The sequence below is a fragment of the Podarcis muralis genome, chromosome 7, assembly GCF_964188315.1.
Source record: "Podarcis muralis chromosome 7, rPodMur119.hap1.1, whole genome shotgun sequence".
In the NCBI taxonomy this organism is placed as follows: domain Eukaryota; kingdom Metazoa; phylum Chordata; class Lepidosauria; order Squamata; family Lacertidae; genus Podarcis; species Podarcis muralis.
The window spans coordinates 88,264,209-88,404,688 of NC_135661.1; the positions used below are offsets into that span (position 1 = coordinate 88,264,209).

The 140,480-nt window shown below is 49.7% G+C and overlaps 4 protein-coding genes and 1 long non-coding RNA gene across 13 annotated transcripts in view; 2 read left to right on the forward strand and 3 right to left on the reverse strand.

Moving 5' to 3' along the window:
• The first annotated feature begins 7,352 nt into the window (after positions 1–7,352).
• On the forward strand, positions 7,353–37,802 carry KLC3 (kinesin light chain 3). 2 transcript variants are annotated; one of them, XM_028741925.2, is made up of 13 exons: positions 7,353–7,556; positions 13,396–13,776; positions 16,539–16,766; positions 19,622–19,700; positions 22,087–22,309; positions 23,452–23,539; positions 26,341–26,442; positions 28,524–28,697; positions 31,736–31,835; positions 32,837–32,880; positions 33,865–33,998; positions 35,296–35,362; positions 37,161–37,802. In XM_028741925.2, the coding sequence occupies exons 2-13, from the start codon at positions 13,477–13,479 to the stop codon at positions 37,239–37,241; spliced, it is 1,620 nt and encodes a 539-aa protein (XP_028597758.2). In that variant the 5' UTR covers positions 7,353–7,556; positions 13,396–13,476; the 3' UTR covers positions 37,242–37,802. The 2 variants fall into 2 exon arrangements, with proteins under 2 accessions (XP_028597758.2, XP_028597757.2); XM_028741924.2 differs by lacking the exon at positions 7,353–7,556 and adding an exon at positions 7,569–8,012.
• Positions 37,803–38,623: 821 nt separating this feature from the next.
• On the reverse strand, positions 38,624–67,345 carry ERCC2 (ERCC excision repair 2, TFIIH core complex helicase subunit). Its single transcript, XM_028741922.2, has 23 exons — positions 67,229–67,345; positions 65,123–65,222; positions 64,182–64,259; positions 63,074–63,136; positions 62,214–62,327; positions 61,836–61,952; positions 60,937–61,053; positions 58,331–58,454; positions 57,797–57,893; positions 55,371–55,504; positions 54,376–54,544; positions 53,589–53,707; positions 50,222–50,291; positions 47,885–47,954; positions 47,638–47,739; positions 46,780–46,843; positions 45,476–45,597; positions 44,518–44,610; positions 43,428–43,500; positions 42,154–42,224; positions 39,521–39,664; positions 39,242–39,385; positions 38,624–38,917 (listed from the first exon to the last, which is right to left on the reverse strand). The coding sequence occupies exons 1-23, from the start codon at positions 67,231–67,233 to the stop codon at positions 38,825–38,827; spliced, it is 2,283 nt and encodes a 760-aa protein (XP_028597755.2). The 5' UTR covers positions 67,234–67,345; the 3' UTR covers positions 38,624–38,824.
• A 9,198-nt stretch (positions 67,346–76,543) lies between these two features.
• PPP1R13L (protein phosphatase 1 regulatory subunit 13 like) lies at positions 76,544–128,275 on the reverse strand. Of its 6 annotated transcripts, XM_028741917.2 has the most exons (14): positions 128,047–128,108; positions 109,651–109,727; positions 103,582–103,700; positions 97,442–97,572; positions 96,250–96,820; positions 94,889–94,987; positions 93,215–93,312; positions 90,978–91,374; positions 88,882–89,432; positions 86,077–86,214; positions 83,259–83,392; positions 80,853–81,019; positions 78,379–78,578; positions 76,557–77,277 (listed from the first exon to the last, which is right to left on the reverse strand). In XM_028741917.2, the coding sequence occupies exons 3-14, from the start codon at positions 103,634–103,636 to the stop codon at positions 77,239–77,241; spliced, it is 2,580 nt and encodes an 859-aa protein (XP_028597750.2). In that variant the 5' UTR covers positions 103,637–103,700; positions 109,651–109,727; positions 128,047–128,108; the 3' UTR covers positions 76,557–77,238. The 6 variants fall into 6 exon arrangements, with proteins under 6 accessions (XP_028597749.2, XP_028597748.2, XP_077788519.1 ...); XM_077932393.1 differs by lacking the exon at positions 103,582–103,700 and having other exon boundaries at positions 76,551–77,277; positions 128,047–128,074; XM_028741919.2 differs by lacking the exon at positions 109,651–109,727 and having other exon boundaries at positions 128,047–128,225.
• LOC144328526 (uncharacterized) overlaps positions 127,451–140,480 on the forward strand; it is a 19,216-nt gene continuing 6,186 nt past the window's right edge. The window contains exon 1 of the long non-coding RNA XR_013393790.1: positions 127,451–127,742. This is a non-coding gene — a long non-coding RNA (uncharacterized LOC144328526). The remainder of the gene's footprint in view (positions 127,743–140,480) is intronic.
• Positions 130,592–140,480, reverse strand: part of LOC114603133 (snake venom vascular endothelial growth factor toxin HF-like) — a 15,428-nt gene continuing 5,539 nt past the window's right edge. Inside the window, exons 4-7 of one of the 3 annotated variants that reach the window (XM_028741912.2) lie at positions 138,558–138,637; positions 136,668–136,697; positions 135,055–135,117; positions 130,592–133,762 (exon numbers count right to left, since the gene is read on the reverse strand). In XM_028741912.2, the coding sequence (XP_028597745.2) occupies positions 133,666–133,762; positions 135,055–135,117; positions 136,668–136,697; positions 138,558–138,637 (270 nt within the window). In that variant the 3' untranslated portion in view covers positions 130,592–133,665. Of the gene's footprint in view, positions 133,766–135,054; positions 135,118–136,667; positions 136,698–138,557; positions 138,638–140,480 lie in introns of all 3 variants that reach the window. The other 2 variants (XM_028741911.2, XM_028741914.2) reach the window with 2 other exon arrangements.

A 140,480-nucleotide genomic window follows, 5' to 3' on the forward strand; every position in this document is an offset into this window, starting at 1 on the left:
CTGCAAAGCTTCGCGCTCAGGCTCTGTTAGAGAGTATAAGCGACTCACCGGCAGGGGCGCTCCGGGCTGGAGGTCTATGCCGCAGTCAAAAGACCGATGCGGCGGCAGCTGGTCTGCCCCCCGTTCCTCGAACACGTCTTGGTAGTCCCGGTACACGGCTGGGAGCGTGGGTACTGCCTCCTCAGTGGGTGCAGCCGCTAGCATCTCGGACAGAGCATGGGGACATGGGTCTGGGAAGTGCACAGTCCGATTAACCCAGTCAATCTGAACATTGTGAGCCTCCAACCAGTCCATTCCAAGCACCAGGGGGAACCGGGGCATGGAGGCAATGTCCAAAGTTCGCACCTCCCGGTGCTGCTGGAGACACAGGACCAAGGGCTGGGTCTCCCGAGTGACGGCACCTGAACGCAGGAGCCGTCCGTCAATTGCCTCCACCTGTACCAGTTCTGGCTTGTTCTGAAGTGGCACCTGATGATGAGCGGCAAAGGCAGCGTCCATATAGGAGCGGGTTGCCCCCGAATCTACCAGAGCGTGGGTAAGAATCCAGGGCCCACCTGGAGGTTAGAGACGCACTGGAACCATGAGATGTCGCAATTCCACTGGTGAGGGCCCCTCTTGCATGGATTGGGACCCCGTGTTGCTAGGGCCTTCGGCTACCGAGGTTGGCGGTTTCCCTGCGACTGGCATCTTCTTGGGACAGGAACGGGCGTAATGTCCACTCCTACCGCAGTAAAGACACAGGTTTCCCTCCCGACGCCGCGTCTTCTCCGAGGGGGAGAGGCGAGGTCGCGCAGCCCCGAGCTGCGTTGGCTCGACTGGCAACTCGGCTGTGGGCGTGGACCTGCTGGGAAGGACTGGCGCCAGGAGCCGGGAGTGCTGGTGGTCCCGGGCCTGGCGACGGTCCTCCAACCGATCGTCTATCTGCAGGCTCCGCTGAATGAGGGCGTCCAGCGTGGTGGGACGATCCATCATGGCCAACTGGTCCAGTATCTCGTCCGACAGTCCCTCAAGATACTGGTCCCGTAGTGCAGAGTCATTCCAAGACAAGTCTTGTGCCAACAGCCGAAATTCTGTGGTGTAGGCGGCGGCTGTGGACTTGTCCTGTCTCAACTGACGAATCGCCCGATTGGCTTGGCTCTCCTTCAGAGGGTTGCCAAACACAGTCTCTAAGTGGTTACAAAATCCCACATAGTCCGTTAGCAAAGGAGAGTCTTGCCGGAGCAGTGGCAAAGCCTACTTGGCCGCCTGGTCCTTTAACAAACTGATCAGAAAGTGCACCTTGGTGCGGTCGTCAGGGAAGTTCCGGGCTCGCCCCTGAATATACAACTTGGCCTGGGCGAAGAACATGGGAAAACTGGCCAGGGTCCCATCAAATTTCTCTGGCAAGGCCACTGGGTACTTGCCTGGAGCTGGGGCATCAGCCCCAGGATCTGGAAAGGCATCCAACCGCTGCTGAAGCGCCGCAACCACATCGTTTAGCTGCTGAACGGTGTGGGTCAAGGCCTGGTTCTCCTGGGCCAATGCCACCAGCGCCGCTGCCTGGTCAGCCATGGCCTCTTCCCGAACGCACCCCAACGAAGGGGGAGTGCGGGTGTGGCGGGAGCAAACTGTGCTGGTCCCAGGGGGGATAAGGTACTATTACCGTAGCCCAAGATCAGTCCAGAGTCTCTAGCAGGGTAGACGATCACTAGATGAGACGCGAGGTCCGAGACAGGGAGCCGGGCGGGGTAACAGGAACGATGGTAGGGCAGAAGCAGGAGTCCAGGCGAGGAACAGGAACACTGGTAGGGCAGAAGCAGGAGTCCAGGCGAGGAACAGGAACACCGGAGAGTCAGAAACAGGAAGCCGGGCGAGGTACAGGCACACTGGGAGTGCAGATCAAGGACTGGGTAAAGCAGGTACTCCACAACGACGTTGCTCCCGCAACCTGGGACCGGGCTGCCTGACCTTTATCTTCTTCTAAGGCCGGGGGCGGTCCCGGCCCCCAGAAGCCCCGCCTCTCTTGGCCTTAAGGCGAGCACTCCTCCTGGGAGACACCAGTTCCCTTCGCCTCTCTGCCCTAAGCCTCTGCAGTTCAGGAGAGGCCGAAGGGTTACTGGGCCCCGGGGAATGCTCACCTGTAGCCACTGAGTCTTCCAGCACCTCTGGGGCCAGAATGGTTTCACCTGGTGCCTGCTCTTGAGTTTCCTCAGCATCTAGGCCTTGCCCCAGTTCAGCCGGCCCTGGAGGCGGGGACTCCTGTGCCGGCTGGGATTCCTCCAGATCGCTCTCAGACTCGGAATCCCAGGCCATCACAGGAGGCTTTTCCATTTTCCTTTCACCTTGTAGAGCAAACATTTAGTAAGTTTGGGAGTCACAATGGTTCCAGGGCTGTTTTCCTGTGCTGCTTCAGACATGTGGTTTATACTGTATATTTATGTATGTGTTTGCTTGGTACATTTATGAACATTTATTATATATATAAGACCTTAATTTTTTTATTTCATGGCCATCACTGCCTCCTGCAGGAGGGAGTTCCACAGTTTAATTCTGTTCTGAGTGAAAACTAGCGCTAATATGCCCAGGAACCTCACCAAAATGCTGGAGAGGGTGCACCTCCACAGGCACATACCTCCACATGTGGTGGGAGTGCCCCCAAAATCCAACTATTCTGGACAGCAGCCATACAAGAAATATGTAAATCAACTAAGCAAGTATTAAAACCACCCCAGAATTGGCCCTACTAAACATCTTCCAAGACAACAATGCCCATTTACAACACAAAGAACTGATAACCCACCTACTTTCAGCAGCCAGAAACACCATAACCAGACATTGGAGAGAACTGTCAGGAGTAAGCATGGACCAATGGTGCCAAATAGTATGGGAAACAGCCCTACTAGAAAAATTAACCAATGAACTGAAACTGACATGGGGAGAAATAGAAGAAGACGCCTTCACCCCGGTATGGCTCCCCTTTATCACACACACAGCCCAACAAGACAACGACAAAAATCCACCAACGGCATACAAATCAGTGTGGCTAACCTGATCCAAAACACCCACCCACCCCACTCACACACGAAAACAAAGATCACCACAGCCAACCACAAATGAACAGCCACACCCTAGGCCAACCCCAACCTCTCTCACCACCAAAGGAACACAAGCGAACAGCAGAGAACCTGCATAAGCAACGCTGACACCAAACCCCACATATAGTAAGTAAAATAGAAACATCACCACCCGACCCCACCCATCTCACCCCCTTTCCCCTTCTTCTTCCAAATGTCTCAAGAAATGAAACTGATCTGTAAAAAATGTTACTTGGAGAGAAAAAGAGAGAGAGAGACATTGCACATACATTTGTAAACTAAGAAAATCTTTAATAAAAGTACATTTTAAAATAATAAAATTCTGCTCTGGGTGAAGGAGATGCATCTGAAAGTCCAGACTGCAAAGCAGAAGGGAGAGAGGCAGTCCCTGAAGGGCCCCCAGGCCCCTCGCCAGCTGCACCTTCTGCCAGGGACTCCACCCTGCGGAGCTTCTTCAGATCTCCCGCTGAGTCTGCCCCTCTCTTGCCCTGCCAGCGCTGTGATGTCAGCCGCCCGCCTTCGCTTCTGGCCTCCGGGGGCAGGGAGTGGCTCCCCAGCCTGGCACCGGGGGCAGCCTTTCTTCCTCCCCAGTGACGTCTGCGGTGCCAACAGGGACTGCAGTTGTGGAGAGATTGAGCAGAAGGGGCCCGGAAGGCAGAGGGTGGCGGCACGTGGTGGGGCAAACTCAACACCAGTCACAGAAATGGGCGTTGATTCTTCTTCTCCCCCCACAGGGATTCCCACAATGCCTTGCTCAGTCAGTAGGGCAGAAGGGGGGGAGCAGTGCCGGATTTATGTATACAGTGGACGCTCAGGTTGCGAACATGATCCATGTGGGAGGCACGTTCACAATCTGCAGCATTTGCAACCCGTGTCTGCAGATGCGCGGGTTGCAATTCAGCGCTTCTGCGCATGTGCAAAGTGTGATTTTGTGTTTTTACGCATGCACGAGCGCCGAAACCCGGAAGTAACCTGTTCCGGTAGTTCCGGGTTTGGCGCGGTGCGCAACCCGAAAACGTGCAACCTGAAGCGTCTGTAACCCAAGGTATGACTGTATAGGCTAAGTAGGCAGGATTCCAGAGCCTCTAAATCTGGGGGGGCAGCCCCCCCACCCCAGTGGGGAGTCCCCTTTCCCAAAATTGCAAACCCAAGACTTCATGCGAGGGAAGGGCAACTCGGGCCCAGCAACTATGAGACTCAGGGGCCCAATTTGAAACTCTGGGGCCCAATTATTATTATTATTTTTTTTTTTTTGTGGGGTCTCAGTTCACAGCCAAAACCTGCAGAATCTTAGAGATATAAATAAAATCCATCTGGATTGCCCCTTTAGGAGCAGCCTGCAGGGTCCAATTTGGCCCGGTTGTTCCAATTGGCTTAAGGCCAGCCCTGATGAGACTGCGCAGGGGTTGGACTGACAAACCCTGCCCCATCAAGGTCCCTTGTGCCACTACAGTGGTACCTTGGGTTAAGAACATAATTCGTTCTGGAGGTCTGTTCTTAACCTGAACCTGTTCTTAACCTGAAGCACCACTTTAGCTAATGGGGCCTCCCGCTGCTGCCGAGCCACTGGAGCACGATTTCTGTACTCATCCTGAAGCAAGTTCTTAATATTTCTGGGTTAGCGGAGTCTGTAACCTGAAGCGTCTGTAACCTGAAGCGTCTGCAACCTGAAGCGTATGTAACCCGAGGTACCACTGTACTAAGCACCATGCAGAAATGGCAGGCCTGTTCTCTGATGCTAGCTGCATAGTATGTTGTTGTTTAGTCATGTCCGACTCTTTGTGACCCTCCTGGACCAGAGCACTCCTGTCTTCCACTGCCTCCCGCAGTTTGGTCAAACTCATGCTGGTAGCTTCGAGAACACTGTCCCACCATCTCGTCCTCTGTCGTCCCCTTCTCCTTGTGCCCTCCATCTTTCCCAACATCAGGGTCTTCTCCAGGGAGTCTTCTCTTCTCCTGAGGTGGCCAAAGTCTTGGAGCCTCAGCTTCACGATCTGTCCTTCCAGTGAGCACTCAGGGCTGATTTCCTTCAGAATGGATTGGTTTGATCTTCTTGCAGTCCATGGGACTCTCAAGGGTCTCCTCCAGCACCAGATTCAAAAGCATCCATTCTTTGGCGATCAGCCTTCTTTATGGTCCAGCTCTCACTTCCATATATCACTACTGGGAAAACCATGGCTTTAACTATACGGACCTTTGTTGGCAAGGTGATGTCTCTACTTTTTAAGATGCTGTCTAGGTTTGTCATTGCTTTTCTCCCAAGAAGCTGCATAGTATATCTGTGTGCTTATTTATTTATGCCTCGGCTCAGAAAGGATATTGCAGAGTTAAAAATGTTCCAAAAAGGGCAGCTAAAACGATCCAGGGAATGGAGCCATTCCCCTAGGAGGCAAGCTTATGGTGTTTGGTCCTTTTTAGTTTAGAGGAAATCTGAGAGGTGACACGACAGAAGTTTATAAAATGATGCCGGACATGGAGAAAGTGGAAAGAGTCCCCGCCCCCCTCTCTTAATACTAGAACTGTTGGGCAGACAGATTCAGGAATCATAGCATTATAGGATTTGTAGAGTCAGAAGGGACCCCTAGAGTCATCTAGACCAACCCCCTGCAATGCAGGAATCTCAGCTAAAGCATCCGTGATGGAAGGCCGATAAAAGAAAGGACTTCTTCACATAGTAAGACTATGGAACTCTCTGCCACCAGAGGCAATGACGGCCACCAACTTGGCTTCCAAAGAGAGTCATCATCATCATTTTTAATTTGTATACTGTCTTTCTATCTTATAATACTCCAGGCGGTTTACAAGCTGGAGAAACAAGAAATGTACATCTTACAACCATCTAATGCAATACAAAAATGTGATAATAAAACATAAATTGAAGCAACCAACATTGAAAGAAAGAAACATCCAACAATCATTAGAACAGCATAGAATAATAATATCAGCATATAAAAGTTAAACAGAGATTCACTCTTTACAATAAATAATTTCTAAACTGCAATAAACAACACAACGACAAGCCACAGTACATCAAATAGCAAAATACAAATCGAGAAGCAGAGACTAGAGGGGGGAGCAAGGCAGGTGGAAGGAGGCCTTGCCTGACGAAGTCTCTCCCCTCAGGCAAATTCATGGAGGAGAGGCCTGCATTGCAGGGGGTTGGAATAGATGACCTCTGGGAGACCCTTCCAACACAGAAATTAAATAATTCTGTGATGGCTACTGGCTACGACGGCTCTGCTCTGCCTCCGCAACTGGAGGCAGCAATGCTTCTGAACAGCAGTTACTGGAAGCCACAGGATGGGAGAGTGCTCCCGTGTTCGAATCCTGACCTCTAAAGCCCTAAACAGCCTCGGTCCAGTATACCTGAAGGAGTGTCTCCACCCCCATCATTCTGCCTGGACACTGAGGTCCAGCTCCGAGGGCCTTCTGGCAGTTCCCTCGCTGCGAGAAGCTAACTTACAGGGAACCAGGCAGAGAGGGGCTTTCCTGGTAGTGGCTCCCGCCCTGTGGAACGCCCTCCCATCAGATGTCAAAGAGATAAACAACTACCAGACTTTTAGAAGACATCTGAAGGCAGCCCTGTTTAGGGACATTTTTAATGTTTATTAGGTTATTGTATTTTAACATTCTGTTGGGAGCTGCCCAGTGTGGCTGGAGAAACTCAGCCAGATGGGCGGGGTATAAATAACAAATTATCATTAATAATAATAATAATAATAATAATAATAATAATAATAATAAAGTAGAATATACAGGCAATAAATAAATAACAAACCAAGACCCTGGAAATCTGATTGCCACCCCAGCATAGTGAATGCAGCCCCAGGAAAGAAGCCTCCTCAAGTCAAGGCTGGGAAGATATTTTTCCTTAATTATTGCCCTGGGAGCCCATTGCCCTGGTTTGATGAGCAATGGGAAGATGCGCATGTATTTCGTGTATTTTGGGTCTTTGTTGGAAGCCGCCCAGAGTGGCTGGGGGCTGGGGAAACCCAGCCAGATGGGCGGGGTACAAATAATAATTGTTTATTATTATTATTATTATTATTATTATTATTATTATTATTATTATTACAAAGGGAGTCGTTTGCACGGGCTTAGTTCTGCCTGCACCTCATCTTGCCCTCTGCTCCTTCCTCGGACACCTGCTCCGCATGCAGAACGCCCCTGGGCTCGCTCCTCCCGGGACCCGCTGCCGCCGGTGGCGCATCTCACTACCACTCCCAGCGGCCCGCCAGATGTGCTGCACTACAACTCCCATCGGCCCCAGGACCTCGCCATCTCCGAGCCACCCACCCACCGCGAGCTGGGCTCCAGCTGCTGCCCAGGACCGGCTGGCCCCGTCCGCTTTCTGCGCAGCCCAGCGATGCCCTGCCTGCCTGCCGCGCCCTGGGCGCGCAAAAGAAGGAGAAGCAGCAGAGGCGCGCCGGGGCCGGATGGGGGAGCCCCGGGGGCCGGCGCTGCGCGAGGCGGAGCAGGCAGGTGAGCCGGCCCAGCGGGGCGGGGAGGAGCCGCCGGGGAGGCCGGGAGGGGCGAGGCCGAAGCTGCTCCGGCGGGCAGGTGCGCGGATCGGGGCGCGCAGCTGGCGACGCGCCTCCCTCGCCATCCTCGGCTCTTCTTGCAAGCGGCGCCTCGCCATCCTGCAACTCGCCTTCCTCGCAGTCTCCGGCTCGGACGCCCACCCCCTCCCCACCAGAGCATGACCCGGGGGGCTCTTTTCTCCAGTGGGGCGCAGATCTAAGCTCCCCCCCCCCAAAAAAAAACCCAGCTTGCATTGGAGGCAGATCCAGGGATCTTGCAGCGTCGCTTTCCAGCTGCCCCACCCGCCTTGCGCGCCAGCTGCGGGCGCTTTTCTTCCAGGAGGGACAGAATAAAAGGGGGCTGGATTCTACCCCCCCCCCCTCCCAAAGCGCGTCCTTCTCCCTCCTTCTGAGCCAGGTAAGGAGAAAATAAAAGACCCTCTTTCTCCCCGCCGGACTTTTGTTCTGAAGCTTGGTGCTCCTCCCACTGTTGACGGTTTGTGGGTTTAAGAAAAAATTAATCTTTTTTTCTTGTTTACGACGAAGTACTCGAAGCGCTGCAAGGCGACTTCATGAATAAAAGGAGGAAAGTAGGCTGGGAAGCGCCTCCTGATCTGGCAAGACTTGAGCGCCTCTCGTCAGAAGTCAGCGCCCTTTCGTTCCTGGGAGCTAATTCCCAGGGAATTAGTTCCTCGCAGCTAATTCCCACCTTTAGTTCTGCCATTTTAGCTTGTTTCAAACTGTTTTGTTTTTTTTATTTATGTTAGGGCTGTGGTTGCTGTAACCCAGCCCAGGGACCTTGTTGTAAAGGGTGGGTGGGTGTGTAAATAAATTGGAATCAATAATCAAAATAAAATGTTGTTTTTGAAAGTGTGCCGAGGTGGGTCTCGAACCTCTGGCTGAGAGTCAGCAACTTCCAGGAGGCCCTCGGATGTTTCGGACTACAGTTCCCGTCAGGTGCTGGCTGGAGCTGGTGGGAGTTGTAGTCTGAAATGTCAGAGTGGGGGGGTGCCAGGTCGGGGGAGGCTGTTGTAAGGCTTGAGGTCATCATCCCTGCATTTCCATGCAAGCACCACTCCCTGGCCGGGGCAGACATATTGCTTGCAAACTGAGCCCATCCCATTGCACAAGCAATCCAGGAGGATGCTGGGTGTGTGTGTGTGTGATATTTCAAAGCGAGTTGACAAAAGCAGGTAGGAGTGGCTCCCCCAGAGTCTTGGACCATGCACAGGCGAGGCTGCGCTGCACACAATCCATGCGCCAGATCCCGGCCTTCTCTTTGCGCATTGCAAGCCAGCCTGCATTCATTCTTCTCAGGACTTGGAGCTGAGGGACCTCTGGCTCCCTGGGTGCAATGTGTGTAAAGGTAAAGGGACCCCTGACCATTAGAGGTCCAGTCGTGGCCGACTCTGGGGTTGCGGCGCTCATCTCGCTTTATTGGCCGAGGGAGCCAGCGTACAGCTTCCGGGTCATGTGGCCAGCAGGACTAAGCCGCTTCTGGCGAACCAGAGCAGCGCATAGAAACGCCATTTACCTTCCCGCCGGAGTGGTACCTATTTATCTACAGTGGTACCTCGGGTTACTTATAATTCAGGTTACAGACTCCACTAACCCAGAAATATTACCTCAGGTTAAGAACTTTGCTTCAGGATGAGGACAGAAATCGCGTGGCGGCGGCACGGCAGCAGCGGGAGGCCCCATTAGCTAAAGTGGTGCTTCAGGTTAAGAACAGTTTCAGGTTAAGAACGGACCTCTGGAACGAATTAAGTACTTAACCCGAGGTACCACTGTACTGTTGAAAATGATATGTTAAAAACTAATAAAATTATATATATATTATATAAAAAGAAACCCTGACCTTTAGGTCCAGTTGTGGCCGCCTCTGGTGTTGCGGCGCTCATCTCGCTTTACTGGCCGAGGGAGCCGGCGTACAGCTTCCAGGTCATGTGGCCAGCATGACTAAGCCGCTTCTGGAGAACCAGAGCAGCGCACGGAAACGCCGTTTACCTTCCCGCTTATCTACTTGCACTTCGATGTGCTTTTGAACTGCTAGCTTGGCAGGAGCTGGGACCGAGCAACGGGAGCTCACCCCGTCGCGGGGATTCAAACCACCGACCTTCTGATCGGCAAGCCCTAGGCTCAGTGGTTTAACCCACAGCGCCACCCGCTCTGCAAAACTTCGTGAAACTGATGGACCCAGATGGGCTGGCATTCATCGTTTGTCTTATTCAGGATGGAGGGATAGGAGAGTCACTTTTTGTCCTGCCTCAAGAAAGGTTCCCAGTTGGGTTGCCTAGAAAAGCTTCCGAGTCGCCCTAGGCGAGTGTGCGTTCTAAACCGGAGAGGGCCTGGCTGCTTTTGGGCTTCCCAGGAAGGTGGGGTTGGTTGCTCTCCAGAAACAGGATGCCACCCTGAAGAGGCCTTTAAAAGGTAAAGGTACCCCTGCCCATACGGGCCAGTCTTGACAGACTCTGGGGTTGTGCGCCCATCTCACTCAAGAGGCCGGGGGCCAGCGCTGTCCGGAGACACTTCCGGGTCACGTGGCCAGCGTGACAAGCTGCATCTGGCGAGCCAGCGCAGCACACAGAAACACCATTTACCTTCCCGCCAGTAAGCGGTCCCTATTTATCTACTTGCACCCGGGGGTGCTTTCGAACTGCTAGGTTGGCAGGCGCTGGGACCGAGCAACGGGAGCGCACCCTGCCGCGGGGATTTGAACCGCTGACCCTGCGATCGGCAAGTCCTAGACACTGAGGTTTTACCCACAGCACCACCTGCGTCCGAAGAGGCCTTTAGTCCTACCCAATAGGCCTCTGCTTCTCCTTTCCAGGTAGAACAACACCTAGAAAATTGTTGGGCTTGAATCGACGTCCCCCAGGGGCTGTTGGACTACAACTCCCATCATCCCTGACGATTGCCATGCTGGATGGGAATGATGGGAGTTGTAGTCTAGCAACCTCTAAGGACCCAAGGATGGGAAAAGCTAGTGTAGCAGTTGGGGCAGAGTCTTGGAGCCTAGATCTGATGGAAGGGAGAGGTGTGTCTGCAGACTGGAGCTCTCCCAAGCCTTCCAGTTAGTGTCCAGGCCCAATTTAAAGTGCTGGTGTTGACCTATGAAGCCTTACACAGCGCTCAGGACCTCAATACCTTAAGGACCGCCTCTCCTCATACAAATTGACCAGGGCCTTTCAGTCATCATCTGAGGTCCTTCATGAGAGGTTCGGAGGGCGCCAACACAAAAGCGGGGCCTTATTAGTGGTGGCTCCCTGTCTGTGGAAGGCTCTCCCCAGAGAGGCTTGCCTGGAGCCTTCATTCCGTGTCTTCAGGCGCCAGGCGAAAGCAGTCCTCTTTACCCAGGGGTCTTGAGATGTTAAATAATCTATGGCCTGTTAAAACTGGGGTGGGGGACTATTATGACGATTATTTTGTTACTGGGCTGCGTAAATTACGGTATGTTCTTAATGTTGTACACATTAAGTCAGCTTATAAGATAAGGCATGGCATAGAGAAATTGCCTAGAGAAAAGTTATCCTCCTCCCTCACGACTCGTGGGCAGCCAGGGAAGCTGACTGAAGATTCAGTTGGGGAAAAGAAAGTCCTTCTTCCTGCACTGCCTAGTTAGCCTATGGAACTCCCTCCCACTGGAGGCATGGATGGCCACCAACTTGCAAGGCTTTAAAAAAGGATTTGACAATTAATAGAGGAGGAGAGGGCTGCTATCGATGGCTATTAGCTCCACTCTCTACAGTTGGAGGCAGCAAAACCTCTGAAAACCAGAAGGAGAGGGCTCTGTGTTCGAATCCTGCTTGCAGGTTTCCCATAATGGGCATCTAGTCGGCTCCTTTGAGAAGAGGATGCTGCACCAGATGGTTCCCTCTTTGGCCTGATCCAGCAATCTCCTCATATGTTCTGTTGTAGTCCAAAACATCTGGAATATCTCTAGCTGGGAAAAGCTGCCCTGGGTCGATGATCCGGCGTGTTTTCTCGCCTTCTTAAGCACTCGCTTCGTGTTTTTTGCACGGAGGCAGAGAACTCTCTGCCAGCAAACGCGCCCCGGCTTGTTCTGGCGGGCGCGTCCGCTGGCGGGACCTGTTCTGGCGAGAGCCGAGGTGACGAAGGGAAGCTGCCAGGGCGAAACCTTCCCAAGGGGTGAGAAGGGAGCCGGGCAAACCATCTCCCGTGAGGGTCCGCCAAACCTTGGACTAAGTTCAGCTTGGCTGCTACAGTTTATCTCTGTCTGGCTGGTGAGATCACCAACCTTTTTTCGGGTGGGGTTTTTACTTTGTATTGCTAAATCCCAAACTTAGAGCAAACTTGCATCCAGTGCCAGAAAATATTGCAGGTGTTAATTTTCCTCCCCTCCACATTTCTGAATTTGGGTTCTTTTAATAAAAAGCATGGCAAAAATCTGGTCCCCGCTCCCGGTTTTTCCTTTAGAGTTTTAGAGTTTTAATTGGTAGCGTATATTTTTTAACCGAAATCATATATTGATCATTTTTAGCTTAATTTGCTTTTTAGCATTAAATCTTATAATAACGATGAACATTTTATATTCCAACGTGCGAACTGTTTAAGGGATGATTTATGCAATATATAAATCCTGTTGAATAAAAATGAAATAAGCGATGGATTCTGCCTTAGTGGATCCAGAGAAAATAGAGAGCTGGGCTTGGAATGATAATTTTATTACTGGCCTTTGGCTTGGAATCAACTTGATCCCCTTCCCCTCTTTCCTCTTTCCTCCTGTGATGGAACTCCTATTTGGGGACTTCCCTGGCTTTTTTCTGGCCCACGTAGGACCAGTCTGGATAGTGGGCCTTGGTGAAGACTTGATGTTTTCATCCCCAAAAAGTTTTTGATTTGAGTTTCTACTGAAATGAGGCTGCGTTTTAATGTTGTATTTTAATCTTGTTTTTAAGTTGTATTTTAATCAATTGTTTTTATACCTGGTGTTAGCCGCCCTGAGCCCGGTCTCGGCTGGGGAGCGCGGGGTATAAATAAAATTTGTTATGATTACAGTGGTACCTTGGGTTAAGTACTTACGGTAATTCGTTCCAGAGGTCCGTTCTTAACCTGAAACTGTTCTTAACCTGAAGCATCACTTTAGCTAATGGGGCCTCCTGCTGCTGCCATGCCACCACCACTCAATTTCTGTTCTCGTCCTGAAGCAAAGTTCTTAATCTGAGGTACTATTTGTACAGTAATCCATCAAACATTAAAAGCTTCCCTGAATAGGGCTGCCTTCAGATGTCTTCTGAATGTCTGGTAGTTGTTTGTCTCTTTGACATCTGGTGGGAGGGCGTTCCACAGGGCGGGTGCCACCACTGAGAAGGCCCTCTGCCTGGTTCCCTGTAACTTGGCTTCTCGCAGTGAGGGAACCACCAGAAGGCCCTCGGCGCTGGACGGAGATGCTCCTTCAGATCTACAGTGGTACCTCGGGTTAAGAACTTAATCCGTTCCAGAGGTCCGTTCTTAACCTGAAACTGTTCTTAACCTGAAGCACCACTTTAGCTTATGGGGCCTCCTGCTGCCACCGCGCCGCCGAAGCACGATTTCTTTTCTCATCCTGCAGCAAAGTTCTTAACCCGAGGTAATATTTCTGGGTTAGCGAAGTCTGTAACCTGAAGCGCATGTAACCCAAGGTACCACTGTATTATGACTTATACCCTGCCCACTTGGCTGGGTTTCTGAGTCTGTGCAGAGTGCTGAGCAGCCCTCACTGCTGGGATCGGAGGAGAAGCTACGTTCTCGAAAGCCGCAAGTCGGGCCTTGACCCCAGCACCTATTTTTTCTTTTTCCAGAAGCTGAGCATCGCCCAAAGCGCAGAGACACCACCTCTGGGCTCCTCTTCCCCTCTCCTTCCCGGCTGACTTGACCCCGCCATGTCGGTCCTGGTGGAGATTGGCGACAACCAATCGGAGAGGATGACGGCCGACGACATCATTGTCCACACGCGGCAGGTGATGAAAGGGCTGGAGGCTCTGCGCAGCGAGAACAAGAGCATCCATCACCGGCTGCAAGAGGCTTTGCTGAGGGACAGGCAGCTCCTGGACGAGAGAGAGGAGGCCGTGGAGGCGGATGCGGAGGCCGTGGACATGCAGGCGCTGGAGTTGCTGGAGGAAAAGCACGACCTCGTCTATAAAAGTCTGGAAGGGATTGAGCTGGGCATTGCGGAGGCCCAGGTACGCTGCAGCGAAGCCATTGGCTGGGCTGCTGTGATGTCACAGAATGTCCACCAGAGTTCCAGCTTCCGAGGGTGGCGGATGTTCACCATTTCTGGGAAGGAACCGAAATTTGGGTGCAGTTGGGAGTTGTGGGGAGAACCTGACACAAGAAGGGTTTTGTGTTTTGGGAATCTGTGGGGGCAAGGCCCTCCCCCCCAAAAAAAAAATGGGGAAAGAGGTGCCCAAGAGGCTACTGGGGTGGTGATGCTGGGGATCGTGGCCACCTCACCTGCAAAATGATATGGTAGGGTTGGGAAAGCTTCGGGAAAGGGCGCCCAAAATGATCGAGGGGATGGAGCCATTGCAAAAGCTGCAGGGTTTGAGGGTTTTTAGTCTGGAGAAAAAGCGAGGAAGGGGCCGCAGGATAGTCGATTGTAAAATTACCGTATTTTTCGCTCTATAGGATGCACCGGACCATAGGAGGGGGAGAACAGAGGGGAAAAATTCTCCCCCTCTCTGCTCAGCGCCCCTTCAGCGAAGCGGCAGGAGAAACGGAGCCCCTTCCATTTCTCCTCCCGCTTCGCTGAAGGGGCACTGCGCAGCTCTCCCTCTCTGCTGAAGCCAGGAGAGTCTTGCTCTCCCGGCTTCAGCAAAAGGAACCTGAAGCCTTCGGAGCACAGTGCGAGTTCCCGCTGCACTCCGAAGCCTTCAGGCGGCTATCCCTGAAGCCTGGAGAGTGAAAAGCAAAGCGAAGCCTCCGGAGCACGGAGGGAGCGCTCCCTCTGCGCTTTGGAGGCTTCATGCGGCTATCGCTGAAGCCAAGGAGCCTGCATTTGCTCCATAGGACACACACACATTCCCCCTTAATTTTTGGAGGGGGAAAAGTGCGTCCTATAGAGCGAAATAGGGACGTGGGTGGCACTGTGGGTAAAACCTCAGCGCCTAGGACTTGCCAATCGTATGGTCGGCGGTTCGAATCCCCGCGGCGGGGTGAGCTCCCGTTGTTCGGTCCCTGCTCCTGCCCACCTAGCAGTTCGAAAGCACGTCAAAGTGCAAGTAGATAAATAGGGACCGCTTTATAGCGGGAAGGTAAATGGCGTTCCGTGTGCGGCTCTGGCTCGCCAGATGCAGCTTGTCACGCTGGCCACGTGACCCGGAAGTGTCTGCGGACAGCGCTGGCTCCCGGCCTCTAGAGTGAGATGAGCGCACAACCCTAGAGTCTGTCAAGACTGGCCCGTACGGGCAGGGGTACCTTTACCTTTACCTATAGAGCGAAATATACGGTATGTGTGGCATGAGGAACGTGGCTAGAGAAAAGTTTTTCTCTGTGTTGTAATGCAAGAGCTCGTGAACATCGGATGAAGTTGAGGTTCAGGGCTGATAAAAGCAAGGACTTCTTTTTTTTTTACACATTTTGCTTTATTTAAGCCCACCTTCCCATCAAACTCAAGATGGTGGTACACCTGTTGTTCCGCTTCTGAAACTTAATGGACTATAATTCATTGAATTCCAACACTTAAGTTTATTTGGTATATACTAAATTCAACTTTTGTACATAGTTTTGAATGACGGTGGTTCGGTTTTCTGGAGCCTTTCCCCTTTGGCCCAGGGGTTATGGAGATGTTGCCCATGGGCAGAGATTTTCCTGCAGAAGCCTTCACTGGTACCCATGGCATCCACTACCCTGCCTTTCCCCGCTGCTGAAATTAGGCTCGAAAAGAGCATTAGGTAGCAAATAGAAAAGGTTGCCGTAATTAGTGTGTGCCACTCTTTTGGCAACTCCTGGTGCATTGTATAACAAACAACTTATGCTTTTGATAAAAGCAAGGACTTCTTCATGCAGCTCGTAGTTAACCTACAGAACTCCCTCCCACTCATAGCTGTCAAGTGTCCCTTATTTGGAGGGACAGTGCCTTATCCCAGCACCATGTCCCGCTGCTGTCCCTTATTGATGGATGTCCCTTAAGTTTCCTGGGTTTCAAAGGAAGCAGCTCCTCCCCCTCCCTCCCTGCCGGTCAGGGAGGAGGGAGGCTCCAACTGTTGCTTGGCTGCCCGCCCCGCCCCCCTCTCACCAGCCTCGGCCCCCAGGAGCCGCTCCCCGCCAGGGCTGGTGGGAGCCTCGGGCCCTTCCGCCACCATCCTCCTCGCAGCCGCCAAACTGAGTGTCTCTGCCTGGGGCCTCCCCTCTGCCCATCGCCGCCGCCGCTCTCGTTAGTACTGCGGCTATGCCACCAAAGGACCCGGATGAGATGGGCAGCCTGGCATGGCCTATGAATTGCTGAGGTGCCTTGAGAGAAGAGTGAGGGCAACCATAGAGAAAGCAGTTCAGAGAGAGGATGAAGAGGAGGAGGTGGAGGCGCAGGCAGGTGTTCCAAGGGCTACAAGGGAAGGACCGCAAGCGCTTCTCCCATAGATTTGTAGTGGTAGACTAGCATAGATGGTCTGATCTGCGGGTTTACTTCGGGCACGATTTCCTCCCCCCTTCCTCCCGCCCCACCTGATGGAACTGAGAGCTGCAAATGGAGCACGAGAGACTCTCCTGGCTCTCCTGATATTTTTATGGAACCTCCAGGTTCAGAGGCAGTCTATCTGGGTTCTATGGAGCATTTGGCCACTGTGAGAAAAGGATAGTGGGCTATTTGGCTTGATCCAGCCACCAGTCTCTTAAACCAGGCAGGGGGACTTGTTGTCGTGGGGGCTCCAGAAGTTTAGAGTTTGCAAAGAGTCCACCTACAAACCCAGTTTCCTTTTCTCTAACCCCATCTCGCTCTGCCCCACAGATGATGGTAGCTCTGTCCTCTCACATCGGGTCGCTGGAGGCGGAGAAACAGAAGCTGCGAGCTCAGGTCAAGCGTCTCTGCCAGGAGAACCTCTGGCTGCGGGACGAGTTGGCGCTCACCCAACTGCGCCTTCAGCACAGCGAGGAATCAGTGGCGCAGTTGGAGGAGGAAAAGAAACACCTCGAATTCCTGAACCAGCTCAGGCAATATGACCCGAGGGATGACCAGGTATGGACAGGGGGATGTGGCAGCTGTTCGGTCCCCAAAATGAGAGATGCGGGGACACCCGAAGCTGCCTTCTACTGAATTTGCAATGCTGGACAGAGCTCTCTAAGCATGCACAAAGTGCCTTGTCCTTACTCCCAGCAAATCCGAAACCTACCCAGGGTTAGAGGGCGAGCCACGGAGGCAAGCAGCCTCTCTGCAGCCGTAAGCCCCAGTTCCTTTGAAAACTAACCAGATCCCCTCGCTTATTCATTCCACCAGGCCTTGTTGAACAGGGAACCAAGCAGAGGGCCTTCTCGGTGGTGGCGCCCGCCCTGTGAAACACCCTCCCTCAGATGTCAAAGAGGTAAGCAACTACCAGACTTTTAGAAGACATCCGAAGGCAGCCCTGTTTAGGGAAGCTTTTAATGTTTAATAGGTTATTGTATTTTATTATTCTGTTGGAAGCCGCCCAGAGTGGCTGGGGAAACCCGGCCAGATGGGCAGGGTATAAATAAAGTATTATTATTATTATTATTATTATTATTATTATTATTATTATTATTTTATTATTTATACCCTGCCCATCTGGCTGGGTTTCCCCAGCCACACTGAGCAGCTCCCAACAGAATTAATGGATAATAATAGTTTAAAAAGGTAAAACATCAGACATTAAAAAACTTCCCTGAACAGGGCTGCCTTCAGGTGTCTTCTAAAAGTTTGGTAGTTATTTTTCTCTTTGACATCTGGTGGGTGGGCGTTCCACAGGGAGGGCGCCACCACCAAGAAGGCCCTTTGCTTGGCTCCCTGTAACCTCACTTCTCACAGGGAGGGAACTGCCAGAAGGCCCTCGGAGCTAGATGATGGGGGTGGAAACGCTCCTTCAGGTATACTGGGCCTTTGAGGCAATTTAGGGCTTTCAAGGTCAGCACCAACACTTTTAATTGTGCTCGGAAACGTACTGGGAGCCAGTGTAGGTCTTTCAGGACCGGTGTTATGTGGTCTCGGCGGCCGCTCCCAGTCCCTAGTCTAGCTGCTACACTCTGGATTAGCTGTAGTTTCTGGGTCACCTTCAAAGGTAGCCCCATGTAGAGTGCATTGCAGTAGTCCAAGCAGGAGATAACCAGAGCATGCACCACTCTGGAGAGACAGTCTGCAGGCAGGGAGGGTCTTATCCTGCGTACCAGATGGAGCTGGCAGACAGCTGTCCTGGACACAGAATGGACCTGCGCCTCCATGGACAGCTGTGAGTCCAAAATGACTCCCAGGCTGCGCACCTGGTCCTTCAGGGGCACAGTTGCCCCATTCAGGACCAGGGAGTCCTCCACACTCGCCCACCTCTGTCGCTCAACGTTGCCCACACTGATGGCTCTGCAGAACTTCAGGAAGGAGTCTTTCCCTGCCCTTCCTTCAGGGACTGAACCCGGGACCTTCTCCATGCGAGGCACTGAGCTTTGCCCCTTCCCCAAAGCTTCCTTTGGTACCCTCTCTCTATAGCCCAAGTGGTTCATTTATGAGGAAAGGGCTGTCTGGGGTTTCTCTCCCCAGAAAATCCTGTGTGCTCATGCTGCAACTTTGCAGCACAGGTGCATTTTTGCAAAGTCAGAAACATTCCGCCCGTGTGAGTCAAAGCCTTGCTCCATAAGGCCTAGAAACATGATTCTTTTGAATGCAACGTGAGCTTGGAACTTAGCGCTAATGGGAAAATCTCATGTGATGGATTTGTGCAGCCAGTGGTCATTGTCATCTGGATACTTTCATAGCTCTCGTTTCATTTCTTAATAACCGCCCCCCCCCCAACAGAACGGTGCTTTGCATGACATGAATGATTCTGCACAATCTGTCCGTCTAGTAAAATGCCATTATGCTACCCGGTGCTATAAATCTTCCCTGCATTTCTTGGTGAACACAGCAAAAACTCCCACCTGCTTTGACTTTGCAATTTGTGCTTTCTGGAGGATGGATGGCAGCTAATGGATTGAGGTTGAATCCTGACAAGACAGAATTACTGTTTTTGGGGGACAGGAGGCGGGCACGTGTGGAGGACTCCCTGGTCCTGAATGGTGTAACTGTGCCCCCGAAGGACCAGGTGTGCAGCCTGGGAGTCATTCTGGACTCACAGCTGTCCATGGAGGTGCAGGTCAATTCTGTGTCCAGGACAGCTGTCTGCCAGCTCCATCTGGTACGCAGGATGAGACCCTCCCTGCCCGCAGACTGTCTCTCCAGAGTGGTGCATGCTCTAGTTATCTCCCGCTTGGACTACTGCAATGTGTTCTACGTGGGGCTACCTTTGAAGGTGACCCGGAAACTACAACTAATCCAGAATGCGGCAGCTAGACTGGGGACTGGGAGCGGCCACCGAGACCACATAACACCGGTCCTGGGAGATCTGCATTGGCTCCCAGTACGTTTCCGAGCACAATTCAAAGTGTTGGTGTTGACCTTTAAAGCCCTAAACAGCCTCAAAGGCCCAGTAGACCTGAAGGAGCATCTCCACCCCCATCATTCTGCCCGGACACTGAGGTCCAGCGCCGAGGGCCTTCTGGAGGTTCCCTCACTGTGAGAAGCAAAGCTACAGGGAACCAGGCAGAGGGCCTTCTCGGTGGTGGCGCCTGCCCTGTAGATGGCCCTCCCATCAGATGTCAAAGTGATAAACAGCTACCTGACATTTAGAAGACATCTGAAGGCAGCCCTGTTCAGGGAAGTTTTTAATGTGTGACATTTTAGTGTATTTTTGGTCTCTGTGGAAGCCGCCCAGAGTGGCTGGGGAAACCCAGCCAGATGGGCGGGGTACAAATAAATTATTATTATTATTATTATTATTATTATTATTATTATTAAGCCAGGAGATGCGGGACTTGTGTTTACTCTCTTTGCAGGCGGAGAAGGACGACTCGGAGCAGAGGAAGGACAGCCTGTCTTCGCTCTTCCCCAACGATGACGATGAGCAGAGGCAGGGTGCGTACATGGGCCGATGATGCGCGTTAACCTGCGCATGTCTTTTGAGGCTTAACCCCAACTTGTGATGAAATCAAGGCCCGTCCAGAGGTTCAGTGGGAGCTCATTTCTGGCTTCAAGTCAACTTTCTGTTTCCAGTTGGACAAAAGCAGCACCTCAGGCTGGCATTACCCAACTGGGTGCCCTCCATTTGGGGTGGGGGGCAGGACTACAGTGGTCCCTTGGTTCTCAAACGCTTTGGTGCTCAAACAACTTGGAACCCAAACACTGCAAACCAGGAAGTAGGTGTTCTGGTTTGCAAACTTTTTTCAGAAGCCGAAAATTCTCCAATTTGAGTGTTACGCTTCCGATTTGAGTGTTACGCTGAGGTCTGCCTGTTTTTGCTATTTATTTTGCGTTTTTGCGGCTCTTTTTGTTTTGTTTTTGCGACGGTGAGGAACCCAGTTCAGCTACCGATTGATTGATTGTGCGATTGCAGTACATTGTTTATTGCTTTCATTTTATGGATCAATGGTCTTGTTAGATCAGGCTTCCTCAACCTCGGCCCTCCAGATGTTTTGGGACTACAACTCCCATCATCCCTGACCACTGGTCCTGTTAGCTAGGGATCATGGGAGTTGTAGGCCAAAAACATCGGGGGGGGGGGGAGTTTGAGGAAGCCTGTGTTAGATAGCAAGGTAAAGGTAAAGGTACCCCTGCCCGTACAGGCCAGTCTTGACAGACTCTGGGGTTGTGCACCCATCTCACTTAAGAGGCCGGGGGCCAGCGCTGTCCGGAGACACTTCCGGGTCACGTGGCCAGCGTGACAAAGCTGCATCTGGCGAGCCAGCGCAGCACACGGAAACGCCGTTTACCTTCCCGCTAGAAAGCGGTCCCTATTTATCTACTTGCACCCGGGGGTGCTTTCGAACTGCTAGGTTGGCAGGCGCTGGGACCGAGCGACAGGAGTGCACCCCGCCGCGGGGATTCAAACCGCCGACCTTTCGATCGGCAAGCCCTAGGCGCTGAGGCTTTTACCCACAGCGCCACCCGCGTTGCTGTTTTAGGGGTTGGTTGCAGCAATGATTCTGAATCCTAGTCAATGGAAACAGCAGGAAGGGAGAGTTCCTCTTGTGCTTGAATTCTGCTTTGCTGGTTTCGCACAGGCAGCTGGTTGGCCACTGTGAAGGCAGGATGCTGGACTAGACGGGCCCTTGGCCTGATCCAGCACCCCCTTCTTGGGTTCATTCTTATTTGCCTTCCCTGGTGTGGTGACCCCGCGGTCAGAGATAGAATGTCTTGGGAAAGTGGAATTAAGAGATTGGTTAGTAACCTAAAACTCCTACTGGTCTTCTTCTTGGCAGCTAGACAGGAGGGCCAGTTTTCGGCTGGGTTACATGGGGTTGTGTTTAACCTTCACCCCACCCCAGTGAAGGTCACATTCTAACCCAGTGGGTGGTTTCTCCCGCTTGTGGGGGGCAGTGGGGTGACTTGGGGGCAGCACTAATAGGCAAAGGGAGGGCGCTTGGAGGTGCGAACAAGTATCCGGACTTTGAAAACCTGGCATCACAGGATCAAATCAATCAGTTTTGTTCAGCTAATTAAACTCAATAGTTTTAATTGGGTTTTGATCAAACGTGCAATTAATTATTCCCGATTATAATTTTATTGGGATGCGGGTGGCGCTGTGGGTTAAACCACAGAGCCTAGGACTTGCTGATCAGAAGGTTGGCGGTTCGAATCCCCACGGCGGGGTGAGCTCCCGTTGCTTGGTCCCTGCTCCTGCCCACCTAGCAGTTCAAAAGCACACCAGTGCAAGTAGATAAATAGGTACCACTCCAGCAGGAAGGTAAACGGCGTTTCCATGCGCTGCTCTGGTTCGCCAGAAGCGGCTTAGTCCTGCTGGCCACATGACCTGGAAGCTGTACGCCGGCTCCCTCGGCCAATAAAGCGAGATGAGCGCCGCAACCCCAGAGTCGGCCACGACTGGACCTAATAGTCAGGGGTCCCTTTACCTTTACCATATAATTTTATTGTGTCATTATCTTCCTTAGCGGGTTGTGCAAACTGCTATTCTTAATAATGCTGAGTTTCTGGAAGTGAGGGGACAGTGGCTCTCAAAAGTTTGGGAAGCACTGGTTTTTGCGGTTTTTTGTTAAATCATTTTTATTAATTTTTCCAATAAAAAACATCCAATTAACATATCAAATCACAATCCAATAATTTTTCGGGCTTCCCATAACCTTGAAGCATAACTCCAAATCTCAATCCTGGCTTTCGTCGTCGTTTCCATATTTCCACATTAGAAGCAGTGTTCTAACCCCCCCGACATTTTTGGATGGGTTCTGGGTTCAAGAATCTCCTCCCGCAATGGGCCCGACTTACCTGTCTCTCTCGTCTGCGGCAGGAGGGAACCCGAGCGCAGCCGCTTCAGCCGCTCAGCAAGGGGGCTACGAGATCCCGGCTCGGCTGCGGACCCTCCACAACCTGGTGATCCAGTACGCCTCCCAGGGGCGCTACGAAGTGGCCGTCCCCCTCTGCAAACAGGCGCTGGAAGACCTAGAGAAGAGCTCTGGACACAGCCACCCAGATGTGGCCACCATGCTGAACATCTTAGCCTTGGTTTATAGGTAAGGGGGGTGGCAGGGGGGGTGTTGTGTGGGAAAGGGTCCGGGGCTGCTGAGAAGAGCCTTGGAAAGAGAAGACTTAGAGCTTTGATTCCTGCATTGCAGGGGGTTGGGCTAGATGGCCTTTGGGTGCCCCTGCCAACTCCCCAATTCTATAAGCATCCTCTGCAGGAACCTGAGGTTGCACATTTTAGAGATTTCCTGCATTCAGAGGCCATGTTTGGCAGAGTCCTGCTAGCTGGCTCCTTCTCAGGACTTCTGCAGGTGTGGCTGAGGCACCGATGCTTTTCGCATGGCATCTATAGAAGAATAATAATATTTTTTTATTTAAGCCCCACCCTTCCTGGTTTAAAAACCGGGCTCGGTGCGGCTAACAGCAAATATAAAACATTGGTTAAAATGCGACTTAAAAGCAGCATAAAACACAACATAAAATGCAGCATCAAAATCAATAAAATTCAAAAATTCAGGGATCATATTTTTGGGGGGGGGACGGGACCCCAGTCAGTACACATCAAATGATCACCAGGGCTAACTGGCCAAGTTGGTCCCTACTAGGGGCGGCACGGAGACCAGGGAAGAATTTAAATGTGGGGTCCCAGAAAGGGTTTCTTCGTAGAAGAGGAAAGGGAAAATGGGAATAGAGGATCAGGCTAATTCAAACTGAAGGCCGTATCTATCTATCTATCTATCTATCTATCTATCTATCTATCTATCTATCATCTATCTATCTATCTATCTATCTATCTATCTATCTATCTATCATCTATCTATCTATCTATCTATCTATCTATCTATCATCTATCTATCTATCTATCTATCTATCATCTATCTATCTATTTATCTATCTATAATTAAATTTTCTATTTTACAATTTAAAGTCCTCATTTATACATCCTTAAGTTATCAGCGACTTCCCTTCTTCTCCTTCCATGGTTCACGTTACGTATAATAAATCCCTGCATAGTTTACAAAAACTATACCGTTCAGTACTCCATTACTGCATCCATCAAAACTTATTTACACTGTTGAATCTATCTCAATGCTGCCAGCCTTTTCAGCTGTAAGCTGTTATTTCTCATAAATTCAATAAACATTTTCCAATCTCCTGTTTCTTTCCATGCTGCCGACTTCTTCCGCCGCAGGGACCAGAACAAGTACAAGGAGGCCACAGAGCTGCTGAACGATGCCCTCGATATCCGGGAGCAGACTCTGGGTGTGGAGCACCCTGCCGTGAGTGTCCATCTGGGGCTCAGTGGAGGGTGATGATACTTGGGTCCTGTTAAGGCTTCTCTTCCTTGTGTCTTCTCCTCTGGGAGTATTTGGATGGGTGGGGGGCAGAGATCATCTGTGCTGGTCCCGTGGGTTAATCGAGAGGCGAGGTCCAAGTCCAGTCCGAGGTCAAAGGTGCAATATGGAGGCAGTCGGTAAAAGCTGGAGCTGGGTGCAGGGCAGGGAGTCAGGTGAGGTCAGGAACGCAGGACGGGGTTGAGGCAGGAACTGGTGACCAACAATGTTGCTCCCGCAAACTGGGACTGGGCTGGCCGGCTTTTATCTGCCCCGAGGCATAGGGCGGCCCCGATCCTCAGGTGACTCACCTCTCCTGGCCTGGAGGCAAGCACTCCTCCTGCGGGAACTTAGTTCCCTCCGCCTCTCTGCCCTGAGCCTCTGCAGCTCAGGAGAGGCTGGAGGGTTACCAGACCCAGAGGCAACCTCAGCTTCTCCTGACAGGGCTGAGAGTGGAGCACCTGCAGACAATGGGTCCTCCATCACCTCAGGAGCCAGAGCAGACTCAGCTGGTGCCTGCACTTGAGGATCCGGCACAGGTGAGGACCCTTCAGGCTCAAGCCGCAGCCCCGGCTCAGCTGGTTCTGGAGGTGGGTAATCCTGTGCAGGCTGGGATCCCTCAGGTTCAGCATCCGAGTCCGAATCCCAGGCCATCACACCATTTTTCTTGGGAGGGGCAGGTCACTCTCTTAGTAAAAATACAGCTCTTCTGGACGCCCTTGGAAGTTTTGAAGAGTCTCTTGTGCTCCCAAAGATTTGTTGTTGTTTTTAGTCGTTTAGTCGTGTCCGACTCTATGTGACCCCCTGGACCAGAGCACGCCAGGCACTCCTGTCTTCCACTGCCTCCCGCAGTTTGGTCAAACTCATGTTTGTAGCTTCGAGAACACTGTCCAACCATCTCGTCCTCTGTCGTCCCCTTCTCCTTGTGCCCTCCATCTTTCCCAACATCAGGGTCTTTTCCAGGGAGTCTTCTCTTCTCATGAGGTGGCCAAAGTCTTGGAGCCTCAGCTTCAGGATCTGTCCTTCCAGTGAGCACCCAGGGCTGATTTCCTTCAGAATGGAGAGGTTGGATCTTCTTGCAGTCCATGGGACTCTCAAGAGTCTCCTCCAGCACCAGAATTCAAAAGCATCCATTCTTCGGCGATCAGCCTTCTTTATGGTCCAGCTCTCGCTTCCATACATCATTACTGGGAAAACCATAGCTTTAACTATACGGACCTTTGTTGGCAAGGTGATGTCTCTGCTTTTTAGGATGCTGGGATTTCCAGGGAGTCTTCTCCTGAGGTGGCCAAAGTCTTGGAACCTCAGCTTCAGGATCTGTCCTTCCAGTGAGCACTCAGGGCTGATTTCCTTCAGAATGGAGAGGTTTGATCTTCTTGCAGTCCATGGGACTCTCCAGAGTTGGCAACATTGACCCAGAAGCTGTACGTCGGCTCCCTCAGCCAATAAAGCGAGATGAGCGCCGCAACCCCAGAGTCGGCTGTGACTGGACCTAATGGTCAGGGGTCCCTTTACCTTTAGTTCAGGTTTCAGACACTTCAGGTTACAGACGCTTCAGGTTACAGACTCCACTAACCCAGAAATAGTACCTCGGGTTAAGAACTTTGCTTCAGGATGAGAACAGAAATTGTGCTCTGGCGGTCCAGCAGCAGTGGGAGGCCCCATTAGCTAAAGTGGTGCTTCAGGTTAAGAACAGTTTCAGGTTAAGAATGGACCTCTGGAACGAATTAAGTTCTTAACCCGAGGTACCCCTGTACTGTTATTTTTATTTTTATTCTGCATTTTGTGGTTTTATATTTTGATTTTATTCTGTGAACCACCCTGATACCCCCTGTATATACAGTGGTACCAGAAAAACAAATAATAACAATAAGATACTGTGCATAAAATAACAAAATGAGATACAGTACAATGAGAATAATCGGAAGTTTATTTTATTTTATTTAATCCATCCTTTATCTTTTATTTTCTTCTTTTCTCTATTTTTTTCTTTTCTTCTTTTTCTACGTAAAGCGTGTGCATGTAGCTTGTAGAAAATGTAACATGGTGTATCATAGAATCATAGAGTTGGAATAGACCACAAGGGCCATCGAGTCCAACCCCCTGCCAAGCAGGAAACACCATCAGAGCACTCCTGACATATGGTTGTCAAGCCTCTGCTTAAAGACCTCCAAAGAAGGAGACTCCACCACACTCCTTGGCAGCAAATTCCACTGTCGAACAGCTCTTACTGTCAGGAAGTTCTTCCTAATGTTTAGGTGGAATCTTCTTTCTTGTAGTTTGGATCCATTGCTCCGTGTCCGCTTCTCTGGAGCAGCAGAAAACAACCTTTCTCCCTCCTCTATGTGACATCCTTTTATATATTTGAACATGGCTATCATATCACCCCTTAACCTCCTCTTCTCCAGCCTAAACATGCCCAGCTCCCTTAGCCGTTCCTCATAAGGCATCGTTTCCAGGCCTTTGACCATTTTGGTTGCCCTCCTCTGGACACGTTCCAGTTTGTCAGTGTCCTTCTTGAACTGTGGTGCCCAGAACTGGACACAGTACTCCAGGTGAGGTCTGAGCAGAGCAGAATACAGTGGCACTATTACTTCCCTTGATCTAGATGCTAGACTCCTCTTGATGCAGCCCAGAATTGATATTGTTGTGTATTGTTGTGTAAATTTGTGTTGAATGCTTAATAAAGGTTTTTTTTAAAAAAATTAAAAAAGAAATAAACAGACCTTTCCTCCTGTTTCTGACAGGTGGCTGCGACTCTTAATAACCTGGCCGTGCTCTACGGCAAGAGGGGAAAATACACAGAAGCCGAGCCGCTCTGCAAGAGAGCCTTAGAGATCCGAGAGAAGGTACAGGCTTTACCAGAGAACCCAAGAAAAACCGTATTCAACCCGTCTTAAGGACTAGAAACTTAACTTTGCTTAGAAAAAGAAACCATACAGACAGACAAGGTTCCGATTATGCAGATCTCAGCACTGAGCGCCAGACTCCGACCAGAATCGTGGAATACACAAAGCCGTCTTTCAAATTCACATTTTAGCAGTAGGATGGTCTGACAATATGGCTGGCTAAATTATCCTCTTTCTGGTCTCTGCAATTAAAAGGGGGAAATTGCACTGCATCAATCTGCATTTTTTGAAAGAAAAGTACACAAACTCGCATTTCTTTTCTCCCAAAACTTGCTTTTTTAAAAGAAAAAAAGCTGAGAATGAATGCATTTATATCTCACCCCCCCCCAAGAGCTCTAGATGGTATATGCCTGGTCCCCCCCCCCTTCATTTAATCCCCACCGCAACTGCCCTGAAAGGTAGGCCAGTAGAAAAAAGACAAAAAAGACAAACGAGAAATTACACAAAACAAATGAAAACCTGTGAAAATCCCTGAAACAAGAAGTAATTGACTAGAATTATTATCTGATAGAAATAAACTAAATAGCAAAAATCAAAAAGTTTAAGGAAAAAAATAGAATTGAACAAAGCCTTAACGGGATGCCGGCTACAAACCTCGTTTCACAGAACTATTCAGTTTCCTCAGAAGGAAATAGAGAAATCATTAACCTTAAATGATTTTAAACAAACTCAAGAACAGGGATGAAACATCTCCCCTGAGTTTACAAAAATGGTTTGAAAACGTAAAAACAAGTATCCGGACTTTGTAAAGCTGGCATCACAGGATCAAATCAATCTGTTCTGTTGAACTAATTAAACTCAATAGTTTTCATTGGGTTTGGAACAAACGTGCAAATCATTATTCCCGGTTATAATTTTATTGTGTCAGTATCTTCCTTAGCGGGTTGTGCAGACTGCTGTTCTGAATATTGTGGAGTTTCTGGAACTGAGGAGACAGTGGCTCTCAAAAGCCTGGGAAGCACTGTTTTGTTTTTAAATCATTTGTATTAATTTTCCAATAAAAAAGATCCAATTAACATATCAAATCACAATCCAATAAAAAACTAAAATAAAAAAAGGTTGAATTATCTTCCCAATTGCAATTATTACGGTAATTTTTCGGGCTTCCCATGGTCTGGACCTTGAAGCATAACTCCAAATCTCAATCCTGGCTTTCATCGTTGTTTCCATATTTCCAAATTAGAAGCACTGTTCTAATCCCCTGATGTTTTCGGATGGGTTCGGGGTTCAGCCCTGCGAGGTAGTGTAGCCTTCTTAGACTTTACCGACTGGTGGGCTCTGCGTTGCTCCCGGGAGGGAGAAAGGAAGTCAAATGACACTGAGGTTGATTCAGAGAAAGAGTTTATTCTGCTCTCGGATAGCAGAAGGCACTTGCGTGGTCAGTCCACAGCAAGTCCAAAGAAATGAGAAATTTCATGCAGTATATATATCCTCCAGGCACCCTCTCCCCCTTCCCCAGGAATCCAGCCACGTCAGCTCATACACGCAGGATGACATCACGGATGTTCCTGCTCCGGTACTTTTAACCATAAAAGGGTTACCTCTTCCTTTACTATTTGACTATAAAAGGTTGTTCCTGTTCCTATACTCTTATCTTGGGGCAGGAGGTCACCAACTCCTGGCGCCGTTCCCAGGTCTCTTGTCAGACTTGACAAGGTCTGTGCGTCTTTGTCGTCAGGATGTAAGACCCAGACACGGCATCCCTGCTCTACTGGAACTGGCAAGGCCATTCATTGCTGTCACGGACTGATAAGGGAGAGAGCTTTGAGCACTTGTTTATACAGCTGGTTTTTTGGCTCAAGAGCTCAAGTTAGAGCATTTTAGAAATGCTCCCTTGGAGGAGGAAAAATGGGGATTTGGGGTCAGTTTCAAACTGACCGCACAGAAACCCATTCCTTCAGTAGGCCAGGCTGAGAGAGGCAGTGACTGTCCCCCGAGGTCACACCCAGTGGGAGGATTTGAACCCTGGTCTCTCCCAGGTCCTAATGCTAGAATCTCTTACCCACTCTTGTTTTTTTTAGGTGTTGGGCACCGATCACCCAGACGTGGCCAAGCAGCTGAACAACCTGGCGCTCCTGTGCCAGAACCAAGGGAAGTTTGAGGAGGTGGAGCAGTACTACCAGAGGGCTCTCTGCATCTACCAGACCCGGCTGGGGCCCGATGACCCAAACGTGGCCAAGACTAAGAACAACCTGGTAAACGATGGGGAGACGTTGTGTGTGTGTGTGTGTGTGTGTGTCGGCCAGAGGACGTTTACTTTTCAGGACATTTCAGAAGAGCCTGGCCACTAGAGGTCCATCTAGTCCAGTATCCTCACAGTGGCCAAATAACCCTAGGGACCTAGGAAACAAGGTAGACTGCCTCTGGAGCTGGAGGCTCCACAAGAACCTAAGAACTGGCAATAATAATAATAATAATAATAATAATAATAATAATAATAATAAAAATATTTTTTTATTTATACCCCACCCATCTGGCTGGGCTTCCCCAGCCACTCTGGGCGGCTTCCAACAGAACATTAAAATACAATAACCTATTAAACATTAAAAGCTTCCCTAAACAGGGCTGCCCTCAGATGTCTTCTAAAAGTCTGATAGTTGTTCTTCTCTATGACATCTGGTGGGAGGGCGCTCCACAGGGCGGGTGCCACCACTGAGAAGGCCCTCTGCCTGGTTCCCTGTAACTTGGCTTCTCACAGTGAGGGAATCACCAGAAGGTCCTCGGAGCTGGACCTCAGTGTCCAGGCTGGACGATGAGGGTGGAGACGCTCCTTCAGGTATAATGGGCCTTTGAGGCCGTTTAGGGCTTTAAAGGTCAGCACCAACACTTTGAATTGTGCTAGGAAACGTACTGGGACCCAATGTAGGTCTTTCAAGACCAGTGTTGTGTGGTCTCGGCGGCCGCTCCCAGTCACCAGTCTAGTTGCCGCATTCTGGATTAGTTGTAGTTTCCGGGTCACCTTCAAAGGTAGCCCCACGCAGAGCGCATTGCAGTAGTCCAAGCATTCCGAAGCATCGCTGTCTCCAACTACCAGAGGCAGAACATGGTCATTGTGGCTAGTAGCCATCAATAGACCTCTCCTCTGTGAGTTTATTATTGACTTTCTTAATAATCAAAAGGTCCCAAAATGATTTACAAGAATAAAATACAGTAGAAAAAAAATACACAGAAGTCAAGAGTAAAAGCCTCCCATGATTGGTGCAGCCCAAACGATGACAAGGTTGTTGCTGGGCAGGCTTCCCAGATGGGTGGACTTTTCACAGACAGGATCTACTATAGAAGATGACTTTGGAACTATTCAGCAACACGACCGCCCTGGTCATGGCAGGACTGTTAGACTTTCGGGCTCCTTTTGACTCTCTCGGTGCTGGTGTTTCATTTAGAAATGGTTCATAATGATTCAGTATGTGGGCTGTTTTTAATGTAGTGTAACAACGGGACGCGGGTGGTGCTGTGGGTAAAACCTCAGCGCCTAGGACTTGCCGATCGCATGGTCGGTGGTTCGAATCCCCGCGGCGGGGTGCGCTCCCGTCATTCGGTCCCAGCGCCTGCCAACCTAGCAGTTCGAAAGCACCCCCGGGTGCAAGCAGATAAATAGGGACCGCTTACCAGTGGGAAGGTAAACGGCGTTCCGTGTGCTGCGCTGGCTCGCCAGATGCAGCTTGTCACACTGGCCACGTGACCCGGAAGTGTCTCGGACAGCGCTGGCTCCCGGCCTATAGAGTGAGATGAGCGCACAACCCTAGAGTCTGGCAAGACTGGCCCGTACGGGCAGGGGGACCTTTACCTTTTACCTTAACAACAGCGATGAGGTGTTCTTGTGCACAAACAACACGCATTTCAATATTTGCAGCATTGGCACAACAGCTACTTTAGAGCTTTATCTTTTATTTATTTTTGCAATGGCTTTGCTCCCTTGGCGCAGCTCCGGAACAAGCCATCGATTGCAAAGATCAGCCATAATATATATATGCATGCAATATGACTGCGGAAGAATAGAAAAAATAAGGAACCGGATTCCTCCGTGGGAAACCCGCAAGCAGGATTTCCCAGGTTATAAAGGTTAGGCTGCTCTTGGAGATGAAAAAATGTTCAGCCGGAGGTTCCAGCTGTCAGTGCAAATTAAAACCAGCTAAAATTCAGCCTAGGTTATCAAAGTGCAAAGTTCAACTTAGACCTACAGGGGAATAGGTCCTGTAGAAAGGGTTTCATTGCCAGTACATAAAATTAGAATGATATAAAAGCTAGATAATTGGTTTTTTTTTTGTTTTTTCTTTTTCTATTTTTTTTCTTTTTGCATTTTTCAGGTTTATACATTTCACTGATTTTACAATCATTTTGACATTTCAAAACTCGACTTCCTTCCCCCTCTTTCTGCGGTTCCTTAAATTTATTTTTAATATCTTCTGCGTATCCAAATTAACTTAATTAACTCATTTATTCATCTTCTTTAAGTATAAACTCTTATGAAACGGCAGGTTATTACAATAATCCTGCCAATTTTTCTTATCTGTTTACAGTTTATCTGTAAACATTCAATAAACCATTTCCGTTCTTTTATAAAAAGTTTGTTATCTTGATTTCTTATTCTACCGGTGAGTCCCGCCATTTCTGCATATTCCATAAGTTTTTGTATCCGTTCTTCCTTTCCTGGAACTTCAACTTCTTTCCATTTTGGGACAAGTAACATTCTTTCCACAGTAGTCGCATACATGAATAAATCGCTGTAGTTTGGGTAGTTCTGTTCCTATACAGTGGTACCTCGGGTTACATACGCTTCAGGTTACATATGCTTCAGGTTACAGACTCCGCTAGCCCAGAAATAGTGCTTCAGGTTAAGAACTTTGCTTCAGGTTGAGAACAGAAATCGTGCTCTGGCGGCGTGGCAGCAGCAGGAGGCCCCATTAGCTAAAGTGGTTCTTCAGGTTAAGAACAGTTTCAGGTTAAGAATGGACCTCCAGAACGAATTAAGTACTTAACCCGAGGTACCCGAGGTACCACTGTAATGCGCAAAAGGAAAGCTTCTGAGTTTTTTTTTTACAAACCTTATTTTAAACATCCTTTTCATTTCATTATATATCATTTCCCAATAAGCCTTAACCTTACTAGAAGACCACCACATAGGATAAAAAGAACCTTCTTTCTAGTTAATTGTTTTTTCAGTAGGGAAACAGGTGACGTCATCGGGTACGGTGCCACCCAGCTAAAACCACCATCCTCTTTTCTCGCCCAGGCATCGTCTTACCTGAAGCAGGGCAAGTACCAACAGGCTGAAGAGCTCTACAAGGAAATTCTGTCCACACACGACCAGGATTTGGGCGTCAGCAGAGGCGGTGAGCAGTCGGCTTGCAGTTGCGTTTCTCTGCAGCAGAGTCTGGAGAGGGAAGTTTGGGGAAGGGCAATGTAGCGGCAAACCGTGCATAATAATAATAATAATAATAATAATAATAATAATAATAATTTATTTATATCCCGCCCTCCCCAGCCGAAGCCGGGCTCAGAGCGGCTAACAACAATAAAAGTAACACAGCATTCTAAAACCAATTCATTCTAAAACTAATTCAGAATCAGGTTAATGGCAACCATTGGGCTAGAGTTCTATGAGGATTATGAAAGGAGGGGGTCAGACTGAGTCCAAACCAAAGGCCAGGCGGAACAGCTCCGTCTTACAGGCACTGTGGAAAGATGTCAAGTCCCGCAGGGCCCTGGTCTCTTTTGACAGAGCGTTCCACCAAGTCGGGGCCACAGCTGAAAAGTCCCTGGCCCTAGTTGAGACCAATCTAACCACCTTGCGACCTGGGACCTCCAAAATGTTGTATTCTGTGGACCTTAAGGTCCTCTGTGGGACATACCAGGAGAGGCGGTCCCGGAGGTACGAGGGTCCTAGGCCGTATAGGGCTTTAAAGGTTAAAACCAGCAGCTTAAACCTGATCCTGTACTCCATCGGGAGCCAGTGCAGCTGGTATAGCACCGGGTGAATGTGATCTCGCAGCAAATACCCCGTAAGGAGTCTCGCTGCAGCATTCTGCACCCGCTGGAGTTTCTGGGTCAGTCTCAAGGGCAGCCCCACGTAGAGGGAGTTACAATAATCAAGTCTGGAGGTGACCGTCGCATGGATCACAGTGTCTAGGTCAGGGTGAGAAAAGTAAGGATCATCTTCTTCTAAGGTTACCAGATTTTTTTCAATGAATCTGGGGACACTTTTCAACTTTTCCTGCTAAATAGATGGATTTTGTCAGGGGGCTAATTTGTAAATCCGGGTACTGTCCCCGGGAAACAGGGATGTCTGGCAACCTTATCTTATTCTCTCCATCCTTTCCCCTGCATCTTTCAGATGAGAGCAGAACGGGACCCGGAAGAGGCGCCCTGTATAGCCAGGTTTGTGTTGGGGCTGCTTTGGGGGGCTTCCCCACCTCTTCTCTGTTTTTAGGTCTTGACCCCACCTCCCCACCCTAGTCTGCAGAAAGATTGTGTTACCCTTTGCACCCGCAGCAGAATTTAACTGTGGCTCCTGCATTTCAGAGGGACGCGGGTGGCGCTGTGGGTTAAACCACAGAGCCTAGGACTTGCCGATCAGAAGGTCGGTGGTTCGAATCCCCATGACGGGGTGAGCTCCCGTTGCTCGGTCCCTGCTCCTGCCAACCTAGCAGTTCGAAAGCACACCAGTGCAAGTAGATAAATAGGTACTGCTCTGGCGGGAAGGTAAACAGCGTTTTCGTGCGCTGCTCTGGTTCGCCAGAAGCGGCTTAGTCCTGCTGGCCACATGACCCGGAAGCTGTACGCTGGCTCCCTTGGCCAGTAAAGCGAGATGAGCACTGCAACCCCAGAGTCGGCCACGACTGGACCTAATGGTCAGGGGTCCCTTTACCTTTACCTTTTTACCTGCATTTCAGGGGATTGGACTAGACAATCCTTTGGGTCCCTTCCAACTCTACAATTCTGTAGAGGGACACAGGTGGTGCTGTGGTCTAAACCACTGAGCCTCTTGGTCTTGCCAATCAGAAGGTCGGCGGTTCGAATCCCCACCACGGAGTGAGCTCCCGTTGCTCTGTCCCAGCTCCTGCCAACCTAGCAGTTCGAAAGCACACCAGTGCAAGTAGATAAATAGGTATCACTCCGGTGGGAAAGTAAACAGAGTTTCCGTGCGCTCCGGTTTCTGTCGCACTGTACCGTTGTGCCAGAAGTGGTTTAGTCCCGCTGGCCACATGACCTGGAAAGCTGTCTGCGGACAAACGCCGGGTCCCTCAGCCTGAAAGCAAGATCAGTGCCACAACCCCATCGTGGCCTTTGACTGGACTTAACCGCCCAGGGGTCCTTTACCTTTACCTTTACACAAGTCTGTGATCCCTCCCTTTTTGCCAGGACTCCCTTGGGAACCTGAGGCGCAGCAGTTCCTTTTCCCGCTTCCGCGAGTCCCTCAAGCGAGGCAGCGAGAAACTCGTCTCCAAACTCAAAGGGGAAGGCGGACGGCGCCCCATTGCAGCCTCGGCCCCAGGGTGAGTCTGGGTCTCCCTGGAACCTGGAGGCAGGAACATTTGCCTCCAAGCAAGCAATTCGCACACAAACACCGTTCTCGCGGGGAACGATTGAGGGAGTTGGGGGTGTTTTAGACGGAGAGGGTGAGATGACAGCCATCTTCAAATATATGAAGGGCTGACGGAGCAAGCTTGTTTTCTCCTGCCCTGGAGGGCAGGAACCGATACAATGGCTTCAAGTTACAAGGAAGGATATTCTGACTAAATATTAGGAAGAACTTTCTGAGGGGAAGAACTCTTGACAGTAGAAGAGGCTCCCTGGGAAGGTGCTCCCCTCTTCCCGACTTTGGAGGTTTTTAAGCAGAGGCTGGGTGGCTACCTGTCTTGGATGCTTTAGCTGAGATTCCTGCATTGTTGCAGAGGGCTGGAATAGATGACCTTTGGGGGTCCCTTCCAACTTCACGATTCGCTGGCGGTTGGACAGCCATCAGTCAGGGATTCTTGAGCTGCGATTCCTGCCTTTCAGGAGGTTGCGCTAGATTACCAGGGGGAGGGGAGCGCTGCTTCCAACTTTCCAATTCCATGATTCGTTAAAAAGTCAGTAATAATAATAATAATAATAATAATAATAATAATAATAATAATAATTTATTTATACCCCGCCCATCTGGCTGGGTTTCCCCAGCCACACTGGGCAGCTCCCAACAGAATACAGTCATACCTCAGGTTACAGATGCTTCAGGTTGCGTTTTTTCGGGTTACGGACCCGCCAAAACCTGGAAGTACCGGAACAGGTTACTTCTGGGTTTTGGTGGTCGTGCATGCGCAGAAGTGCTAAATCGTGCTTTGCGCATGTGCAGAAGCACCGGATTGCAACCCGCGTGTGCGCAGATGCATCGCTGCGGGTTGTGAACATGTATCCTGCACAGATCACGTTCGCAACCCGAGCGTCCACTGTACTAAAAACGCGATAAAACATCAAACATTGAAAACTTCCCTAAACAGGGCTGCCTTGAGAAGTCTTCTAAAAGTCAGAGAGTTGTTTATTTCCTTGACATCTGGTGGGAGGGCGTTCCACAGGGCAGGCGCCACCACCGAGAAGGCCCACTTCTCGCAGGGAGCGAGGGAACCGCCAGAAGGCCCTTGGCGCTGGACCTCAGTGTCCGGGCTGATGGGGCTGGAGACGCTCCTTCAGGTATCCTGGGCCTTTGAGGCCGTTTAAGGCTTTAAAGGTCAGCACCAACCCTTAGAATTGTGCTCGGAAACCAGGCATGCACAGGTGCATCAGAACTTGACAGGCGTTTGTCTTTTTGGACAGGATGAAAAGGGCCACTTCCCTGAACGTCTTGCACGTGGGCGAGAGAGCGGCTGCTGCGTCCCCGACGGTGAGTCTGTGGCAGGGGAGAGGAGGGGCAAGGTGCCAGGGCTGCGTGGCAAGGCTGCGGGGACAGAGCCCTGCCTCACATGCAGGACATCCTGGGGGGTCAGTTTCCTTTGTGGCTGGGGGCCCTGGCAGCCCAGCCAGCAAAGGTTTTGCATTGCCACTCCCTGCCCTGGCCTGTGCCTTCCTGGCGCTGCTGGCCTGCCAGTCAGTTTGGAAGATGCTGGCGTACAGCCCCTTAGAAGTGCATCTGTGTAACTCGCTGCCACAGGAAAACCAAATTGGGTGGCTTTAAATGAGGATGAGATAGCGGGCTTTAAGATGGCTGCCGAATGCTTGAATCAGGGTTTTGAGCTCTAAGGCAAATTTCTGCTCTATAAACAACCCTCGGCATTTGTTTTTATCTTCTCTTCCATTTTATTTCTTAACTCCTTTTAGTGCTTCGTTTTGATGTTTTAATTTATCGTTTCATCTCATGGTTTTATTGTTCTGCCTCCCCTAAACTGTGAGGCCACGTGAAGCTGGGCTGCGCTGAGCACTTTGCTAGGCAGTGCCAAACATAAAGTTGAGCCAAAGTTTACAAGATACTAGTTATAAATTAAGGAAGAGAAACACCTTGATTATCCGAACTGTTGACGAGCGAGCCCAGGGGGCAGCTTCAGAGTCTCCCAAACGCTCCCTTCTGCTGGACGGCACTGACTCCCGACTCGTAAATTCAAGGCCGCCACATTTGGAGATAATTGATTTCTGCAAACTGCCGACAAATAATCATGATCATTATGGTACTTACTAGAAAGAACTGCAAAGATAAATTCATGGCTACTAGCCACGGTGGCTGGGCTCTGCGGTCAAAGGCCTTCTGAATGCCAGTGGCTGGATACCACAGCAGGCAAGAGTTGCTCTCGCACTTGGGTCCTGCTCGTGGGTTTTCCGTGATGGGCACCTGGTTGGCCGCAGTGAGAACAGGAATCTGGGCTCTTATGTTTATGCTCTTTTAGGCAGAGCCTCAAAGGAAGGGGTTGCAGCCGAAGCAGTGTGGTGTAGTGGTTAAGAGCGGTGGACTCGTAATCTGGGTAACCGGGTTCGCGTCTCCGCTCCTCCACATGCAGCTGCTGGGTGACCTTGGGCCAGTCACACTTCTCTGAAGTCTCTCAGCCCCACTCACCTCACAGAGTGTTTGTTTTTGGGGAGGAAGAGAAAGGAGAATGTTAGCCGCTTTGAGACTCCTTAGGGTAGTGATAAAGCGGGATATCTGGCGGAGATGACCGGCAGAATCCGAGACCAGGGAGAAGAGTTGGTGGAAGAAGATTGGAAGAAATTTAAAGACTATCTACAGAAATATTGCAAAATTAATGAATGTTAGAATGATGTTGGAATGAAGTTAAGTGGTCTTAGCAGCAATGTTATTAAGGTTTAGGTAAAAATGGATTGTTAATAGATGGGAACTTGAAGTAATAATATATTAAGATCAAGGATTAAGATAAGAACAAAAAGGGAAAGGATTTGCTGAATTAAATAACTGATTTGGGATGCAAAAAAGGGAGGTGTGAGGAGGTCCGGGAAATAAGTGAATGAAAGACAAGATATGGAAATACTGATTTGCTTTTAATTGTTATTCTATTTTTTCTGTTTTTTGTATTTTCTCTTTTTCTCTTTTTTCTTTTTTGTATTACTGTAATTTTGTTTGAAACTTTAATAAATATTATTAAAAAAAAAAAAAAGATAAAGTGGGATATCAAATCCAAACTCTTCTAGAACTGGCTTTTCCTGCAGTGCTGTAGCCTTGTCTGTTTGTTTTGCAGCAACCCAGCAGCAGAACCCTGACCGGCGCCCGGACGCTGAGCTCCAGCTCCCAGGACCTCATGCAAAGCAGCTCCACTTAGGCCTGGTTGGCCCCTCTTCCCACTGCGCTTCCCTCGCTGCTGCCTTTAGGCTGGGCCGAAGCTTGAGCCTCTCTCTCCTCCCCTCGGCCAGCCTTCAGCTGAGCTTGTGGGGCTGCCGGAACCAGGGCAGGGGGTCCTGCACCAGGTGGAGACCCCCCCACCATCCCACAGCTGGAAAGCCCCTGTTCCCTGGGGCCTCTGGGGCTGCATGAGGGGTCTTCCCTGCAAGAGGTGGGCCGGGATGGAGATCAGGTCTGGCCCCCCTGCAATCAGGACAAACAGGCTGTTAATTCTCAGGACCTTTGGGGGGGGCAGTGGGTGGCCCTTCCCAAAGCAGCTGGACAGGAGGGTCTCTGCCCCCCACTCCGCTGCTGCCTTAACTCTTTGCGTACGACCAGGTAAAGCTGCACTCCTCTCCCCCCCCCCCCGCCCAGTGGAAAAAATCGCTGCTATTTCCCTCCAGCCAAAGTCACAATATTTATTGTATTTATGCAACAGGAAGCATATCTCTCTGCCCCAAATAAATGGTTGTAAATGGATACTGGACCAGTGACTGCTGAATGTTGTCTGCTTCATTAATTTAGTGGATGGGGAGAAGGGGAAGAGTCCTGTGTGAGTGCCTGGAGGCGGTTGGAGGATGGATGGCGGCTAACGGATAGAGGTTGAATCCTGACAAGACAGAAGGAATGTTTTTGGGGGGACGAGGCTGGCGGGTATGGAGGACTCCCTGGTCCTGAATGGGGCAACTGTGGCCCTGAAGGACCAGGTGCGCAGCCTGGGAGTCATTTTGGACTCACGGCTGTCCATGGAGGCGCGGGACAATTCTGTGTCCAGGGCAGCTCCATCTGCTACGCAGGATGAGACCCTCCCTGCCCACAGACTGTCTCGCCAGAGAGGTGCATGCCCTGGTTATCTCCCGCTTGGACTACTGCAATGCGCTCTATGTGGGGCTACCTTTGAAGGTGACCCGGAAACTACAACTAATCCAGAATGCGGCAGCTAGACTGGTGACTGGGAGCGGCCGCCGAGACCACATAACACCGGTCCTGAAAGACCTACACTGGCTCCCAATACATTTCCGAGCACAATTCAAAGTGTTGGTGCTGACCTTTAAAGCCCTAAATGGCCTTGGTCCAGTATACCTGAAGGAGCGTCTCCACCCCCATCGTTCTACCCGGACGCTGAGGTCCAGTTTCAAAGGCCTTCTGGCTGTTCTCTCCCTGCGAGAAGCCAAGTTGCAGGGAACCAGGCAGAGGGCCTTCTCGGTGGTGGCACCCGCCCTGTGGAACGCCCTCCCACCAGATATCAAAGAGAAGAACAACTACCAGACTTTTAGAAGACATCTGAAGGCAGCCCTGTTCAGAATGAATAACACTCAGCACTTAAGAAAAACCAAAAAAACTATTTTATTGCAACCTGAGTCCAAAATCTGGAACTGGCAAGCAGAGTCTTTTTGGGTGTGTGGGGTATAAAATCCGTGACAGTTTGGCCCCTCTGATTTCATCTCCGCCGGTGGGCCAGGCCGAGGCAGGAGCTGCGGGGAGACCCCCATTTGTGCTTTCTGCTTCCTCTTCCTGCTCGCCTCACACCTGGTGGGCAATTTCCTGCACCTTGCGTAGCGTCTCCTCCGACTGCAGCTGCTCAAAGGTGAGGAGAGACAGACCCAGTTGGTCCTCCTGGCGAAAGAGAGGACGGGATCTGGGGTCAGGAGTAGGAAGGGCTCGTCCTCATACCCGCCACCCCCTCCAGTCCAAAGGTAAAGGGACCCCTGACCATTAGGTCCAGTCGTGGCCGACTCTGGGGTTGCGGCGCTCATCTCGCCTTATTGGCCGAGGGAAACAGAAACGCCATTTATCCCAGTGACATAGCGTGGGTTGCCTGTACCCGGGGCAAGGCAAGTATTGCTCCCCCTAACCTGTGGAGCGTTGGCACTCCCCGAGTTCCTTCCTCCAGCCCAGTTAAAAGTCAGCCAACCCGGACCCTCCTCTCCCGCCACTCACCTTGCGGAACGGCTGGGCCATTTGGCGCAAGAAGAACTTTGACACCTGCACGGCCTCATCCACCGTCAAGTTGAGGTTGGCGTCCGTGATGTGCTCCTGGATCCAGCGCGGGAGCTTGCCCCGTTTGTCCGCCCGCGCGAAGCGCTGCCGAGAGTCGTGGGGCATGTTACCTGGGGAGAATGGGTGCCCGCCACTGCCCACCCACCCACCCACCTCCCCCTCCGAGTCTGCGGAACAATGTGCCGCTGCTCAGGATTTCTGCCCCGCCACCCGGCAAACCTTGTCAGCGAACACCATCAGGCCGTAGTCGGTCTTGCCGCGAATGGCTCTCCCCACGCACTGGGCTGCGTGGCGCATGGCGTCGAAGGTCAGGAAGTCGTTTTCGCGGATCTGGAACTGGTCCCGCAGGTAGTCTAGACGGGCCTGGGGGAAGGGGGCTGCCATGGAGGTCTCTGTGTGTGTTTGTGTGTCCTTTTTCGGATCTCCTCCCCGCTCCCAGTGAGAAAACACACACACACACACACACACACACACAGATACAAATGCAGTTCCCTGCATGCCAAAATCCGCTGATCTGAATGTGAAAATTAGCAGCAAAGAACGCTAATGCAAATAAATAAAGATAGATAGATAGATAGATAGATAGATAGATAGATAGATAGATAGATGATAGATAGATAATAAATTTTATTTATACCCCACCCTCCCCAGCCAAGACAGGGCTCAGGGCGGCTAACAACCGATAAAAAAAACCAAATTGATTGAAATACAACTTAAAAACGAGATTAAAGTACAACATTAAAACATTAAAATGCAGCCTCGTTTCAATGGAAACTCAAATCAAAAACTTTTTTGGGGATGAAAACATCAGGTCTTCACCAAGGCTAACTGTCCAGCTATTCTCAGCCGCATCCGTGTCCAGATCAAGGAAAGCAATAGGCTCTATTCCGCCTTGGTCAGACTCACACCCGGAATACTGTGTCCAATTCTTGGTGCCACAATTTAAGAAGGATTTTGATAAGACACAGGGGGAGGCCCCGGAACTGCAAATGACTTTCAGACTTTGAAAAGTTGGCATTGTGGCATGTGTTGTTGAACAGATTCCGCCATACCGTAGACCCTCGGGTTAGGTTACTCTCGAGTAACAGAAACTTCGGGTTGCGAAAGCGGCAAACCCAGAAGTATTTTTCCAGGTTTTGCCGCTTGCGCATGCGCAGAAACAGCGCCTCTGGGTATGGATTTTTCAGGGTGCGCACGAACCCCCGGAACGAATTCGTATCCAGAGGACCCACTGTATGGTGTTCATTGACGTCAGAATAGAAGCGCAGCTCATTGCAACGGTTTTGAATTTTGCTGTGCTGTTGTCTTCCTTGGTAGGTCATGCAGACCCAAAGCTGTAAGATGCTGGATCAAGCCAATGACCCATCTAGTTATAATGACCTACGGGACTGCCTCTCCTGGTATGCCCCACGGAGGACCTTAAGGTCCATAAATAGCAACACCCTAGTGATCCTGGGCCCTAAGGAAGTCAGATTAGCCTCAACCAGAGCCAGGGCCTTTTCAACACTGGCCCCGGCCTGGTGGAACGCTCTGTCTCATGAGACCAGGGCCCTGCGGGATCTGATTTCTTTCCGCAGGGGCTGTAAGACAGAGTTGTTCCGCCTGCCTTTTGGCCTGGAATTAACTTGATCCCCTCCCCCTCTTTCCTTTTTCCTTTCTCCTGTTGTGATGGAACTCCTATTTGGGGACTTCCCTGGCTTTTTTCTGGCCCACGTAGGACCAGTCTGGATAGTTGGCCTTAGGGAAGATTTGACGTTTTCATCCCCAAAAAGTTTTTGATTTGAGTTTCTACTGAAATGAGGCTGTATTTTAATGTTGTATTTTAATCTTGTTTTTAAGTTGTATTTTAATCAATTGTTTTTCTACCTGGTGTTAGCTGCCCTGAGCCCGGTTTTGGCTGGGGAGGGCGGGGTATGTATGTATGTATGTATGTATGTATGTATGTATGTATGTATAAATAGATAGATAGATAGATGATAGATAGATAGATGATAGATAGATAGATAGTTCAGCATCCTGTGCTCACAGGGGGGCCGACCAGAAGGTGCCCAACATGGAAAACCAGTGAGCAGGATCCGGGCCCAAGAGCTACTCTCCCCACCTGCATTTCCTGGTATCCCCAGTGCATTTTACAGCGTTGGGGGCACAGGGGTGAGTGTGTGGAACCAAGGGGGCAGTGTCCCCCCCAAAAAATGTTTGTGAACCAGTGGCTTAACCCTTTTCCAAGAAGCCGTTTAAATACAACGAAGGAAAATCCAGCAGAACCCTGGGCCGGGATTTTGACAGCGCTAGGTCTCTCCTGAAAGCTTATTTCTTTCCTGGAAGCAGGCTGGCGGCTCCTTAATCTGACTTAATTGGGATCAAGTCAGCCAATTCAGATCCCAGACTCTCTGCCAGGGGTTGTAGCACGGGGCTGGCAATATCCCAACATGTACACAGCCTTGCCAACCAGGCACCCTCTGGCTCTGTCGGACTACAACTCCCACCAGCCCCTTCCTGGTGAAGGCTGCCTTCAAAGCTCTTCTTTAAGCAGTGCACAGTTCATCTTCTTGAGACATCACCTTGCCAACAAAGGTCCGTAAAACGTGCGTCACAACAGCTTCCCCTCCTTGCTTGCTGTACAGAAATTCCCACCTCCAGCTCGGCAGAAGAGGAGCTGGGAACAGGCATCCTCTTCGCCCTCCCTGTATCCAGGAGACGCCAAGGTTTGTTTTGCGCCGGTGGAGCCCCAGGAGAGTCGCGCAGCCTCGAGGAGGCGGCTCCTGGGAATCACCTGCTCCGGAGCCAAGACGGAGGAAGGAGGCAGGGAGCCCAGCTTGAATGCGCAGGCAGAGAGGAGACGCCGGACTCACCTTCAGGATTCGGCTCTGGGTGTAGACGTAGGGAACGCCAAACATGATCACTGCTCTCCCGTAGTGGTGGACTGCGGAGAAGGACACAAATCTAAACCAGGTTGAAGGACACTGAGCAGAAATGGCAGCAAAGGGAATGACATGCAGTGGCTGAGATTCCGGGGGGGGGGGGGGGTTGGACTAGATGGGCTCTGGGGGTCCCTTCCAACGCTACAATGCTATGATTCCATTGTCTCTTGGAGGTTTTACAGCAGGGAGGTAGACGGCCACCTGCCAGGGATCCTTTAGCTGCGATTATTGCGTCATTGCATGGGGTTGGGCTAGATGACCCCTTAGGGTCTCTTAAAAGGTAAAGGGACCCCTGACCATTAGGTCCAGTGATGGCCGACTCTGGGGTTGCAGCGCTCATCTCGCTTTATTGGCTGAGGAAGCAGGCGTACAGCTTCCGGGTCATGTGGCCAGCATGACAAAGCCGCTTCTGGCGAACCAGAGCAGCGCACGGAAACGCCGTTTACCTTCCCGCCGGAGTGGTACCTATTTATCTACTTGCACTTTGACATGCTTTCGAACTGCTAGGTTGGCAGGAGCAGGGACTGAGCAACGGGAACTCACCCCATTGCGGGGATTCGAACCACCGACCTTCTGACCGGCAAGTCCTAGGCTCTGTGGTTCAACCCACAGTGCCACCCGCGTCCTTTACAACTATACAATTCTATGATTCCAACAAGATCCCTGCTGGATGAGGCCCCTGGCCTATCTGGTCCAGCATCCTTGAGGGTGTGAAGGCAGCAAGCATCTTCGGTTGTTGGGCCCCAGTAACCACACTCACAGTGGCATCTTGTCTCCCTGAACCTAATATCTGCTGTGCTCCCCTGTGTGTGTGTGATCTTCTAAGTCAGGGGTCAGCAAACGTTTTCAGCAGGGGGCCGGTGCACTGTCCCTCAGACCTTGTGGGGGGCCGGACTATATTTTGAAGGGGGGGGGGGGGGGAATGAACGAATTCCTATGCCCCACAAAGAACCCAGAGATGTGTTTTAAATAAAAGGGCACATTCTACTCATGTAAAAACACGCTGATTCCCGGACAGTCCGCGGGCCGGATTTAGAAGGCGATTGGACCGGATCTGGCCCCTGGGCCTTAGTTTGCCTATCCATGTTCTAAGTTTCTAGTCCACATGCTTAAATCTTTTCCTTTTTTACTCTCTGGCAGAGAAAGAGACAGAGATGAGAGGAATTGCATGAGAAAAATAGAAGAGGGCAGGTAGAGGTACTCACCAAAGTCGATCCCTTCAGACACCTTCCCCCTGGCCACAGACAGCAAAATGGCTCCCCGTCCGTTTTCGCAGGCCTGGCACGGAAGAGACAAGACACAACATTGCAAGATCCGGCCAGTTCCTCCACACGGCGGCCATCACTCGAGGGGCGAATAATTTTGCCCTGACTTTTCCCCCTGGATTGATGTCCGCATTCTGCATATCTGGGTAGGCTTGCCAGAATGAACACAGTGTTTATAGCAGGCACCGAAAACAGTTCAGTGAAGGTGCCAGCCTGCCCCACCTGAATCTTCTTGCCCAGACTTTCCCTTAACCGTAAGATTGGATTTTGTCAATCCCCATTTTTATACGATTTTATACTACTGTTTTACTGGTTATATATTTTTGTTTTGAGGATATTGTTTAACTAGGTAGGACAGATATGCCATACCAAACTCTGCTCCCAAAGTTTCACTCATTAGAGTATTAATGTAAATTGCTAAACACACCCTGGTCAGGAACAGTATTTCAGGATTCAGATTTAACTTCTTTAAAGCACAATAAATTTAACTCTCATTTCTTCCCTTACGGCGGTCGTTGTTTTCTATAAGCTACAATCAAAACAGATGACTCTTATCATCCATTACACCTGCATTTCCATTCTTCTTAATTCACTTAATCCTCAATGAATCCTATTTTAACTACAGTTACAGATGGGTAGCCGTGTTGGTCTGCCATAGTCAAAACAAAAAAAATTCCTTCCAGTAGCACCTTAAAGACCAACTAAGTTAGTTCTTGGTATGAGCTTTCGTGTGCATGCACGTGTGTATCTGAAGAAGTGTGCATGCACACGAAAGCTCATACCAAGAACTAACTTAGTTGGTCCTATTTTAACGGTACTGTTAACTGTTCTAATGTTTTTACACCGCTCAGAGGTTTCTTCAAAAATAAAGTAAGTTTTCAAACATTTGAAATAAATAAACTAGGCTGGTAAAAGGAACAGGGGGGATTTCATTCAGTAATGGTGAGTACTTCGAGGTCACTGCTTATTAGCCCTGCCCCACTGTTCACCAGGGGAACTGCCTGCCACTGCGTCCCGGCTGGCGGCTCACCTCCTGGTACTTCTCGAGGGCCATGCTCGTCTCTGCTCCGTCCTGCGTCTCGATGAAGATGAGTTTGTTGCGCTGGATGTTTTCTAGGATTCCCTGCAGTGGCCGGAGAGAAAAACGGGGGGGGGGGGGGCGTGAAATTCAAGAAGTCACAAGTCTTCTTGACGCAGCAGGTGGTTAGACTGTGGAACTCCCTCCCACAAGAAGCCGTAACGGCCCTAGAGACGGCTCGAAGAGAGGATTCGGTCAGAGGCCATCCTTGTGGCAGGGAGTTCCACAGTTTAACTTGGCACTGCGTGAAGAAGTTCCTTCCTTTTTTCTGCCCCAAATTTTCCAATTCTCAGCTTCGTTGAATGTCTAGTGTTGTTATGAGAGAGAGGGGGGGGGAAACCTTTCCTCATCATTTTATAAGCTTCTGTCAAGTCACTTTTACTTGCCTTTTCTCTAAATTAAAAAGTCTACAACACTGCATTCTTTCTTCATAGTGGTGTCTTTCCAACCCTGTGACCATTTTGGCTGCCCTTTTCTGGACCTTTCCACACTTCAGGGGCAATTTTCAGCCGGGCAAAAACTCTCAAGTAAGGCAAGAAGCAGAGCTGATGAGGGCTGTGGCCAGCGGAGAGCCCAAGGGCCACATACAAAGGTCTTGAGGGCCATATCTAGCTCCTAAATCTTTCTTGGACCTTTCCACACTTCAGGGGCAATTTTCAGCCGGGCAAAAACTCTCAAGGAAGGCAAGAAGCAGAGCTGATGAGGGCTGTGGCCAGTGGAGAGCCCAAGGGCCACATACAAAGGTCTCGAGGGCCATATCTAGTTCCCAAGGCCAAGCCTGAAAGCGTTCCCAATTGCCCCAGCTTAAGAAACCCACCACCCTCTAAAGGTCACTCTCAGGAGCCTCCCGGCCGGCAGCGAAAACCCGAACCCGATCCCCAAACATGCATGCGCGCAAACTCGCACATACCTGCTCATACCACGAGGCCACAATGTTCTCCATGTACTGGTAGCTGGTGAAAAAGGCCACGATGCCGTCCGGGACGATGGCTGACATCTCCAGCAGCAGATTCCCGTAGTTGCGGATTACAGCTGCGAGAAAATCAAGGATTGTTTTGGGGAGAGAGCCACAGGGAAGCCTTCCCTCCATCAACCCCTGCCGCAAAGGAAAGGAGGGCAGAGGAGACCCATGACCCAACCACGTTCTTACTCCTGGCCACTGCCCAAGCCAGGCATTTAAAGCCCTTTAAACAGCCACAGCTTTCCCCTAAAGAATCCTGGGAGTTGTAGCTTGCAAAAGGCGCTGAGATTTGTTAGGAGACCCTCTGGGAACTACAATTCCCAAAGCTCCCTGTGACTAATAGGGATGGATTGTTAAAACCACCCTGGGAATGGTAGCTCTGCGAGGGGAGCCTTAGAACTCACAGCGCCCTGTTGTTTAGTCATGTCCGCCTCTTCGTGACCCCCTGGACCAGAGCACGCCAGGCACTCCTGTCTTCCACTGCCTCCCGCAGTTTGGTCAAACTCATGCTGGTAGCTTCGAGAACACTGTCCCACCATCTCGTCCTCTGTCGTCCCCTTCTCCTTGTGCCCTCCATCTTTCCCAACATCAGGGTCTTTTCCAGGGAGTCTTCTCTTCTCATGAGGTGGCCAAAGTCTTGGAGCCTCAGCTTCAGGATCTATCCTTCCAGCGAGCACTCAGGGCTGATTTCCTTCAGAATGGAGAGGTTTGATCTTCTTGCAGTCCATGGGACGCGCAAGAGTCTTCTCCAGCACCAGAATTCAGAAGCATCCATTCTTCGGCGATCAGCCTTCTTAATGGTCCAGCTCTCACTTCCATACATCACTACTGGGAAAACCATAGCTTTAACTATACGGACCTTTGTTGGCAAGGTGATGTCTCTGCTTTTTAGGATGCTGTCTAGGTTTGTCATCACTTTTCTCCCAAGAAGCAGGCGTCTTTTAATTTTGTGGCTGCTGTCACCATCTGCAGTGATCATGGAGCCCAAGAAAGTAAAATCTCTCACTGCCTCCATTTCTTTCCCTTCTATTTGCCAGGAGGTGATGGGACCAGTGGCCATGATCTTAGTTCTTTTGGTGTTGAGCTTCAGCGCCCTTAACAAACTACAACTCCCAGAATGCTTTGGGGTGGCGGAGGAGAACCACGGCTGTTTGAAGCCCTTTAAAATTGCTTGGTGCGAATATGCAATTTTAGGCAAGAAGGGGTGGGGTGCAAAGTCCACGCAAGGCAAATATTCTGCTCCCCCTCCTTACCAATGTCTTCGCGCGTCTCGAACTTGGAGCTGATGGTCACCTGGTCATTCCCTCTCCCCACAATCTGAAACAGGAAAGGGGATTTGGAGAAACTGCCCGTTTTTTGGGGTGGGGGCAAGGAAATGGGGAAAGTTGGGTGGCTGATTAATCGAACACCCCTCTTTTTACAGAAGGGAACCTCAAAAAAAATCCTTTGGGGGTGGAACGCCCGACGAAAAGGCATTTATATTATTGCCTTTGTACCCTGCTTTTTAAGGGACGCGGGTGGCGCTGTGGGTTAAATCACAGAGCCTAGGACTTGCCGATCAGAAGGTTGGCGGTTTAAATCCCCGCAATGACGGGGTGAGCTCCCGTTGCTCGGTCCCTGCTCCTGCCAACCTAGCAGTTTGAAAGCACATCAAAGTGCAAGTAGATAAATAGGTACCACTCCAGCGGGAAGGTAAACGGCGTTTCTGTGTGCTGCTCTGGTTCGCCAGAAGCGGCTTAGTCATGCTGGCCACACGACCCGGAAGCTGTACGCCGGCTCCCTCGGCCAATAAAGCGAGATGAGCGCCGCAACCCCAGAGTCGGCCACAACTGGACCTAATGGACAGGGGTCCCTTTACCTTTTACCCTGCTTTTTCCTCCAGGGATCTCAAAGGGGACATATGGGGCTCTCCCCCTCTCTTCACAACAACAACAACCCTGCAAGGTTGGGCCGAGAGGCAGCGACCGGCCCTGAAGGCTTGGAGGTTGGGAGGGGGCGCGTCCGACATTTGCCACCCTTAAAAAAAGCAGCCAGCCTCCTGACCCTTTGCTCCAGGGCCCTGGCACTGTGGGGAGAGCCCTCTGCCAACCGCCCCGTCTCCTCACACTCACCATTGGGCAAAGGCAGGTCCTGGCGAGGGTCATGGTGAACGTTGCCATGGTGACGGGCCTGAAGTCCAGGATTTTGGGGTAGATGTCCAGCGGCGAAAGGGTCTGCGCCCGAATGAGGAGGAAATTGGGGTGGAAAATGTGGCCACAAATCACAGTTTTCTTTCACGAAAAACACACACAAACTCACACCGGTTTGGGCCTGCAGGAAGAGGACCCTCATGGACCCTGGTAAAAAGGCCACACTTACTCCTGAGGTGATAATGACCGACTGGAACCTCTCAAAGACCGGCTTGATAGCGATGGAGGCGTCCATGCAGCTGGGGAGAATCACAGAATTGTTGGACGGGACACCCAAGGGACATCTAGTCCACCCCCTCGCAACACACCCAGGCTCCCCGCCCCCCCCCAAAAAAACACAACATTTTGCAAACATAGCTCTGGCCTCGAAAGGATGCTACGATTTCCACTCGACTACGGCCTTCCTGGTGCCGTCCGGATGTTATCGAACTATAACTCCCGTCAGCCCCAGCGTCGCACGGGGAGTTCTGGTTCAGAACATCTCGGGAAGGTGCAGGATTGGGGAAGATTCCACGAGAAACTGAGACAGGGAAACGGGGTGGATTCTGCACACACACCCCACACAGAAAAAGGAAAATAATATTGGTAAAGGTAAAGGTACCCCTGCCCGTAGGGGCCAGTCTTGACAGACTCTAGGGTTGTGCGCCCATCTCACTCAAGAGGCCGGGGGCCAGCGCTGTCCGGAGACACTTCCGGGTCACGTGGCCAGCGTGACAAAGCTGCATCTGGCGAGCCAGAGCCGCACACGGAAACGCCGTTTACCTTCCCGCTAGTAAGCGGTCCCTATTTATCTACTTGCACCCGGGGGTGCTTTCGAACTGCTAGGTTGGCAGGCGCTGGGACCGAGCAACGGGAGCGCACCCCGCCGCGGGGATTCGAACCGCCGACCTTTCGATCGGCAAGCCCTAGGCGCTGAGGCTTTTACCCACAGCGCCACCCGCGTCCCTATAATATTGGTAGGTGCCCACAAAAGCCATTGTCTATCTCAGCCTTTTCTCAAGTCTGTGTCCCTGGATTTTGTGGAGCTACAACTCCTGTCATTCCTAGCCAGTGGTCAGGGATTATGGGAGTTGTAGTTCAAAAACATCTGAGGACCCAAAGTTGAGAAATGATGGTCTCACTAATGCCTCTGGCAAGCTGGTCATTGTAACAATAATAATAATAAATTTTATTTATATCCTGCCCTCCCCGGCCAGAGCTGGGCTCAGGGTGGCTAACACCAGTAAAATTACAATAAAAACATAATAGGGGGGGAAACCAATTTAAAATACAGGTTAAAATGCAATTTAAAATGCGGCCTCATTTTAAAAGTCAAAACCATAAAGGGAGGGAAACATAAGGGTCAATCAATCAATAGGCTTTATTTGCGTAGCCGACAGGCCATAGCATCAAAGAACAAACACTGACAAAAATACATTACAAATTACAAATATAGATACCATAAAGTCTTATGACCTATTAAAACCCTAGGTAAAAACTGGATTATCATTCATCAATGACCCTCTGTCCCCTGGGCGGTGGCCTTTTCTCTGGTAGATTGTTCCAGGTCGATTAAGTAAATAGACCAGCCAAATTGCAAGATTATAAATATAAATATAACCTCGGAGGGATGGTCAGGACAGGGAGAAAGATAATAATAACCAGATGCAGATAAATTAATAATCTCAATACTTAAAACTTGGCAGAGGTAATAAAATAATAATAGTAAAACATAATGATAATAATAATAAGATCCTAGGCGAGGAATCCGGGTGACGACAAACAGAAGGGTCAGACTGAGTCCAAACCAAAGGCCAGGCGGAACAGCTCCGTCTTGCAGGCCCTGCGGAAAGATGTCAAGTCCCGCAGGGCCCTGGTCTCTTGGGACAGAGCGTTCCACCAAGTCGGGGCCAGTGCTGAAAAGGCCCTGGCCCTAGTTGAGACCAATCTAACCACCTTGCGACTTGGGACCTCCAAAATGTTGTCATTTGTGGACCTTAAGGTCCTCCACGGGGAATACCAGGAGCAACTGTCTAACGATTGGTGTTCAATTCTTTCCTCTACCCTCCTCATCCCTTTCCCTTGTGTCGTGTGTGTGTGTGTTTTAGATTGTAAGACTGCCCCTTTGGCTTATGAGCTGGCTTCAGAGACTCTAAACATTCAGAAGGCTGGTGTGAATTTTAATCTGTTCTTAGCCTATTGTTATTTTAACTTTGGGAAAGTCTTAATGATTGTCATTGGTTTTTCTCCATGGTCATTTTACCGTCTTGCCTTTAAAAACTGCTTTGAGGTGTTTTTTTAAAGAAATATTCAAGCAGCGTACAAATTTTATGAAATAAATAAATGAAATAGATCTGACCTACCAGCTGACAGGCGGTTGGCTCCTGGGGTTACCTGTCGCCCGTCAAGACTGACCACTGCCCCTCCTCCAGCTGTGCATCTTTTTAGAGAAGAAAGGGACCCAAGGATCCCCCCCAAAAAAATTGGGTGCCCTCTAGATTTCCCAGGGTGCCCCCATGGCGCTCACCTGAAGTGCAGGATGGGATTGGTGATCGTGGGAGTTCGGTCATCAAACGGTTCGATGATTATAGTAAAACCTGCAGTAGGATAATTAAACAAAGACGTTTGGGTATCTGGCACAAGCACACACACACACACACACACACACACACACACACAAACACACCATCAACAAAAAATTACCGTATTTTTTGCTCTATAATACTCACTTTTTCCCTCCTAAAAAGTAAGGGGAAATGTGTGTGCGTCTTATGGAGCGAATGCAGGCTGCGCAGCTATCCCAGAAGCCAGAACAGCAAGAGGGATTGCTGCTTTCGCTGCACAGCGATCCCTCTTGCTGTTCTGGCTTCTGGGATTCAGAATATTTTTTTTCTTATTTTCCTCCTCCAAAAACTAGGTGCGTCTTATGGTCTGGTGCATCTTATAGGGCAAAAAATACGGGTATGGACAAAATCAGGCTGCTGATCTCCCTAAGGGTGTTCCAGAGAGAGCTCAGCTTTCCTTTGAATAAAGGAGGGATGCAAGCTTCTAGCCCTCCTTACGGGGTCCTTGCCACGGGATCACATTCATCCAGTGCTTTACCAACTGCACTGGCTCCCGGTGGAGTACAGGGTCAGGTTTAAGGTGCTGGTTTTGACCTTTAAAGCCCTTCATGGCCTAGGACCCTCGTACCTATGGGACCGCCTCTTCTGGTATGCCCCGCGGAGGCCCTTAAGGTCCACAAATGACAACATTTTGGAGGTCCCAGGTCGCAAGGTGGTTAGATTGGTCTCAACTAGGGCCAGAGCCTTTTCAGTACTGGCCCCGACTTGGTGAAACGCTCTGTTACAAGAGACCAGGGCCCTGCGGGACTTGACATCTTTCCGCAGGGCCTGCAAGACAGAGCTGTTCCGCCTGGCCTTTGGTTTGGACTCAGTCTGACCCTTCTGTTTCCCTCCCCTTATGGTCTTGATTTATTGGCTACTTTTAAAATGAGGCTGCATTTTAAATTGCATTTTAACCTGTACTTTAAATTGGTACACAAATCGGCCGTGGCCTGTCCCTCTATTATGGTTTTTACTGTGATTTTATTGGTGTAAGCAGCCCCGAACCCGGCTCTGGGAGGGCAGGGTATAAATAAAATAATAATTATTATTTTTACTATTACTATTATTATTACCGGGGGGGGGGGGAGTTTGAGAGACAGGCAGTACTTTGCTAACATATTTCAAGCTTCTGGGCTTGAAATTTCAAGTGTTCATTTTACCTACTTTAAATGAACTGTTGTTTTATCTCCCATGTTCGTACAAACTGTATGTTACTCAGTTTTTTGTTTTAAGCTTTTCACTGCAGAAGAAGCAGCTTGAAAATCTAACCCAGGGGTGGATAAACACTCCAGGGTTAACTGCGATTCCTGGGGTTGGGCTGGATGACCCTTGGGGTCCCTTCCAGATCTATGATTAGGTTTATGCAGAAAGCGTTGCAGGCTGGAATATTTATTGCCCTGGGCCTGCAAGCCGTTCGAGGCCCAAGCTTCTAGGACACCAGAAACCTTTCCTTCTGAGAGCCGAGGAGGAAGAATTAAGCTTCTTAAAGGCGGCTGGACTGACTCATCCTTGGGGCTAAGCACTTAAGAGACTTAGGAGGTATTTATATGCCGTGGCAACGTCAGACAAACACACGGAGCCCGTCCCCTTCTCCTCTCGGCTTGAGGAGATGGTGCAGCAGTCCTCAGCGCATGAGAGCGCCATCGTGCTTGGCTCCAGCGCACCTCCAGGCTGTGGAACAGAGGAGAGCCCCCTGGTGGCTTCAAGGCCTGGACACAGCAATTCAGGCACTGGTGACTTGAAGACTGGATGAGTGCAATGCGCTCTCTGTGGGGCTTCCCTCGCCCTTGAATCCCAAAGCTGTGGCTGGTGCAGAACATATTTGTTTAGACAAGCCTGTCCAAATGTTTAGAAAGTCGATGGAAGTTTTAATATTAGTCTTGTTGCAGGAATTTATGTCTAGGTTGGGGGGGGGGTTGCCCCTCCAGCAGATACCATGCACATGCAGCCCACTACCAAAACCAGCACAATCGCTTTTGTGACTTCTGTGATTTGTCCCCACAAAACACTTCATCACAGTTTCTTCCTATCTATTCAAAGGGCCTTTGCTGCATGATACCAAATGTAAGAATTCACTGATAATAAAAATAAATAATAATAATAATTTATTATTTATACCCTGCCCATCTGGCCGGGCCTCCCCAGCCACTCTGGGCGGACTCCAAAAGAATATTAAAATACTATAATACATCAAACATTAAAAGCTTCCCGAAACAGGGCTGCCTTCAGATGTCTTCTAAAAGTTTGGTAGTAGTTGTTCTCTTTGACATCTGGTGGGAGGGTGTTCCACAGGGAAGGCGCCACTACCGAGAAGGCCCTCTGCCTGGTTCCCTGTAACTTGGCTTCTCGCAGTGAGGGAACCGCCAGGAGGCCCTCGGTGCTGGACCTCAGTGTCCGGGTAGAACGATGGGGGTGGATACGCTCCTTCAGATATACTGGACCAAGGCCGTTTAGGGCTTTAAAGGTCAGCACCAACACTTTGAATTGTGCTCAGAAACGTACTGATAAATGTATCTCTGTACTGGCTCACTGGCAAAACTTCAGAAATTCATATAGACATGTGAGCTCAGCTACTCAGCCGCCCCTCTGCCTGAGTGATAATCCCTGGCATCCTGATACCTGAGTGCCAGACAGGTAGCCATTCCAGAAAGAACAAACCCAGATGAAGACAAAAGGGTGTGATGAACTTAGCTGGGAAACAGGGAAATGTAAATATCTCTTTTGTTCCACTTGATGGGTGTTTGGTGGAGGGCAAGGGGAACCATGGGGCAGGGTCCAGGATGCTCAGATTACTGCCACCAGACCTCCCCTTTCATGATGTAACCATGATGTAGTTTGGGGGGGGTGTAACATGGGGATTAGCAGCTAATAAAAGTTTGGGGGCTCTTTTGTTCGGGGTTTCCATCTTGTTCCACCTTGTGGCAGTCCTGTCGCGACAGTCTTCAATAAAGACCAAGCCTGTTTTGCTCTGGTATTCCTGGCTGGTGTCCTTGTTTTTTGTCCAAGGGAGCCCTCAGATTTCTCTGTTAACAGTCTACAGGCCACGGCTGATTTGTGTACCAATTTGGCAGACATGCACCAAACCCGGAAGTGACCCAAAAAGTCACAAAAGGGGGCTTACACAGGCCCCACTGACGTCCGCAAGGGTCTGGAACATAAGCCTTGCACAAATCAGTTGTTACCTCTGCTGCTATTTGAACTTTTCAGACACAGCCACTGCCAGAGAGCTAAAAGTTTTGTTTTTTAAAGGCGCAAACTACCCTATCAGATGCAGAAAGTCTCCCTTACCTTTGGAGTAAGTGCTGACCAGCGTGGCGAAATTGGAAATCAGTGTGATGGGGGAGAAATCGGAGATGTCGGCGATTTCCAGTGTTCGAAGAAGGGACCGGAGGCGCTCTGCACAGAATCTGCAAAAGGAAGAAGAAGAAGAAGAAGAGTTTGGATTTGATATCCCGCCTTTCACTCCCCTTCAGGAGTCTCAAAGCGGCTAACATTCTCCTTTCCCTTCCTCCCCCACAACAAACACTCTGTGAGGTGAGTGGGGCTGAGAGACTTCAAAGAAGTGTGACTGGCCCAAGGTCACCCAGCAGCTGCATGTGGAGGAGCGGAGACGCGAACCCGGTTCCCCAGATTATGAGACTACCGCTCTTAACCACTACACCACACTGGCTCTCCAGTGGAAACCCCGAGTTTGCAGGAAGGCAGGTGTTGCCTTCGGGGGAGAAGGTTTGTGTGAAGGAACAGTGATGGGGAATCAGCCTTCTTTATGGTCCAGCTCTCACTTCCATACATCACTACTGGGAAAACCATAACTTTAACTATACCTATACGGACCTTTGTCAGCAAAGTGGCTTACAACAATAAATAGTAGCACAGCAAAACTTCACCGTTGAAACGTAAATCGTATCAAAGAATTAACAAACCGTCAGTAAAACGAGTGGAAACAGAACCTGAAGACATCGCCGTCTCTGCCCTGGAGTCGAACGCCACTCACAGGTTGGGGTGCAAGCAAGGGTACGAGGGGTGGGGTTGGCTTTTGGGGGTGGGAGATTCTCCCTCCTGACCCCCCACTCACCGAAGGGGCTTGCGCTCAATGCAGACCTTCTCGAAGATGTCCTTCAGGAAAGACGGGGGGCTTTCCTGGACCACGTGATGCACCCGCAAGCGGGACTTCAAGTACTCCAGGAAGCGTTTCAGGAAGCCCACAAAGTGCTCCGCGGTCCGGATGTTGCCCGGGACGGCCTCTGCCAAGAGGGGATAGAAAGGCAGGTCAGAACTTTGCCGCTATCCTTGTGGGGCAGCCCAGTCCAGCAGGCAGGAGGCCCCAGGGCAGCCAGAACAAATCACTCCCCACCCTCTTCAAGAATGGGAAATGGGTCAATGCTGGATCAAACCAAGGGTACACCTCGCCTGGAGTAGGTAAAGATAAAGGAACCCCTGATCATTAGGTCCAGTCGTGGCTGACTCTGGGGTTGCGGCGCTCATCCCGCTTTACTGGCCGAGGGAGCCGGCGTTCAGCTTCCGGGTCATGTGGCCAGCAGGACTAAGCCACTTCTGGCGAAACCAGAGCAGCACACGGAAACGCCGTTTACTTTCCCGCCAGAGTGGTACATATTTATCTACTTGCACTTTGACGTGCTTTCAAACTGCTAGGTTGGCAGGAACATTAGGAAGAACTTCCTGACAGTAAGAGCTGTTCGACAGTGGAATTTGCTGCCAAGGAGTGTGGTGGAGTCTCCTTCTTTGGAGGTCTTTAAGCAGAGGCTTGACAACCATATGTCAGGAGTGCTCTGATGGTGTTTCCTGCTTGGCAGGGGGTTGGACTCGATGGCCCTTGTGGTTTATTCCAATTCTATGATTCTATGATTCTAGGAGCAGGGACCGAGCAACGGGAGCTCACCCCGTCGTGCGGATTCGAACCGCCGACCTTCTGATCGGCAAGTCCTAGGCTCTGTGGTTTAACCCACAGCGCCACCCGCGCCCCAACACACCTTGCCTGGAGTCTTGTCTTAAATGGGGGACAACCACCACAGGCTCCCCACCTCCCGCTGCAGAAAGAGGCACAAGCACCTTGGAGGACCTCGTCGGGCAGCACCGGGTTGGCCAAATAGACGTCCGTTTCGCGGGCGACGTTCGCCTCCCGCAGACCTTCCACCAGGCGCCGGTATTCCTCCTTCAGCTTCTGAGCATCCGTCTCCTTGATCCTTGAGGAAACAGGGAAAAGGGGGTTGTATACATGAAGGAGCGCCTCCACCCCCATCGTTCAGCCCGGACGCTGAGGTCCAGCGCGAGGGCCTTCTGGCGGTTCCCTCCCTGCGAGAAGTGAGGTTACCGGGAACCAGGCAGAGGGCCTTCTCAGTGATGGCACCTGCCCTGTAGAATGCTCTCCCTTCAGATGTGAAGGAAATAGTAGCTATCTTATCTTTAAAAGACACCTGAAGGCAGCCCTATTTAGGGAATTTTTAAATATTTAATGCTGTATTGTTTTTAACACTCGACTGGGAGCTGCCCAGAGTGGCTGGGGAAACTCAGCCAGATGGGCGGGGTATAAATATTATTATTATTATTATTATTATTATTATTATTATTATTATTATTATTACTATTACTATTATTATTACTATTATTATTATTTTCATCCTAGGAGGGCGCAGGGGACCTGCAGGCTGTGGCCCGCAAACAAATGGGGAAGCACTGTAGCTCAGCAACCCCTCCGTGTACGGAACGCCTCTGACCCCCACGGAGCGTACAGAGTGGATCCCAGTGGCAGCCTGACTGAGTAGGAAACATCTTCCCATGTTCCTAATTCAGCTCCCTGAGTATTTCAGCTATCAGTATAGACAAGGACCAAGTTTCTACCTATTCAAAACATACAAGCCAAGTTTCTAGCTCTCATGGAGGCCAGGGTGGTTGGAAAAGGTCTCCCCCTGCCCCCAAGGAGGGTCTCCAGGGCTTTACAGTGGCTCCTTGCCGCACCCGCTTCATGATCCAACAAGCTGTGATTCCTGAGTTGCAGGGGGTTGGGCTAGATGACCCTTAGGGTCCCCTTCCAACTCTACAATTCTGTAACTGGAACTATGCATGTGGGACGTCCCATAGAATCAGGGGGTGATCTTAGTGCAGGATTTCGACATCGTGCTCATGGGCATTTGCTGAGTCAAGGCTGCCGGGTGGGAAAATAAGAGGGTCTTATCTTAATTTATCATAATAATAATAATAATAATAATAATAATAATAATAATAATAATAGAAGGGACGCGGGTGGCGCTGTGGGTAAAAGCCTCAGCACCTAGGGCTTGCCGATCGAAAGGTCGGCGGTTCGAATCCCCGCGGCGGGGTGCGCTCCCGTTGCTCGGTCCCAGCGCCTGCCAACCTAGCAGTTCGAAAGCACCTCCGGGTGCAAGTAGATAAATAGGGACCGCTTACTAGCGGGAAGGTAAACGGCGTTTCCGTGTGCGGCTCTGGCTCGCCAGAGCAGCGATGTCACGCTGGCCACGTGACCCGGAAGTGTCTCCGGACAGCGCTGGCCCCCGGCCTCTTGAGTGAGATGGGCGCACAACCCTAGAGTCTGTCAAGACTGGCCCGTACGGGCAGGGGTACCTTTACCTTTACCTTTAATAATAATAAATTTTTATTTATACCCTGCCCTTCCCCGTTCAGAAAACCGGGCTCAGGGCAGCTAACAACAAATTTAAAACACTTAATTGATGCAACAAAAGCAGTATAAAATACAGTATAAAACGTGAATAACAATAAATTCAGAATTCAAAAATCAATTTACAAGGGAAAGCCATCCAAGAAACATTAGATGATCCCCAGGGCTAGCTGGCTAAATTAGTCCTATTTGGGCCAGCGAGGAGACCAGGGGAGAATTAGCTGTGGGATCCCAGAGCAGGTAATCATCATAAAAAGGGGAGGGGGAGGGAAGGAAGGGGAATAAAAGATCAAGCTAAGTTCAAGTTGAAAGCCAGGTGGAATAGCTCTGTCTTACAGGCCCGGCAGAAGGAAGTTAAATCCTGCAGGGCCCTGGTCTCATGGGACAGAGCATTCCACCAGGTCGGAGCCATCACTGAAAAGGCCCTGGCCCTGGTGGAGGATAGTCTGGCTTCCTTAGGGCCCGGGACCTCTAAACTATGGTTATTCATGGACCCTAAGGTCCTCTGCCGGGCATACCAGGAGAGGCGGTCCGGTAAATACAAGGGCCCTAAGCCACAAAGGGTTTTAAAGGTGAAAACCAGCACCTTAAACCTGATACTCCACCGGGAGCCAGATAAATTCAACAGTGTAAATAAGTTTTGATGGAAGTAATAACAAAATACTGAATGGTTTAGTTTATATACAACTTGCAGGGACTTATGCTATGCAAAATGAACCATGGAAAGAGAAGAAAAGGGAAGCCACTGGTATTTTAAGGTTGTCTAAATGAATATTCAAAATTGTAAAACAGAAAATTTAATTAAAAAATTGTGAGGAAATAAGAGGGTCTCCTCACTTACTTCTGGATGCTGGCTTGGAGCGTGGCCACGTTCCCCTGGCACCGGTCCAGCATCTTCCGTGTGATGTTGACACCCATGGAATCGATGCAGACGTTGTCTGTGGGAGAAGAAAGAGGCCGGCCGGCCGGTCGATGTGACCTTCCAGGCAGGTGGAGACTGACCGGCAGTTTTCCGGCACGGAAATTGAGCCACCGCGCTTGTCAGGATGGGGCAGCGAGACCTCCTTTTGTGAGAGAATCTTCTTCCCGCAACACCTCCTCAAATTTTAACGCACCCTGCGCTGATAACCATCGCGACACCATGTAGCGGTGAGTTCCGCAGGCTCTGCGTGTGCTACATGAACCACCACCCTCACCCTATCGGCTCAGGAAACGCCCTGCTACGCTTGGCCCTAAAGGGACAGTCGCATTATCCCCCCACATTGCAGAGGGTTGGACTAGATGGCACTTGGGGTCCCCGCCCAAGTCTACAATTCTATGATTCTAGGTACGTGCTTGCAGATGTCAAAGACAGGCAAGAGGTGATCTTGCATACCGATATTGTGAGCCTCGTCGAAGACGACGACAGATTTCTTGGCCAGTTCTTTAGACACCAGGTCAGCGATCTTGGGGTCCAGGAGATAGTGGTAGCTGTACACCACGATGTTGGCGTGAAGGATCTGGTCCAGCATGGAGAGAAAAGAGCAGAACAAAGACACGCGTGGCATGAAAATCTATACTGCAATCTATATTTCACCAAGTTATCACATCCGGAGAACTCTAGTTTTCCTTTTTAAATAAAATAAAATAAAATTATTCATTTGATTTTTTAACTTAAAGTTTCACAGAGATACAGTCATACCTCGGGTTACAGACACTTCAGGTTGCATTTTTTTGGGTTACTAGTTACTTCCGGGTTTCGGCGGTCGCACATGCGCAGATGTGCTAAATCGCACTTTGCGCATGTGCAGTAGCGCTGAATCACAACCCGTGCGTGCGCAGACATGTAGACGCGGGTTGCGAACGCTGCGGGTTGCGAACGTGCATCCCGCACGGATCATGTTCGCAACCCGAGCGCCCACTGTATATCAAACATAAATCATAAAAACCAGATCCCAAGGAATCTCCTGGACTTCCATCCTCCCCTTTGTAGGTCCTCCACCCCCATCGTTCTGCCTGGACACTGAGGTCCAGCGCAAAGGGCCTTCTGGCGGTTCCCTCACTGCAAGGAGCAAAGCTACAGGGAACCAGGCAGAGGGCCTTCTCGGTGGTGGCACCTGCCCTGTGGAACTCCCTCCCACCAGATGTCAAAGAGAACAACAACTACCAGACTTTTAGAAGACATCTGAAGGCAGCCCTGTTTAGGGAAGCTATGAATGTTTGATGCATTACTGTATTTTGATATTTTGTTGGATGCCGCCCAGAGTGGCTGGGGAAGCCCAGCCAGATGGGTGGGGTATAAATAAATTATTATTATTATTATTATTATTATTATTATTATTATTATTATTAATCAGTTCCTACCGCATCTTTTATGATAATCCAAACCCTTTACTTCTTCCATTATGTCCAGAATCAATCTTAAACTACAAGTGATATTCCAACCCTACTAACGATTTTAACTGTTTACAGTGGTCTTTAAGATAAGTTATAAATTAGATGATGGAATTTTCGGAGCTAACCGACCTGACCGGAAGAGTCCACGACCAGAAGGAGGAGGAGTATCAAGAGGAATGGAAGAAATTTAAAGAATATTTAGTTAAATATGTTAAGATAATTTAAATAGAATTACTTGCGAGTACCAAACTGGCCTAGGATTTAAATACGTGATGTTGTAGAATACTATGGATAAAAGTCAAAATGAAAAGAAAGAAAGAAAGAAAGAAAGAAAGAAAGAAAGAAAGAAAGATGTCAATAGGACTATGTAAATTTTATGTGGAATTAGTTTTCGATAACTGCTACAATGATTTATATGGAAACTCAACCAGGGAGATTTGAGGAAGTCACTTAACAATGCTAACAAAAGTGGATTTTCCACAGTTAGGATATATGTTTGTTTGCTTGCTTGCTTGCTTGTATTTTGATGTTTTGATGTTTTCTTTTTATGTTTGTTGATATGTCTGTTTTAAACTTGGAAAACTAATAAAAAAAATTGGGGGGGGGGGGGACAAACACAACCTTATTTTGCACATTTATTCTAATTTAGTGAGTAATGGGTGGTGAGAAGGCACTGAAGTCCCCACCCCCAATTATTGGAAATTTAAGCAGAAAATGCCAGCTGCAGAGGGGGAAAAGCAAACAGGACTCATCTCCATCACCTCTGCCACCTTTGGTTCTCCCTCTCTTTTCATAGCAGGCATTCCATCAGGCTACCAGCTTCCCTCCCAGCTGGTCATGAGAAGAACCGTAATGTTCAAGAACAGAGGCCAGAGCTTTCCCCCTTCCTCTTCCCTCCCCATCCCTTTTTCCTTGCATGCCGTGTCCTTTCCATTCTAAGCCCGAGAGCAGCAATCTCTAGCTGCCGATATTGTGCTTCTGAGCGGCTTTTCGACTAAAGAGCCCAGCAATATGCTTCAAACAAAATTATTTGCATTCATTAGCTTGTACTCAGCTCTCTGGCCTCAGATATTCCAGCAGGCCTTGCACTCTTTGAGCTATGAGGTCAGGAACTTGGCACCTTTAAAGAGGAGGTTCTTAAGAAGCTGAGTAGTATTTTTGATCTGTCTTAGTATTATTAGGGAAGTTTGTTCCCTAATAATGCTGTATTGTTTTTAACACTCGATTGTGAGCCAACCAGAGTGGCTGGGGAAACTCAGCCAGATGGGCGGGGTATAAATAATAAATTATTATTACTATTACTATTATTATTAACTTTTGTGTGTTTTAAAGAAGGGCTGCAAATATTTCTTGATTTTACTGTTTTATCTTTTGTAAACTGCTTAAGTTTGTGTTTTGTTTTGTTTTTCAAATCAAGCGGTGTATAAATTTTATTGTATTTTATGCCATGGCCATTTGGGCTGTTCCCCCCCCCCTCCAGAAATTTATGATGCCAGTCACATGGAGGCAGAGCCCTTTCCCAACAGGAAGGGCACCCAAACAAAATATACCTGGTTACCTATTACGCACACAAAAAAGACAGCTAGGTGATCACAGTCACATTACCGAGTATCGTGCAAGGAAGTAGGGGCACCATCCTTTCTGGCGACCGAAGGCCTTCAAGTCGTCGAGATTGTACACGCCGTATGGGAGAGGCACCTGCCGCCCGTGGGCATCAAATTCCTGCCAAAGAAGGGGAAAGCAAATGGCGAGCTGCAGTTTGAATCAGAGAGTTGGAAGGGAGCCTCGAGGGCCAGCTATTCTTTTTGGCACCTGCTAAAAACAGCATCTTAGACAGCATCTTAAAAAGCAGAGACATCACCTTGCCAAGAAAGGTCCGTACAGTTAAAGCCATGGTTTTCCCAGTAGTGATGTATGGAAGTGAGAGCTGGACCATCAAGAAGGCTGATCGCCGAAGAATGGATGCTTTTGAATTCTGGTGCTGGAGGAGACTCTTGAGAGTCCCATGGACTGCAAGAAGATCAAACCTCTCCATTCTGAAGGAAATCAGCCCTGAGTGCTCACTGGAAGGACAGATCCTGAAGCTGAGACTCCAAGACTTTGGCCACCTCATGAGAAGAGAAGACTCCCTGGAAAAGACCCTGATGTTGGGAAAGATGGAGGGCACAAGGAGAAGGGGACGACAGAGGACGAGATGGTTGAACAGTGTTCTTGAAGCTACCAGCATGAGTCTGACCAAACTGCGGGAGGCAGTGGAAGACAGGAGGGCCTGGCGTGCTCTGGTCCAGGGGGTCACAAAGAGGCGGACACGACTAAATCATTAAACAACAAAAATCAGGCATCCCCAACCTTTGGCCCTCCAGATGTTTTGGACTACAATTCCCATCATCCCTGACGACTGGTCCTGTTAGCTAGGGATCATGGGAGTTGTAGGCCAAAACATCTGGAGGGCCACAGGTTGGGGATGCCTACTGTAAATGAAACAGCGGTTATTATCGCGATACCTCAAAGAAGCGGCAAGAGGGGACGCTGCTGTCCTGCTCCTGCTGAGCCCGGACATAGGAAGCAGTCAGGCTGAAGCATTTCCCGTCCACCTCCTTCCCGAAGCGAAAGGCGCTCACCTGCAGGGCGGAATAACGATTATTAGAACTGCAGAGCGGGCAGAGACCCCCCCAGGGTGATGGACTACAGCTCCCATCAGCTGCAGCACCCACAGCTGGTGCCAGGTTGGGGGTAAGCTGGAATAAGGGGCCCCCACAGCAAGTGGGTGAGCACAGAGGGGCTGACCCCAAGGTGTCTGAACGCCCTGAAAGGGAGCGACGTGGGCGACTCCCAAGTAAGCCCACTGGGCAGAACGACGCTGATCAAAAAAACCGGCAAACCTCCGGGTGGATGCAGAGGTTCTTCCTGGAACTGAGCGCCAAGCCCAGGAAGGGCAGTTTCTCTCCTGTCTGCTTCTCGTGGAAATCCAGGAGTTTGCGCAGTTCCTCAATGACCTGGGGGGAAGCACAGCAGTCGCACCAAAGACTCCTTGGTCCTCTCTCTCTCTCTCTCTCTCTGCGAGCCACGGAGGATGGAGGCAAGTCGAGGGGTCAGGGACAGAGTCGCAGGCTGGACTCCAGCTCCCATCATTCTCCAACTTCTCACTCTCAACACTCCTCAGAACTAACCACACCACACTAACACTCTCCAACACACACCAGTGTTATAGGTAAAGGGGGCCCTGACCATCAGGTCCAGTCGTGGCCGACTCTGGGGTTGCGGCGCTCATCTCGCTTTACTGGCCGAGGGAGCCGGCATACAGCTTCCGGGTCATGTGGCCAGCAGGACTAAGCTGCTTCTGGCAAACCAGAGCAGCGCACGGAAACGCCGTTTACCTTCCCGCCAGAGCGGTACCTATTTATCTACTTGCACTGGTGTGCTTTTGAACTGCTAGGTTGGCAGGAGCAGGGACTGAGCAATGGGAGCTCACCCCGTCGCGGGGATTTGAACCGCCAACCTTCTGATCAGCAAGCCCTAGGCTCTGTGGTTTAACCCACAGCGCCACCCACGTCCCTATCAGTGTTATAGGTCATGCCTATATAAGGAACTCAGCCAATCACTTAGTTGTTGCTGGGTCTCTTTATTTCTGGGAAGATTCCTTTCATGTTCTGCACTCCCACACTGTGGAGATTCTAATTGCAAACTTGCTAAGCTGCCTGCAAATCATGGATTCCAACAAACCCAACCATGTCCCAGTTACCTTTTCAATCTCTGGCACCGTTCGGGAGCAGTAAATGAGCTTGGTCACTTCCAGGGGATGAGCCTGCGGAGGGAGAGGGAAAATGGGTTTACTTAGAAAGTGCTTTTTGGCTGGGTGGGTGTGGGAAGGAACATCGCCAAAAGAGGTGCCCCATTGGCAGGAGGGGATGCAGAAGAGTGGCCAGTCACACGGGGAGGTCCAGAAAGAAATGTATTTTATCTTTTTTTTAAAAAAATCATTTTTATTGATTTTCCAATAAAAACAGCCAATCAACATATCCGCATCATAATTCAATTAAAAACAATAAACTAAAATCTGTCTTCCGCTGCCTCACGCAGTTTGGTCAAACTCATGCTGGTCACTTCAAGAACACTGTCCCACCATCTCGTCCTCTGTCGTCCCCTTCTCCTTGTGCCCTCCATCTTTCCCAACATCAGGTCTTTTCTAGGGAGTCTTCTCTTCTCATGAGGTGGCCAAAGTCTTGGAGCCTCAGCTTCAGGATCTGTCCTTCCAGTGAGCACTCAGGGCTGATTTCCTTCAGAATGGAGAGGTTTGATCTTCTTGCAGTCCGTGGGACTCTCAAGAGTCTCCTCCAGCACCAGAATTCAAAAACTCTTGAGGTAGGCTAGACCAAACTGCGGGAGGCAGTGGAAGACAGGAGTCCATGGGGTCATGAAGAGTCGGACACGACTAAACGACTAAACAACAACAAGACTGAGATGCAGTGATCAACCTAAGCAAGCTTCATAGCCAAGTGGGGATTCAAACCCTGGTCTTTCCCAGGTCCTAGTCCAACACTCTAACCCCTGGCTCTCTTATTGATGTTTCTGCAGGCAAAGTACTAATAATGGAAGACTGCAGAACTGGTGCCCTCCTCCCCAATGTTGCTGGACTCCCATCAGCCCAAATGGCCAATGGTTGGGGTGATCAAGGGAACTGTAGTCCAGCGGGAATAATACTTCATCTTCATGTAGCCCCTTGGGGTGTTCAAAGTGTTTCACATTCTCCCGGCGATCATTACACCAAGCCTGCAAGGTAGGCCAGGTGTCGTTATCTGCATGAGGGGCTGCCAGGCCGCCTTTACAGAAGCCGAGGCAAGGCGACTCACCCGCTGGTAGGCCACAATCAGAGACAGGAGGGAGATTGTCTTCCCGGTGCCCGATGGCATTTCCAGAACGCCATGACCCTAGCGGAGAAACAGAGAGAGCCGGTATGAATTAGCGGCGATACTGCAATGCTGCTTACGTCAAATCTCAAAGTGGAAAAAGTATGCATTCACACAATTTAAAACAGGCTGTTCTCCATTCCATCGTTGTGATGCTGGCGATGTAAAAGCTTTGCTATCAAGTCTAGACTCTAGACCAGGAGTCAGCAAACTTTTTCAGCAGGGGGCCGGTCCACTGTCCCTCAGACCTTGTGGGGGGCCGGACTATATTTGGGGGCGGGGAGAATTAATTCCTATGCCCCGCAAATAACCCAGAGATGTGTTTTAAAATAAAAGGACACATTCTACTCATGTAAAAACACGCTGATTCCTGGACCGTCCGTGGGCCAGATTTAGAAGGTGATTGGGCCGGATCCAGCCCCCGGGCCGTAGTTTGCCTACCCATGCTCTAGATATCTGTTGATGAAACCTAGAACAGCATCAAACTACCATATTTTTCGCTCTATAAGACGCACCAGACCACAAGATGCACCTAGTTTTTGGAGGAGGAAAACAAGAAAAAAAATATTCTGAATCTCAGAAGCCAGAACAGCAAGAGGGATCACTGCGCAGTGAAAGCAGTGATCCCTCTTGCTGTTCTGGCTTCTGGGATAGCTGCGCAGCCTGCATTCGCTCCATAAGACGCACACACATTTCCCCTTACTTTTTAGGAGGGGAAAAGTGAGTCTTATAGAGCAAAAAATACGGTATTTTTTGCTGGTGCATCACATTATTCCACCTCACCTCTTGAAACAAGAAAGTGATTCGCACTGAGGTCAAGCGCAGCAACACCCTCCTCCTCCTCCTAAACCGGCACCCCAAACAAACCCAGCCTCTGGTCAAACCTTGGCATCCAATGTCCTCTTCAGCTCCAGCATGTAAGAATACTGCTCCGGGTAGATGTAATCATAGGGGAAATAAACAAGCAGTCCATCTATGTTCAGCCTGAAGGAAGGGAAAGCGAGAGAGGCATCAGAGAAATGTCCTGGGGAAAGAATTGCCCATAAGGAGGTGCTTGACTCAAAGCCAAGCTCCTAGTCCTTAGGTTTTGAACTGCCGGTCATTTGTAGGCAGCACTGAGGGGACCATAGGAATTCTAAGGCCTTATATATGGCCTTATATATATAAGATAAATGTACATAAATGCACAAGGCAAGCACATACATAAGTATATATACCACGTGTCTGAAATAGTACAGGAGAACAATCCTGAAGCCATTTTGACTCTCCCAAATTGACCTCAAATATTTCTCTGCAAGGAGGAAGGAAATGGGAAAAGCTTTCCAGTTGTCTTTGGGCTGTAGGGGCTTACACCTCCCTGTAAATACAGTCTGGCAATTATCTGTTAAGCTGATCACACTATCAATATGCGTAAGAGATTTAGGAACTAAGTATTTACCCAGAAAAGGCAATCAGATAAGGCAGGGGTCAGCCCATGACCAGCCCACGAGCCACCCCTGAATTGAGCTGCCCACTCGCACACTGAGCTAAAGCACAGGGACTCGCTTCCACGGCGCATGCACAGACGCCAAAAATCACATGCACAGACGCCAAAAATTGTGGGCATGTGCGCTCATGATCCGGCCCACGGAGGGATCTCTGCGGGACCAATCTGGCCCGGGCAAGATAAACCTTGCTGACTCTAAGATAAGGCATTATCAGGTATCCTGGCAGACAGGAGAGAAGCAACACACTCAAATTTCTGCTGGGGACCACCTCTTTCTGTGATGCATGTATGATGTTTTGGGGGGTGGTCTTGAGCTACAGGTGGGCAGTTTCAAAAGTCTACATAAGATCTTGCACACCGATGTTCTGGGTTCCTCTTCTCCTTCCCTGCGTGTGGTGAGTGAGGACCCTGTTGCAACAGTTTAATAAAGATCAGGCTTACTAGCACTTTGCTTCTCAATATTCTCTGGTTGGCCTCTTGTTATTTTCTCCTACCAATAGAGAACCTACTTAAGGTCTCTATACGGGCTCTTAGATACCCCATACAGGGGTGCCCAAACTTTTTTCAAAGGGGGCCAGATTTGATGAAGTGAACATACATGAGGCCCGACCAATTCAATTTTTAGAATTGAAGTTGTTCAACTTTTTTTTTTTTACGATTTTACCCCAAAGGTGCTGAGCTTTTTTTAGGATTGAAGTTGCTACAGACCAGCTCCTATCTAATCACATGTTTCTCCAGAGAGTCATGAGGACTGGAATCTTAGCTCATTTTAAGGGAATCTTAGCTTGTTTTAAGGGAAAAACAGGCAGGGGAAAACAGGCAGCCCTGTTTAGGGAATCTTTTAATGTTTAATAGGTTATTGTATTTTAGTGTTTTGTTGGAAGCCACCCAGAGTGGCTGGGGAAACCCAGCCAGATGGGCGGGGTATAAATAATAAATAATAATAATTATTGTTATTAATGGGCCACAGCTCAGGGGGGCAGCACCCGCTTCGCATGCAGGCGGTTCAGTCCCCGCAGGCAGCATCTCCAGGTGGGGCTGGGACTGCCCCCTGGCTGAAACCCTCGAGATCCACTGCTGCCAGTCAGTGTTGGGAATATTGAGGTAGATGGACCTGGTGGTCTGACTTGGCGGCTTTCCTAGAATCCTGAGCAGAGTTATGGGATTAATGCATGGGAAAGGGGGGCTGCATGCAAAGATATGGGGGTGCACGTTTCTCTGGCTGGTGGAAAAGGCTTGCTTTTGCACCCCCCAAAAATATTGCACCCACAGAGAGTGTGGAATTGGTCATGTCAATGACCACAGCAAATGCCCCCCCTTTAACCCAAGCAATGATTTCCAAACGCCTCCAGGTATTTGCTCCCCTCCGCCCACTCAACGCCCCCCCCCCACAATAGCCCCTCTTCTTAATAACGCCCACTTAGTCTATATCTCTCCCCAATAACACTCCCCCTCCCTGTTGCCCTAGTGGTATTTCCCAGGTCTCCCCCCCCCCCCGACTCACTTCATGGTCTCACCCAGCCTCCAATCCCATTGGCCGCCGCAGCTTTTCACGTCGGTCCACTCTAGGTAAGCTTTTTCTTCTTCCGCGCATGCCTTCGCCGCTGCGCTCTATTGGTCAGAAGGACTCGTCGGGTTGCGCTTCTGGTTGGCTACGATGAATAAAGCTCCGCCCCATATTTAAGCGAGCACTTACTCCCCCTACCCCAAAGGGAGTTCGGCTGCACTGTGAAAAGGCATCGTAAGCCGCTCGAGAGCTAATCGTACGCAGCTGTTGAAGGCTGAAGTAGTCGAGCGCAGAAATAGGGATGGCCTTGGATGGAGGGATGCTAAAAACCATGAATAATAAAGCTTGCTTGCTTGCTTATTGGATGGATGGATGGATGGATGGATGGATGGATGGATGGATGGATGGATGGATGGATGGATGGATGGATGGATGGATTGCATTTATAGTGTCCCACCTTTCCTGTGTGATAGGAATTTTGAGGTCTTAGATATATGGTAATGTTCATAACTACATGTACATAGATCAGCACAGGAAGACCGACCTGGAACCATTTTGATTCCTAAACTGAGCAAATGTTTTCTCTGCAAGGTCAAAGTGGGAAACCTCCCCATTCTCTCTTTCCTCACAAATCCTGTCTTAAGGGCACATTTAAGATATGAATAGGGTGTGAGCCTGTGACCTGGCCCAGGAACTAAGTATTTATCACTACAAAAGACTGAACAAAAAAAATTCCTTCCAGTAGCAAGGAATTTTTTTTTCCAGTAGCAAAGTTTTTTTGTTTGTTTGTTTGTTTTTTTGTTTTGACTATGGCAGACCAACACGGCTACCTATCTGTAACTACAAAAGACTGGCCACGCTCCGCAGGCAATCCAATCAAGTAAACTGCCAGACAGGAGATAAACAAGGAGATATTCAAATTTCTGTTTTAGACCGCCTTTTCTGTGATGTAGGTATGATGTATCTGAGGGGTGGTCTTAGGTTACATCCCTTCTGTGATGTATGTATGATGTTTCTGGGGGTGGTCTTGATCTACAGGGTGGCAATTTCAAAAGTCTTTATAAGGCCTTGTGCGCCATTGTTCTGGGTTCCTCCTCCTTTCCTGCGTGTGAGGGGAGCACCCTGTTGCAACAGATCAATAAAGATCAGGCTTACGAGCTGCTTTGCTTCTCAATATTCTCAATATTCGCCTTTACCAAAGGTGTCCTGGGCTTTGAAGACACTCGAACTCAGGACGCAAGGGAGAAACGTGCTAAGAGGAAGGCACGCTTGGCAAATCTACACCGTGATCAACTCCCGCCCAGAAACCAATGTCCCCACTGTGGGAGGACGTGTGGATCCAGAATTGGGCTCTTCAGTCACTTATGGACTCATTGTTAAAACCGTGTTTATGGAAGACAATTTTACTTCGCTACGAGGGATCGTCAGAGAAGAATGGGCTCTTGGATACCCCATAAGAGAAAAGGAGCAGTTTTTTCTTTTATCCCTGCGTTGCACCCTGCCCAGCCTGAAGCCTAACCTACAGGGCTGTTGTGCGAGGATAAAATAGGGAGGAAGAGAACCTTGCAGGTGTTGTAAACAAAAAATGCCCTTTTCCCTTATGGGGCATCCAAGAGCCCATATAGAGTCCTTAAGTGGGTTCCCTATCGGTAGGAGAAAATAACAGAGGCCAACCAGAGTATGTTGAGTAGCAAAGCAGCTCATAAGCCTGATCTTTATTAAACTGTTGCAACAGGGTGTTCACTCACCACATGCAGGAGGGAGGAGGAACACTGAACAGTGGTGTGCAAGCTCTTAAATAGACTCTTAAAGTCTTTAAAATAGACATTGAGCCTGTGGCTCAAGGCCAAACCCCAATACATTGTTAGGGAAAAATCTAGGTGCGAGGCTGCTCAGTCCCCCAGCTGGTCGGGCAGAGCCCGCGGGTCCCTGCGGAATAAAGGAAGGAGTCCAGCCAACCGGAGCAAATAGCTGTAGACCAAAGTTTATTTCGCAATAGGTTCAAAGAGCAAATTTGAACCCCGAGGACAGGGTGACAAAACTTTTAAAACTTTCCCACCATATCCCAGAATACAGTTCATATAGCATCATTGCTACATCACTGACATGTCACAAAAGGGGAGGGGTTAACCTTGGCAAACATGCCCAGACAAGTCCTTGGTACAAGATTAGCATAAGCAGGCATGGCAGGGCAAGACTCAGGTATAAGATTAGCATAGACAAATATGTCTTAAGTACCCACCACCCAAAAGTACAATAGAACTTCCTTTGCATGTCTGGAGCCTGAGGCGAGTCCTTTGGCTAACAATTGTCCCAGCAATTGTCACTTCTGGGAACTTCCTGGAGTCCCTTTTCAAGGGGAAAATAGCTTTGGAATGGAGGAAACTGGGAAAGGAGATGATTTTATATTATTTTTAAAGCTGAGCTGTCAAGTTGAAAGGATACATTCAGGTATAATATTTGTAATATTTAACTTTAAAGATGTGCCCCCCCCCCGTAATTTCCGTAACACATCATACATACATCACAGAAGGGGCGGTCTACAACAGAAATACATCACAGGGGTGGTCTACTGCAGAAATCTTGTCTGCCAGGATACCTGATAATGGTCAATGACTGCTTTTACCTGGGCATCCTGGCCATTCTTTTGTGATGGTAAATACAGTGGTACCTCGAGTTACAAATGCTTCGGGTTACAAAGACTTCAGGTTACAAACTCGACCTCCGTAACGAATTAGGTTTGTAACCCGAGGTACCACTGTACTCAGTTCCTGAATCCAGGTCACAGGCTCACCCTATTCATACACAGATACGCCCTTAAGACAGGATTTGTGAGCAAAGAGACAACGGGGAGGCTTTCCCATTTCCTTCCTCCTTGCAGAGAAATATTTGAGATCAATTTGGGAGAGTCAAAATGGCTTCACGGTTGTTCTATACTATTTCAGACACGTGGTTTATATACTTATGTACCTGCTTGCCTTGTACATTTATGAACATTTAATTTATATATTTGAGACCTTAAATTCTTATAACATGGGTATTAAGTTGTGGGTGAACATATCAGACGACACAGCGATTCTTCAAACAGCTCTTCTTTATTCAGAGGCCAGAACAGAACTGAACTGAAGGGCTCAGTCATCCTGCTTATATAGAGCTCCAGTACCCCGTTACTGTAACAACTTTCTAAAACTACTTAAGAGCCTCGGACATCAGAACACCAGATTGATGGACTAAGTAATGGACAGAAAGGACTGATATGACCCGAAACCAGGAAGAAGGGACGTTGGATAAAAATTAGAAATACGAAGGGAACTTTTTTATGTTAACTTTGGAATTAATGCAATATTATTGAAATTTGAGGGATTTTGCCGGAAAGGAACCAAATTGGCTTTAGTAGAAATGCTTTTTAAGGAAAAATGCATGGATGTGTTTTGTTTTTGAAATTTTAAGATTTTTAACATAAGATAAGGTTAAATGGAGTAAGGTAAAGTGAATAAAAGACTATATTAAAAGAGGGAAAGGTTATATTGATTAATGGAAAAGATAGTGTCATGATTAACTATTTAAATTAAAATTGAGAAATTTGGGAAGAATTTGCTGAAATAACGAATTAAACAAGAATAAAAAAGGGGAGGTGTGAGGAGGTTCAAGAATTAAGCAAATGAAAAATTGTAATTGGAGATTTGTATTTTTTCTTTTTCTTTTAATTTTAATTTTTTATTTTTTGGGCTAGGGTTGGGGATTCTTTATGTATTGATGAAACTTTGAATAAATATTATTTTTTTAAAAAATAAAACTATCCAGTCACTGAATGCCACTTTCGATCCTTCATTTGCATAACTATCTACAGTATCCCCCTGCTGGCCCAGGGTGAGAACTTCAGTACATAACAATGGGGAATGGCAATAAGGCCCCAAAGTAGGGCCTGAGCACAGCAAGAGTGGGGTATAAATAAATATACAATAATAAATATGGATCTGGGGGTGAACAGGTCCCCCACCATATCCCCAGTCCCCCTCCCCCAGGCCTCCACACCTTTAATTTCTACAGACCCATTTGTGGATGTGGTACTTTGCGAAATTGCAAAGAACCGGTTTGGCAAACCTGTAGCCCGTGGGGTCTTGCAAGCTCAAACTAGACCCAGGGAACCAAAGAAGGAAAGGCTTGGGAAGGGAGGGATAAAGGATAAAAAGGTTTCCCAACCATAGACTCTTGGAATGAGCACCTCCAGCGGCAACAGCCCTTTGCAATCCTCAGCAGGGCTGTGGGTTTCTGGTCTGGCCCCAGTGACGCACGCCTTAGTCATCCCAATTGGACTACTGCAATGTGCTGTGCTTGGGGCTATCCTTTGAAAAGCACGCAGGAATCTCAACTGGCCCAAACAACTGCAGACACATTGCTGGTTATCGGGAGCATAGGGAGAGACCGGAATAGTTAAATGGTTCAATTAAGTTGTCTTGAAGAGAAGCTGCTAAGTGGAAAGAAAACGAGGCCATATTTGACGGGTTTGAAAAGGAGTGAGCAAGCAGTGTTTCAGGAGACGGAAAGGATATAAGAAAAAAACTGCTCTTTTTCCCTTATGGGGTCCTCTTTTTAGGTTCTCTATCGGTAGGAGAAAATAACAGAGGCCACCCAGAGAATATTGAGAAGCAAGGCAGTTAGTAAGCCTGATATTTATTAACTGTTGCAACAGGGTGCTCCCCTCACACGCAGGAAAGGAGGAGGACCCAGAACAAAGGTGTGTCTGCCCTTATATAGACATTTTAAATTGCCTGCCCTGGAGTCCAAGACACCCCCCCCCCCGAAACATCATACCTACATCACAGAAGGGGTGTATTCCAAGACCACCCCCCAGATACATCGTACCTACATCACAGAAAAGGTGGTCTACAACAGAAATCTGAGTGCGTTGTGTATCTCCTGTCTGGCAAGTTACCTGATTGCATTATCTGGGTTTTGGCCACTCTTTTGTTGTTATAACTACTTAATTCCTGAATCTAGGTCACAGGCTCACAACCTGTTCATATCTTGTATCTGAAGCAGTGTGCATGCACACGAAAGCTCATACCAATAACAAACTTAGTTGGTCTCTAAGGTGCTACTGGAAGGAATTTTTTTATTTTATATCATCAATGTGCCCTTAAGACAGGATTTGTGAGGACAGGATTCATGAGGAAAGAGACCATGGGGAGGTTTCCCACTTTGACCTCGCAGAGAAATATTTGAGGTCAATTTGTTCAGGACCTTTTCTGTGGGGTTTCAGACATGCGGTTTATATATACAGTTATGAACATTTAAATTTTTTATATATGACCTTCAAATTCTTATAACAGAAATCATGCTGTACTGTATTTCAAGGCGAATTGCAGGTCAAGCACTTGTTCATAGCTGATGATGTAAATTAGGGTAGGAACAAGGGGAACTAACTGTGCATGTTTCTGTCTAACCTGAATCTGTTAAAGGCAGCTTCCGCTACGGCCAAAAGAGAACAGTGAATTAGCTGGGGTGCATAGCTGTCAAGCGTCCCTTATTTGGCGGGACAGTCCCTTATCCCAGCGCTGTGTCCCGCTGCTGTCCCTTATTGATGATGTCCCTTAAATTTCCCGGGTTTCAAAGGAAGCAGCTCCTCTCCCTCCCTCCTTGCCGGCCAGGGAGGAGGGAGGCTCCAACTGTGTTGCTTGGCTGCGTTGCTCACCCAATAAGGAGTCTAAGAACGACTGGGGGGTGGCGCTTGCATGCCTTGTGCCGATCAAATCTGCCGCATTGCCTGAGGACTCGCCTTTGCTCAGCGCTTCCCAGCCGAGAGGTGACGGTGGTTTTCCTTGCTGCATCCCCTTTGCCGGGTTGCTGCACTGTGGGAACCACCGCTTGAGGCTTCGTTTGGCTGCTGGTTGACTAAAATCCCTTATTTTGGCTGCTGATCCCTTATTTTCGAGGCTGCTGTAAGTTGACAGCTTTGTTGGGGTGTGCACACGAAATCCACCCTCCTCCCTACCCCAATACCTCCATAGTTCAGCAGAGGCACTTGACCAATAAATAGAAGCAACGCATCGATGATCCAGTTAGTCCACATTTATTATTATTTTTTAAAACATACTTTTTAGATCTAAGCAATTACAAATACATCATCAACAGAAAAGTAATTTCCCTCGCCATAGAGCGTGGCTCCAGTTTTATGCCTAATACAATATCCATTACATGCTACAGGTGCAAAAACAGGAAGCGAGTGTCATTCCAGAGGGTCCCTGTGCATTTCTGGAGGGCAGAATTGATGCTCGGTTTATTGTACATAGTGAATAACCACGTTGCATTAAAAGGAGTGCCTTTTCCCCGTTTGAGGTTCTCATAGCAAAGTGGTAATACTTGTTCATAAGTACAGTGGTACCTCGCAAGACGAATGCCTCGCAAGATGGAAAACTCGCTAGACGAAAGGGTTTTTTGTTTTTTGAGCTGCTTCGCAAGACGATTTTCCCTATGGGCTTGCTTCGCAAGATGGAAACGTCTTGCAAGTTTGTTTCCTTTTTCTTAAAACCGTTAATACAGTTGCGACTTGACTTCGAGGAGCAACTCATAGCATGCGGTGTGGTAGCCTTTTTTGAGGTTTTTGAAGACTTTGGTGATTTTTGAAGCTTTTCCAAAACTTTTCCGACACCGTGCTTCGCAAGACGAAAAAAAACGCAAGACGACAAAACTCGTGGAACGAATTAATTTCGTCTTGCAAGGCACCACTGTATTAAGTTCCAAATTTATGTGATCCAGTTCCTAGATAAGAGAGTTTAGTATCTGGGATTTTTCCAATGATTCCAATTCTGCCTTTTCCCCCAAGGCAGCTTACAGTAAACTCTTTTCCTTTGTGTGCATATCTGTTTTGTTTCAAGCTCTCCGTGATAGTATTCCTTGTAGTAATTTGAGTGTTAATGTTACTTTTCTCCTTTTTAACACCACATTTTTTACTAATACAGTTTCCACGGACAAAAGCTTCAAACGTGTCTCAGATTATTGCTAGGGTTTGCCCTCCCATTTAATGAAAAAGGTATGGGCTCGCCTTGAGGAGTTTTTCCTTTGTGTTTCTCTTTCTTTCTGTTACCCAATTTCCCGTGGGTCATGTTGGAAAAGTGTCTTGACAGGGGCAAGATCAGAGAGCCCCATCAGACCCATCTCCAAGAGAAGCCCATCCCTCAGAAATATTTAATTGTCTGGCCTTGCATGACTTTTATTTCTAGCAGACGTGCGTGGAGAACCCCTGAGATCAGGCTTAGCCATTCTCCAAGAATTGAAAGAATATATTCACAAAATATTAAACGGAGGCATCCTGAAAGAAGGATTACGAGGAGTCTGTGTTGGAGCAGTCCAATTTTTAACAGTTAGCTCTATGTTTTTCCAGCCAGTGTTCTTGATAGAAGCACAAACCCCAAATTCTCCCCCTGCAATCCTTCCTGCAAATAGAGGAATCTTTTTGCAGCAGTTGCATTGAGGAGCCTGTGTCTGGGCTGGGGGTGCAACCTTCCAAGGCTATAATATTCAGGGATACAGAACACTGGTTAACCCACCACCACCAAGTACCCCATCCTTTTCATTCGCTTTAAAATGCCACCCCTGGCTGCGGTTTGAGCGATTTGCTCGGCTAGAGGTGGAGGGGCTTGTCTCTCTTATGGCGGCTGACCGGCCTTAGCGGAATAAGTAAAGGTAAAGGGACCCCTGACCATTAGGTCCAGTCGTTGCTGACTCTGGGGTTGCGGCGCTCATCTCGCTTTACTGGCCGAGGGAGCCGGCGTACAGCTTCCGGGTCATGTGGCCAGCAGGACTAAGCCGCTTCTGGCAAACCAGAGCAGCGCACGGAAACACCGTTTACCTTCCCACTGGAGCTGTATCTATTTATCTACTTGCACTTTGATGTGCTTTTGAACTGCTAGGTTGGCAGGAGCAGGGACCGAGCAACGGAAGCTCACACCGTCGCGGGGATTTGAACCGCCAACCTTCCGATCGGCAAGCCCAAGGCTCAGTGGTTTAGACCACAGCACCACCTGCGTCCCTCCTTAGCAGAATAACAGCCCACAAAATAAGATAGGGAGGACGTGGGGCACCTTGCCCAAGGAGGGTGAGTGTCAGGTGTGATGGGAAGGCTTTAGGAGTGGGGAAAGGCAGAGCAAAACAGAGCTTCTGCAATTGAGCCAGGGTTTCCTCTGCAGTCTGAAGGGAGGCAGTCCAGCTCTGGAGCAGAGACCATGCTTGACATGAATTAAGTCTTGGGTTCAAACCGGGGCCTTTCCAGCTAGGAAGATCAGGGAGCTAGCAGCAGGGAAGGCGTCTCTCTGCCAGAGAGCCAGCTGCAGTCAGTGCGGGCCACATTGGGCAAGGCAAAATCATCAAGGCACAAGCTCCCTTATGGCTCCCATTTGTGCAAAAGTCAAAAGAGCAGAAAAGAGGCAGGAAGCAGTGGATTTTGCCCAGGCCACGGTCCCGTCCTGCGGAGCCCTCCTCCTGGGCAGAGAGGGAGCTCTCCTCAAGGAAACCCGTTGAAACTGCGAATCCCGGGGAAGCGAGGTCATCTCTCACATCTCCAGTTTCGACGCTGGGGCAGGGAGCTGGAGATTCGTGGAGGGAGAACCGCAGCTGAGCAGCGATCGCAGAAATGAGAGGGGGAAGCAGTTGTCGTTGCTCAAGTTCTCACGCTGAGGCCCAAAGGAAGCCGGTGGCGACGTGGCCGGAGCTGGGAGCGGAGAGGTCAGCTGGTGGTGGACGTGTCCAGAGAGGCAAGGAAGCCAGGGGGATGGAGAGCGGGTCCAGCACCTCTGAATGTGCTCAGGGTAGGAGCTGGGAGGGAGGAGGGGGCAATCTCTTTGAGAGGCAAGGCTGGAGGGGTGGATTTATGGGAAGGATCCCACCAGAGGTGCGCTACGTACCCCTGGAGCAAATCAATTAGTCACCCCAGCATCTGAATTTTCGTTTGGATGAAAGGGGCAAAAACCTTCCGGCCGCTGAAGCCAGAATCCCAAGTGGTAGGGGCTTTCCTTCCTTGGAGATTGGGATTCCCATCCGCCAGGGATTCCTCAGCTGAGGGGGTTGAGCTAGATGCCTCTCAGGGACTCCCTTAAAGGGAAAGGGAAAGGTACCCCTGACCGTTAGGTCCAGTTGCGGACGACTCTGGGGTTGCGGTGCTCATCTCGCTTTACTGGCCGAGGGAGCTTCCGGGTCATGTGGCCAGCATGACTAAGCCACTTCTGGCGAACCAGAGCAGCGCATGGAAACGCCGTTTACCTTCCTGCCGGAGCGGTACCTATTTATCTACTTGCACTTTGACGTGCTTTCGAACTGCTAGGTTGGCAGGAGCAGGGACTGAGCAATGGGAGCTCACCCCGTCGCGGGGATTCAAACCGCCAACCTTCTGATCGGCAAGTCCTAGGCTCTGTGGTTTAACCCACAGCGCCACCCGCGTCCCAGGGACTCTCTTACAACACTACAATTCTATGCAAAACAAAAAAATAAAAATACCATAGCTGTCAACTTTCAGATTTGAAAATAAGGGATCAGCAGCCTCACCTGTCCCGGGGACAGTCTACGGGATATCTAACAATCCGGCATAGCAGCAGGAAGCAGCGGGAAACGGCGCTGGGATAAGGGAATTCTCCGCAAAAAAAGGGAAGGTTGACAGCTATGAAATACTATCACCCTTCCTAGCGTCATGGCAAGTCCTTAACGGAAGCAGGAGGAGAGGAAGGCAGATAGTAAAAAACAAACTAACAGGTCAGACCCTCTCCTTTTAGGCATGCTTTTCCAGACACAGACACACACACACACACAGCGAGAGAGCCAAGGATTCGCCCATCTTCTCATGTCTCTCGCTTCCCTCCACCATTATAGCGCGTCTGAAGATGCCAGACAGCCGCCCTCCTGAGGCAGGTGAGGCGATTCATCCGCACTGCGAAGCTGTTCTTTGGGATCCTGTCCAGGCACATTCCTCAGGTTCCTCCTGGGATGGCAGCGACGGGGTTCCTCCCTCCGAAACGTCACGCCTTCCTCTGCTGCGGCCTCACCCTGGGGAAGAGCTGCGGAGGAGAGAAGCACAGGTGGGTTGCGTGTTTTGGAACGGAGCAAGCCCAGCAAGGCAGAGGAACCAGCACGCCAGGCTGGATCCTGGTGGCCGCAGGAAGCTCATCGCTGGTGAACAACGTAAGCAGAGGCTCATCCAGGTGCTTTTACACAGCAGCTAGACTGGGGACTGGGAGCAGCCTCCGAGACCACATAACACCGGTCCTGAGAGATCTGCATTGGCTCCCAGTACGTTTCCAAGCACAATTCAAAGTGTTGGTGCTGAACTTTCAAGCCCTAAATGGCCTCAAAGGCCCAGGATACCTGAAGGAGCGTCTCCACCCCCATCGTTCTGCCCGGACACTGAGGTCCAGCTCAGAGGGCCTTCTAGCGGTTCCCTCACTGCGAGAAGCCAAGTTACAGGGAACCAGGCAGAGGGCCTTCTCAGTGGTGGCTCCCGCCCTGTGGAACGCCCTCCCACCAGATGTCAAGGAAATAAACAACTATCTGACGTTTAGAAGACATCTGAAGGCAGCCCTGCTTAGGGAAGTTTAATGTTTGATGTTTTATCGTGTTTTTAATATTCAGTTGGGAGCCGCCCAGAGTGGCTGGGGAAACCCAGCCAGATGGGCGGGGTATTTAATTATTATTATTATTATTATTATTATTATTATTATTATTATTATTATTCAGCATAAACAAAGGACCCTCACACATGTGTGTGTGTCTTTTCAAAATTATTTTTTTATCTTGACAAACTAATAATCATAAATAAATAAGAATAACTACTGTAACTTTCCAACGTCCCAGAATGTCAACCCCTCTTGCAATGGTTTGACCCCTTTCTGTTTTAGCAGTACAAATACTACAAACACCCTCCATATCTCCTCAAAATCATTTCTCCTGCATATTCCCCGTCTTAACTTGATGGCACATGTTAATTTGTCATTAACAGCTAAATCCCACACCTCTTTATGCCATTCTTCCATTTTAGATTCTGCTTGCCCCTTCCACTTCCTAGCTGTAATAATTCGTGCAGCTGTCAATATATTTGTGAACGAGTCCTTCGTAGCCTGCGAACCTCCCATCCCATCCTTGTGCATGTTTTGAACACTCACCCCAAAGTAGTTCTTGGGCACGTAGCCCTCCTGCCCATAGAGAGATGCCCACCACCAGTCCGTTTCGTCGGGGTTGTCGTGGCGCAAGACAGTGACGGGCTCGCCCTCACGGAAAGACAGCTCGTCGCTGAACTCGGCGCTATAATCCCACAAGGCGTAGACCACCCCGTTGTTCATCAGGCCCATGTTCTGCTCAACATCTGCAATGGATCAACATGCAATCAAAACTCATGACTTCACTGCCACACACCATCTGAATCCTAGAATTGTAGTGTCGGATGCTCTGCTTCTTGGGAGAAAAGCAATGACAAACCTAGACAGCATCTTAAAAAGCAGAGACATCACCTTGCCGACAAAGGTCCGTATAGTTAAAGCTATGGTTTCCCCAGTAGTGATGGATGGAAGTGAGAGCTGGACCATAAAGAAGGTTGATCGGCGGAGAATGGATGCTTTTGAATTCTGGTGCTGGAGGAGACTCTTGAGAGTCCCATGGACTGCAAGAAAATCCAACCTCTCCATTCTGAAGGAAATCAGCCCTGAGTGCTCACTGGAAGGACAGATCCTGAAGCTGAGGCTCCAAGACTTTGGCTACCTCATGAGAAGAGAAGACTCCCTGGAAAAGACCCTGATGTTGGGAAAGATGGAGGGCACAAGGAGAAGGGGATGACAGAGGACGAGATGGTGGGACAGTGTTCTCGAAGCTACCAGCATGAGTTTGACCAAACTGCGGGAGGTAGTGGAAGACAGGAGGGCCTGGCGTGCTCTGGTCCAGGGGGTCACGAAGAGGCGGACACGACTAAACAACAATAACAACATGCTCTGCCAGGCATCCCCAAACTCGGCCCTCCAGCTGTTTTGGGACTACAGTTCCCATCATCCTTGACCACTGGTCCTGTTGGGTAGGGATGATGGGAGTTGTAGTCCCAAAAACAGCTGGAGGGCCGAATTTGGGGGTGCCTCCTTCCAAACACCACTTGCTGGAAACTGGGGTGGGTAGAGAATTCCTCTTGTGCTCAGGGGTCCTGTTTGAGAGTTTCCACTTTGGGGGAACCTCATTGGCCACTGAGAGAAGAGGACATTGGAGCAGATGGGCCTGATCCAGCAGACATGCTCTTGGAGGTCCTCATGGAACCTCCAGGTCCAGGAGAAGTCTATCCAGACCCCCAGGTTCTTAGGGGTATTTGGCCACCGCGAGGGCAGGAGGCTGGACTAGGTGGGCCCCCTTTGGACTGATCCAGCAGCTTCTCCCCACAGCTCAGAGACCCATAGCCCGTTTGTTTGTTTTTCCCCCGTCTGGAAAAAATCGCCAGACTAAATTTGCAGCTGCAACATGTATAATTTAGCACATGGAAACGTTTTGCAGCTGTGTGGCACAGGACTTTCCGGTGCATCCACACAGAAACATATCATTTTACTTCAGCTCGCTTGTGGAAACAACTCAGAGGCAGTGAAAGAAGGAAAACAACAGGAAGAAAAAGAAGAAGAAGAAGAAGAAGAAGAAGAAGAAGAAGAAGAAGAGGAGGAGGAGGAGGAGTTTGGATTTGATATCCCACTTTATCACTACCCGAAGGAGTCTCAAAGTGGCTAACATTCTCCTTTCCCTTCCTCCCCCACAACAAAGACTCTGTGAGGTGAGTGGGGCTGAGAGACTTCAGAGAAGTGTGACTGGCCCAAGGTCACCCAGCAGCTGCATGTGGAGGAGCGGAGACGCGAACCCGGTTCCCCAGATTACAAGTCTACTGCTCTTAACCACTACACCACACTGGAACTATTAGAAATGACTATCAAAAGCAGCAGAGATATGAGATGATCAGAGCCCACCCCCGAACTCAAAGCACGGGAAGCCCCAGCGAAAGATTTATAATTCGGCAGAAAATTTGAAGTACCGTATTTTTCGCTCTATAGGACGCACCGGACCATAAGACGCAACTTGTTTTAGAGGGGGAGAACAGGGGGGGGGAATATCCCCCTCTCTGCTCAGCGCCCCTTCAGCGAAGCAGCAGGAGAAACGGAGCCCCTTCCATTTCTCCTCTCGCTTTGCTGAAGGGACGCTGCGCAGAGAGGGAAAACTGTGCAGCGCCTCGCCAGCAATGCAAAGCCAGGAGAGCGAGAGGGATCAGTGTGCACCGACCCCTCTCACTCTCCAGGCTTCAGACGGCTATCCGCAAGCCTTAGGAGCACAGCGGGAACTCCTGCTGCGCTACGAAGGCTTGCGGATAGCCGTCTGAAGCCTGAAGCCTCTGGAGCGCAGCGGGAACTTCGCTCCATAAGACACACACACATTTCCCCTTAATTTTTGGAGGGGGAAAAGTGCGCCCTATAGAGCGAAAAATACGGTATTTGAAATGTGTATGTAGAATTTGGAATATTTAATGTGATTGGATTGGATTGTTAATATGGAAAATGTAATAAAAATTATTTTTATTTTATTTTTCTTTCCGGTGCCTTTCCCCCGCGCCCTCCTGCCGCCTCACCTGCCAGGTAGCTGAAGCAGTCGCTGTAGCCCTCGCGGTATGGGTCGCACTTCTCAATGGCCATGCTGCCGTCGCTGAAAGTGGTGGCGAAAATGGCCGCTCCGTGCTTGACCAGGGCTACGCAGATGGCCGTGTCATTGCATGAGGCGGCGCAGTGCAGGGGTGTCCTGGGAAAGAGACAGGGGGTGGAAAAACACCCAAGCTCAGTTAAGTTGTGTGTGTGTGTGGCGGGCGGGTGTGGGGGATTCCCTGGTCCTGAATGGGGTAATTGTGCCCCTGAAGGACCAGGTGCGCAGCCTAGGAGTCATTCTGGACTCACAGCTGTCCATGGAGGCGCAGGCTAATTCTGTGTCCAGAGCGGCTGTCTACCAGCTCCATCTGGAACACAGGATGAGACCCTCCCTGCCCGCAGACTGTCTCACCAGAGTGGTGCATGCTCTAGTTATCTTGAAGGTGACCCGGAAACTGCAATTAATCCAGAATGCGGCAGCTAGACTGGTGACTGGGAACAGCCACCAAGACCACATAACACCGGTCCTGAGAGATCTGCATTGGCTCCCAGTACGTTTCCGAGCACAATTCAAAGTGTTGGTGCTGACCTTTAAAGCCCTAAACGGCCTCGGTCCAGTATACCTGAAGGAGCGTCTCCACCCCCATTGTTCAGCCTGGACACTGAGATCCAGCGCCGAGGGCCTTCTGGCGGTTCCCTCATTGCGAGAAGCGAGGTTACAGGGAACCAGGCAGAGGGCCTTCTCGGTAGCGGCGCCCACCCTGTGGAACACCCTTCCTTCAAATGTGAAGGAAATAAGCAGCTATCCTATCTTTAAGAGACATCTGAAGGCAGCCCTGTTTAGGGAAGTTTTTAATATTTAATGCTGTATTCTTTTTAACACTCGATTGGGAGCAGCCCAGAGTGGCTGGGGAAACTCAGCCAGATGGGCGGGGTATAAATAAATTATTATTATTATTATTATTATTATTATTATTATTATTATTATTATTAAACTGCGATACTTGCATTGCTGGGGTTGGACTAGATGGCCACTAGGCTTCCCTTCCAGCTCTACAGTTCTGTGGTTCTGCAGCTTCCTCCTGGGGTATGGCGGGGATGTAGGGAGAGAAGGAAGCTGTGGAGCATTGTAGCTGCACTTCCTACCTTCCCCCAGGGAATCGCTGCAGCCCGATTGCTGACAAAAGCCAAGGGCTTGCCAGGATAGAACACCTGTGCTCAGAGATCCGCACTCGCTGCCAGGCTGAAGGTGTTAATAACTAGTACACAAAGTCCTTAACAACTTGGGAAACCGGTTTGCCTGCGAGATCACTTCACCCCACAAACACCCACTCAGCCACTTCAGTCGGTGGATCTGGCCCTGTCCCAGGTGCCCCATATTCCCCGTTCTGCATCAGTAGATGGCTTACTGCGGCAGTGCCTACACTTCGGAACTCCCTGCCTCATGATATTCGGGCAGGCGCCTTTGCTATAAAGCCTTTTCGGCACTTGCTAAAAATGTCCTTGTTTAGACAAGCCCACCTGGGTGTTCAGAACACTGGGACAAGATTTCTTTTTAGCCGATTGTTATTGTAACTTTCTAAATATCGTATTATTATTATTATTATTATTATTTTAGGACGCGGGTGGCGCTGTGGGTTAAACCACAGAGCCTAGGACTTGCTGATCAGAAGGTCGGTGGTTCGAAACCCTGCGGCGGGCTGAGCTCCCGTTGCTCGGTCCCTGCTTCTGCCAACCTAGCAGTTCAAAAGCACGTCAAAGTGCAAGTAGATAAATAGGTACCGCTCCGGTGGGAAGGTAAACAGCGTTTCCGTGCGCCGCTCTGGTTCGCCAGAAGTGGCTTAGTCCTGCTGGCCACATGACCCGGAAGCTGCACGCCGGGTCCCTCGGCCAATAAAGTGAGATGAGCGCCGCAACCCCAGAGTCGGCCATGACTGGACCTAATGGTCAGGGGTCCCTTTACAGTGGTACCTCGGGTTACATACGCTTCAGGTTACACACTCCGCTAACCCAAAAATAGTGCTTCAGGTTAAGAACTTTGCTTCAGGATAAGAACAGAAATCGTGCTCCGGCGGTGCGGCAGCAGCGGGAGGCCCCATTAGCTAAAGTGGTGCTTCAGGTTAAGAACAGTTTCATGTTAAAAACGGACCTCCGGAACGAATTAAGTACTTAACCTGAGGTACCACTGTACTATTATTATTTTATTTATTACATATGTACACCTTCCTATACCCGCAGGGCGGTTCACAGCATAAAATTACGATCTAAAAGACACAGAATACACAAGGAAAAACAAGGAAAACCCAAGGATCCTACGAGCAACAATTTAATTGTTTTAGGGTTTTTTTAGTAAGCTGCTTTGAGGGGTTTTGGATAAATAAATAAAAAAGGCTCACCATCCATGGCTGTCCGGGGAGTTGACGTTGGCCCCAATGTTGATCAGGTAGTCCACGATGTTGTAGTTGGCACCGCAGATGGCATTGTGGAGAGCAGTGATACCCTCGTCGTTGGGCTGGCTCGGATCGTTCAGCTGGGGGGAGAAGCAGGAAAATGCACATTTGGAGGGTCTGTGTGCTTGTGTGTGTTTCAGCTCCCATGGTTTTATTTTACTTATTAAAATAATCATATACCGCTACAGTGGTACCTTGGTTCTCAAACGCCTTAGTTCTCAAACGCCTTGGTTCCCAAACGCCGTAAACCTGGACGTGTTCCAGTTTTCAAATGTTTTTTGGAAACCGAACATCCGATGCAGCGGTTGGCTATTGTTTCCGGGGCGCCTGCACCAATCAGAAGCTGCGCCTTGGTTTTTGAACATTTCGGAAGTCAAACGAGCTTCCAGAATGGATTAAATTTGGCGCTTTCGTTTTTGCTATTTATTTGGTGTTTTTGAGGCTTTTTCAGTTGATTTGTTTTTGCGACTGCGTGGAACCCAGTTCAGCTACTGACTGATTGTGTGACTGTGGAAATGGATAAAAGCCCCCCATCCAAACAATGACTATCATCAGTGCAACTAAGAAAAAAATTATTATTTTTTTATCATCTACAATACTGTCTTATTTATTTTATAGTACAGTACGTTGATTACTGCTTTCATTTTATGGATCAACGGTCTCGCTAAATAGTAAAATTCATGTTAAATTGCTGTTTTAGGGGTTATTTTAAAAAGTCTGGAACGGTTTGATCCATTTTGCATTACTTTCTATGGGAACGTGTGCCTTGGTTTTGGAACGCTTTGGTTTTGGAATGGACTTCCGGAATGGATTAAGTTTGAGAACCAAGGTACCACTGTATTCATTAAAAAGATATCAGAGCCACAAAAGTCCTATGACAAAAATCCGGTGAATATGTTAAGGTCAGAGAAAAGGCGCCAAGAAGGGACGTGATGGAAGCTCATAAAATTATACATGGCACTGAAAAAGTGGAGAAATTAAAGGCATGTCAGAAGCAACATGAGTTTATAAAACGATGCATCTCAAGGAGAAAGCAGGCAGGGAAAGGAAGCTGAACGTTGGAAGATTCAGGACCAATAAAAGAAAATCCTTCTTCATGCAGTGCAAACTGTGGAACTCCCTGCCACTTGAGAAGAGGCTGTTGGGCCAGGCCAAAAGGGGCCCGTCTGGTCCAGCGGCCTGTCCTCACAGGGTCCTACCAGATGCCCAAAGATTAACCAGCAATCAGGATTCGAACACAAGAGCAACTCTCCCCTCCTGCGGTTTCCAGCAACGCATTGTTGCCTTCTGCTAAGGGCACTGAGTACAGCCATTGTGGCTAGAAGCAGTCAATAGCCCTCCATGAATTTGAGCAGTCCTCTTTTAAAGCCATCTAGATTGGTAGCCTGTTGTCTTTGTCCATGGAGTTTTCTTGGCAGGGATACTGGAGTGGCTTGCCAGTTCCTGCTCCAGGAAATGAGGGTGAAAGAGGAGAGTGCAAAATATGGTCTGAAGCTCAACATAAAAAAAAACTAAGATCATGGCCACCGGTCCCATCACCTCCTGGCAAATAGAAGGGGAAGAAATGGAGGCAGTGAGAGATTTGACTTTCTTGGGCTCCATGATCACTGCAGATGGTGACAGTAGTCACGAAATTAAAAGACGCCTGCTTCTTGGGAGGAAAGCGATGACAAACTTAGACAGCATCTTAAAAAGCAGAGACGTCACCTTGCCAACAAAGGTCCATATAGTTAAAGCTATGGTTTTCCCAGTAGTGATGTATGGAAGTGAGAGCTGGATCATAAAGAAGGCTGATCGCCGAAGAATGGATGCTTTTGAATTCTGGTGCTGGAGGAGACTCTGGAGAGTCCCATGGACTGCAAGAAGATCAAACCTCTCCATTCTGAAGGAAATCAGCCCTGAGTGCTCACTGGAAGGACAGATCCTGAAGCTGAGGCTCTAATACTTTGGCCACCTCAGGAGAAGAGAAGACTCCCTGAAAAAGACCCTGATGTTGGGGAAGATGGAGGGCGCAAGGAGAAGGGGACGACAGAGGACGAGATGGTGGGACAGTGTTCTCAAAGCTACCAGCATGAGTTTGACCAAACTGTGGGAGGCAGTGGAAGACAGGAGTGCCTGGCGTGCTCTGGTCCAGGGGGTCACGAAGAGTCGGACACGACTAAATGACTAAACAACAACAACATCTTTGGGGAGTGTCCTGGCTGCAGTGGGTTTTGGGGAGAGAGCAGGGGGAGTCCTGTAGATATCCTAAAGCCTGTGGTGCGACTGACTTCAGGGATCCTACACTCTGTTCTGGTCGTCTCGGCTCAAAAAGGAGATTGCAAAGTTGGGAAAGGTTCAGAAACAACCGAGGAAATGGAGAAAGGTTGCAGCGCTTTTTTAAATTTAGGGAAGAGGTGAGTCAGAGGGGACGTGGTGGAAATTTATGAAATTGTGTAGGGCATGAATAAAGCAGAGAGAGGAAAGGTTGTATCCCTCTCTCGTAACACTGAACGCCGGAAGATTTGGGGCAGAGAAAAGAGAGCCCTCCTTCATGCAGTTAAACTGTGGAACTCACTCCCACAAGAGGCAGTGACGGCTACCAATCTGTTGTTTAGTCGTTTAGTCGTGTCCGACTCTTCGTGACCCCCTGGACTCATTAAAAGGTTCTTTAATTCCTCCTCACTTTCTACCGTCAATGTTGTGTCATCTGCATATCTGAGGTTGTTGATATTTTTGGTTGTCCCCAAAGATAAGCCCCCCCCAACAACAAAAAAAACCTCACCTCCTTCATGGCTTCCTTCACGACTTCCAACTCGCCGGTCAGGGCCGCATCCAGCAGCAGCACCAGGGGGTTGAGTCGTGCCCTCTTTGACAGCCGCTTCCGTGGGGAGGCCGCCTTGCGCAGCACTGAGCGCTTCTCCTGTTGAATGGCAGAGGGCAGGCAGACATCAGCAGGGAAGCCGCCTTGGGAAGGGCCAACACCCCAGACACAGCCAAAGACACAGCCTTTCAAAGCCAAAACTCCATCCAGCGTGTTGTTTTTTTTAAAGGCCACAAGTGCCTCTGAGCAGGTGCAGAGCGCTCTCTAGTCAATAACTACAGCACAACTACCAGGGACAGCCAGGGACTGGGTTCGAGGTCTCGCAGGTTTAGTCTCTTTGGCTCCGTTTATTATTATTATTATTATTATTATTAAAATTTATATACCCCCCTATACCCACAGGTCTCAGGGTGGTTCACAAGGTAAAATTACAATATAAAAACACAAAACCCATAAACAAAATAGAAACATAAACAGCCGAATAATCCCATAAAACAGTTAAAAACATTTTAAAAACATACAGTTAAAAAGCAGTTTAAAAGAAGTGTTTATCTTGTACTTTGACTGTGATATGGCTAGGGTCTTACTGCTTTTTGTAACTACAGTGAGGGGGGAAAGTATTTGATCCCCCGCTAAATCCGCCCGCCTGCCCTCCGACGAAGAAATGACCAGTCCACCATCCCAATGGTAGGTTCACTGTAGCCACGAGAGCTCCATCTAAGCCAACATTGTCAACTCTGGCAGGCAGCCGCTCTCCGGGCTTCCATGCACACAGACAGAGAACGGGGGGTGTTTGTTCTCTCCCGCGACCTGTTCTATTAAGCTCAGCCTTTCTGGCGCAGGGGGGAGAAGCCCTCTGCACATGGGCAGAGGCACCTCCCAGTTTCATGCGGGTCACTGCACCGCAGTCCTCATCAACAACCTGGTGTCCTCCAGATGTTTTAGGCTACGACCCACACAATCCATGTCACGGATGCTTTCGTCGAGATTCCTGCATTGCAGGGGGTTGGACTAGATGACCCCCAGGAGCCCCTTCCAACTCTGCGATTCTTTGGTTGTAACTCCCATCAACCCCAGTATCGCGTAACTGTACTGGCTGGGGAATGTGGGAGTCAAACTGAATGTGGATACATCTACATGCAGCCGCTGGGAGAGATCATAAGGGGGTTTGGGCTGGGTGTCCATCAATATGCAGATGATACCCAGCTCTACCTCTCTTTCAAATCAGAACCAGTGAAGGCAGTGAAAGTCCTGTGTGAGTGTCTGGAGGCGGTTGGAGGATGGATGGCGGCTAACAGATTGAGGTTGAATCCTGACAAGACAGAATTACTGTTTTTGGGGGGACAGGGGGGCGGGCAGGTGTGGAGGATTCCCTGGTCCTGAATGGGGTAACTGTGCCCCTGAAGGACCAGGTGCGCAGCCTGGCAGTCATTCTGGACTCACAGCTGTCCATGGAGGCGCAGGTCAATTCTGTGTCCAGGGCAGCTGTCTGCCAGCTCCATCTGGTACGCAGGATGAGACCCTCCCTGCCCTCAGACTGTCTCGCCAGAGTGGTGCATGCTCTGGTTATCTCCCGCTTGGACTACTGTAATGTGCTCTATGTGGGGCTACCTTTGAAGGTGCCCCGGAAACTGCAACTTATCCAGAATGCGGCAGCTAGACTGTTGACTGGGAGCGGCCGCTGAGACCATATAACACTGGTCCTGAGAGATCTGCATTGGCTTCCAGTACGTTTCCAAGCACAATTCAAAGTGTTGGTGCTGACCTTTCAAGCCCTAAACAGCCTCGGTCCAGTATACCTGAAGGAGCGTCTCCACCCCTATCATTCAGCCTGGACACTGAGGCCCAGCTCCGAGGGCCTTCTGGCGGTTCCCTCACTGCAAGAAGTAAGGTTACAGGGAACCAGGCAGAGGGCCTTCTCGGTGGTGGCACCCGCCCTGTGGAATGCCCTCCCTTCAGATATCAAAGAGAAGAACAACTACCAGATTTTTAGAAGACATCTGAAGGCAGCCCTCTTTAGGGAAGCTTTTAATGTTTAACAGACTACTGTATTTTAATAATTGATGGAAGCCACCCAGAGTGGCTGGGGAAACCCAGCCAGATGGGCAGGGTATAAATAATAAATTCTATTCTATTCTATTGAATGGCAGGCCAGTTGCCATGTGCTTTAGAGGCCAAATGAAGGTGCCCAGATTCTAATGTGGGCAGAAATGGCATTTAAAGGCAGAGACCAGGGGTGGGAGATCTCAGGCCCCTGGGCTGGATGAAGCCTTACAACCCTCTGCATCGGACTCAAAGGCCCCGATCCACACCCTCAGCCAAGTGTTTTTGCTTGGCTGGAGTATGTCCTTGCCTGCCTGGATGAAGAGGCGAGTGTGTTTGTAGGGTGGGTGGCGGCACGTTTGCGTTTGCACGCTTATGCTTGTGCACATGCCTTTGCCCGGAGTGCCACCCACCGTGCAAAGGCAAGAGACCCCCCCCCATCGCTCCACCCAGCTTTTCCTTCCAGCGCCGGCAATTGCCAGTTCCAGAAGGAAATGGCACAAAAGGAAAAAGGAATGGGGAGGGAGGAAGAAAAAGGAAACCATGGTTGTGCGTCAGTTCTTAAAAGTGAACTGCTTGGACAAAAATGAAGCCCAATGAAATGGTTCTTAAGTTGTTGAGCCTCAGAAATTTCATAAATAATGATGATAATAATGCACCCACATGCGGACCCCAGAAGCTTGCCCACAAGGCAATTCGGCCCCAGCCCTGCAATAGACCTACCGGACTGGGCAAAGGACTGAAGCTCACTGGGCTCTCTGGCAGCGGTGGAGGCGGGATGGGGGGTGCCGGCATTGGTGGCAGGGGGGCTGCTGGAATGGGGGCCACGACAGCCCCAGGCGCCTTCTGTTCCATGGCCTCGGTGATGGGCGAGAGCTCCGTCTGCGGGGACACATCTCCGGCCATGCCAGCGTCCTCCTTGCGGGGATGGTGGTGGAAGAGGCGGCTGATGATCTGGCGGTACTGGTTCTTGTGGGTGGGGGGCAGGGCGGGGCCGGGGCACTGCTCCATGGAGCCGCGGCGCTTCAGGGGCCGGGGCATCTCGGCCAGGACCCGTGCCACCTCCTCAAACTCGGGCACTTTCTGGGCCTCGGGGGGCAGCAGAGGCTGGAGGCGGGTGGGGCTCAGAGGCCGGGGGACCTCTTCCGCTTCGGCCGGCTCCCCTCCCGGAAGGAGGTTCTCCAACTCGGCCTCCGCGTCGCCCCCGGTCAAGACGATGGGGACGATGCGGACGGGCTCGGATGGGGGGCTGGCCGCTTTGGCGACGCCGTTCCCTGGAAGAGAAAGAAGAGAGGGGTCACCGCTGGGGATGCCGTTCCTAGGAAAGGGAGAGCTTCCTGGGAAACGAATGTTGGAGTTGTGGCGTCGGAAGGGACCCCTGGGGTCATGCAGTCCAACCCACTGCAATGCAGGAATCTCAGCTTAAGCATCCATGGCAGATGGCCATCTGATCTGTGCTTTAAAATCTCCAAGGAAGGAGAGTCCACAAGCTCCCAAGGGAGGCTGTTCTACTGCCAAACAGCTCTTCCATTCAGAAGGTTATTCCTGATCTTTAGTCAGAATCTCCTTTCTTATACAGTCATACCTCATAATAATACTAATTAATTTATTATTTATACCCCACCCATCTGGCTGGGCTTCCCCAGCCACTCTGGGCAACTTCCAACCAAATATTAAAATACAATAACCTATTAAACATTATAAGCTTCCCTAAACAGGGCTGCCTTCAGATGTCTTCTAAAAGTCTGGTAGTTGTTGCTCTCTTTGACATCTGGTGGGAGGGCGTTCCACAGGGAGGGCGCCACCACTGAGAAGGCCCTCTGCCTGGTTCCCAGTAACTTGGCTTCTCACAGGGAGGGAACTGTCAGAAGGCCCTCGGCGCTGGACCTCAGTGTCCGGGCAGAATGATGGGGGTGGAGACGCTCCTTCAGGTATACTGGGCCGAGGCCGTTTAGGGCTTTAAAGGTCAGCACCAACATGTTATGTTTGCTTCAGGTTGAGCGTTCTCAGGTTGCGTCCCACGGTGACCCGGAAGTAACGGAACGGGTTACTTCCAGGTTTCGCTGCTCTCGCATGCGCAGATGTGCAAAATGACGTTATGCACATGCGCAGAAGCAGTGAATCGCAGCACGTGCAGATGCGGGTTGCGTTCTGTTCAGGTTGTGAATGGGCCTCCGGAACGGATCCCATTCACAACCCTGTACAGTGGAACCTCAGTTCTCAAACGTCTCCATTGACGAACGTTTCGGAACTCGAACGCCGAAAACCCAGATGTAACTGCTTCAGTTTTCAAACGATACTCGGAAGCCCAACAGCTTCTGCACAACTTCAGTTTTGAGTTTCCCTATTGTACTGAGGCTTCCACTTTCATTTTTCGGTTTTTTGAACATTTTGAAAGTCAAACGGTCTTCTGGAACGGATTACGTTCGAAAACCGAGGTTCCACTGTAACATCAATTCATTGGTTCGGGTCCTCCTCTCTGGAGCAGCGGAAAGCAAGCTTTCTCCATCCTCCATGGGGCAGCCCTTCAGATATGTGAAGATGGCTGTCCTATCCCCTCTCAAGTCTCCTCTTTTCCAGGCTAAACAGACCCAACTCCTTCAACCGCTCCTCATCAGGCTTTGTTTCCAGACCCTTGATCATCTTGGTTGCCCTCCTCTGCCCACCTCCCAGCTTGTCAACATCCTTCCTAAATTGTGATGCTCTGAATTGGACACAGCATTTCAGGTATGGACTGACTAAGGCAGAAGACAGAGGCAGAAGAGAGTTGATGCAGCCAAGAATAGTATTAGCCTCTTTCGCTGCCGCGTGACGCTTACCTTCGCTCCCGAGCGAGGCCATGCGCAGGTGGTGCTGGCTCTGGGGCAGAGTGGGCTGCATCAGCTGCTTGTGGAGGGAGCGGAGGAAAAGCGAGGAGCCCGGGGGCCCCTGGGGAAGGGGGAACTTCTGCCCAGCTGCCCCGTACTCCCAGAAGGCGTTCTGCAGCCGGAAGATCATGGAGAGCGGCAGGGGTTTGTGGCGCTTGGGGAGGCTGCCCTGCGGGTTGGGGGGCGGCATGGGGATGCGGGAGATGGGCTGCCAGTTGCGGGGCAGGGTTCCCGTCGGGTTGCTGGGGAGGGAGCGGCGGAAGGAGGTGTCCGGGCGGCGCTCGCTGGCGAGCGGGGAGACCTTGTAATTCCTGGGCAAGGTGGCGCTGTGCATCCCATAATGCTCCTCCTAGGGGAGAGGAAGCAAAGAGAGGTGAGAATCCCATGGCCCTGTTTTTGAAGTGGCCCTAACAAACTAGGAACCTAGATAGACTGCCCCTGGACCTGGAGGTTCCATAAAAACATACCGTATTTTTCGTCCTATAGGGCGCACCGGCCCATAGGGCACACTTATTGGGGGGGATAAAGGGGGGGATTATTTCCCCCCCAAGCCCCAAAGAGCAACCTCGCCATCGCTCCCGGAGCTTGCGGGGCTGGGGGCGGGGGAAGCCTGAGCTTCCCCCATCCCCAGCCCCCAGAACGGGTCCGGGAGCGATGGCGAGGTTGCGCAACCTTGCCATCGCTCCCGGAGCTTGCCGGGCTGGGGCGGAACAGGCTGCTATCCGCAAGCCTTGGGAGCCCGGCGGGAATTCCCGTCGGGCTCTCCAGGCTTGCGGATATCTGCCCGAAGCCCGGGGAGCGCTTTGCTGCGCTCCCCGGGTTTCAGGCTGCAGGCTGCTGTCCGCAAGCCTTGGGAGCTGGCGGGAAGTCGCGCCGGGCTCCCAAGGCTTGCGGATAGTTTCCTGAAGCCTGGAGAGCGAGAGGGGTCGGTGCGCACTGACCCCTCTCGCTCTCCAGGCTTCAGCGAAAGCCTGCATTCGCCCCATAGGACGCACACACATTTCCCCTTCATTTTTGGAGGGGAAAAAGTGTGTCCTATAGGGCAAAAAATACGGTAATCAATTTTTTAAAAAATGCTTTTTTATTTATTTTTCTTTTAAAAAAACCAAACAAAAAAATATAATGAAGTTCCATAATCTTATACACACTTATTTTCACAACGCTCTACTGAGCGCGGACTTCCATAAAAACATAATCTAGTCCAGCCTCCTGTTCTCACAGCGGCCAACCACATGCCCATTATGGGAAACCTGCAAGCGGGATTTGAACAAAAGATCTAGCTATTACATTTTTCACCCCTGAGGTTACAAATCCATATCCCCTCCCCTTACTTTAATTTGTCACCATCACCCGAGATTTCAACCTGCCATTAGTTGCAGGGTTCCCAATGAGCGCCCTCCCCTGGAAAGTCTTCCTTGAGAGTTAGTGTTGTGTAGTGGTTAGAGCACTGGACTAGGACCTGGGAGAGACCGGGGTTCGAATTTTCGCTCAGCCATGAAGCTCCCTGGGTGACCTTGGGCCAGCCTAACCTACCTCGCAGGGTTGTCGTGGACATTTAAATGAGGAGGAGAACAAGAAAGGGAAAAAAGGTGGGATATACATGAAATGAGTAAACCCCACAGACCATAGCTGTCAACCGTCCCTTATTTGGCAGGAAAGTTCCTTATCCCAGCACCGTTTCCCGCTGCTGTCCCTTATTGATGATGTCCCTTAAATTTCCCGGGTTTCAAAGGAAGCAGCTCCTCTCCCTCCCTCCCTCCCTGCCGGCCAGGGAGGAGGGAGGCTCCAACTGTGTTGCTTGGCTGCGTTGCTCACCCAATAAGGAGTCTAAGAACGACTGGGGGGTGGAGCTTGCATGCCTTGTGCCGATCAAATCGGCCGCGTTGCCTGGGGACTCGCCTTTGCTCAGCGCTTCCCAGCGGAGAGGTGACGGTGGTTTTCCTTGCTGCATCCCCTTTGCCGGGTTGCTGCGCTGTGGGAACCACCGCTTGAGGCTTCGTTTGGCTGCTGGCTGGGCTTTCTGCCTTTGGCTCGGAGGGGCTCAGAAGTTGAACATACCTGTGCTCTGAAACTCCCTTATTTTGGCTGCTGATCCCTTATTTTCGAGGCTGCTGGTCCCTTATTTTCAAATCTGCAAGTTGACAGCTATGGTGAGGACCCAAAGGGGAGCCACGCAGGCCCAAACTTACCTTGCTTGACCCGATGCCCCCGTCTAAACTCGATTCCCTCCAAGGAGACAGCGGGACGCCTGCCGGGCTCTGGCGGAGCACCATGTGGGCGTCTCCTCCTGGACATGGGGGTGGAGAAAAGAGAGACTGATTGGGGATGGGATGCTCAGTGCTGGATAAACCATTAAGCAAAATAAGCACTTACTTAGGGCATCGAGGAAAGGGGGGGGGCAACCACAGAAATTCCCCATTGCCAGATTTTTTACCATTAACGGTCAGAAATGGCTCAGCTGAGCATTCCTTTTCTCAGCTGAAGTCTATTAGAAATCCCAGCAAAACAACTATGTGACAAGGCAAATATAGGAGGAGATGTGTCACGTGAGATTGGTTTTGAGGTTCTGATCCAAAGACTTTGCAATGAGAAAAAGTAGGAGAAATGTTTTTTTTCAAATGTAAAGAAAGTGGAAGTAATAATAATAAATAATAATAATAATAATAATAATAATAATAATACATTTTTATTTATACCCCGCCCTCCCCAGCCAGAGCCGGGCTCAGGGCGGCTAACACCAGTAAAATTACAATAAAAACATAATTGAGGGGGGGGGGGGACAATTTAAAATACAGGTTAAAAATACAATTTAAAATACAGCCTCATTTTAATAATAGCCCATAGATCAAGACCATAAGGGGAGGGAAACTTAAGGGTCAGACCGAGTCCGAACCAAAGGCCAGGCGGAACAGCTCTGTCTTGCAGGCCCTGCGGAAAGATGTCAAGTCCCGCAGGGCCCTGGTCTCTTGTGACAGAGCGTTCCACCAAGTCGGGGCCAGTACTGAAAAGGCCCTGGCCCTAGTTGAGACCAATCTAACCACCTTGCGACCTGGGACCTCCAAGGCGTTGTCATTTGTGGACCTTAAGGTCCTCTGCAGGGCATACAAGGAGAGGCGGTCCCATAGGTACGTGGGTCCTAGGCCGCATAGGGCTTTAAAGGTCCTCCGCGGGGCATACCAGGAGAGACGGTCCTGTAGGTATGTGGGTCCTAGGCATTGTTTTCCACCTTACTGTAGGTAAAGGTAAAGGGACCCCTGACCATTAGGTCCAGTCGTGGCCAACTCTGGGGTTGCAGTTCTCATCTCGCTTTAGTGGCTGAGGGAGCCGGCGTTTGTCCACAGACAGTTTTTCTGTGTCATATGGCCAGCATGACTAAGCCGCTTCTGGCAAACCAGAGCAGTGCACAGAAATGCAATTTACCTTCCTGCCGGAGCGGTACCTATTTATCTACTTGCACTTTGACGTGCTTTCGAACTGCTAGGTGGGCAGGAGCAGGGACCGAGCAACGGGAGCTCACCCCATCACGGGGATTCGAACTGCCAGCCTTCTGATTGGCAAGTCCTAGGCTCTGTGGTTTAACCCACAGCGCCACCCGCGTCCCTACTGTAAGTTTTATTGAATCTCAAAAATTAAAATTTTATTTGACAGTTTATTATTGCCTATATTTTCAATTAGATATATATGGGGGGGGGGTCTCTAAAAGTCTTAATCCAGCCCTGCGGATGCTCCAGCAGCCTGGCTGCCCCACTATGATGCCCTGGGGTGAAGTCCTTTCCATGCCCCCCCACTTCCACCTGCCCGCCGACTGCAGCATCAAGACCTCTCTTCCTCTCCGCCCTCCAGAGACCCCAGCCGACACTCACGCTCATAACCAACTGGGTGGGTCGCCTTCTTCTCATACGCCACGTCCAGGTCAGATTCGTTCCACCCTTTCTGCACCCTCCTCCGGATCACAAGGTCATCTGCAGAGAGGGAGATCTTCAGAGATCCACCAGAGGACCTTTCTATGGGGATACGCCATTGCCATCCCTTGGCCCAGAACCTCTGGCTCACCCCGTCTTTCCTGATCTTCCAGCCCAGCTGGTCCCAAAGCTTTTCAAGCCATTGCCGCCTTGAGCTCATCCCCAGTGCCCCCCTATTATTATTATTATTATTATTATTATTATTATTATTATTATACCTGAAGGAGCATCTCCACCCCCATCGTTCTGCCCGGACACGGAGGTCCAGTGCCAAGGGCCTTCTGGCAGCTCCCTCCCTGCGAGAAGCCAAGTTACAGGGAACCAGGCAGAGGGCCTTCTCGGTGGTGGCGCCTGCCCTGTGGAACGCCCTCCCACCAGATGTCAAAGAGAACAACAACTACCAGATTTTTAGAAGACATCTGAAGGCAGCCCTGTTCAGGGAAGCTTTTAATGTGTTGTGATGTATTACGGTATTTTAATATTCCGTTGGAAGCCGCCCAGAGTGGGGAAACTCAGCCAAATGGGCGGGGTATAAATAATAAATTATTATTATTATTATTATTATTATTATTATTATTATTATTATTATTATTTATTTATTAGAATCTATATACTGCCCTATACCCAGAGGCCTCAGGGCAGCTCACAGAACCTACCCTTTATTATTATATTATATTATATAGTGGTACCTCTGGTTAAGTACTTAAATTCGTTCCGGAGGTCTGTACTTAACCTGAAACTGTTCTTAACCTGAAGCACCACTTTAGCTAATGGGGCCTCCCGCTGCCATTGCACGATTTCTGTTCTCATCCTGAAGCAAAGTTCCTAACCTGAAGCACTATTTCTGGGTTAGCGGAGTCTGTAACCTGAATCCTATGTAACCTGAAGCGTATGTAACCCGAGGTACCACTGTATTATATTATATTATATTAGATTAGATTAGATTACATTATTATATTATATTATATTATATTATATTATATTATATTATATTATATTATATTATTTATTATAACCTACCCTTTATTAGAACCTACCCTTTATTATAAAGAAGCCACAATCAGAAAGCAATTTTCATGACCCGCCAAGGCTGATAACACAACAGAATTCAAATTGCACACTTATCCAAAAACCAATTAATTCTGTTTCATCAACTTGACGAAACTGATGGGCTCATGACCCAAAGGCTAGCAGTCCCACCCCGCCTCAAAAATGCCCCCCATACCAGACCGCCCCCCCCTCAGTCCTCGCCTGACCTTTACCTTGAGACCGGAAAGGTGCGAAAGTGCTGGGTGGCGACGGGTACAGGCTATGGCTCTCGTACGGCGGCGGCAGAGGCGGCCGTGGGGAAGGCACCCGGTCCGGGAAGAAGGACTGGGGCGCAGCTCCTTCCGTGGGCATCCGTGGGGAGCTGGCTCGGCCCAGCGTCCCGCCGTAGGTCTTGTAGTCATACTGGCGCTCTAGGGAGATGCTGGGCCGGAGGGAGCGGGGAGAGGCCGTGGGGCTGGGCGCCGTCTCGTAGGGTACAGGCAGCACCTTGGGCCTGGGGGGCGGCAGTGCCCGGTCCACCTCCGGCTGGAGGAAGAGGGACGGCCGCGGAGAGGTGGGGCGGCCCAGCGGGGATCTGGGTGCGAGGAGCTGGCTGGGGGACGGCGAGCCGTAGGTGGAGCTGTGTGCGAATCCCGGCGCCGCTTCCCCAAAGGAGTAGTGGGCGCTCTCCGTGGTCTCCGACGACAGGCTCTTGCGGGGGAAGAGGGGCAGCGGGGAGGGGGCGATGGGACTCATCCTGCCCAGCAGCTCGTGGGAGGGGCTGGTGCTGAATCTCTCCATAGCCTGCCAGGAACAGAGAAAGGAGATTGGGTGATGACTCCACAATGACCCCCCCCCCCCCGCCAGGCCTGGCAAAATAAGAGCTGGCAGCCACAGGCCAGGGTTGCGGGACCTGGTTGGCAAGCAAGAAATGACATACCAGCAAGAATTCTTTCAATGCATTAATTCTATCATGTAGTCGCAAGCTATCACTCGGCTTTGCAGAGGACCTTAAGGTCCATGAATAATCATAGTTTGGAGGTCCCAGGCCCTAAGGAAGTCAGACTATCCTCCACCAGGGCCAGGGCCTTCTCAGTGGTGGCTCCGACCTGGTGGAATGCTCTGTCCCCTGAGACCAGGGCCCTGCAGGATTTAACTTCCTTCCACAGAGCCTGTAAGACAGAGCTATTCCGCCTGGCTTTCAACTTGAACTTAGCCTGATCTTTAATTCCCCCTCCTTCCTTCCTTCTCCCGTTTTTATGAAGATTACCCGCTCTGAGACCCCACAGCTAATTCTCCCCTGGTCTCCTTGCTGGCCCAAATAGGACTAACTTAGCCAGCTAGCCCTGGGGATCATCTAATGTTTATTGGATGGAAGCTGGTTCCAGGACCGCCCCCCCCAAGGCTCCGTTGCTGCCTCTGCACCTTGAGCTGCCCAGGAGACTGAGCTGGGTTCTCTGTCCAGAGGGACTCCAGTTGCTTGGAGAGCTCGTCCACTTTGGCCACCGCCGTGTCCAGTTCCAACTGCTTGAGGTCCATGTGCTTCGAGGCCAGAGCTGTGGTGGGGAATGTGAGAGAGGAGGGTGAGAGAGGGAGAGAAGGGGCAGGTCTCTGCCTGGGAAGCGGGTTGGGCTAGATGACCTCTGGGGTGCCCCCCGACTCTAAAACTCTACCATTTTTAAAGCGAAGGAACCAAGACACTTGGTTCACGAAGGATGCCTGGACCCAGAGATGTTCAGAGCAGGGCTAGCGGTGGTCCAAGATGCCCCTCGCCCTCGAGGGCCAAACGCAGCTCTCTGACTGGCCCTTGGACCTCTCCTTAGCCGCCCTCCACCCCCCACCCCAGCCAGCTCTGCTGAGATGATGTGAGCGCATGTAGAGAGCCTAGCCTACTGGGCAAGGCAGAAAATCCACAGGTGTTGCTTTTGTCCATTTGGCCCCGCCTACCATTCACATGCGGCCCCCAGAAGCGAATTTGGCCCCAAGGCCCCTACAAACACTCTCTGCTCCTCCTGCCCCAGGAAGGAGAGCACCAATTGATAGAGCACGAGACTCCGAGTCGTGGGTTCGAGTCCTACGCGGGGCAAAATATTCCTACATTGCAAGGGGTTGCACTAGATAACCCTTGTGGGCTCTTACAATTCTATGCAGATGATACCCAGCTCTACCTCTCTTTCAAATCAGAACCAGTGAAGGCGGTGAAGGTCCTGTGTGAGTGTCTGGGGGCGGTTGGAGGATGGATGGCGGCTAACAGATTGAGGTTGAATCCTGACAAGACAGAAGTACTGTTATGGGGGGACAGGAGGCGGGCAGGTGTAGAGAACTCCCTGGTCCTGAATGGGGTAACTGTGTCCCTGAAAGACCAGGTGCGCAGCCTGGGAGTCATTCTGGACTCACAGCTGTCCATGGAGGCGCAGGTCAATTCTGTGTCCAGGGCAGCTGTCTGCCAGCTCCATCTGGTACGCAGGATGAGACCCTCCCTGCCCGCAGACTTTCTCACCAGAGTGGTGCATGCTCTGGTTATCTCCCGCTTGGACTACTGCAATGCGCTCTACGTGGGGCTACATTTAAAGGTGACCCAGAAACTGCAGCTAATCCAGAATGTAGCCGCTAGACTGGTGACTGGGAGCGGCTGCCAAGACCATATAACGCCGGTCTTGAAAGACCTACATTGGCTCCCAGTACGTTTCCGAGCACAATTCAAAGTGTTCCTTGGTCCTGTATACCTGAAGGAGCGTCTCCACCCCCATTGTTCAGCCCAGACACTGAGGTCCAGCGCCGAGGGCGTTCTGGCAGTTCCCTCGCTGCGAGGAGTAAGGTTACAGGGAACCAGGCAGAGGGCCTTCTCAGTAGTGGCACCCGCCCTGTGGAACGCCCTCCCACCAGATGTCAAGGAAATAAGCAGCTATCTTAACTTTAAAAGACATCTGAAGGCAGCCCTGTTCAGGGAAGTTTTTAATATTTAATGCTGCATTGTTTTTAACACTCGATTGGGAGCCGCCCAGAGTGGCTGGGGAAACTCAGCAGATGGGTGGGGTATAAATAATAAATTATTATATAATTATATGATTCTACGATCTACCGTATTCCCCTTTTTCGCAAGAATTTCGGCCCTGACATGTGGGTGGAACAAACAGAAAACGCGAACACAAAATGGACAGCCTAGGTAAAGGTAAAGGGACCCCTGACCATTAGGTCCAGTCGTGGCTGACTCTGGGGTTGCAGTGCTCATCTCGCTTTACTGGCGGCATACAGCTTCCGGGTCATGTGGCCAGCAGGACTAAGCCGCTTCTGGCGAACCAGAGCAGCGCACGGAAACGCCGTTTACCTTCCCGCCGGAGCGGTACCTACTTATCTACTTGCACTTTGACGTGCTTTCGAACTGCTAGGTTGGCAGGAGCTGGGACCGAGCAACGGGAGCCTACCCCGTCACGGGGATTCGAACCGCCAACCTTCCGATCGGCAAGCCCAAGGCTCAGTGGTTTAACCCACAGCGCCACCTGCGATCCACTTGACAGCCTACCAGGATCCTATTTAGGATTTCTGTTTAAATGGATCTGGATTACCGAACTAGGGTATGGAAGAGGCCTGGGTTCGAATTCCCACTCATTTGCATAAAGCGCACTGATTGTCCCCTTGGGCCAGTCGCTGCCTCCCTCAGCCTCACCTCCCTCGCAGGGTTGTTGTGTGAGGATGAAACGGGAAGGGAGGGAGCTGTGTGCACCACTTTTGAGCTGGAAGGTGGGACGACAATGTAATAAACCAATAAATAGTTCCGCTAACGATCTGGGGGAACCAGATTTCCCTCCAATGTTTTTTTAGCTGCCAGAGGGGCTTGGCACTTTACAGCGCTGTAGCATATGAGATCCAAGCAGATACACACAGAAACACTCCTCAGCCACCAGGGTGCAAAATTCCTAGCAGGTGCCACCCATTTCCCCCGGAAAGCTCTCTAGGACACCCCCCCCAGGGAAGGGAGGCCCATTGGGCAGGATCAAGCCTGGCGCCCGCTCACAAAAGCGCGCCGGCCCTGCAGTGCGGGCCCAGCCCTCCTTGTTTCCTCACCCGTTTGCCACGGGGCCATTACGCCACCTGCCTCCTGGGCAAGCTCAGCGGACTACAAAGGGTTCGGCCGAAAATGCCGCAGGAATGTCAAGACAAGCCCAGGACGTCCTGGCAAAGAGCCCCGCTTTGCTCGCGGCTATGAAATGCCGGGCCAATTGCCAAGTGAAGAAAATTAAAATTAAAAAGGGCAGGCGTTTGCTCCCATAGAGCAACACACACCAGCAGGCGATGCAATATTGAATGTGTGTGTGTGTGTTTTAAAAACATTTCTGAGTCACTTTTCACGGCAGAGCCTGAGCAAAGTGGCTTACATACACACTTTTGTATTTTTAAATTGTTTGCGCTGTGGGTTAAACCACAGAGCCTAGGACTTGCCGATCAGAAGGTCGGCGGTTCGAATCCCCGCGACGGGGTGAGCTCCCATTGCTCGGTCCCTGCTCCTGCCAACCTAGCAGTTTGAAAGCACGTCAAAGTGCAAGTAGATAAATAGGTACCGCTCCGGCGGGAAGGTAAGCGGCGTTTCCGTGCGCTGCTCTGGTTCGCCAGAAGCGGCTTAGTCATGCTGGCCACATGACCCAGAAGCTTTACGCCAGCTCCCTTGGTCAGTAAAGCGAGATGAGCGCCACAACCCCAGAGTCGTCCGCGACTGGACCTAATGGTCAGGGGTCCCTTTACCTTTTAAGTATGTTATTTTGTATTTTTGGGTTTTATAAGGCTAACATTCTACTGCCCTTTCAATGTGTTTCTGGGGGGTATTGTTTTGTTGCTTTATATATTTTTTATCCTGCAAACCTCCCTGAGATCTTGTGAAAAAAGGTTGTATATAAATCTAATAATAATAATAATAACCTTACGCTCTTTTAACTCACGCAGTTCCAACCATACGTGGTAGCAGGCAAGGAGGCTGAAACTGCGCAAGTTGCATCTGAGCAAGGCAGAGAGCTCAAAAGCTCTTTTTGCGCCAGGTCTGCTTCAGGTTTGCTGGCACAGAAAGAGCGTTGAAGCTCTCTGCCTCGCTTGGGGAGGCAAGGCTTGCTCAGTGCACCAGCTCTGAGACGCTCTTGTGAGATCCTGTGTGGCCGTCTGAGTTTGTGTGAGATTTGCTGCGGGCATTCCTAGCGTGCCAAGACATCTTGCCCAAAAAGCAGGGCAGAGAGCTCTTTTTGTGCCTGCTTGGGGTTCCCTGGCTTGTCGATATTCTTCTTAAATTGTGGTGCCCAGAACTGGACACAGTATTCCAGGTGTGGCCTGACCAAGGTAGAATAGAGTGGGACTATCCCTGGACACTGGACTTCTGTTGATGCAGCCTAGAATAGCGTTAGCTTTTCTTGCTGCTGCATCACACTGTTGACTCATCATCATCATCATCATCATCATATTATTATTATTATTATTATTATTATTATTATTATTATTATTATTATTATTATTAATACCCTGCCCATCTGGCTGGGCTTCCCCAGCCACTCTGGGTGGCTTCCAACAAAATATTAAAATACAGTAATGCATCAAACATTAAGAGCTTCCCTAAAGAGGGCTGCCTTCAGGTGTCTTCTAAAAGTCTGGTAGTTGTTTATCTCTTTGACATCTGCTGGGAGGGCGTTCCACAGGGCGGGCGCCACCACCAAGAAGGCCCTCTGCCTCGTTCCTTGTAACTTGGCTTCTCCCAGGGAGGGAACCACCAGAAGGCCCTCGGAGCTGGACCTCAGTGTCTGGGCAGAACGATGGGGGTGGAGACGCTCCTTCAGATGTTTAGCTTGTGGTCCACTAAGACCCCTAGATCCTTTTCACATGTATTGCTGTCGCGTCAGGCGTCCCCATCCTAAATTTGTGCGTCTGGTTCTTCCAGCCTAAGCAGAATCTGACATTTGTCCCTGTTGACAAAAGAACTGCCCATACTGAGCTAATTGGAGCAGAACAGCAGTGTCTTCTGTTCCTCTCTCCCTCTCTGGCATTCCTGTTTGCTTGAGTGGAGATCTAGTGTTTGTGTCTCGATTTGGGCAACCAGGACAGATTAAGGAATCTCCTTGTTTACCGCCTGCTTCCCGTGTCAATTCTTAGGTTGCAAAAGTCCCGGGGGGGGGGGGGGAGAGAGCAGGACACTCTCCTCTGCTACTTTGCAAAGTAACATACGCATTGGGGAGTGTTTATTACGATTATTATTATTATTGCTATCCGGTCGTTTTCTCCCTTTGAAGTTAGTTGGGCATTTCAAAGCGGAGATGAGCAAGGCAAAGTCTTTGGCCGGCAGCCTCTTTTGACATTCCTGGGGCACGCCCAGCAAAGCCCGCCGTAGCCCCAAAGGCAGATTGCATAATCGCCCCGTGGAAAGACCCAGTTTGCAACCGCTCACGTAACATGCTTGGGAGCCAGAGACGCTTCTCAAAGGCTCAGGACAATGCCCCCCACCCTCGCACTTCGGTCAGAGAAAACAGCCAAACCCTGCTCTCTTCGTCTCATTCTGAAATGTTCCAAAGCGTAGCAGCCAAACCAGGGACACCAAAAATATAGGGGACCAAAGGCAGAACCAGCTGCGTCCGGCCTTATTTGTTTATCCTCAGCATAATTTACCGTATTTTTCGCTCTATAGGACGCACCCGACCATAGGACGCACCTTGTTTTAGAGGGGGAGAACAAGAGGAAAAAAATTTCTCCCCCTCTCTGCTCAGCGCTCCCCGAGCTTGTGGGGCTGGCGGTGGGGGGAAGAGCTGCTTTCCCCCACCGCCAGCCTCAAAGATCCCTGAAGCCTTCGGAGCGCAGCGCAGTTCCTGCTGACTCTCCCGGCTTCAGCAAAAGGAACCTGAAACCTCCGGAATGCAGCGGGAACTCGCGCTGCGCTCCGAAGGCTTCAGGCGGCTATCCCTGAAGCCTGGAGAGCGAGAGGGGTCGGTGCGCACCGACACCTCTCGCTCTCCAGGCTTCAGCGAAAGCAACGCGAAGCCTCCGGAGCGCAGAGGGAACGTTCCCTCTGCGCTTCGGAGGCTTTGCATTGCTGTCGCTGAAGCCAAGGAGCCTGCATTCGCTCCATAGGACGCGCACACATTTTCCCTTAATTTTTGGAGGGGGGAAAGTGCGTCCTATAAAGCGAAAAATATGGTACCAAACTTTTATCCTAATCGTTTTCGCCAACAGCGGGTTAGGAATGTACTGAGCCAGACCCTTGGTCCCTTCTAGAACCACATTCATGTTATACATTTAAAGCACTCTGGTAGCACTTTAAATGCCCATGGCTTCTCCCCACTGCACCCCCCGAATCCTGGGAGTTGTAGTTCATTGAGGGAGGTGCATATGCCCGCCACGCTGCTGTTCCCAGAGTTCCTAGGGAAGTGGGATTGTCAGTTTACAGCTCTGGAAATTGTTGCTCTATGATACCACTTGGCTTCCCTCAAAGAATCCTGGGAGTTATAGTTTCTCACAAGACAACAGCTGAATAATCTGTTCTAGGGTAATTTCTTCCCCAAGGCAACCTGGAAAACTGCTGGTGAGCTCCCCTGACTCACAGTTGAAGCTGAGGTCCAAGAGATCCTGGGCATTGGTGATGTCTTCGCTCGCCATAATGCCAGCTGCCAATCGGGGTCCCGATCCTGTCGGCCACCAGCACCCCAAGCGTCGCAGGGACCTAGGAAGATGGAGCAGCTCCATGGTTGGTGTTTGTGGACACGGGGAACTTGCTAGCAGAGCATCCCAGCTTTCCCACCCCCCACACCACCCCCTGCCCCACCGGCACTCTCGACCCCTCTCTTCCCAGGGATGTTTTGCAGCAAACTGAGAAGCCAGCCTTGCCAGTCACCCGCTTATACCGTATTTTTCGCTCCATAAGACGCACCTAGTTTTTAGAGGTGGGAAACAAGAAAAAAAATTATTCCGAACGAAACAGTGGGTGCATGATTTTTGTGGAACATGCTGTGGCCACAGACGTGATTTGACGGCGAGTTTGGGGTGACCCAATGCAAAAATCCTGAGGATCCATGTGGATCCGTGCTTTGTTTTTGCGCCATTGCGGCCCCACACAACAGTGGGTGCGTGGTTTTTTGTGTGCAGGCTGTAGCCATGGACATGCTATGTGATCTGATGGTGAATTTGGGATGAGACAATGAAAAGATCTTGCTGATCCATGGGCTTTTACCTTCCCCCTCCCAGGCAGCCTCCTTTATCTCTAGAGTCCCTTATCTCCCTCCCAATCGCTTGCCAATCAGCGGCTTTGTTTCAACACCCCCTTCCCCCCCCCTTTTTTTAAACACACCATCTGCTTTTTGCCCCTGGGCAATTCGGCTGCAGGGACCACACATTCGCTCCGTAAGACGCACAGACATTTCCCCTTACTTTTTAGGAAGAAAAAAGTGTGTCTTATGGAGCAAAAAAGGGACGCGGGTGGCGCTGTGGGTTAAACCACAGAGCATAGGACTTGCCAATCAGAAGGTTGGCGGTTCGAATCCCCGCCACGGGGTGAGGTCCCGTTGCTCGGTCCCTGCTCCTGCCAACCTAGCAGTTCAAAAGCACGTCAAGTGCAAGTAGATGAATAGGTACCACTCCAGCGGGAAGGTAAACAGAGTTTCCGTGTGCTGCTCTGGTTTGCCAGAAGCGGCTTAGTCCTGCTGGCCACATGACCCGGAAGCTGTATGCCGGCTCCCTCGGCCAGTAAAGCAAGATGAGTGCCGCAACCCCAGAGTCAACCACGACTGGACCTAATGGTCAGGGGTACCTTTACCTTATGGAGCAAAAAATATGGTAAGTCAACTCGGGTGCCAGTTCCCCTGTTTCAGTACTTTTGGGTTTTGGCAATCTGCAACCCAAAAAATCGCAACCTGAAACGTCTGTAACCCGAGATATGACTGTAGAGGATCAGGCTAATTCAAATTGAATGCCAGGCGGAATAGCTCTGTCTTACAGGCCCTGTGGAAGGAGATCAAGTCCTGCAGGGCCCTAGTCTTGTGGGTTGGAGCCAGGTTAAAATGGCGTTGGAATGAGAAGAGTTGGTTAAAGTATGGATTTTCTACGAATTCATAAAGCTAGGTATCTTCCCTGAGCCGTCAAGTCGAAAGGTTACATTCAGGCATAACATTTGTAAAAACTTTAAATATTTGGTCCGTCCCATAGGCAGCGATGCTTCTGAATTCACGTTGCTGGAAACTGGAAGAGTGAGTTTCCCATAAAGGTTGTCCTCTGTGAGAACAGGAGTCTGGACCAGATGGGATCCTGGCCTGATCCTGGACCCAGGCTCTTCTAATGGGCATATGCTCCTCTCTGAGTAATTGGGGAGAGTCAGCCACTTCCCACGACCCCCTTGAACTAAGAATTGTGAAGCAAAATCCTCCGTTATCATCACCACGGCTTCTCCCACGCTGTCTGCCGGCTGACAACTCTTTCCTTTCGCTCCTGCCTCAATGTAAGATCCTCAGGGCAGGGACCAAGTTTCTATAAAACTCTGGGCTGTCTGTGAACCAACAGCAGGGGACAATGCGAAAGCAAACAAGCATTTTCTGCCGGGGATCCGGAAAGGATTCTAACCATTCAATATCCTTAAGAAAATCCTTAAGCAAACGGCACATCTTTTTCTCAACTCCACGCGCACCTTTCATGCGCTGGCTGCGTTTAAAGCCATCAAGCAAACATCAGAAGTAGAACAGAAGAAATAACATCGCCAGTTGCCAGAAGAAAAACTGGGAAGGGATTAATGGAATTAATTTTTTTAAAAAATGAATTAAGAAAATATGCTCTTCTAAAAACAATTAAAAGCAAAAGCTTCTGTTTTTTAAAAATATTGGGTGATAGCCACCAAAGTCATACTCAGAGTAAGTAAAGGTAAAGGGACCCCTGGCCATTAGGTCCAGTCGCGGACGACTCTGGGGTTGCGGCGCTCATCTCGCTTTATTGGCTGAGGGAGCCGGCGTACAGCTTCCGGGTCATGTGGCCAGCATGACTAAGCCACTTCTGGCGAACCAAAGCAGCACACGGAAACGCCGTTTACCTTCCCGCCGGAGCGGTACCTATTTATCTACTTGCACTTTGACATGCTTTTGAACTGTTAGGTTGGCAGGAGCAGGGACCGAGCAACGGGAGCTCACCCCGTCGCAGGGATTCGAACCGCCGACCTTCTGATTGGCAAGTCCTAGGCTGTGTGGTTTGACCCACAGCACCACCCGCTGTGGGTTAAACCACAGAGTAGACCCACTCAAATCCATGGACAAGTCACAAAACCCCACTGAACTCGTGAGTATGGTTAATAATAATAATAATAATAATAATAATAATAATAATTTATTTTTTTTACCCCGCTCATCTGGCTGGGTTTCCCCAGCCACTCTGGGCGGCATCCAACAGAATATTAAAATACAATAACCTAATGCAGAATATTAACTTATCTGTTGTCTCATTTGGGTCTTCAGAGAGGGCATGATATACCGGTAATTTAAATTGGCTGAGGTATGCAGAAGGTACCTTTATTAACATTTGAACATTTTATCCTTTTTATTGTTATATTTAAGGTTACAATGTTGTATTTTTGAACACTGTTTAAGCTCCACAACTCTAAACACACCTGCAAGGCAGCAAGTCCCATTGAACACAGCAGGAGTTGCTCAGGGGCACTTTTGCGGAGATATTACAGCACGCAAACATGCAAACATTTATTCGGTGCGTGATCAGATGAGTCAAGTTTAAAGCTAACCACCTAATTGCACCAGTCGTTTGCACTGGGCTGGGACCAGGGAGAGAGCTGGGTTCGAATCCCCACGTACCTGCCACTTTGAGCTCTTTGGAGGGGAGGGAAAAGCGGGATGTAAAAGCAATACATAAATAAATTAGGCAGCAGCTGTTGTTTACAAAAACACGTGGAGGAAATATATTTAGACCAATTTACATGCCTGATCTAATTTGCCCTCACGGAAGAAACTTTTAAATGTGTTTGCGGTGAGGCAGGGTTACTGTTTTGTTCCTGTTCTTGTTTTTATTGTGTACTTTGTGGTTTTTGCTCCGTATTTCGTGCTGCGAAGTGCCCTGAGGGCTTTGGACGAAGGCCGGTACAGCGTCAATTTAATAGATGTGATAGGAATTTTATGGTCTTAAATACATGGTAATGTTCATAAGTGTACCAACCAAGCACATACATAGATCAGCGCAGGAAGGCCAACCTTGATCCATTTTGATTCCTAAACTGACCAAATCTTTTCTCTGCAAGGTCAAAATAGAAAAGCCTCCCCATTGTCTTTTCCTTCACAAATCCTGTCTTAAGGGTATGTCTGTGTTTTGAATAGGGTGTGAGCCTGTGACCTGGCCCAGGAACTAAGTATTTATCATTACAAAAGACTGGCCAGGCTCCCCAGGGTATCCAATCAAGTAACTTACCAGACAGGAGATAAACAACAACAGGAGAAAAAAAAAATATTAAAATTTCTGTTTTAGACCGCCTTTTCTGTGATGTAGGTGTGATGTACCTGAGGGGTGGTCTTAAGTTACACCCCTTCTGTGATGCATGCATGATGTTTCTGGGGGGGTGGTCTTGATCTACAGGGTGGCAATTTCAAAAGTCTTTATAAGGCCTTGCGTGCCATTTTTCTAGGTCCTGCAGGTGAGGGGAGCACCCTGTTGCAACAGATCAATAAAGGCCAAGCCTACAGGCTGCTGTTTTGCTCCAAGTAATCCTGGTCGGTGTCTTTGTTTTTTGTCCAAGGGAGCCCTCGGATTTTCCCGTTAACATAGATAAATAAGTAAAGGACAAAACTGGGGATCTGGGAGACGGGGTGCAGCCAGATTTCTCCCAAGAGGCCATCCTTAATCAGGAGGGATCTGGCAGCCCCATTCTGCCTGCAAAGCATTGTTCTCTACAAGAGAGAGCTCTTTGTCTGGGAGCAGGAGGAGGAGGAGGAGGAGGAGAGATTTCCCCGGCAGAGAGCCAAATCCATTTTGTAATGCCCAGGGAACCAGTTCAGGCAAGGACGGAGCCAGCCCTAAACCTCTCTCGCAGTTCCTCCACCCCCAGCACCACCAACAAGAAAAGGGACACCCCATTCCCCAAGGCTGATCGCATCCTGCACACCTGCCAAACCAGTCTGGAAATGACAAACTGCCGATTTTAGAGGCCTCGCAGGGTCCCAAACATGAGGGCGTCTTGGTTGCACAATAAGAACATGACGTAAGAACATAATAAGTGTTGCTGGGTGCCGGTTAGGCCAATGGGAGCCCATTAGTCCGGCATCCCGATCTCATAAAAAACTAAGAATAGTCTGCTGGAAAGAGATGGAAAAACACAAGGTCCCTACCGGAGAAGAATGGCAGGTGGACTAGGCTGAAATGACGAAGTTTTTAATGTGTGACATTTTGATGTACAGTGGTACCTCGCAAGACGAATGCCTCGCAAGACGGAAAACTCGCAAGACGAAAGGGTTTTTGGTTTTTTGAGCTGCTTCGCAAGACGATTTTCCCTATGGGCTTGCTTCGCAAGACGGAAACGTCTTGCAAGTTTGTTTCCTTTTTCTTAACACCGTTAATACAGTTGCGACTTGACTTCGAGGAGCAACTCATAGCACGCGGTGTGGTAGCCTTTTTTGAGGTTTTTGAAGACTTTGGTGATTTTTGAAGCTTTTCCAAAACTTTTCCGACACCGTGCTTCGCAAGACGAAAAAATCGCAAGACGAAAAAACTCGCGGAACAAATTAATTTCGTCTTACGAGGCACCACTGTATTTTTAATCTTTGTTGGAAGCCGCCCAGAGTGGCTGGGGAAACCCAGCCAGATGGGTGGGGTACAAATAATAAATTATTATTGTTGTTGTTGTTATTAAAATGACCGGAAGAATCAGAAATCTGGAAGACCAAAATTTCAATAAGGAATGGGGGAAATTTGTAACTTACGGTATCTTAAAGACCATTGCAAACAGTTAAAATCATTAGTAGGATCGGAATATCACTTGTTGTTTTTAAGGGTGAATTCTGGATATCATAGAGATGTAAAAGATTTGGACTGTCATAAAAGATGCCGAAGGAAATGATTAATAACAGGACCCACAAAGGAGAGGATGGAAGATTCCTTGGAATCTTGTTTTTATGATTTATGTTTGATATATCTTTGTAAAATTTTAATTTGAAAAACCAAATAAATGTTATCGTTTTTTAAAGGTAAACTAGAGTTCTCCAGGTAGTCTACTGGATCAGGCCAATGGCCCATCTAGGCCAGCATCCTGCTCTCACAGTGGCCAACCAGTTGCCCCAACGTCAGCAGGATTCGAACACAAGAGCAACTCTCTCCTCCTGTGGTTTCCAGCTGGTATTCAGAAGCATAGCTGGCGCGGGCTAGGAGCCCTCAATAGCCCTCTCCTCCGCAAAACTATCCACTACTCTTTTAAACCCATCTGAGTTGGAGGCCATCGCTGCCTCCTGTGGCAGGGAGTTCCGTAGTTTAACTCTGCGACGCATGAAAAGCTCTTCCTTTCTTTGATCCTGCCCTGAATATTCCACCCTTCAATGAGAAGGAGACGGTATTCTGCACATGCTCAGAGGGCGTTCCTCCCTGGTGGCGCCTTTGCCTCCCTCACGGAAAAACAAACAGGTTGTACACCTGACCCCTCAGCTCACCTGAAGCCCTGAGGACAGAGCTGGAGGCACAACCCTGACCTCTCCTAGGAGCTAATTTTCTCCTCTGTAATCGGCAGCTAAAAGAGAGGGGGAAATGAATTATTCCTTTAATTATACTTTTCGTAAGGGATTGCAAGGCAAAACAGCATGCAATCTAGGCCAGGCTGCCCCTTCTCTTCACCAATTTTTGTTGCAGCTTAAAAGAAGGAAATCGGTGTTCCTTTCCTCCACCCGGGATGCAGAGAAGCCAAGCCATTAAAGGTAAAGGTAAAGGGAGCCCTGACCATTAGGTCCAGTTGTGGCCGACTCTGGAGTTGCGGCGCTCATCTCGCTTTATTGGCCAAGGGAGCCGGCGTACAGCTTCCGGGTCATGTGGCCAGCATGACTGAGCCGCTTCTGGCGAACCAGAGCAGTGCACGGAAACGCCGTTTACCTTCCCGCCGGAGTGGTACCTATTTATCTACTTGCACTTTGACGTGCTTTCGAACTGCTAGGTTGGCAGGAGCAGGGACCAAGCAATGGGAGCTCACCCCGTCGCAGGGATTCGAACCGCCGACATTCTGATCGGCAAGTCCTAGGCTCTGCGCAACCCACGTCCCTCAAACCAAGCCATTAGCCACCTCCAAAGGCCTTCATGTCCTGTTTACAGACATTTTTGTAAAGTTGGTCTGCCAACAGGCCTGCTGCCTGAAGCCAGCTGTCCGTACAGCATATCCTTTGGGATCCTGCCTGCTTGGGCTGTACCATAACCAGGAAATTCTCCATTGACGCTGAGCTGGATATGCATAATGGCAAGGCAGCCCTGGCAATGGCTCGCCTCTCCGAAAGGGTGTGGGAGAACGTGATGCTAACATCTAAGGCCTGCCAGACTTGTGCGTTGTGCACGCTGCTTTATGGAAGTGAGTCGCAGGCGAGCTGCAACGGCCAGGAGCAATGCGTCAAGGCCTTGCATCAGGATTTTAAGTATCGCACGGCAGGACAGAACTCCAAAAAAAATGCGCTCTCCCAAGGCAACATTCTGAGCCTGTTTGCACTCCTGTCTCAGCCATGTCTACGCTGGCTTGGTCATGCCAAAGCAGCCTCAGCAAATTTAGAGGAAGGCGTTACTCGTTCCACATCTTAGAGAGAGTAAAGGTGATGAAGGGCATTATAATAATAATATAATAATAATTTATTATTTATATCCCACCCATCTATTGGGTTGCGGCTATTGGGTTGTTGTTTTTATTTTTATTAGGCATTTTATGGTTTTATATCTTGATTTTATTCTGTGAACCACCCTGAGACTCCCAGGTATGTTGTTGTTGTTGTTGTTTAGTTGTTTAGTCGTGTCCGACTCTTCGTGACCCCCTGGACCAGAGCACGCCAGGCACCTCTGTCCTCCACTACTTCCCGCAGTTTGGTCAAACTCATGCTGGTAACCTCCATCTTTCCCAGCATCAGTGTCTTCTCCAGGGAGTCTTCTCTTCTCATGAGGTGGCCAAAGTACTGGAGCCTCAGCTTCACGAACACTCAGTGAGCACTCAGGGCTGATTTCCTTAAGAATGGATGCGTTTGATCTTCTTGCAGTCCATGGGACTCTCAAGAGTCTCCTCCAACACCATAATTCAAAAGCATCCATTCTTCGGTGATCAGCCTTCTTTATGGTCCAGCTGGCGGTATATAAATTCGATAGTGTTGTTGTTTAGTTGTTTAGTCTGCCTCTTCGTGACCCCCTGGACCAGAGCCACACCAGGCACTCCTGTCTTCCACTGCCTCCCGCAGTTTGGTCAAATTCAACAACAACAACAACAATCCTCTTCTGGAACCGGGAGCCACCGCTGGCTCGACCCACTAAGGAAGTTAGTAGCACAGAATGATTCAAAATAGCAAAATTAATTGCACGTTTATTCAACATCCCATTAAAACTATGTAGTTTAATGAATTCGACTGAACTGGAGAACTTGACACAACTTGTCAAATTCTGATAGTCATTTACACCTCTGCCGCCTCTTTGCACCAAGAAATAATAATAATAATAATAATAATAATAATAATAATAATAATAATTTATTTATACCCTGCCCATCTGGCTGGGCTTCCCCAGCCACTCTGGGCAGCTTCCAACAAAATATTAAAATACAGTAATGCACCAAACATTAAAAGCTTCCCTCAGCAGGGCTGCCTTCAGATGTCTTCTAAAAGTTTGGTAGTTGTGGTTCTCTTTGACATCTGATGGGAGGGCGTTCCACAGGGCGGGTGCCACTACCGAGAAGGCCCTCTGCCTGGTTCCCTGTAGCTTGGCTTCTCGCAGGGAGGGAACCGCCAGAAGGCCCTCAGCACTGGACCTCAGTGTCCAGGTAGAATGATGGGGGTTTCTTAACTAAAACATCTTCCACGAGGGAAACTGGGATCCTGGCTGCGATGCCTTCACTCCAGTTCAGTTGTGTGAGGCCGTTATTGCGACGGGAAGGTGACTTTCCTCCCAGCCAACATTCATCCTGCACTCGGCAGCCTTCCTAGGTCCTCTACTTCCGATGAGATCTTCTGCACCGGCCCATGGTAGCACTTGCAACAGAGAACTTGGTGGATTCTGGTCCAAATCTCTTTGGTTGATGGCCAAGGGTCTCCAGAAGAACACGATCACCAGCAGGATGATGGAGAAGAGGAATCTACATAAGGTGTCGTCGATCCAGAGCTCCCGCCAGACAGATAATGGCCCATATTATGAAGATAACGGATGGAATGATGGTGGGAATGACAGCAGTGTTAGAAACTCAGATACCGTATTTTTTGCACCATAACACACTTTTTTCCTCCTAGAAAGTAAGGGGAAATGTCTGTGCGTGTTATGGAGGGAATGCCTACGGGTGGCGGAGGGGATCTGCTGCAGTCGTGAGCAGAGGATCCATGGTTCCCCTTCCTTCCCTCCTCCGAGGCTCGCTTTGAAACAGCAAAGCGGGAGAAGAGCCGCTGAGTGGGGAGGAGAGAGGGACAGAGAGCCTGCTTCTTTAAAGGAGCAAAGCGGGAGAGGAGAGGAGCCGCTTACACGAGTGTAAGCGGCTCCTGTCCAGTTGGTTCCTGTAAAGCAAGCAGGCTCTCTGTCCCTCTCTCCTCCCCACTCAGCTCGCTAAATAGCATTATTAGCAGCATCCTTCTCCACACACCCCATGCGTGCTCCTTGTCCCTTGAGTGCTTTTCCTTCCCTCCCCACTTAAAACGTGGTTACAAAGCATGGATCCACATAGATCCTCAGGATTTTTGCATTGGGCTACTCCAAACTCACTGTCAGATCACATGTCTGTGGCTATAGCATGAACCACAAAAATCATACATCCACTGTTTCGTTTAAAATATTTTTTTTCTTGTTTTCCTCCTCTAAAAACTAGGTGCGTGTTATGGTCTGATGCGTGTTATAGAGCGAAAAATACGGTATATAAGCTAGATGCCAAATGGCTCCTTAAACCAAGGTTGGAGTTGCCAAAACAAAATGCCTAGTTGCCTTTTTCAGGCACGACGGCTCTCAAGTCTTATTTTTTCAAATGATGGAATGACTGTGATAGATTCTCAGTTAAACATCTCGCTAGTTCAGGTGACAACCTTGAGCCAGGTTAAGAGCTTTGAGAACTTGAAAAGAAGAAAAGTTACTTGAACCAGGGACTCAGACCTCTTTTTCATAAAGGTGACTGCTCCTGTGTTGTGGTTCCCAAAATTCATACCGATTGTGCACATGGTGGTCGAAAGCTGGGTGCAAAATGTGCCTGGCACCTAGCTAATTTCAAACATGGGATGAGGGTGTTGGTGAAGTGTCAGTAGAGCGAGAGCTTGACCAGAATCTGACACAGCTTCAGCAACTTCATGCTTTGTTGCTGTTGTTTAGTCGTTTAGTCATGTCCGCCTCTTTGTGACCCCCTGGACCAGAGCACGCCAGGCCCTCCTGTCTTCCACTGCCTCCCACAGTTTGGTCAAATAATAATAATTTATTATTTATACCCCGCCCATCTGGCTGAGTTTCCCCAGCCACTCTGCTGGTAGCTTCGAGAACACTGTTCCACCATCTCGTCCTCTGCCGTGCCCTTCTCCTTGTGCCCTCCATCTTTCCCAACATCTGGGTCTTTTCCAGGGAGTCTTCTCTTCTCATGAGGTGGCCAAAGTCTTGGAGCCTCAGCTTCAGGATCTGTCCTTCCAGTGAGCACTCAGGGCTGATTTCCTTCAGAATGGAGAGGTTTGATCTTCTTGCAGTCCATGGGACTCTCAAGAGTCTCCTCCAGCACCAGAATTCAAAAGCATCCATTCTTCAGCGATCAGCCTTCTCTATGGTCCAGCTCTCACTTCCAACTTTCATGCTTTGCACCAGGCTAATGAGGACTCACCAGACGATACACAAACCCACAAAAGCCAGGGAAATTACACAGAGGACCGCAGTGTGCATTTATTTGTTCACAATACCCTACATCTTTCAGTATTGTAAAGACAAACAGAAAATAGGAAAGAATCAAACCTATTAATCTCAATTGATCGGTTCATTTCATGTACATGGTAGGTCCTTTACTCTCAATTTGTGAACAATTGTGTAAATACGGCTTCTGGTGACTGAGGAGGTGGGGAAGGACTAGACTGCATTTTTAGTTTTTTGATGGTACTTCAAATAACATGTTTGTTTTACATGCAAATAAATTTTGTTTGATGGGGGGGGGGGAGAGATGCAAGGCCCATATTCCTGGTTCGTAAGGTAAAGCTAAAGGGACCCCTGACCATTAGGTCCAGTCGTGGCCGACTCTGGGGTTGCGGCGCTCATCTCGCTTTATTGGCCAAGGGAGCCGGCGTACAGCTTCCGGGTCATGTGGCCAGCAGGACTAAGCCGCTTCTGGAGAACCAGAGCAGCGCACGGAAACGCCATTTACCTTCCCACCAGAGTGGTACCTATTTATCTACTTGCACTTTGACGTGCTTTCAAACTGCTAGGTTGGCAGGAGCAGGGACCGAGCAACAGGAGCTCACCCCGTCGCGGGGATTCAAACCACCGACCTTCTGATCGAAGGTCGGCAAGTCCTAGGCTCTGTGGTTTAACCCACAGCGCCACCCGCGTCCCTCATCCCGGTTCATGGCTACTGTTAAAAACTCCAGCTTCTCCTCCTTTGTCGGCACTTTGTTCTTGGGATCTCTGACTGCCTTCTCTTTGGCCCAGGGCGACAACTTCCCCCCAGGGACCTCACCCAGCTCTGCTCACCTGTTTGGTTCTTGTCTCCTTTCCCTGTTTGCAAGCTTCCCTCTTATTCACTCCTGACTGGGGCGAATTCACCACACCTTACTCTCAGAAAGGCTTCTGCTTTGGGGGCAGGCCACACCGAACCTGGGTCATGTACCAAATGTGCCACCTGTCAGCGGCTACACTGGTCTCCACATCGCGATAGCTCAGGTAGTGGAGTGCCTTGGTTTCATCTGACCTCGCTGCGGCAATGGGAGCTGCAGAGGTACCCGGTGATGTTCAGGGGCCTATCTTGCGTGGCACAATTCTGTCCCACGAATCGGAGGGTGTGTGTCTCAAAACACCACAGAAATAAACAACTATCTGACGTTTAGAAGACATCTGAAGGCAGCCCTGTTTAGGGAAGTTTTTAATTTGTTGTTGTTGTTGTTGTTGTTTAGTCATTTAGTCATGTCCTGACCAGTAGGTCTAGTCGTTGCCGACTCTGGGGTTGCGGCGCTCATCTCACTTTATTGACCAAGGGAGCCAGCGTACAGCTTCCGGGTCATGTGGCCAGCATGACTAAGCCGCTTCTGGCGAACCAGAGCAGCGCACGGAAACGCCGTTTACCTTCCCACCAGAGCGGTACCTATTTATCTACTTGCACTTTGACGTGCTTTCAAACTGCTAGGTGGGCAGGAACAGGGACCGAGCAACGGGAGCTCACCCTGTCGTGGGGATTCGAACCGCCAACTTTCCGATCGGCAAGTCCAAGGCTCAATGGTTTAACCCACAGCACCACCTGCGTCCCTTGGAAACAAATAAAAAACCAATAAAAATGACTATTGGTGTAATGAGATTGGGCCTGAAATAGGCATCTAAATGGCCACGTTCTGCATCAACCGAGGTTCCTGAACAGTCTTCAAAAGCAGCTCCAGGCACAGTGCATTGTAGTAGTCTAACCTGGATGCAGCCACAGCCTGCAGAAATAGGGCAAGCACAGCTCAGAGCTGCACACTGGTCTTCTTTGTTACCTGTCATTAAAATGGCAGCTTTGAGGCTTGCCACCTCCCATGGCAGGCGCAGGGCTGCAGGGCGTGTGCTAATTGCCCGGGATAAATAAGCTTCTAGGGACGTGCAGAGTGCCTTTCCCTTCTTTGCTGTGAAGTTTCCAAATATTCAGAATTTGGGAGAAGGTCTGCCTGATCGCTGAGCACGGCTTCCAGGCAGGGTCTGAACCCTGGGTCTCCTTTTTCCAAAATAAAGTCCACAGGGAGGACCAATTAAGAGGTTTCGCTTACAAATTAAGCAGGATGCAAATTCTGCTAAATAAAACAGGGGTTGGACCACATGGCCCTTTGCATCCCTTCCCCCTCTACAATTCTACGATTCCATGGAAAATAAATAAATGCTGTAGGATTGCTGAAGTTAAGTAAGCCTGGATCTGCTTGGCAGCAAGGAGGGGAACCACTTGTTGTTGTTGTTGTTTAGTCGTGTCCGCCTCTTCGTGACCCCCTGGACCAGAGCACGCCAGGCACTCCTGTCTTCCACTGCCTCCCGCAGTTTGGTCAAACTCATGCTGGTAGCTTCGGGAACACTGTCCCACCATCTCGCCCTCTGTCATCACCTTCTCCTTGTGCCCTCCATCTTTCCCAGCATCAGGGTCTTTTCCAGGGAGTCTTCTCTTCTCATGAGGTGGCCAAAGTCTCGGAGCCTCAGCTTCAGGATCTGTCCTTCCAGTGAGCACTCAGGGCTGTTTTCCTTCAGAATGGAGAGGTTTGATCTTCTTGCAGTCCATGGGACTCTCCAGAGTCTCCTCCAGCACCAGAATTCAAAAGCATCCATTCTTCGGCCATCAGCCTTCTTTATGGTCCAGCTCTCACTTCCATACATCACTACTGGGAAAACCATTGCTTTGACTATACGGACCTTTGTTGGCAAGGGGATGTCTCTGCTTTTTAAGATGCTGTCTAGGTTTGCCATTGCTTTTCTCCCAAGAAGCAAACGTCTTTTAATTTTGTGGCTGCTGTCACCATCTACAGTGATCATGGAGCCCAATAAAGTAAAATCTCTCACTGCCTCCATTTCTTCCCCTTCTATTTGCCAGGAGGTGATGGGACCAGTGGCCACGATCTTCATTTTTTTGATGCTGAGTTTCAGACCATATTTTGCGCTCTCCTCTTTCACCCTCATTAAGAGGTTCTTTAATTCCTCCTCACTTTCTGCCATCAAGGTTGTGTCATCTGCATATCTGAGGTTGTTGATATTTCTTCCGGTGATCTTAATTCCGGCTTGGGATTCATCCAGCCCAGCCTTTCACATGATGAATTCAGGGAAATCACTGGGCACCCCCAAATCAGAGCAGGGTAGACGTTTTGTCAATAGATTTAACACACCCCAAACACGTTCTCAAGACACAAAGTGCTTTTCTGGAGCCCAGCAGAAGCCGCTCCTCTGCAAGAGGCACGAGTGCGAAATTAGCCACTGCGTAGGGGCAAAAGGGTTTGCCCCGGGTTCCCTGGCACATGGCATGCGCCGAAACTCCTTTCGGAAGGCGTCTGAGCGAAACAAACCACCGCTGCGCAAGACTCTTCCGCCCCACAGCTGCTCTTCCCGGCCTCATCCGGAGGGAAAAACCTGTTCTTATTTTTCTCAGCCCACACCCAGTTCCAGAGAGCCAGGCAAGTTAGCATATTAATCTGTGTTGCCAAACCCACATGGATTTGCCAAGGAGAGAGGGCAAGTCTTTGGCGTTTCACTTGGCAAAAAAAAACAAACAAAAAAACAAACCACCCCAACCAATTTGATGAAATGGAAGAAATAAATTGATCCCATGCCTGCGTCTGATATATATTGGCCTAGGACCCTCGTACCTACAGGACCGCCTCTCCCGGTCTGCCCCGCGGAGGACCTTAAGGTCCATAAATAGCAACACCCTAGAGGTCCCGGGCCCTAAGTAAGTTAGATTGGCTTCAACCAGAGTCAGGGCCTTTTCAACTCTGGCTCCGGCTTGGTGGAACACTCTTTCTCATGAGACCAGGGCCCTGCGGGATCTAATTTCTTTCCGCAGGGCCTGTAAGACAGAGTTGTTCCGCCTGGCCTTTGGCTTGGAATCAACTTGATCCCCTTCCCCTCTTTCCTCTTTCCTCCTGTGATGGAACTCCTATTTGGGGACTTCCCTGGCTTTTTTCTGGCCCACGTAGGACCAGTCTGGATAGCTGGCCTTGGTGAAGATTTGACATTTTCATCCCCAAAAAGTTTCTGATTTGAATTTCTATTGAAATGAGGCTGCATTTTAATGTTGTGTTTTAATCTTGTTTTTAAGTTGCATCTTAATCAATTGTTTTATACCTGGTGTTAGCCACCCCGAGCCTGGTCTTGGCTGCGGAGGGCAGGGTATAAATATATTATTATTATGATTATGATTATTATGTCTCCAGGGCTTCCAGAAAAGGCAGACAGAGCAGGGTGCCCAAAAACAAGATTCACTTTGCAAGAGGTGAGCTGCAAGCTCTAGCCAAGCGTAAGGAAATAAGAACTTGGCTGCTGGATCAGACCAAAAGCCCATTTGGTTCAGTATCCTGTTCTCACAGGGGCCTCCCAGCTGCCCACTGTGGCCACAGCCCCAAAGTCTGCCCAAGAACCATCACCTAGTCTAGGAACGGCCAGCTGCCCAGTTTGTTTCTAGCTGAGAAGCGCCACGAGGGGACAGGAGGCAGCACCTTCCAGCGACAGCACCTCAACTCCTGACTGCTTCGCATCCGAAGGAGGTGGCAGAACTTGCTGTGACTTTTTTTTTGCAAAGCATTTTGAGGATAGAATCGTTTGCGTCATCTATAATAATAATAATAATTTATTATTTATACCCCGCCCATCTGGCTGGGTTTCCCCAGCCACTCTGGGCGGCTTTCAACAAAATATTAAAATACAGTAATGCATCAAACATTAAAAGCTTCCCTAAACAGGGCTGCCTTCAGATGTCTTCTAAAAGTCTGGTAGTTGTTGTTCTCTTTGACATCTGGTGGGAGGGTGTTCCACAGGGCGGGCGCCACCACCGAGAAGGCCCTCTGCCTGGTTCCCTGTAACTTGGCTTCTCGCAGGGAGGAACCGCCAGAAGGCCCTCGGCGCTGGACCTCAGTGTCCGGGCACAACGATGGAGGTGGAGACACTCCTTCTACTGGGATCTTGACTCTGCTGGGACAGCAGATTTATCTCCTGGGGTGTCCAGAGCACAGCTGAGTCCTGTTGTGCTGGATGAGTTTCAGTTAGTAAGGCTCGATAACGTGGACAGAGTCCTTGTTTTGGTCAGTGCGACTGCTTGTGCCCTGGACACTCATGGCTGATAAAAACTAGCTGGAGACAGCTGGCTGGGCGAGGTAGGTGATGAATGTTTTCCTGATGGTCCCTGCCTGCTTGAAGGAGGCAGAGAGGGGTAATAATAATAATTTTTATTTATATCCCGCCCTCCCCAGCCAAGGCCGGGCTCAGGGCTGCTAACAAGCAATAATAAAAATAAGTTGAATGAATAAGAACTGCCCCTCCAGATCTGGAAAATCTTAAGTTGCTACTGGCCAATAGCTCATCTCCCCTTCTTAGGCAAGGTTCTTAAGCGGGTGCTTGTGGACCAGATCCAGGCACTCTCAGAGGAAACTGATTTTCTAGATCCATTTCAGTGATGGTTTAGGCTCGGTTTTGGCACAGAAACTGCCTTGGTTGCCCTCCGTCGGGAGAGAGGCAGGGAAAGTGTGTCCCTGTTAATCCTCCTCAACTTCTCTCTCTCTCTTTTTTTTAAGATAATTTTTATTGATTTTAACATATAAATTATAAAATGTACCACAAAACTTATCACTTAGACAATCTTTTTAGACTTCCATCAGCACCTCTGATGATCCACCGTTTTAACCACTTCTTATGCATTTCTTAGGGACTTGCTGATCAGAAGGTCAGCGGTTCGAATCCCCGCAACGGGGTGAGCTCCCGTTGCTCGGTCCCTGCTCCTGCCCACCTAGCAGTTCGAAAGCACGTCAAAGTGCAAGTAGATAAATAGGTACTGCTCCTGCGGGAAGGTAAACGGCGTTTCCGTGCGCTGCTCTGGTTCACCAGAAGTGGATTTGTCATGCTGGCCACATGACCCGGAAGCTGTACGCCGGCTCCCTCGGCCAGTAAAGCGAGATGAGCGCCGCAACCCCAGAGTCGGTCACAACTGGACCTAATGGTCAGGGGTCCCTTTACCTCTACCTATGCATTTCTTAACTTTATATTGCCTTTACATCTCTTAACAAATCATCCTAATCCTCCTCAGCTTCTCAGCAGCTTTTGATACCATCGACCATGGTATCCTTCTGGAGTGGCTGTCTGAGTTAGGGGTGGCTGGCACTACTCTGAGGTGGTCACGGTCCTACTGGGGTAGTCATTCCCAGAGAGTGATGCACAAGCCCCATGGAGTCTTCGACGTGGGGTTCCTCAGGGTTCAATTTTATCCCCCAGGCTGTCTAAATGAAGCTGCTGGGTGGGGCTATCAGCAGGTTTGGAGAATGTTGTCAGCAATATGCTGATGGCACTCAGCTCCATTTCTCCTTTACATCTGCAGGTGAGGCAGTGGAAGTGCTGGACCAGTGTCTTGCCTCGGTAATGGACTGGATGAGAGCCAACAAACTGAAGCTCAATCCAGATAGGATGGAGGCACTGTTAGTGGGGGGTTCCCTAGACCAGATGGGTGGGAGACTGCCTTCTCTTGATGGGGTTACACTTCCTCTGAAGGAGCAGGTTCACAGCTTGGGGGTCCTCCTGGATCCTTTGCTGTCGCTCAAGGCTCAGGTGGCCTCCGTTCCTTCCATCAGCTTCGGCTGGTGGCCCAGCTTGCACCCCTATCTGGACATGGCTAGCCTAACTACTGTTGCATATGCTCTGGTAACCTCAAGGTTAAAGGTAAAGGGACCCCTGACCATTAGGTCCAGTCATGGCCGACTCTGGGGTTGCGGCACTCATCTCGCTTTACAGGCCGAGGGATCCGGCATACAGCTTCCGGGTCATGGGGCCAGCATGACTAAGCCGCTTCTGGCGAACCAGAGCAGCGCACGGAAACGGCGTTTACCTTCCCACCGGAGTGGTACCTATTTATCTACTTGTACTTTGACATGCTTTCGAACTGCTAGGTTGGCAGGAGCAGGGACCGAGCAACAGGAGCTCACCCCGTCACGAGGATTCGAACCACTGACCTTCTGATCGGCAAGCCCTAGGCTCTGTGGTTTAACCCACAGTGCCACCCGCGTCCCTTAACCTCAAGGTTAGATTACTGCAATGTGTTATAAGTAGGGCTGCCCCTGAAGACGGTTTGGAAATTTCAGCTGGTGCAGAATTCAGTGGCCAGGTTGCTCAAGACCATGGGTAGGCAAACTAAGGCCCGGGGGCCAGATCCGGCCCAATCGCCTTCTAAATCAGGCCTGCGGACGGTCCGGGAATCAGCGTGTTTTTACATGAGTAGAATGTGTGCTTTTATTTAAAACGCATCTCTGGGTTATTTGTGGGGCATAGGAATTCCTTCATTTATTTATTTTTTCAAAATATAGTCCAGCCCCCCGCACAAGGTCTGAGGAACTGTGGACCGACCCCCTGCTGAAAATTTGCTAACCCCTGCTCAAGACAGTTTGAGCATATTACACCGATCCTGGTCTGACTGCACTGGCTACCAATTAGTTTCCGGGCCCAATTCAAAGGGCTGGTTTTGACCTATAAAGCCTTAAACGGCTCAGGACTGCAATACCTCAAGGACCACCTCTTTCCATGTGAACGTACCCGGACTGAGATAATCTTCTGAGGCCCTTCTTTGTGTGTCTCCTCCTTGAGAGGTCCGGAGGGTGGCAACACAAGAACGGGGGCTTCTCTGCAGTGGCTCCCCATCTGTGGAATGCTCACCCCAGGAAGGCTGCCCTGGCCCCTTCATTACATAACATTCGGTGCCAGGCAAAAACATTCCTCTTCAACCAGTCTTTCAGCTGATTAACATTCTATGGCTTTTAAAATGAGTTTGCGGGGTGTGTGTAATTATTGGTTTGTTTTCATATGTATTTTGTGTTCTCATTTTGTTTTTGTTTTTAATTATCTTTATTGGTTTTTTTCAAGGGATGCGGGTGGCGCTGTGGGTAAAAGCCTCAGCGCCTAGGGCTTGCCGATCGAACGGTCGGCGGTTCGAATCCCCGCGGCGGGGTGCGCTCCCGTTGCTCGGTCCCAGCGCCTGCCAACCTAGCAGTTCGAAAGCACCCCCGGGTGCAAGTAGATAAATAGGGACCGCTTTCTAGCGGGAAGGTAAACGGCGTTTCTGTGTGCGGCTCTGGCTCGCCAGATGCAGCTTCGTCACGCTGGCCACGTGACCCGGAAGTGTCTTCGGACAGCGCTGGCCCCCGGCCTCTTGAGTGAGATGGGCGCACAACCCTAGAGTCTGTCAAGACTGGCCCGTACGGGCAGGGGTACCTTTACCTTTACCTATTGGTTTTTCAGTTACATACTCCACATACAAATATGGTTTTACATTTTACATTTATACATGCTCCTAAGAGCTGACTTCCCTCCTTCTGGCTTTTTTATATCATATCTAAATTTTTCCGCATTTTCTTGTGTCTTCATTTTGTATTATTCTGCCTCAGACCACCCTGTGATCTCCGGACAAAGGCCGGCATACAGCTTTAATAAATAACAAAATAATAATTGTTATTCATTTCATGTCTAAGGATGCACGGACAGCAATCTTAGGTGCACTTCCTTGTGGATCTGTGGGAATTATTCCTACTTGTTCATTCTCTTTGTTTCTCACCTGCCTTCTCATCACGTAAGGGCCGGGCACATCGAATACGAAATCTAAAACCGAGATTGGGAACCCGAGGGCCAAATTCCCTCCTGGGCAATGTTCCGGGGGCCGAATGCCAGCGCTGGGCAGGGCCAGAGGCAAAAAGAGGGCGAGGCGCTGAATTTCACTTTGGCATCGTAGGCCAGTTTCGACAAGACACTTACAGACAGGCTCTCTCTGTCTTCCAGCCAAGTGAGCAGGAGATACCGTATTTTTCGCACTATAAGACGCACCAGACCATAAGACGCACCTAGTTTTTGGAGGAGGAAAACAAGAAAAAAAATATTCTGAATCTCAGAAGCCAGAACAACAAGAGGGATCGCTGCACAGCGAAAGCTGCAATCCCTCTTCCTGTTCTGGCTTCTGGGATAGCTGCGCAGCCTGCATTCGCTCCCACACACATTTCCCCTTACTTTTTAGGAGGGAAAAAGTGAGTCTTATAGAGCAAAAAATACGGTAGATTCAGAGCTGAAGGACACTTCCCAACCGGGGAAGAATACTGAAGGAGGGTGAAAATTAGGGTCAGTGGCCCTGTGGGCCACATTTGCCCATAACACAGGCCTGATCTATCTTCATCATCATCATCATCATTATTAGATTATTCTTCATTATTATTATAATTATTATTATAAGAATTTTTTCGAGAGATATTTTTCTTAGCATGGCAACGGCGCCCACCTGAGAGTTGCCAAGTTCCAGTGAGTTCTGGCTGAAAAAAGCCCTGACTATTATTATTAAAATTTGCATACCGCCCTTCGTCCGTAGACCTCAGACCTGAAGCATTAAAACTGTCAAAACAATATTAACCGCTCCTTCTCACCCCGGCCAATTAGTAGCCTAAAACCTCAGGGCTCTGCATCGTTAAAAGCCTGGAGGAAGAGGCAAGTTTTCACTGGGGCCAAAAACTAAGCAGAGTCTGTGCTGCATGGCTTTTCCAGCAACCACGGGGCCACCACCAGGAAGGCCCTTTTCACGAGTGATGGATATTCAGGCCTTACTTGGGTGGTGGAATAACAAGCAAGGCTTTGTAGCAGATCTTATAGCCAAGGTAGGAAGATGCCTTCTCTGCAACTGAGTCCTTCAGGAAAGCTGGCATTAAAACCAGGAGCCCTGCAGGCTGTAAGTAAGTCTGAATGGTGAGCAGGCCAGGAGGCCAGGCAGGCTGACCCTCACCTGTAGACCCACCACCAAGGGGCCTGGCACTTAACCCTGGGTAGCATCTCTGCTACCCAGAGTAGGGTAGCATCATGCAAAAGGCTGGGCTGGATGAATCCCAAGCTGGAATTAAGATTGCTGGAAGAAATATCAACAACCTCAGATATGCAGATGACACAACCTTGATGGCAGAAAGTGAGGACGAATTAAAGAACCTTTTAATGAGGGTGAAAGAGGAGAGCGCAAAATATGGTCTGAAGCTCAACATCAGAAAAACGAAGATCATGGCCACTGGTCCCATCACCTCCTGGCAAATAGAAGGGGAAGAAATGGAGGCAGTGAGAGATTTTACTTTCTTGGGCTCCATGATCACTGCAGATGGTGACAGCAGTCACGAAATTAAAAGACATTTGCTTCTTGGGAGAAGGGCAATGACAGGCCTAGACAGCATCCTAAAAAGCAGAGACATCACCTTGCCAACAAAGGTCCGTATAGTTAAAGCCATGGTTTTCCCAGTAGTGATGTATGGAAGTGAGAGCTGGACCATAAAGAAGGCTGATCGCTGAAGAACTGATGCTTTTGAATTCTGGTGCTGGAGGAGACTCTTGAGAGTCCCATGGACTGCAAGAAGATCCAGCCTCTCCATTCTGAAGGAAATCAGCCCTGAGTGCTCACTGGAAGGTCAGATCGTGAAGCTGAGGCTCCAGTACTTTGGCCACCTCATGAGAAGAGAAGACTCCCTGGAGAAGACACTGGTGCTGGTCCATGGGGTCACGAAGAGTCGGACATGACTAAACGACTAAACAACAACAAAGCATCTCTGCACCACATCAAGCTGCAGACTTAGCTTTCTTTTCCACTACCACAAAACTGAATTTCTGTGCGGCACTGCAAGAAATGGACTCAGGACTGGGTGGGCCCTGGCCAATTAGGAGTCCCCTGACGTTCTTAGCTAGCCATGCGTCATGGAAACCCCGGAATCGAAGAGGAGGAAGGGTCCACGAGGGTCATCTAGTCCAACCCCCTGCTATGCAGGAATCTTTTTCGCCCCACGTGGGGCTCGAACCCACAACCATGAAATTAAGAGTCTCGTGCTCTACCGACTGAGCTGTCCCGCAGATCCTGGCCTTGCGGTCTGTGTGTGAGGCCACGTGATCAGGAGAAGGGAAGGGTGACATTGAGGTTATCGGCAGAGGAGGAACCAGTTTCAACAGCCGCGGGAGAGGAGGAGATTCCTTTTTTGGGGACTTGCAGGGCCAGGAATGCATTGGCTTATCTGTCCAAAAGCCTCAGCTCTTTTGAGCCCCGCCTGGGCCAGCCAAGGCTATCATAACAACAACAGAACAGGATCAGGCCCATTGAGTCCAGCATCCTGTTCCCCCAGATGCCGCAACGGAAAACCTTAAGCAGGGACTGAGCACAGGAGCCCGCTCCTCCTCCACAAATCTGCCTAGTCCTCTTTTAAAGCCATCCAGGTCATCACTGCCTCTTGTGGCAGAGAGTTCCAAAGTTTAACCACATGACAAAGCCATTATCTTTCCTCTGTCCTGAATCTTCCAATCTTCATTGGATGAACACGGGTTCTAGTGTTATGTGGGGGTATATGTGGGGGGGAATCCTCTCTGCCCACTTTCCCCAGGCCACGCATTATTTTATAATAAGCTTCTATTGTATAATAATAACAATAATAATAATAATAAATTTATTTATATCCCGCCCTCCTCAGCCGAAGCCGGACTCAGAGCGGCTAACAACAATAAACGTAACACAGCATTCTAAAATCAATTCATTCTAAAATCAATTCAAAATCAAATTGATGGCAACCATTGGGCTAGAGTTCTATGAGGATTGCTAAAGGAGGGAGTCAGGCTGTGCCTTGGCCAAAGGCCAGGCGGAGCAGCTCCGTCTTGCAGGCCCTGCGGAAAGATGTCAAGTCCCGCAGGGCCCTGGTCTCTTGTGACAGACCGTTCCACCAGATTGGAGCCACAGCCGAAAAAGCCCTGGTTCTGATTGAGGCCAGCCTAACCTCTCTGTGGCCTGGGACCTCCAAGATGTTTTTATTTGAAGACCGTAAGTTCCTCTGTGGGACATACCAGGAGAGGCAGTCCTGTAGGTACGAAGGTCCTAGGCCATATAGGGCTTTAAAGGTTAAAAGGTATCACTTGCCTTTTCTCTAAACTTAAGAGTCCAAAACGCTACAACCCTTTTTCTCCTAGTCTTTCCGTCTCCCTGATTGTTTTGGTTGCTCCATCCTCCTATACGCTGAATGACACATATCAGAAATAAATGCGTATTTCCTCCGCTCTGTTCCCCCCTGCCTCCCTTTTCCTCCGAGGAACCCCTTGTGCTGCTTACAGGTGGTCAAACCCCCCATTTTTTTAGGGTGTGTGAGAGAGGGAGGGGCAGGGACCCTGCATGTTGGGTAAAGCGCCATTAACTTGGATAGGATAACCCAAGGCAGATTCGGGCATGCCCATCCTTTACATGTACAGATTATCCCAATTATCGCACAATGCCTTTGCCACTGGAAGCTTTCCTCACGTGGCACGGGGCCACCGGAGGCAGCTGGGCCCAGGCCCAGGAGAACATGCTGCCCGCCACACCCTCTGCCTGGGCAGCTGCCCACACCAAGCCTCCAGTGAAACCGCAGCCGCACCTTCTCACGCAGCAAAGAAAACGTGAAATATTTTTAGCTGCCGGTGTGTGTCATTTGCCGTTGGGATTCCTGCATCGCAGCGGGTTGGGCTGGATAACCCTCGGCGTCCCTTCTTACCCTGCTTATTCCAAGTATCACTCGCCGAAGCTTCTTTGACGACAACACAATATTCAAGAGAGCTTTGGGGCCTTTTTTGTGCCCCTATGACACACGCACAGAGTTGTGCCGCTCGCAGGGCACCTGAGGGCAGCCACCCTCGCCAAGGCCCCATTGGGAGAGCGGTGGCGGATGGTGCCCAGTGCAGGAGGCCGGCAGGCCCTTTTGGGGGTGTTGTCCGTGCCCCATGGCAGGCAGCGACAACCCTGGGCTGGTTGTATGTAAGAAATCAGGCCAGGAGATGGGGAGAGGGCCGACTGAGGTTTTGGGGGCAGCCACTGAACATAGAGAGTTGCAGCACATGGAAACGCCGTTTACCTTCCCGCCAGAGCGGTACCTATTTATCTACTTGCACTTTGACGTGCTTTCGAACTGCTAGGTTGGCAGGAGCAGGGACCGAGCAACGGGAGCTCACCCCGTCGCAGGGATTCGAACCGCCAACCTTCTGATCGGCAAGTCCTAGGCTCTGTGGTTTAACCCACAGCGCCACCCGCGCCCCTGAACCCGGGACACCCTTCTGCATGCCAAGCAGCTCTCCACCGCAGACCTCCTTTTCCCACCCACCACCCACCCTAATGTACCAGCCGCCAAAAATAGGAGAGGATGAAATTTGCAAACTCAGAAGGGGGAAAGAAACCCGGGAGGTTGGGCTCTCTTTTGGCAAACATCTTTTTTGCAAAACAAAACATAATAAATAAATAAATCTCTTTTTTTGCGCGCGCGGGGTGCGTTCTCTCTTCCAAGTCAAATTCCAGGGCGGCCCCTCCCTCCCCGCTCCCCTCCAGTCTTTGGTGGAAGGGGGGGGGGGTTGAGGCTGCCTCCCTGCCTGGCTCTGCAGCGGTGAATAATCGCACCCAAAATGTCTGCAGCGCAAGGCGAGAGCAAGCCCGGGCGTGAATCGGATCCGCCTGCCGGCCGACCCCCCCACCTCCAGCCGCCGCGGTGCCCTGGAGACAGGCGGATCCGATTCCCAGAGAGAGAGAATCAGGGAGGAGAGGAAAAGGGGAGACGGAAAAGCAGGCAGACCCTCCCCTCGAAAATGGGGGCATCTTGGCAAGACCCCCCCCCCCAAAAAGCGGCAAGAAAAACGCAGAGCAGCAGTTTCCCACGCAGAGGTAGGAGGCGCGTTGGACGGCTTTGGGGAGGGGGGGACCCTCATTCCTCCGCCCAGTCCCCGCCTGGCAAAGTTTGGGGAAGTTTTTTTTGGGGGGTGAAGGACCCGCGCCCCCCAAACCCTTGGCCGCCCCCACCTAAAGGAGGCTTTTCGACCCCGGCTGGGCGCTTAGAGGGAAAAGTTTGCCAAAGTTTGGCCAAGTTTGCCAAAGTTTAGCCAAGTTTCCCAAAGTTTCCCCAAGTTTAGCCAAGGTTCCCCAAGTTTGCCAAACTTTGCCCCCGTCCCCTCGCCCTCCGCGGACCGACCTGGGGCTGAACGGGCGCTGCTGGTGCTTCTCCCGGGGGGGCTCCGGCCGCCGTCGCCGCCGTCGGGGCTCCTCCTGGGACTGATCCGCCGCCGCCGTGCGCCCCACGCCTCTTCCCGGGAACAGGTCGGGCTCCCTGCCCGCTGCCTCCGCCCACCGCGGCTTCCCTTGGCCGTCCAACAGGTAGGACAGCTCCGGAGCGGCTCCTGCTGCATTCTGGGACTGGTAGTCCTGCCCTGAAGCGGATTCTTAGGGCCGTTCACACGCACAAAGAATTGCATGTTGTGTTTTGGGGATTTTGTGGCATGGAAATGCATGTTTGTGTGCAAGCGTTGTTTACGCAAAGTATCTTTCCATTTTCCAATGTTTCTTTTTTTCTTTGCTTCTTTTCTTGTTTTCTAAATATTGTTGAACAATGTGTGAATGGTTGTGTTTATATGCATATGTTTGAAATTAAAACACACACTCCAATCGGGATCCGATTGGAGGCCCGCCGGCGCCCTGGGGGACCGACGCTGCAGGGAGACCTCTGAGCATGGGCAGAGTGCCCAGGCTGTCCCCGCAAGCCCTTCCCCTCTCTCTTTTTTTTCTGGGGGGACGAATCTGAAGTCGCTCCAGCTGCTGGTCCGTCGGAGGGTGGAGGGCGCTTATTTTAAGGTGTGGATAGGGGGGGTACAGCGCACCCCACCCCATGGGTTTTAATGTTGTATTTTCATCTTGTTTTTAAAGTTGTATTTTAATCAACTTGTTTTTATTATTGATTGTTAGCCGCCCTGAGCCCGGTCTTGGCTGGGGAGTGTGGGGTATAAATAAAATAAAATTATTATTATTATTATTATTATTATTATTATTATTATTATTATTGGAAACACTGCACCTTCCTGCTTTCAGTTGCATTCCCTGTCATTTTTTTATCATTCTGATTCGCCCTGGATTCCCGGGAGGGAGGGGGGCAAAAGTACTTTGCCCATGCTCAGAGGCCCCATCACTGTCTCTGATGAGCTAGGACGTGGAGGGCAGGCGGGGTGGGGGCCAGCTCAAACAACCGAGGAGAGGATCGGGAAAGAGGAAAGGTGACGGCAGCCTACCTGGGACTTCTCCAGCTTGGAGGGGGGAGAAGACTACAACTCCCAGCATCCCCCGCGCCCGCCGGGTGACACATGGCTTTGGAATGCCAGCTGCTGCCAGCCTTTCTCTCGGGCTCCAAAACCGGTCCAGAGAGCCGGGAGTCGCCCTCAGGAGTCAGCAGCGCCTCTCCCCGAAAGCAGAAAAGTAGCAGCCAAGCCAGGAGCGGTTCCTGGACTTGCCAGCCTGGCATTTCTCTCCCCTGCTGAAGATTAAGAAGTCCAACACCGGATTCCCTCCAGAGCTTCCTCTCCACCTTGGAAAAAACTCCATCCTTAATAAGAGGGTGGCTGACTTAGAATCATAGATTTGGAAGGGCTCCCCCAGGGTCATCTAGTCCAACCCGCTGCAACGCAGAAATCGCTGCTGAAGAATCCCTGGCAGATGGCCAACCAACCTCTGCTTAAAAGCCGCCAAGGGAGTCAGTGCCACTGCTGAATGTCTCTTACCATCAGAAAGTTCTTCCTGATGTTCAGTCGGAATCTCCTCTCTTGCAACTTGAAGCCATGGGTTCGAGTCCTACCCTCCAGTGCAGGAGAAAACAAGCTTCCTCCATCTACCATATGACAGCCCTTGAGATATTTGAAGATGGCTATCATATCATCTTGACTATGCAAGTCTTTGACTGTGTAGACCATAGCAAACTGTGGCAAGTTCTTATAGAAATGGGAGTGCCTGATCACCACATCTGTCTCCTGAGAAATCGCTATGTGGGACAAGAAGCTACAGTTAGAACTGGATATGGAACAACTGATTGGTTCAAAATTGGGAAAGGAGTACGGCAAGGCTGTATATTATCTCCCTGCTTATTTAACTTATATGCAGAATTCATCATGCGAAAGGCTGGGCTGGATGAATCCCTAGCCGGAATTAAGATTGCCAGAAGAGTTCACCATCCCTCAGACCTTGTGGGGGGCCAGACTATATTTTTTTTGGTGGGATAAACAAATTCCCATGCCCCACAAATAACCCAGAGATGCATTTTAAATAAAAGGACACATTCTACTCATGTAAAAACATGCTGATTCCCAGACCGTCTGCGAGCCGGATTGAGAAGGCGATTGGGCTGGATCCGGCCCCTGGGCCTTAGGTTGCCTACCCCTGTCCTAGTGTGACGCTCTAACCACTACACCACACTGGCTTTTAATCAGGAAATTTCCCTCCACTGCACCCTCAAAAAGTGCCTGGGAACTTTTTTGAAATATTAATTCTCTCTCTCTCTCTTTTTTAATGGTGCTTTTAAAAAAGAAAAAAGAAATCTTTAAGCTGTCTATAGAAAAATGTCTGGTGACCTGTCTATTGGATGGGGTCAAAGCAAAGCAAATGGCCTTTTCCGTTGAAAACGGTTCCTTGTGATTATGTCCCATTGAAATCAAACCTTTTAAAAGAATTTAGCTGCGGCATCAATGCTTTTTAAAAAAAAATAATAAATTTTAAAATCCCGAAATCCAACGACGCCCACAATTTGAAACACTTGCCGAAAAAAGGGGGGGGGAATATCTGTTTACAAATAAGACTACTCATGTGCATTTTTGTAAAGCAAACACCAGCAGGGCGAGAATTTATTTGGCCATAATTGAGGAGAGGCGAGTGAATCACCGTCGGACTCTTGTAAATTTAACATCCCCAAAGAGGAAACAGATAAAACGCACCTTTACAACCAGCTCACTCAATCAGAATATAAAAAGCCACATGTCTGAAACCACAAAAGCAACCACTGTGTCACAGATCTTTCCCTCAGACACAGATAAAAATTTTAATAGTGGTTTGATCGCCAGAATTTACATAGAACCATGAAGGAAGTCGGCACCCAAGTCTCATTCTGCCTTCTTAATCTGATTCCCACCTCCCAATAAAAACTGAAAGACACAACGCACAGACACAAACCCTATCAATTTGTCTAATCTCTGCAGTCATAAGAACCTGGTCTTGCAGGTCCTAATCTGACACTCTAACCACTACACCACGCTGCCTCTTAATCAGGAAATGCCCCCCACCCCTCGAAAAGTGCCTGGGAACTTTTTCACTTTAAAATTCAGAATATCTATGTGCATTTTTGTAAAGGAAACACCAGCAGGGAGAGAGAATTTATTTGGCCATAACTGGGGCGAGGCGAATGAATCACAGTCGGACTCTTGAAGATTTAACAGTCCAGAAAAGGAAGCAGATAAAACTCACCTTTACAACCGGCTCACTCAATCGGAACATCAAAACCACACGCCGGAAACCACAAAATCTATCCCTTTGTGACATATCTTTCCCATAGACACGGATATAATTGTTGCAAGTGGTTTGATCTCCAGGATTTAAAGGTAAAGGTAAAGGTCCCCTGACCACTAGGTCCAGTCGTGGCCGACTGGGGTTGCGGTGCTCATCTCACTTTATTGGCCGAGGGAGCCGGCGTACAGCTTCCGGGTCATGTGGCCAGCATGACTAAGCCGCTTCTGGCGAACCAGAGCAGCGCACGGAAACGCCGTTTACCTTCCCGCCGGAGTGGTACCTATTTATCTACTTGCACTGGTGTGCTTTCGAACTGCTAGGTTGGCAGGAGCAGGGACTGAGGAACGGGAGCTCACCCCATTGCGGGGATTCGAACCGCTGACCTTCTGATCGGCAAGTCCTAGGCTCTGTGGTTTAACCCACAGCGCCACCCGCGTCTAGGATTTATATAGAGCCAGAAAGGAAGCGAACATCCCAGTCTCGTTCTGCTTCCTCAATCTATTTCCCAACTCCCAATAAAGGTTAAAAGACACAGCGCATGCACAAACCCTTTCAGTTTGTTTAAGCTCTGCAGTCGTAAGGCCATAAGATCAGGCTAGCATCCTGCTCTCCCAGTGGCCAAATACCTCTAGGAACCCGGGTGGACTGCCTCTGGACCTGGAGGTTCCATAAGAAGAGCCTGCTGGACCAGGTCGATGGCCAATTTGGCCAGCATCCTGTTCTCCCAGTGGCCGACAAGGTGTTTGAATGGGAAGCTCAGAAGCAGGATCTGACCACGAAAACGCTCTCCCCTCCTGGTATTCAGAATTAATGCCTCTGTCTGTAGAGGCGGGGCATAGCCGTTGTGGCTCTAAGCCACTGATAGTCACGGGTAAGTCTTATCCTTTGCAATCCCACGTATCAAATGAAATCAAATCACCGCACAGAACTTGCAGGTGGTGTTTTAGGTGGTAGATCTGTTCTTAACCACCCACAGAGCACGCATGCAAATATATAATCCTCTCTTTCGTCCATGCAGGTGGGTGTGTCTTTTAAAGTGGAATTGTGGCCATAATAACCAAAAGGGTACCCGTGCCACACCTAGGTTTACCGTCGACTTTCCTTCTACACTTCAGGATCTCCTGGCGCAGGATTCCTACACTCTCGGGGCCTGGTTTTAAAAAGTGCTATTCTCTTCCCCAGAGCATCCCTGGCAGTAGGGTTAAGGAAAGCAACAGCTCCATCTGTCAGTGCTTAAAAGAAACACGCAGCAGACTTCAATGCAGTTTAGCGCTGTACAATTAACTCCAAGGCACTTCAAAAGGCAGGCTTCTCGGCAGTGCGGAAGGAAAGGCCCTGTCGTGTTTCGTCGAGGAAATGAAGGAGGCGTGAGTGGCTTCATAAGCCAGTGGCTAAAAAAATATCAATGTCCTTCAGTGCTGCTCAAGTAATTCTAATGCACTTGGAAGGCTGAATTGCAGGATGAGAGGCTAATGGAAGACATAAACTGAAATATATGGTATAATAATAATAATAGTGGAAAGAGTGTCATTGCACATGTGCAGAGTGCCTTTCCCTCACCACCACTGAGTAGCCAAAGCTGACTCCCACTTATCTGGGGTTTGAAGTGCCTTGATTTCGGTCAGGCCATATAACGTCTCCTGTTTTCAAAAATAAGCACTGGGTTTTTCCCTGATGGCGGGGCATAGAAAACGCTGTTTTTAAAACACAACATTTGCAAAAAGCCGCGGCTTCTTTCGTGCTAGGAGCGCACAGAAGGCAATGCACACAAACACTCACTTCCACGCATACAGCCACACGCGAGACGCATGCCTGGACCAGACGTGTGTTTCAGACCTACGAACGATGCGTCATAAATAAAAGAGGGAGGGAGGCAATGATGGAGGGGGGGCAGGAATGCTTTGCAAAAGGCCCTTTTTTTAGTGCAGAAACAGAACATCCCTTGTTGGGTCATCAGAAGAAGTGGGAAACGCGTAGGCACGCCACGGTCCGGCCACCCCAACCTGGTGCTCTCTTTGGAGTTCTGAGTTCGAAACAGCTGGCGGGGACCGGATCAGGGAAGTCTGTAAGACATATCTGGGGACCAGTCAGGGAGCAGGACTCTTTAATGGATGGTCAGCGGACGTCTGCCCCACCCGTCTGCAGATGGAGGGCCTCCCGATCCCATCAGTGTCAAGAAAAGGGCAGCCCACAGACTGGACCTTGCAGGGATTTTTCTGTCCGCCATTCTTGCATGGGCAGCTGGGAGAGAGGCAGCTCTGCCTGCGTCCGGACTTCAGAGGGGAACGTCTCTCTCGGACAGGGGCAAATTCGTGGCTTCTTCTTGGTCTCTGTGCTGGGCCTCTGGTCTCCCTGCGCCAGGGAGTTTGCAGCTGCTGAAATAAAACCACATGCAACAAGTTTGGGGGGTGATGCTGGTGAAATAAAAAAAATTAAAGTCTTATATATATAATGAATGTTCATAAATGTACCAAGCAAACACGTACATAAAGATATAAACCACATGTCTGAAGCAGCACAGGAAAACAGCCCTGAAAACCATTTCGATTCCCAGACTGACCAAATGATTTCTCTGCAAGGTCAAGGAAAATGGAAAAGCCTCCCCATTGTCTTTTCCTTCACAAATCCTGTCTTAATGGTATGTCTGTGTTTGAATAGGGCGAGCCTGTGGCTCAGGAACTAAGTATCTATCATTACAAAAGACTGGCCAGGCTCCCCAGGGTATCCAATCAAGTGACCATTAACAGGTAACCTGCCAGACAGGAGGTAAACAACGCACTCAGATTTCTGCTGTAGACCGCCTTTTCTGTGATGTAGATATGATGTATCTGGGGTGGTGGTCTTGAGCTACACCCCTTCTGTGATGTAGGTATGATGATTCTGGAGGTGGTCTTGGACTCCAGGGCGGGCAATTTAAAATGTCTATATTAGGGTGGGCACACCTTGGTTCTGGGTCTTCCTCCTTCTCCTGCGTGAGAGGGGAGCACCCTGTTGCAACAGTTCAATAAAGATCAGGCTTACGAGCTGCTTTGCTTCTCAATATTCTCTGGTTGGCCTCTGTTATTTTCTCCGACTGATGGAGAACCTACAAAGGACTCTATTAGGGCTCTTGTGTCCCCCATAAGGGAAGAAGGGCAGATTTTCGTTTATTACACTGGAGAGGTCTGAAGGTGCCAGTCGCCATCAGATCTGCTGACTTTCCAGAATTTTGCATCGCTGGAGAGGAGAATTCAGCACAGCCTGGCTAGAGAACAGATGCAGGATTTCAGCCATGGGTTCTTTCTGCTCCCCACCCTGGAGATGGAGGGGAAAGAATCTGGGACCTTCTGCATTCAAAGGGATCTGTCACTGAGCTAGCGCCTTCCGCTTAGGAACAAAGCGAGATTCTGGTCCTCATGATTACCGGTAATAAAGGGCTGATTTAAACAGGAACGTCCCTTATGCCAGGGCTGAAGCAACAGTGGCACCTACAGGCAGCCCAGGACATTGCAAACCCTATCGTAACATTGCCCTCTCTCCCTCCATCCATCCTGAAGCCAGAGGGGGGTTATGCTCTGGCCCCACCCACCATCTAGAGAACTAAGGGGTGCCGGTCGGGTGTGAAATATGCACATAAAAGCACGGTGCCCCTCCAGATCAGACTGCACTGCTCTCGTGTACCTACACTGGTGTGAAAGGCATCAGGCTTGGCTCCCGGGGTCTCCTCTTGGCCCCAATCCGGTGGCTCCTGGGGAAAGGAGAGACAGGTAAATCTTTCTGCTCTTTTTTTTTGGCAATTTTATTTATTTATTAACGTTCTTATGTAGATTCCTATGATGTAAGTCACGAAATTAAAAGACGCCTGCTTCTTGGGAGGAAAGCAATGATAAACCTAGACAGCATCTTAAAAAGCAGAGACATCACCTTGCCGACAAAGGTCCGTATAGTTAAAGCTCTGGTTTTCCCAGTAGTGATGTATGGAAGTGAGAGCTGGACCATAAAGAAGGCTGATCGCCGGAGAATGGATGCTTTTGAATTCTGGTGCTGGGGGAGACTCTTGAGAGTCCCATGGACTGCAAGAAGATCCAACCTCTCCGTTCTGAAGGAAATCAGCCCTGAGTGGTCACTGGAAGGACAGATCCTGAAGCTGAGGCTCCAAGACTTTGGCCACCTCAGGAGAAGAGAAGACTCCCTGGAAAAGACCCTGATGTTGGGAAAGAGGGAGGGCACAAGGAGAAGGGGACGACAGAGGACGAGATGGTGGGACAGTGTTTTCGAAGCCACCAGCATGAGTTTGACCAAACTGCGGGAGGCAGTGGAAGACAGGAGTGCCTGGCGTGCTCTGGTCCAGGGGGTCACAAAGAGTCGGACACGACTAAACGACTAAACAACAAGAAATGATGTGAGTCATGGGCCCCGCCTGCTAGGCTGCTCCCTAAAATATCCCTGGTTTGCTCCTTTCTATATCAATTGCTTTGATAAGATATATATTTTGTTATGTGCAAATGGCTTTAGATGCCTATTAGGCCCATAAATTACCATATAGCATATATTCAACACAAAAAACAGCGACCATTTGTTATTGACAAAGGACAGCTGGACATATAAAGGGCCCCATTACCTTCAGGAGCTGAGGGCCTCATCAAACCTCAATCTGGCCCTGGGCAGGAAGGTAGCCTTGGCAACACCTATGCTCAGAGATCTGCTCTGCTTCCCAATGGCCACAGTCAAGGTGCTGCTATTAATATATAAAGCCCTGAACAATTTGGGACCGGTTCACCTGTGAGATCACCTTATCCCAAGTACCTCCCCCTCAACCGCTTCGATCTCTGGAAGTGGCCCAGTTCCAGATGCCACATAAGACCCAGTTCCACATCTGTAAGAAGTCAATATTTTAGTGTGGCAGCACCTGCACTCTGGCACCTGGCAAATAGATGGTGATGCATGTTTTCATTGTTCATTTTATCTTTCAAATGTTTTAAAGAGTTTTCATGGTTAGTTCTGCTGTTCTGGCGGTTCCCTCCCTGCGAGAAGCCAAGTTACAGGGAACCAGGCAGAGGGCCTTCTCAGTGGTGGCGCCCACCCTGTGGAACTCCCTCCCACCAGATGTCAACGAGAACAACAACTAACAGACTTTTAGAAGACATCTGAAGGCAGCCCTGTTTAGGGAAGCTTATAATGTTTAATAGGTTATTGTATTTTAATATTCCGTTGGGAGCCGCCCAGAGTGGGGAAACCCAGCCAGATGGGCGGGGTATAAATAATAAATTACTATTATTATTGTTATATACCACTTACCTCTCGCCTTTCAAACGTTTCCGCCGAGGCCTGGAAAAAAAGGAAAACATATATTTACACTCTAGGTAACAAGCGGAAGGGGAGGGATTCATTGAAGCTGATCTGGTGTGCGTGCCTCCCGTAGAAAAAGCACCCAGTCCTGCATCCTGTTTTCGAAGTGGCCAAATATCCCTAAGAACCCAGGAATGCAGATAGACTGCCGCTGGAGCTGGAGGCTCCACAAGGACCTAAGAAGAGCCTGGCTGTTGGATCAGGCCAATGGCCTAACTACTCCAGCATCCTCCATGAATTTGTCTCTTCCTCTTCTAAAGCCACCCAAGTGGGTGGCCATCCCTGCTTCCTGTGGCAGTGAGTTCCATGGTCTAACTCTCTGCTGTGTGAAAGGAGCCCTTTCCTTTATCTGTCCTGAATTTCCCAACATTCAGCTTCATTATATGTCCATGAGTTCTAGTCTTGTGAGAGAGGGAGAAGAGAAATTGCCACTTTCTCCATGCCACACATGCAAAACATGCTCTAAGTGTGATTTGACGAATGATCTTATGAATATCTACACGAGTTTGGAAGGCAGTAGACAGCATCTTAAAAAGCAGAGACATCACCTTGCCAACAAAGGTCCGTATACTTAAAGCTCTGGTTTTCCCAGTAGCGATGTATGGAAGTGAGAGCTGGACCATAAAGAAGGCTGATCATCGAAGAATTGATGCTTTTGAATTCTGGTGCTGGAGGAGACTCTTGAGAGTCCTATGGACTGCAAGAAGTTCAAACCTCTCCATTCTGAAGGAAATCAGCCCTGAGTGCTCACTGGAAGGACAGATCCTGAAGCTGAGGCTCCAAGACTTTGGGCACCTCAGGAGAAGAGAAGACTCCCTGGAAAAGACCCTGATGTTGGGAAAGATGGAGGGCACAAGGAGAAGGGGAAGACGGAGGACGAGATGGTGGGACAGTGTTCTCGAAGTTACGAACATGAGTTTGACCAAACTGCGGGAGGCAGTGGAAGACAGGAGTGCCTGGCGTGCTCTGGTCCAGGGGGTCACAAAGAGTTGGACACGACCAAACGACTAAACAACAACAATTGGAAGGCAGAATAGCCTGGTGTGGGTACAAAACCCAACCCTTTCTCAGGTATACTTAATCCTGCTCTAGTTAAATTATGAGAAGACAAATTAGCAACTAATGATTCTGTTGAAATCCTTTTCTCCCGTGAGGACGTGTCATCTGGCCCTTGCAAAAACCTGGATAGCACTTACCGGATCGAAGCTGCAATTCCCTATCTCTCTCCATGTCACTGTCACTGTGACTGGAGGCACTAATGGAATCACAGTCACTAGTGAAATCACGTGGCGTAATACCACCAGCATGCCTTCTGGTCTGTTTGTTCTTGTTTTTATGATTATCACTGAACCACCAATATACGTTGTTGTGAGCATAATCATTTTTGTCCCCGTTGAATTTCTGCACTTTCAATTTCTTGACCTCCTCCGTGAAGGTCTTTAGATCCTTCTCTACATTCTGCATCAATTTGTCCATTTCCTGAGTTTTTAGTTCAGTTTTCAGATTATCCAATACCATACTTATGTATAAACTTCGACCATATCGCTTCTTCCTCTTCTTTTCCCTGAACTAAAGAGTCCCAAATGCACATTTTCTTAAATTCAGGGAATGGGTGGATATGGGAGAGAGAGGGGGGAAACACTCTGCACGTGCTCAGGGGCACTTTTACAAGTGCACCATACATTATAGGGATGAGCTGTGGTTTGGAAAATAGGTTCTGGGGTGCAGCGAGAATGAGCTGTGGCGTGAAAGTGAACACTTTATGCCACCCCCCGACATCCAGTTGCAGACCCTCCCTGCCAAATCTCCCAGCTGGCTCCTGCTTGGCCTTCGTCTTACCTGCAAGAGCAGCGGGTGTGCTCCACAAACTTCATTTCTTCCTGCTGAGTCGTGCCCAGGATGGGGCTCACACGGACCACCTGCCAAGAGGAAAGGGAGACACGTCACCTTCCACCAGCTGCACCCACTCCAGCTCCTGTCCTCCCCAGGCACCTGCCACACTAGAGGGCGGAGACCATAGCTGTCAACTTACAGATTTGGAAATAAGGGACCAGCAGCCTCGAAAATAAGGGATCAGCAGCCAAAATAAGGGATTTTCAGAGCACAGGTATGTTCAACTTCTGAGCCCCTCCGAGCCAACGGCAGAAAGCCCAGCTAGCAGCCAAATGAAGCCTCAAGCGGTGGTTTCCACAGTGCAGCAACCCGGCAAAGGGGATGCAGCAAGGAAAACCACCGTCACCTCTCCGCTGGGAAGTGCTGAGCAAAGGCGAGTCCCCAGGCAAAGCGGCCAATTTGATTGGCACAAGGCATGCAAGCTCCACCCCCCAGTCGTTCTTAGACTCCTTATTGGGTGAGCAACGCAGCCAAGCAACACAGTTGGAGCCTCCCTCCTCCCTGGCCGGCAGGGAAGGAGGGAGAGGAGCTGCTTCCTTTGAAACCCGGGAAATTTAAGGGACATCATCAATAAGGGACAGCAGCGGGACACGGCGCTGGGATAAGTGAGTTTCCTGCCAAATAAGGGACGGTTGACAGCTATGGCGGAGACAGTGTGCTGGGGCAGACTGAACTTTGGGCCTCATCCAGCCAGACATACCCTCGCGTGCCTGATAGGCGTCTCGCCAAATCCTGGGTCAGATCCAATGTTAGTCATACGGATTCGACCCATTGGCATCCATTGTGGAATCACAGAGTTGGAAGGGGCCTCCCGAGGGTCATCTAGTCCAACCCGCTGCAATGCAGGAATCTCAACTAAAGCACTCATGAATGATGGCCATCCAGCCACTGCTTAAAAACCTCCAGTGAAAGAGAATCCATCACCTTCCGAGGTGTTGAACAGCTCTTTACCGTCTTGCCTAAGGTTTAGTCTGAATCTCCCGTCTTGTATCTCGAAGCTAAGGGTTCGAGTCCTACCTTCTGGAGCAGGAGAAAACAAGCTAGTTCCATGTGATGAAAATGACGTATAGGTGGTATATTACACTGGTGAAACTGGCTAAAATGTATAAAACAAGTAATAATGTTGGAAATGTAAAGAAAAGGAAGGAACTTTTTATCAGATGTGTTGGGAATGTATAAAAGTGAAAAACTTCTGGGAAATGATATATAATGAGATGAAAAAAATGTTGAAATATACATTTATTAAGAAATCAGAAGCATTTTTACTTGACATTGTAGGAGATGAAGTTAATAGACAGGATTGTAAGTTGTTTTTATATGCAGTGACGGCAGCAAGAATATTACTGGCACAAAAATGGAAGCAAGAAGAAATACTGACGATAGAAGAATGGCAGATGAAATTGATGGACTATGCAGAATTGGACAAATTAACTGGAAGGATTCGAAACCTGCAGGATCAGAGATTCTTAGAAGACTGGAGTAAATATATTAATTGTTTGAAAAGTAATAGTAATGAACAGATTACGCTAGTAGGATCGCAAGAAGTTTTGTAAGGAGAACTATATGAAATATTGCAAGAAAGACTATGAAAGAATTATTAGTTGATGGCAATTAAGAGTAACAGAAACGCAGAATAAGTGAAAAAAGGCGGAAAATCATCAGGGGTGTTGACGGAGGTCTAAAAGAATGTATAAGATAAGAAGATATGTGATTGTTGGAAATGATATGTTTTTAAAAAACATATATATCATACACACACACACACACACACACACACACACACAAACTAGTTCCTTCTTCCATATGCAAAGGTGGCTATCATATCACCTTTCAGTTTCCTCTTTTCCAGTCTCAGCAACCTCAACCGTT

Bases quoted from the DNA above. Each gene is read 5' to 3' on its own strand.
- KLC3 (XM_028741925.2), top strand. From the start codon at position 13,477: ATGTCGGTCCTGGTGGAGATTGGCGACAACCAATCGGAGAGGATGACG. The intron at 13,777-16,538 runs GTACGCTGCAGC...TCTGCCCCACAG, and splicing joins TGGGCATTGCGGAGGCCCAG to ATGATGGTAGCTCTGTCCTC. The intron at 26,443-28,523 runs GTACAGGCTTTA...TGTTTTTTTTAG, and splicing joins CCTTAGAGATCCGAGAGAAG to GTGTTGGGCACCGATCACCC.
- ERCC2 (XM_028741922.2), bottom strand. The intron at 55,505-57,796 runs GTAAGTGAGGAG...TGTTTCCTCAAG, and splicing joins CTCCAAGCCAGCATCCAGAA to GATCAAGGAGACGGATGCTC. The intron at 44,611-45,475 runs GTATGTGCGAGT...CGGCCACTGCAG, and splicing joins TGGCCTCGTGGTATGAGCAG to GGAATCCTAGAAAACATCCA.
- PPP1R13L (XM_028741915.2), bottom strand. From the start codon at position 128,260: ATGCAGCAGGAGCCGCTCCGGAGCTGTCCTACCTGTTGGACGGCCAAG. The intron at 94,988-96,249 runs GTAAAGGTCAGG...CCCTCTCTGCAG, and splicing joins CGCACCTTTCCGGTCTCAAG to ATGACCTTGTGATCCGGAGG. The intron at 86,215-88,881 runs GTAGGTCTATTG...GCCATTCAACAG, and splicing joins TCAGTCCTTTGCCCAGTCCG to GAGAAGCGCTCAGTGCTGCG.